Here is a 121896-nt window from a genome sequence, read left to right on the forward strand (position 1 = left end):
CAACTAGACAGATCTGGAAAGTATTGGTATATATCTGGTTGAACTACACCACTATAACAATATACGGCGTCGAGAAGTCGAATTATTTCGTGATTTGAGGAAATTAAAAAGTTTAGACAATCTACCCAACTCGTGGAAAATTTAGAATTCGGTATACTGGCATCCTTAATCGGGATATTTTGTGAGGCTGGTGGTAGCGGGGGGGAGAAGAAGAAGGGGAAGAGGAAGGTGGGAAAGTATTTGGCTATTCAGATCTGATCACCAAACGCGGCAAAAGCCATTTGAAGGAACGTTTAAATTCTGAATGGAAGCTATGAAATGTACATAATATGTTATTTAAAGGCATAGCAATATGCCATATCACTGTCTATATTTTGTTAAAAAGAAAACATCTTTATACACATATAAAAATTTAGCCTGAGTACTCGAAAATTAGTCGACCGATATCGCTGAAAATTTCAAAGTTTGTTCTGATTAGTGCCAGGAGTGTTTAGAGAGTGGTATAAATGGTAGAATAAAGTGGGGACGCCCCTTAACGCAATATCTCTGAACCGGATTGAGATACGGAGTCAATTTAAAGTCGATGTAAAGTAGTTTTTTAACCGTAGCATTGTTGTATATGAATGGAGGAAGAAATCCGAGTCACCAACCAAAAAACAAACCAAAACCATTACATTTATATAATTATCTTAATTTAAGGATATTTCACCCACGTGCGAGCTTTTCTCCAATAGCTTGTTCTATTAATTCTATCCCATACATGCAGATAATCCTTTCAGAAGCTTTCCTAACCAAAATAACTTATGTATGTATTTGAGAGGTATTTACATAACATTAAGAAACCTAATTACACCTACGTGATTGCTGATCTAAGTTAAAATTAATTATAAGACGGAACATGTATATTATGTTAAAGATTTACGATAGATATTGTAACGTTAAGAGGTCAGATGAAATAATAAATTAACAAGAATTGAAAGATGAACCCGAACGGAAGAAAATAATTATCAAGTTTAACGGGAATTAATTTGTAGGTTCCAGCGACAAAATAAGTATTTTGGACGAAAGGGACAAAGGGATGAAAAGATAAATGAACGTTCATGATTAGCAGGGCTTTGGAAAATGTGGTTATTTATTTAAGTGTGTGTTGTATTGGGTAAGAAAATTGGATTTCTTTAACCACTCGAGTGCTCGCGTCAATAACTGGAATATGAGTTGAATGATTGACGATTGATTTGGAAATATCTCGCCCTCATTTAAAAAAAATCATACCTCTGCATTTTAATAGGGAAACATATATACTGATTATATTGCTATATAGCAAATAAATTCAACTATGTTTTACCGTTTATTTTTTATTTTTAAAATTTATAAAAAAATTATTAAAAAATCGTAAGTGCGCGAATTCCGCGAGTCAAAAATGTCACATTATGGCGTGCGATTACTCGAGACGTTTTGCGAACTCGGCATAATATGCCGAAAATCATCCGAATGCTTTTGTGTTGTGCTGTGACTCTGTCTGTAACTCCGGTTCGATGAACTCTAAAGATTTTGCTTTGAATTTAAAGTTTTTTTTTAATAATTTAAGGCATTGTTTGGATAATTCAAACAAGCGATAACAATATATATTTAACATAAAATTATTTTAATTGCCATTTTCAAAAATTGGAACAGATTTGTTGAGATTTCAGACTAAGTATTATATATTTACATATTTCATTATTTTACCTTCAATTAATCCAATATGAGCTTTAATTCTCTAACGCCGAACGACCGTAAACTACCGATTCCAATCCCTGTGCAATGCTACTTACGTGATAATAGTGAAACACGTGTTGACAAGTATGTGATGGTATATGGTGGTGTGATTTTTTGCAAGTCTGTGCTAGTTATATAATATTTTTAATGAATTAATTATATTCAGAGGCGTTAGGCGGGTATGATGCATTAAAATTATTTTAATATACGTGAAGTACATTAAAATTTATGCGTTTGAAAATTTGATCGCTTAGAATTATCATATTCGTTTTAATTAAATACTTCGAGTAGAACACATTTGGCCTTTGTTAGAATTGTGCATTTTCAGTATTTTAATAATATTATGAAAATCATTCAACAATATCCAGAATGGTCAGACTCGTCGACTTAAGTCAGGGCCTTGATTTGTTGGTTATTATTTGTCTCAAGACTTACTTACTGATTTTTGTCAGAAGTTTTGAACTGCTAAAAAAAATTTGTTCCTATCTAGACTTGACATTATCTTTATATTTCCCCCTTTTATTAAATATTGTAATGTCTTATTATTTTATATTGTTTCATTTCTTATTGTATTAACTTCGTGTAATATGTGAAGTGTTGTAAGTGGACGTAGTCCGTTAGCAAAAAAAAAATAATATGCCTAAAAAAAAGTATCTCTTCTACAAAAAAATGCAAAATCTCTTACTTACAAACCCTTCGGATATGGTTCTATTGTATAATGTGGCCATTTAAGTCTTAAGATTATGATCGAATAACATTTTTTCCCAAACTTCACAAGATAAAATAAAACATTCACATTGACGATGTTTTTTGCATAAACCAAAACAGGCAGTTGGTGTTAAGGCTAAACTTAATGCTAAATAACTAATTTGATTAATCTTTATAACGAATTGGTGTACATTATGAAGACAATGTGCTTTAGATAAATTGAAGGTTTCCCTATCTTTTTGCTCGAATAGAAAACAAATAAAATACTCAATAAAAAATATAAATGTAATCTACCAAAAAAAAAATCAATAGAAATGTATGAACGCGTAAAGGAAAAAAACTTTTTAAAAATACTGTATTATAGCTAAAATTATCTGTGACAGTTTCATGTGATTAACTTTTTTGCTTTCTTATAAAATAATATACAAAATAAATTAAAAGCAGTTTTGTGCTTGAAGTCGAACGATTCTAGACTCCGTTTGTCAAGCTATTTTAATGCCTATTACCTACAATATAAGGTATACCAAGAATATACACATTTTTGGCTTGTAGCTTCCTCTTCTAGCGGGAATATCAACCTTAGCGCCATCTGCTACACGTCGAGGTGAATTAACTCCTAAATTTACGGTAAATTCTTATTTAATGATCAAATTGGGAATAGTAATTGGTCGTACTCTATTAATTCACAACGAAAATTAATGTAATCCGAATCTTACGTAATATTATGATTTCAAATAATTATAACTAAGTTAAGTTATTAGTATAATTATTCATTCTTACTACAAACATCTCATTCCACAATTACAAAAAATACATTATTGGCGTTTACTCTGCCGCTTTTAGGTGGCAACATTTGTTTATTTAAAATGATCATATTGATCACCCAAATCACCCAACTGAATTCAGTGATGGTGTCTGAGGAGAAGTCCCCAGATCTGGGAGATTTTAAATTTTAAAGGGAGAAACGAAGTTTTTTCGAGAAAAATGAGAAATCTTGGGGATTTTGAGGATGAGGATTTTGTGTAATCATGAACTTTGTTTAGTGGCCATCTGTGAGGACGTGTTGAAAACTGATGAGAAGAAACGTAGTTTGTCTGGAATAGTTTGTGTAAATTAAGTATTATATATTGGCAAGGAGATTTCCAACGTTTTCATAAACTAACGTAGCTAACTGGCTATGGCCCTGTATATCAGTATTTTTTAGTAATATATCACTGGGCTTATCTTGCCAGGGCTCCTACCACAGAGAAACTTGACGGACGTAAATCTCTCTCATGGCGAACATAAAATGGGCCGGTGTGTCAGTTGCATTTTAAGCTTGGCTTTTCGTCAAGTTGTTATGTGATGATGACTTGAACGCGGGATATATCGCTATCCGGGAGTCTGCAGTATTCGCTAAGCTATCGCACTAACCTTCATACCTACCGTGTTTACAACCTTTCTATAAATACTTACCTATTTGTTTTAATATTCGACATTTCGTGGTATTTTAAATGGCTTTAATAAGCTCGTAAATATTCACGTTTATATTATAGAATCAGTATGCCGGAAGGCGTTGTGAATGTTGGGAATTGTGCTAAGCAATTCCAAGCATTTTTCCCGCTCTATCGTGGTTTGTTTACTGTACCTATTAGATTAATATGTACCACGCTGTATACTATTATATAGTTTGGTTTGTAGTCTTTTGATAAACGGCTCAACACGAGAGAACGTAGGATCATTATTGTTCCTAGATGCAAAATTGAACTAACACTGAATAAACCTCTCGGAAAAATAATGTACGTTTTTTCGAAATGCCTTCACCCCGATATCTGCATACTCATTTTAATTGGTATTGGCAGATTGGTATTTAGGTTGTCAGAAAATGTGTTATAACTGCCACTAACTAAGACAGAGAGTGAAGTTTTTTACATGGTATCCCTGGGGTACCTATTTGATGTGGTGGAGGTAGTGAAATAATAATTAGTACATTCACAAAGAAAAGGGAAAAGTGCAGAATACGAAATTTTCAAATGCGTTCGATTTTTGCCTTCCGAAAATCAGTAATCCAACAATATTTTAACAGAAATTCTTTAATATTTTCTTAAATTAAAATCTTTTAGTATTGTTTAAAACGGAAACCTTTCAAACATATTCGCTTAACCGCTAGTAGCCGTGTTCGTCGGATTCCCAGCCAGACGTCGCAAGTTCAATCATTGCAGAAGCAACATTTTCCGCTTATATATAATTGACAAATATTTGTTTTTCTTTATTAAATAATGAATCAATTAACACAGTATAATCATTAATGTTAACTAAAATAATTAATAAAATCAGTTTTCACTGCTTTTGATTTTTTAATGTTCCTCTTCTACAGAAGCTGGAGCTTGTGTCTGGAAGAGTGGTGAACATCAAGAATATTTAGTGTTTTTAATTATGATTTAAGGTCATATGAATATTAAAATTTATAATTAATTAAAAAGACAGTTTCACATTTTGGTATTTTTACATTGAACTTCTCTTTAATTGCTTTTAGTAGGTGTTGATCGTTTTCTATTGTTCTGATATTTTCGGGTAGGCTGTTGAAGTATTTTTTCCCTAGATATATGTTATGATGTTGAGCTAAAGTGGTGTTACATTTTTGTGTTGGAAATATATGTTTTTGACGAGCACGACTTTTCCCTTAAAAAGTTGTGATTTTTTTTCTTTTATTGTTTAAATAATTATGTTTTTTTGGATAAGATCAGTAAATTTTAATACTTTAAATTCTTCAAAAATTGGTGTGTTGGATAATCTCCTGATTTTTTCAATATTATTTTTATAATTAGACGTGGTACAATTTCAAAAAGGAGTTGATTTGTTTTGTATGCAGCTCCCCAGCTGATTACAGCGTATTGGAGATTTGATTGTACTAAAGCGTGGTAGACTGATGTTAGAATTTCCAATGAGAGAAAAAATTTTCCAAGTCGGGTATCCCTAATATGTATAGCCGAGGTTGGAAAATTTTATTTACTATTTTCCGAGTCCTGTGTCCTCAAAGTGTATCTACCATTTTTACAGCATCCCAAAAGATGACATATTATGACTTAAGGAGCTTATTTACTATCGGGGCGTCTATTCGTACACGACAACAACATTTTTCTGATGACGTGTTATGTTTCAAGCAATCTTATTAATTTACTGTGGGTTTGTACCTTAATAATAAATGAATGATGCTTTATACCCCTGAACTCCCTCTCGGTGCCTAATTTGTGATGGTAACCAAAAAACTCATCAGAATGACAATTTAAAAAGACACATTTAAAAAGTTATACAGAGTCATGAAAATTGATGAAACAAAAACTGGGTTAAAAGGTTACGTTTATTTGTTAGTTTTTTCATAACTTCTAATTACTTTGTCACTTTTTAAAGGTGTGTTGAATTGTCATTGGGTTGAGTTATTCTGGCATTGTAATTATTTGTTTGTTAGGATAGGTATCCTATATCTTTACCCTCTGATGAATCTCTGATTTCTGCTTTAAACATAGTAATATTTATAAAGCAGGAAAAATTGTTTAAATATCCTTCAATACTAACGGTTATGAATTAGGAAGGTATTTAATTAGGTTTTTACAGAACTATACACTCCACCACTTTTATTCAAATCCCAAGTCGGTCGTTTACTTAAAGTTTTTCAAAGGACGACCGGGTTCTTATTTCAAATAAAATATTCTTATGAACTATCATAAAACTTCCAAAGTTCCTTGTAAATGTTTACGATTGGCAACAAACCCATAAAAAATCTTATTTAAGTTATAATTTTATTAGGGTTGGTTAATTTTGTTGGACAAACATATCTTGTTTTATGAAATATTGTTTTTTTATCTATCAAATAAAAAATAATTTAAATGAGTTATTTATTTCTTTGTCAGAAACAAAAAGTTTAGAGATAATATTAAGATATATTTATCGGTACATGTGAGGTTTAATGATGTCAAGCTAAAAATGATTATTTTGCTAAAGTTGCTTAGAGATGTCACTATCTCAAAACTAATAAATATATAATGGGGAGGCCAAGAGGAATATAGGATAAGGATAGGAGATGCTCCCGAAAAATTCAATACTCGCGTATTCATTTATGATGGTACTCGTTACTTCAGTTCGATATTTCCGAAGGCTATTGCTAAGAATATCTACATTATGAAATTTGGTGTTATACTGCGCACATTTACGAAGAACTTTTATCTAATTTGTTCATGAGTGTATCTATTTCATTTTTTTTTTATTTAGATAAAACTAGTTTTAAGAAAAAAAAATGTGAATTTTGTTTGTCCAAGATCACCCAATGGATGAAAGCCAAAATAAATATTATTACAAATAAATCTAAAAACTTCGTAAATTTAAAATGAAAATTTTTTGTCTTTTTCAGATTCAACAACACGGTGAACTGAAGAATCAAAAATACCTACAATAAAACAAAACATTCTGAAATCGTCAAATGATACGAACAATATACTTAGAGGCCTAAATTCAGTGTTAATCAGTAATTCAGAATTGTTAATTCGATGTGTTCAAATCATAAAACCATATTAACTTCTATTTGACAGTTAATTCTGTGGTCGAATTACAAAATATAGAACAAATTTAAAACTGACAGCTAGTGTTCTTTTCAAGATTCGCGCCTTTTGTTTTTTTTTAATCGCTAGGCTGTTCAAGCGATGCGTTCGGAGCCGTGTGAAGAGAGCAGGGGGCGAGTGACAATGGAGACGGACCTGCCCGGCAACAGAGACGAGGTTTGGCCCGAGGGGGGAAGCGAAGACGTCATGGGTAGACTCAGGTCGAGAACTCGGAGAACTTCGACACGTCTATCAGCAGTAAGATAACAACTATTATTTTTCATTGTTTATCATTCCCTTTCTATTCCTATCTTCGTCGGCTATTTCATAGCTAATTTTTAGCGACCGTAGAATATTCCGAAAAATTCATAATTATAAATAAGCACATATAAATAATCTTTCCTCTTGGCCCGAAATCAAAATCAATATCAAACCCCGAAACTTTCCATATTCCTTTCCAAAGTACCAACCCTTCTCCCAGCTTTCTTTCAACGTCTTGTGAGAAATGTGTCTATATAATTTAGTGGCAAGATTCCGAACATATTTCGCGATAGCCCCAGAAATTTACAAAATTTCGTGAATCTTTCGTTTTAACTTTACTTGCTCTTAATAATTTTTAAACAACCTAATTTTTAATTGCTAAAAATTTAATGCATAAACTTTTTATAGTACTCAAATTTTATTGTCTCTTGTTTTTGGTTTTTTTGTTGATGTTTTAACTTCACACAGGGCCAATACCATCTTTGGGGATAATGTGTGAAGGGTTTTTTTAAGGAAAATATAAGCGGAAGTTCTTTGAAGGAAAATGGTATGGGGGGTGGGTTTGACTATGAGGGTCTGTGTGTCCAGAAGTGACGGACGTGTGAATCCATCCTTCCAAATGCGATGCAAAGTGGTGGGTCGAGAGAGTCTAGCTGGAAAGGGTCTCCGGTCCGCCACACAGTAAGTGGACAGTCACATCCGCCACCATGATCCAGCCAAATCCCACCCTCATAAACCTAAGATGTCGGTTAGTTCCCGGGGAGGCGGTACCCATACCCGCCTCCCAAATTGAATTAATCAATAAACTCATTATGTTCACCTTCTTCCTCTAGTCTTTATGCGGGTTGGAGACCCATCACTTCCACAAGGCATCTCTTGGTGTCCCTGTCTCTGTCCCTGGCGTACCTCCATCTATTGCAAGTCCAGCCTCTGAATTAGCTATCCCCAACTTTGTATGTTGTGGCCAACTGGATGTCCATGTGTCCAGACACATAACCAAACAAATAATAATCTAATTTAATTTGATATTCCAGAGTCTGGCAGTGGAGGATCCGCAGACCGACTACTCTTCCCAGAGCGAGGATGGCGCGGGCAGTCAGAAGAAGTATCGTGGGCCGCAGTCGCAGTCGGCTGCCGACCGCAGCCGCAAGCGGAAGCCGGTACTGAGTGCGCGGGAACGGAACCTTCGCCGCCTCGAGAGCAACGAGCGGGAGCGCATGAGGATGCACAGTCTGAATGACGCCTTTCAGGTGGGACACTGTGACTACTGCCAACTTTATATTATTTGTATCACCCGCAGGCCGGTCGAATTTTATAACTGCACTCAGAACACGAAAATGGTTTCCGTCGAATGGCCTCGGCAGCATAGAGGAATCCGCAACTCAATTTTTTTAAAAGCATTTGAAACACAACTGGTTTTAACAAGAGCATGTTTGCATCTGCATCTGCATGTGAGTCCACCAGCTTTAATTTTATTATCATTACTGTAGAACACGAAAATGGATTACTTACTTCCGAATTTCGTAGAATGATTTCTCACATTCAATTACACAATGATAAGTTGTCATGGAACCCAACTATGATGACTGGATAACTCATCAAAATGACAATTCGACACACCTTTAAAAGTGATGAAAAAAAACAAAAATGAAACAAAAGTCATGAAAAGTTATAAAACAAAAACTCTCTTATGTAGGTTAGATTTATATATTGTTTTTTGCAGGGCTTTTGATGACTAATATCACTATTTAAAGGGGTGTTGAATTGTCATCATGTTGAGTTGTGATGGAACCGCCATTTTGATGAGTTATCCGGTCACCACCTAACTTATGACACACTCTAGTGTAGAGTGGTAACAGGCGATATAACAATTTCTTATAAATTTGGTTAAAAGCATAACATCATTTTTATTATACCTTAATGAAAAAGAATTTATCTGTTTTAAAAACAATGAATCCCACAAAATAAACAAATATAAACCATAAAATATTAACAATAGCTTTGTAAGCCAAACCAATAACTTCCGACTGACACTCAAAGCCAAATCAATAACTTCAGACTATGTTTATGTTTTCTTTGTTTGCATTGTTATAAAGAAATTCTGAAACTATTCTTCACAGGAGAGACATGTCATTGTGGTTTTTTTTGTTTTAGTCGCTACGGGAGGTCATTCCGCATGTAAAAAAGGAGCGGAGACTCTCCAAAATTGAGACACTGACCCTGGCCAAGAACTATATCACGGCCCTGACAGATGTGATACTGGAGATGAGAGTGGACTCCGCCAACTGCAAGGACAAGCAGATCATAGAAGTCGTGGAAGACAGAGACGGGGGGAAGGTCCCACCAGATCAGTCCACCCTCGCTTCTCCGGGCTTCGATATAGACGATGGAAGCTTCTATGAAGAACACGAGTTCAAGATTGCCTAAAATTATTATTTAGCGAAGTTTATATAGCAGTGTTTGGTAGTTTCAATTCGATAAATCAATATTAATTCAATTATTTTACCATTTGTGTTGTGTACACTGTACAGTCTCTGTCATGGATATTTTCATAACTGTTTTTAAAGGTTTATTGTTTTGTAGTCCATAGAATGCAGAAAATGAAAATAAAATTTATGAAAAAATACTAATAAATCAAAACGAAATTTAAAACAGAACAAGACACAGAAAAATAAAAAGATAACTGTCTCAACTGGGAATGGAACCCAGGATCTCTGTCTTGCCGAGACAAAATCTTTAACCACTCAACCCTCGGGACCTAATTTTTATGTCATTTTTTCAGAATTAACAATATCGTCTTGCAACCAATTTTTCCCATATTTTTGGCAGCTATCTTTTGAATGATTACAATATTCTAAAGAATTGATTTGAAACCGTGTATATAGATCCTGGGTTCTATTCCCAATTGAGACCGATTTCTTCTTATTTTTCTGTGTCTTGTTCTGTTTCATGCTTCACTTAGATTTATTATGATGGTTATAACATATAATAAAAATATCAAATAACAATTTTTTCATAAATTGTTAGAAGGTTTTATATTTTATTTTTTCTTAGGGAATGCACCGCTTTAAATATTCTATGGACTGCATACCTTTGCGATATAATACATAATTGTAATGGTTTTTAATTACTTTTTTATGATGACGTGGAACATTTTATTTCAAATCAAATTATTATCTCGAAATTAGAAGGCCTGAAGGTACTTTTGTAAAAATTAGGGAATTACGGTATAGCAACATTAGTAATGTTAGGGAAATAATGTGTAAATGAATAGATTTAAAACAGTCACTCCAATTATAGCCATTTAGTATATGTTAGAGGCCAATAGTTGTAAATACGAGCAAGCAGATGTGAGTCAATCATCAACATTATTAAATCAGTCAATCCAATGATTCCATTGGATGTACAGAGGAATTTCAATTATGCCAATCAATCAGGGACAGGTGTGTTCGGAAAATTGATTACTTCGGTGATATTCATTTCCGCGTGAGATATTTTACCAGAATAAATTAACTCTGGGAAAAGGTTTAAAGAAATTAAATGTAATAATATGTAATTAAAATACACATGAATATTCAGCAGTAGGCATAATATCTGAATAAACCACTAATCACCGTCTTGCAATTTGCCAGATTAAACGGATTTTGTTATTTTCAAATAAAATGAGGACTTCTTAATTCCTTGTGGAACTCCATAACGAAGATGTATAAAATTCAATTTTTTTTTATTACTATGCTCTTTTTTTCAGCGAAAATTTAAAATTTAAGTTACTTTTTTATTTTTAAAAAGTGGAGACAGTTTAGAATATTTCCCGTGAACACTCAGGCTGTGGGCCCATTGTGCTCCCATTTCACCTCTATAAGATAAATCCTTAAAGATAATCCATCCTCGATAAGATAAATCCTTTGATAAAGTTCACCAGGGTTGTCATAGAATATTTGTCTATGTCTCCTGGTTCCACAACATGTCTTTCCAGGAATCTCACCTTGTTTTCATCATGGCAGAACATTGGAACCATAGGTGAATTGGAGTCTTTTCATCCTCTTCACATTTCCCGCAGCTAATGGTGTTTCCACTTACAACAGCTCCGTGTGTTTCCCGAGATGTTCACCAGTTCCCTCAGTGAGTTTCTGTCCACATTGCGAAGTTGCCTGGTTCGTCAATTTATGAATACTTTGGATTATCAAGTTCCGGGTGCTCTTTCCCTTTCTTTTGAGATCGCTTAATTATTAATAAAGTATATACTTTGAAGACTGTTCTATACATTTATTTTGACACTGACAGAGCCATTCAATAAATATCAATAGAGATCAATTATAATTATTTATAATTATATGTACCTAGTTTTTGTGCTGTGTTTAATCATATAATGTAATGTAGGCATATTAAAATTTCAATAAATGAAATGACTAGTCTTAGAATAGGTTTAATGACTATTATGTTTTTATAGACCTGCTTTTAATTCAGCATATTTATTAAAAATTTATTTGCAAGAGCAAATTTATGGAAATAATTCCCGCTCTAAGTTGTTATTATTATTTCACATTGTAAATTAATGTCAATCGTAAGGGCTTTAATTATTGGCCTAGAATTTTTGTAGAATTTAGCGCGTAATATGAAGTTCAATTTATCATCATAGAAACTTAGAGGATATGTTAATTTATAAGGTAACACTAATGTCATTAACGAAATGAAAAGGTTTGACATCGAGTGGAATAGTATAAATAAATAAAACGTAGTTCAATCATAGTCATTTAGCAAACGCCAAAAAATAAGCAGTATTAATGTTTTATTTGTAATAATTTTAAGGCTAGCAAATTTACGACATAAATGAAAAAATAAATTACCAAAAAAAAAGTGATAAAGCCAGAGATTTTTTTCAGAATGTTAGTTGAAGGAATTATGGTAATGATTTACTGTGAATTGATTTTCAAAACTTATGTAAATTATATCGGCACTTATTGAAAAGCACTATTAGATATCAATTACCATTGAATTTTTCGTGCATTTTGTGTAAAGAAAAATTTTGGTCTCATGCTTTCTTTAAAATAATATAAATGTACTTTATGCTACAATAAAAAATAAAATAATAAAACTCACATAATTCTGACTGGGAAGATAAGTTTTCGATCTGCCGCATTTGTACTCTCTTCTAGAATGTATGCAAAATTGTTGTAAATAATATAAATACGCATAGTTTGTTGAATTTCTTAACTGTGATTCACATTCACACAGTATGCTTGTTTGTCTGTAATTTTTTTTCAACGTGAACTGAAATTTATTCCTATACTATTGTACAGCCGTCAAATTAGTATTCACGGATACCAATATCTTTAAAAAAAAGTCCTGTAAGTTAGAAACCAAATGTCTGATGATGTCAAATCGCTTACATTTATCTGTACTTCATAATATAGACCCTTAAACATTCTTCTTTGAGATGTTGATGTGTACAAAAAAAATGATTGTAAAATTTTTATTCTGAAAACAAGCAGGATGTTCAGGAGTAAAGTGCACAAACTTCGGGAGGTGATTTTACGTGATGGTAGAAGTAAAAAAGATTAATAACTTTTTCTGAAAGTCCATTGTTTTTTTTTCTCATAAAAAAAACCATGGAAGAATATTTATTTTTCCATTCAACAATTCAACTATTTTTACTTGATTAAAATGTTGATATTTCTAAAACGCTTCGTATCTTTTTTACTTGTATTATCATGTAAAATAACCTCCCAAAGTTAGTGCACTTTACCTCCGGACACCCTGTATATTTTACAATTTGAAAAGAGAGCTATTGAAAAGCTTAAGAAATAAAATCTTATTTTAAGATCTTCAGTAGACATTTTTTCTATCTCAATGAATAAATAAGGTTCCAAGTTAATCAGGAAGGAAAAATCTATTCATGCAAATTAGTGTAGAATCATCACCACATAACGTTACTTATCGCCAAAATATAATATCTAGTCAAAATGATTCAAACATCATAATTTATCAATTAATTATAAACATACATTGTTATTCAATGACTTATTTACCTAGTATACGTAAGATGAACTGTGAAAATGTATGTCCAATTAAATAATAATATTATGTATGTGAGAAATGTTTGAGTATGAAAATATTTGACGTTTATCATTTTGATTGTGTAAACTAATTAATATAAAATAATATGTTCAATGTTGGCAGCTTAAAATATATAAGTGAAATTATATGTATACATGAGTGTCTATTTAAATATATAAGTGAAATTATATGTATACATGATTGTCTATTTAAATAATATTATATCAGTGTGTAGCTAAATGTCTATTTTTTGGATAAATATATTTATAATGTCATGTTGAATTATTTACGAATGTGGAAAATGTAGAAATTTTGTAAATATTGAAACATGAACTGATTGTCTATTAATAATAAATTATTATAGTCAATAGGGTACAAATTTACTTTTAAAATCGAAAAGATGTGTTAAAATTTACAGTATTTTATCAAAGTTGCTTTCGTGCCAAATAAAAAGAAAGATATTTCTATAATAACGCTTCTCGGTGTTGTAATATTATAATGTAAGGTTTGATGGAAGCGTTATTTTAATTGATTTGTTATAGATATATTAGCTTCTATCCTATATATTTAAAAAGGTAATTCTAAACAACAAAGAATTTTCCTTACAATATGGGGGCTGTGTATTTGTGCTCAAATCTCCCACATTAAGCTTTTAAAAGGTTAACTTTGAAAAAATGTGCATGAAATTCCTAGTAATCAACAATCATACTACAACATTACAACCACTGGTGGCAGTTCTTCACAGAGGGACGATCCCCACCAAATATTCCCAAAACCTACTAAAAAGAAACAGTTTATGCTTTGTCTACACCAAAATGAATGAATTCTTTAAATATTAAAGTAATTCATATTTACAGAAATATAATATTAAAATTTATACCTGATAATTTTTCAAGCGATCGGCGTCCACTTCGCGCCATGTCGTCAAGCTAGCGACTAGCGATCAGCCGATAAGTGTGCGAATCGTCAGAATCCTTTGGTGCATTTCTCAGTGCGCAGAATCTATTCATCTAAACTCATTTAGGTGATTTGGGTACAGTCTTTGCATTCCTTTCCTCGATCGTGGGTAAGCATATGAATGATCCTACCGATACGCTGCCTAATACCACGAGAAAAATAAGATGCTAGGAAGTTACTACATGTAGGTATATATGTCCAGATGTTGAACTATCAGACGTCGTTCATGTCACCGAGTATTTAATAAAAATGAATACTTGGATAACTTTAATGGCACAATTTTTCTAAAATGCTAAAAAAGCGTTACCATTCAATTGAACCGTGGTACGGTTTACCGGGAGTCGTACTCATCGCTAGATGCATGACTTGTCCATGAGATTTTAGCACAGGTAAAAATGTAGGTCCCCACCATCGATGACGTGGTTGAGCCGCTACCAATTTCACAAAAACCAATCCCCAGCTTTTTCTAACTCATTCCCTCCTAATGTATTTTCCCCCAATAATTTTCTAATCCAAACACTCAATTTTGCTTTGGCTTAGTACAATTTAAAAAGATAACACACAAATATCAAAGAAAATAGTGCTAAAAACCATATTATGAATTGTAATAATTTTTTTTATATTTATTGAAATAATTATATTGATGGAAATCTCGAAAAAACGAAGCTGAATTTATTTAATATTATCTGACTATTAATCAATCATAATTATATTGACGGTAATCTCTCACAAAATCGACGCGGAATATATTTAATATTATCTGACTATTGATCAATCATAATTATATTGACGGTAATCTAACAAAAACGAAGCTGAATATATTTAATATTATCTGACTATTAATCAATCATAATTATATTGACGGTAATCTCACAAAAACGAAGCTGAATATATTAATATATTATCTGATCATTAATCAATCATAATTATATTGACGGTAATCTCTAATAAAAACAACTCTGAATATTTTTAAAATATTATATCTGGTCATTAAACGAGGCAAAAAATAAACAAATATCATCTCACAATACCTATTGATATTGTTTACATATTATATTCATTCTTTTGAAAGTCCTCTGAATAGCCCCCCCCCCCCATTATCGAATCAGGTACTATGTAAAAAGCCATAAAACATTTAAGGGCGATATTTTTTAATACTTTTAAGATATAATAATAGATTATTCGTATATCCAAAAGTAGTGAAAAATTATATATTTATGAAAATACATAATTAAAAACCAACATATTGAAAAATAATGGTCCAAATGTAATTATTGTATTCATCTCAATATCAAACAAATGTGAAAATCACAAATGTGACAAAACAAATGTGAGGAAGTTATCACATGATGCAGTTTCCTTATTTCTCTGATTATATACGGTATAATCTCCGCAATTCCAACCCACTTTAAACCGAACCTCCAGTAATCTGAACCATGGGGTGAGTGTATGTAAAAACCCAAGAAGTTAACCGTTGAAGAAACAAGGGTAAATTTAAAGAGACTTGAAAGTGGAGACTTGTAGTAAGTTAGAAAATCCCCAATTTGAATGGTAAAAAAAATAAAATTATCGACTATGTAGCATCTATGTTAAAATATCCCGGAAAATGTCTCAAATGTTCCAAATATGCAGCTAATTCTTAAAAGAGTTCAGGAATCTGAAAATTTATTAAAGCAAATTTTTTTTTTTTTTTTTATAGTGAATACCTCACAAGAGTCCCAACTGCTCCCGTCTGGAGCCAGTGAGACTATGGCATCCCCAATTGGGGGATGTTGTGAGGCTGAAGGTAAGTGGGGAAGGGAAAGAGGAAGGTGGGGAAGTACCTGGCTATTCAGATCTAGTCACTAAACACGGCTAAAGCCATTTGGAGCAACGTTTCAATTCTGAATGGTGGTCTTACACCAGGGCGATACTGGTAGTATCTTCCACTCTGGAACGTGCCGCAAATATACTATATATTATTTTAATTAATTAATTGTGAAATAACACAAATTAATCAAATAAAATTTATTTGCGCACGCCGGGTTCGAACCCGCGACCTTCGGAATGGCAGTCCAATGCGTTACCACTGGACTATGCCGGCCGTCTATATAGGCCGTCTATATCTAATAGGTTTGGTTTTTCATTGTTCGGATTATAGGGACTAAACTGTAAAATTTAATATTGGCTTGAGATTCAGATATGTACTACAAATCATTTCCTTCTTCTTCATAAGCCTCCTTGTCTCTTTCACTTTTGCTCATTCTTAATGGCTCTCAGTTCTCAGTCCACTATAGGTAACCTCTGTTTCTCTTTCCAAATCAAGGACACAATCAAATACAGTATGGTTGTCTTACCACTGAGAAAACAGATGAATGACAAGCAAAACAATTTCACATAACTATGGTCCAAAATCAGTCCATATTTAGATTTTTCATTATAGTTTCTAAAAAGGGTCCGTAAAAAGGTTTTTCTTTGCTCATATTATTGGAAAATGACATTAAAAAGTCTCGTTATTACGGTATCCGGAAACTCTTAGTAAAACTGGTGAATCTACATCACATTTGGAGTCGATTTCGTGGTATAAATTTTTTTTATTTGAGCTTTCATTTTTGAGTAAATCGAGTTTGAAGTTAGAATCGTTTGTCAAATTTGAAAAAATCTAAGCTCAGGTAGAAAAAATTCTAATTTTTGACTCATAAAAATTAGTGTTGAAAGAGCAAACGGGAAACACTCCTTGTAAATAAAGGCCCACGCCTTTATCTGTGGACAGATTTCTTCAAATTGCTACCTACATGTGCAACGTAAAGAATGTTAATATTCTAATCCATCTCTTTAAGCTACGAAGTAATATTATATTAAATAATAACTGTGTGCTTTTATTTCAAAACATTGTAAGAACTAAGAAGACAAAGAATAAAGTGCATTATGAATAATTATTTTGTTTTTTACTTATCACACTGCTGATTACGTGACAAGTTGTGTCCGTCCCCCTATCGTATACAGTATCTCTACAGACTTTATAACTGTCTCGTACATTACTAGTCGCACTATAGTTTACTGGTCACACTATAGTTTACTGATCGCATTATAGTTTACTTATCACACTATAATTTAATGACCATATTACTACATAGAGTACTGATCACATTATAGTTTACCGGTCACTCGATGGTTTACTTGTCACACTATAGTTTACTTCTGAAACTATAGTTTATTGATCACATCGGGCCTTCATGGCAGCCAGACGCGTCCTCCAACCGCTCTGTGTTTTTTTTTAGTATTTTCAAGGGAAATGTGGCAACATGCCTTTGAAATCATTTTTAAAATCAATTAATCAACATTTTAAATAAACTTAACAACCAGTTATTAGAACTTTATAGTAATGTGATTTGATTGCAGTGTGTTAAAAGTGAATAATCGAAAATTTTGTTAAAAAATTTTCGACATTCGATCGCGAACGAACGTTTGAACAAACGTGAGACGAGGGTCACACCAGATGTTTTTCTGAACAGAATTCTCGGAAACTCGGAAGCCCGGAGCAAGTGTTTCGCTTCGCTCAGGGTAATTTATTATCCCGACCGTCGCTTTTTATTGCTGGCACAATGCACTATTTCTACAATCACCAGAAACAGGATCATATGGAGATGAATGATGGATTCGCCGAACGTCACAGCGGTGCTGCCAAGGTCTGTTATCTATGTGAGGATATTGTGTCAGCGCTTTATTAGCAGCAGACACATACCTGGACGGATGACGAACCTCGTGCTGGCACTGTTGGTGGACACGGCGGACTCTCTCGCCGAAGCAGCTGGTTCAGTTTCTTCACCACCTAGAATTCTTGCTGCAGTCTCCAACTTCCATCTTCGTGTCACCTGTTCCTGTACTTCATTTTACATAACTTAACTTCACTTTCTTTTGGTAATATTTGTACTTTTTTTAATGCCTGCCTCAACTGTAAAGCGCCCCTGAGGTGATGTCTCACAAAAGCGGTGCTATACAAATTATCCAAGAAATTAATAAAATAAATAAATAAGGATCACACTATAGTTTACTTGTCATACTAGAGTTTACTAGTCACACTACAGTTTACTAGTCATACTATAGTTTACTTGTAACACTATAGCTTATTTATCACTATATAGTTTACTTGCCACACTATTGTTTACTGGTCACACTATAATTAACTGCACACATTATAGTTTACAAAATCATATTATAATTTAAGGGTCACACTATAGTATACTGGTCACACTATTTTACTGGTCACACTATAGTTTACTGGTCACACTGTAGTTTACTTGTCATACTATAGTTTACTGGTCGCACTATTGTTTACTGGTCACACTATAGTTTACTGGTCACATTATAGTATACTGGTCATACTATAGTTTACTGGTCACACTGTAGGTTGCTCATCTCACTGTCTATTACCATCGATTCTGATTCCTTAAAGGTAAGGACATACTGGGCCCATGTACGCAATGTATGCAACCCTTTAAGATATCTGGACAACTTACAATCCATACATTTTCTATGAAAATAAATGCTTCAGAAACACAACTTGTCACACGCAATGCAATCCTAAGCTTCCATACAACGCCGATATACGCTAAGTATTCGGTCAAAGCAAGACGGCGTTGGTGGAAGGCCTTTCAAGAAATTGATTTGATATAAGGTTATGTTTATTACGGCGTTTACTGACATTTGTTGCTTGTTTTGTTGTTAAAACGGGAAATAAACAATTAATAGATTTACAAGTGATTTATAACGAAAAATCAATTGAATATTGTAATACTACGATTCAAATTAGTATTGTGTACGTAGGACAAGTGCACACGTTGACCTGGGAATGTAGTAATGCACATGTTGTGTAGGTGCGCCCGGTGTGTTCTTACGTTTAGTGGTGCACGGACATTATAATATCTATAGACACTATGGATATTCTGCTAATCATCAGCTTCAGATTTTTAAATAAGAAAAAGAAACAACAATAATTTCATTCATTTTATATTATTTATTAGATAGTAAAATAATATTTGATGAAACAAAATTTACACAGTTGAAGCAATACATATTATCAAATTGTACAAAAGTTTACAAAACAAAAAAAAATAATTTTTTAAATGTTATAAAATTGTTAGTGACCTTTTTAAAATATCCTTCTAAAAAGTCCTCATTCAGTATTTCACTGATAACTTCCAATAAATGTTGTGGAATTTTATAGATCACTTCCAAAAAATGTCCCGGTATTTGCAGATCACCCAACGAATAGTGTATTTCATCAATCACTCGGCCTGATGAGCAAATGACCTGGTAATTTGCAGACCAACAACTTACAACAAATATGTAGCGGTATTGTATAGATCACTTGTAGTGATACACTCGTAGTTTATCAATCACTGATAACAAATTAACATGACAAGGTATTTTACAGAACTCTCACAATAAGCAGTGTTATTTCATTAATCACTAACAACAAATGACATGGGAAAGCAGTCTAAGTTCTTAAGGTTCACAACGGCAACTGTTTGAGTGGCGGCAAACGAAGGTACGCAGACTAAACGCACTTTCTGTCCCTCAGAACCTATAATCAAAAAACATTCGCATCATTTTCAATGTCATATAATTGTCAACAAATTTAATTCAGTAATATAATTTTATGAAACATTATCATATCAAAAATAGGCTTTCTGTGGTGGTAGTAGGAGATTTTCAAATATTTTTGGGTTTTTCGTAACCTGGGAATGTTTGTCTTTCTTTTAAAAAAAAAAATAAATAAAAAAAAAATAAAAAAATAAAAAAAAAAAAAAAAAAAAAAAAAAACTTCTTTAAAAAAAGTTCAAAAGTAGACATAAACATTGGGAGACATAGGGCTCATAATGTGCGCCTAAATCCAGGCGACCAAAGTGGTTCAGTAGCAGGTGTACTAAATTGAGTTGAATTGTGAACTGCCGGGCTCTTTTTAGAGTGTCGGTGACCAGAGCGGTTCAGTGGTATGAGTCTTCGTTGGAACCGGAAAGTCGCCGGTACGGTATCAAACAACCGTATAGACCTACACAACCCGAGTGGCTCAGTGAAAAATTGAGCAGTAAGCTAGCAGGCCCCTTTTTCGAGATAAGGCTCATACTGGGGACCTTGACACGGACGACTGAACTAACTCAATAGCAGATGTACTAAATTGAGCGGTTAACTTTCTGGGCCCTTTTTGTAGACACACACTCCTTGTTTCGTCCACATTAAAACATCAAATATAAATATAAAAGTAGGCACACACTCACTGTGTCATCCACATTCAAACATGCAAATATTTTAATACATTTTTAGGCACACTCTCCTTGGTTTATACTCATTCAAACATCAAATCATAAATAAATATGTAAATCTCCAAAAAATTTTCACCAATAGGGAATTCTCGTGCATTTTGTAAATAATTTATTCCAATAAAGATAATTATTTTATTATGTGCCTCTTTTTTTTCTTTTTTTTTAAATGCATTTTCAATTTTTTGTAGTTGTTTTAAAAATTGGGTTCTATTTCGGCTCTGAAAACGGTCATGCGCCATTTTGACGGCTACGTCACAAGTGCTACGTCACACCTTTGCCGCCGCCGACGCCATCGGTATGCAGGATCTATTCAGGCCGGTCAACAGTGACGTCATCGTTCGCCCTTGAACGCTTGATCAATCACCGGGCGTTTTTAGCTGCATTGAAATATTTCGTTCGCGCCTGTTTTTAAAGTCATTATAACTTTAATAAATGATTTTTGAAAATTATAAAAACTATGTATTCTTGTGTCTGAAGTGTTTCTACATGTGAATAATTAATAATAAGTGATTTTTTGGTATGAAGAGAATTCCCAATTGTTTTGAAATTTTGACACAACATTGCATTTGAATACACATGTATTTTTATACACTGTAGATGTCACATGTTACAGAGAAAAAAAAATCTACAGGGTTTTCCAATAAGAGGTGTTATTTTGAATAGCCCGCTATTTCGGTAGATGTTACTTTTGAAGCTGTCATTTTTTGACATTTGACAAGTAGAAACTACGCCATTAATAAAAATGGAACGATACACGCTTCAACAACGCATTGAAATTATTCAAATTCACTTGAGTGAATAAAATGCAAATCATCTTGAGTGATGAGGCCCATTTCCACCTCGGTGGCTTCGTCAACAAGCAAAATTGACGCATCTGGGGCTTGGAAAACCCAAGAGTTATTGTTGAAAAGCCTCTTTATCCTCAACGTGTGACTGTTTGGTGCGGTTTATGGTCCGGCGGAGTCATTGGACCTTACTTTTTCGAAAATGAGGCTGGAGCAACAGTTACGGTGAATGGATTGCGCTATCGAGAGATGATTAATGATTTTTTATGGCCAGAATTGGATGGTATTGATCTGGACCACGTTTACTTTCAACAAGACGGCGCTACGTGCCACACAAGCAACAAAACCATTGATCTTTTACGATTGAATATCAAAATAACACCTCTTATTGGAAAACCCTGTATCTGTTGGACAAACATGGTATTTTAGAAGAACAGCGCCATCTGTTGGACGTTAAAGCAATATGCGCTTTTCTTTCTCTATCTGCACAGACATTCTGAGTCACAGCAACGCGTGGCGGGGTACAGGTAGTAATTAAATATATATTGTAATACCTTCATGCAGCTTAGTGCTGAACGCCTCTGTATTACCGGCGAAGAACACATCTGGGCAGTTTTCCAGCACAAAGGGGTCAGCTCCGTCAGACGGGGTGCACGGTAGCGTGTCAGGGGCCGTGGGTGCTATGTGCCCCCAGGACAGCGTAGCCTGCAGCGCCTCCATGGATGAGGACAGCTCCGAGTAGCGGAGGATGTCGGCCACGGGCTGACCAGAGCTTCCGTAGATTATTCGACCTTGAAAAGGCAAAACAGATTGTATTATGGCAAAGAAGTCAACTCAACCTAAATAAAATCCTGTTTGAAAAATTGTAATGATCACAAACTTTTTCTGTATAAAATCACCTCAAGGACAGACTAATAAATACGTATTCCATTCATAATTAAATGAAAAACAAACAACAAAATTATCATAACTTACCACCGATATCACATTCATAGGGATTGGGGACTCCATTGAAAGATTTCATTTCAACTGCTTTTGGAAACATACCTGGAATTAAAAATTTTGTTGATGTTGTAGCTGAAAATATAATTTTTTTCTAACTTTCATTTTTCAGTTTGGGGATAGTGCGCTTCTTAGTAATAACAACTTTTTCTATTACTTGCGTCATTTAATAAAAAATAACAATGGAGCTATAATAATATCAAGTTAACTCTCTTAGGGGGTATTTCACTATCTCTGATTATGTTCTGACTAAGCACTAATCCGCGGATTAGTCATTTTTTCGTTTTCACTTTATCTGAATAACGCTAACGCTCGGGTTAAAGTTCGATTTGACTAATCAGTGCTCGAACCTCACGTTAGGCGCTATTCCTCGAATCAAAGATGGCGTCAAAACATTCCGAGTTTGACAGCGGAGAAGTGAGTCGAATTTTGTTGAATGAATTTGAATGCTTGTATGATCCATCCTGAATTATTTGATTGTGTTCAAAATAAGAAATAATGTATTAATTCGACACGAATCTATCTAAAATGACCTGATAATCAACATAACATAACCAAAAAAATGCACACTTTGCGGTGTGCGGACTGTGACGCATGACAGCCGTGGCAGTAGATGGAGTAACTGCAAACATTTTGCGATGTTGCCAGACTATTTCGAGTGTTATCTATCCGGAAGCTCCGAAACAATGGTGAAACGGTCGCCGTTGAATAACGAAGTTATTCTGATCTTTAAAGCCAGCCAACGGATAGCTAGTCAGATATTTAGCCCGACATAGTGAAATACCCCCTTAGTCTCAGAGTGCCGATCTGTCACAGCATACTTCTATAATCTATATATCATTATAAATGACAATGACACTGTGGAAAAATTCATCTTCATTAGAGAAACCTTTTATCAACCAGATAAATTAATTTGTGAAAAATTATTTGAGTTTTGTAAGCTGAAAAATGGCCGAAGCCAATAGGGTAAAACTCACAATAGTGCATTGGATTCTGCGGCAGCATTATGTTGGTGGGGTCATACTCCCCGGGCATGAGGTCCACGTCGATGCTCTGGCACAGCTCCCCGAGCACAGTGTCCAACTTCTGCAGCGCACACAGCGAGTCGAAGCCGGCGCCCGCAAAGCCTGTGCTCACCGTATTGATGATGGAGCCGCCGCTGGTGTCCGCTGGGACACCGCTTATGGAATTTCCTGAAGAAATAGTAAATCTATTATTTAACCAATGAAAGTACCCTCCACACAGCATCCCAAATATGATATAGACTGTGAGGGAAATTATTTTGCTCAGAGCCTCTTGTGTGGAGTTAATGTGAAAAACAAATTAATGTGTTTAATTGGATGCAAGTTTCCACCATTCTTTGACTAATGTCAAACTCTCATCTCTCTCTCATTGTGTTCCCTTTCCCTCTCCTTTACTCGGGGGTTACTTACCTGAGACTTCAAAGCAAATATTATTACATAAGAATATAGCGTTGTAGTACCAGCAATGATGAGCCGCACCACTTTAGAGACCCCCTGCCTCTGCTGGCAGCCGCCTACCATTCCCGTCAGCCAGTCCACAAACAGCTGGATGGGGAAACAGTTGTCCTTAATGGAAGATAGATTCAGACCAGAGACTATCACAATAAACCTGGAATCACAAATTAATGAATTAAAGTTGGCTATTTTACAACTAGTAGTTCTGTTAACGGTAGACCTCGTGTCCAAAAAAGCATGTTTCTAATATTTTCTTTCATTTCATAAATTAAATCCAAAATATCCTCTGAAATCATAATTTGTAAGTAGGTAATTAAATACCTACCTATATAATCATAAACGATATGTTTCATGTAACATTTTTGATTTCATTTTAAGGAATTATACAATTTCGTCACTATCTCAATGACGGTGACCGGGTATGTCATCAAAATGACAATTCAACACACCTAAATAGGTTACATAAGTAACTATTAAACCTAGTTTTTGTTTCATCACTTTTAATGACTCTATATCACTTTTTAAAGGCATGTTGAATTTTCATTTTGATGAAATATCATGGAACCCTCAATGACAATTCTTTTTTTCAAACTTTCTTCAGGCAGGTAGGTACCATAATATTGAAAAAATGCAAATAAGAAAGTCCAAATAAACATGACGATTTCACATTTGAAAAAAGAATCTTTAGTGAATTATTGAAACGACCACCATCTTGAAAAAGAACAATGAAATGCAAAACAGTCGAGTTAATACAGGACTTCGCTATGCTTGGTCAAATAATGTATCGGACACGAGAACTGTTTATAATTACTAGCAGATAATAATAACATATCAAAATTTATAATAACCCGCAGTCGCGGTTTGAAAACTTCACGGTTCTTTTTGAAAATAACAGAAGGCGGCACTTCCGTTTACAACAATCCTAAAGTGCACTGTCATTAAAATAATAATACTATCAGATGGAGAACATTATTATAACCCTTTCAGACATAGTAAATGCGAATGTGAAATAAGTCACTCAATGATAGGCCAGAGTTTTAAAAAGTATATATATAGAAATATTTGCATTGAACGAGAAATTACAAAGAGAATAGCTATGCAAATTTCATGATGCTCTTCATTTGAGAGTTTTGGTTTTGGTTGCTTCAGGAAACAGATTTCTGTTGTATATAATTAGGATCACAGCCAGAGTCGGTTGTTCCCTTAGGTCAATTGGTTTTTGAAGACCCCAAAATTATAAGGCAAGAATAATAATAAATTATGTGCATCAAAACACCTGGTCTTATTCTTAATTTATTTGAAATGTACCGTGAAATAGCACGGCAGCGAGCGGCGGTGATTGACGAGCAGTGACATCTATTGTCTCTAGTAGAAGCTTTCATTCACAAGTGAATACGATTTGCTGGGTCAATTTAAAGAATGTCCACGGCTTTGGTACTGTCCCTGGCGCTCCATAGAATAAACGAGATGGCACTATGTAATTCATCTAAGTAAAAATTAGTTACCGAAGAAAGCTTAGGGACGCTTAGGTCATGGCCGTGAGAGAGACAGCAAGATGAATATTATATGTTGTGAAGAGATGGTGACATAAAAATATGCCAGTTTTTCATTTTACACGTTTGTCGTGTGTGGAACAATGGTTGTTTTTCAATTGGACAGTTCGGGAAAGGTTTTAAATAATTCTTTATGTTAATAATTCTTTTTTTATAATTGTTATCAATGTAGAATGAAACTGAAGAATGAAATAAAACAAAAAACGTAAAAGATCATTGTCAAATGGAAGCCTAAATTTAAATGTAAATGATAAACGTCACGTTGCTTCACACCATGGAACCACCATACTCTTGGCTTCGCACCCAGTATCTTTGGATACTGCGGACGGGCATTTCAAACTCTTACTTTTTACTCTTTTATGGTGTGCACAACTACATTAAAACGTATCCTCTTTAAAATTATTTTTAAGTACACATGGATGATGCCTCTGATCACAGCTATGAAAATGTATGAAATAATATGATGCCTAGCATGCCTGCATCTCTCAAACGTTTTTTGGATCTTTCGTGTGTATTTCACACCTAAGATGGGCAATGCATTTGGTATAAAATAAAATAAATTACCTGTCTTCCTCATAGGAAACTGGACTTTTCTGCGGGTGACAGTCGGCCCAACAAACATCTTTGATTTTGAATGTTCCATCTCCGTCTTCATAACCTATTCAACCATAAAAACATTGAGAAAAAGGTTTACCACGTAAATGAAAATATTCAAATCATCGCACATCATTGTAATAATACACTCTCACACTACAGGCACTATATTCCCGAATATACCATTCCCTCAGCGCTATGCGTACATGTTCTTTTTTTTATTTAATGTAAATAAAATTTAATAATGTTATTAATAAGTTCTCTAGATATTTTAGTATTTATTATTGTTTTTTTTTTTTATATTAACTCCACACAGGAGGCCCTGAAGAAAATAATTTCTCTCAGGGCCTATGTCATCTTTGGGGATGCTGTGTGGAGGGTCTTTTTGTGGAGAGGAAGGAGTGAACATGGGTCTTGAAGAGTCCCATGTTGTAGGAGGGAGGAAACACAGAGGCCGGCAGTTCGTTCCACAGCCGAGCTGTTGAACTTAAGAACGAATCGTAGAAGCGACCCGTTCTCATGCGACAAATGTCAACCGTGTACAAATGTTGGGCACGCGTTTGGCGTGTATACCGACTACGCACCGGTGCCGAAGGGATCAATGACGCTAGTTCCTCAGAGCATCTTCCATTGTAATACCGATAGAACAAGGACAGCATAATACCTACCTGACGCCTGTGCTCTAAAGATTGCAGTCCGTTTGTTAAGATTGGGGAATCTATCAAACGGACCGCCCGTTTTTGCACAGAGTCAAAGGTTTTTTTCAGGTATTTAGGGGCTCCGGACCAGAGATGGCTGCCAAATTCGACAGTAGGGCGCACTTGCGATTTGTACAGGGTCAGCAGTTGTGTACTATTAAAGTATCTGCGGGCCCTGTACAGTACGCCCAGCTTCTGAGAGGCCAACTTTACTCTGGCTTCGATGGAGCCCCCGTACCTGAGCTGGTCACTTATAGTTACACCAAGCATATCAATGGAAGGCCTGTTCGGAAGATTGCTTCCGTTGAAGGAGACTAGATTATCATTTGGATCCCTTTTAGACGTAATCAGACAGGATTGGGTCTTTGAAACATTAAATTAGACGAGATTATTTTTACCCCAGGAGGAAATACTCTCGAGATAACCGTCTATTCTCTGCTTCAAAGCCCTCCGAGCCGTTGGAGTTTGTGTGCCCTTTGGGGGCTTGTCAAACAAAAAGCTATCATGAACTGTATTGTCATCCGCGTAACAATGAATCGGTGCACATGTCAAAAGGTCATTGATGTGCAACAAAAACAAAGTCGGAGACAGAACCGATCCCTGTGGGACGCCAGCATTTATGGAGTGCGAGGAAGAGGTGAAACTGTCGGCAACCGCCTGAATCGACCTATCCCTTAAAAAGTCAGCAATCCACGTACACAGGGATGCGAGAAGTCCGTAAGAAGGCAATTTGTTGACAAGTCCTCGGTGCCAGACCCGGTCAAAGGCCTCGGATATGTCTAGTGCGACCGTTTGGGTCTCACCGTGACGTTCCAGGCACCGCCCCCAAACATGCGTCACATACGCGAGAAGATCACCGCACGAGCGGTTCCGCCGGAATCCGTATTGACGGTCGTTGATAATTTTGTTCTTCTCGAGGTATGTGAGCAGTTTGTCGTTGATCACACGTTCCATCACTTTGGACAGAACTGATGTGATCGCTATGGGGCGGTAGTTGGCCGGGTTGGAGCGGTCACCTTTCTTGGGAATAGGGTGAATGACCGCTTTTTTCCAACCAGAGGGCACAGTGCCACACTTCAGGGACATTTTGAAGAATTTTTCAAAACTGGAACTATTTCCGCAGCACACCTCTGCAATACCAGGGCAGGTATTCCATCAGGTCCACTAGCTTTGTTAACATCAAGCCCCTGTATAACGTGGAGTACATCCCGATGCCGGATCCTCAGCTTTTTCATATAGAAGCCGCAGTGAGGAACCGACGGCGGAACAGCACCTCCGTCATCGAGGGTCGAGTTTTCCGCAAACATTTTCCCTAATAGGTTAGCCTTTTCGGTGTCGGTGTTTGCTAGTGAGCCGTCAGGTCTGGTAAGAGGTGGCAAACTGGGTTTGCAAAAATTTCGACCTATTGAGCCCGCAAGCGACCAGAATGCTCTGCTGCCATGCGGGCAGGCAGCCAGGTTTTTGCTGATCTGCAGGTCGTGTTCGAATTTTGACCTATTAATGATTCTCTTGCATTCCTTTGCCGATTTGTTGTATGCTGATCTGCTTTCGGGCGTTCAAGATGTGTTGTAGGCTCGGTAAGCCGCGTTTTTTCGTCGAACTGCTTCGGAGCATTGTCGACTGAACCACGGCTTTGAGCCCACACCAGTTTCTTTATTAGTCGATTGTATGAAGCCATCCATCGCCGATTTGATGACTTCACCAATCTCCTGGGCACATCTTGAAGGGTCCGAAGTCCGAAAACAAACAGCTGACCACGGAAAAGCGTTGAAATGGGCCCGCATACCGAACCAATCTGCTGACCTATAGTGCCACACTTTTCTCCTCAGCCTCTCATTGGTTGGTCTGAGGCTAACGGGGATTGATGTCATCACTAGGCAGTGGTCAGATGATCCCAGAGGCGCTGTGACGTCAATCTTATAACCTTGTGGTACAGTAGTTAAGAATAGATCTAACAGATTGGAGCGGTGAGACTGGACATCAGGAACCCTTGTAGGCTCCTGAATCAGTTGCTCTAATCCGTAGCAAATGGCAAAGGATTCCGCCTGTCGGCCAGCCGAGTCCGTTGGGCTTGAGAAATTCAACCATGGTTCGTTATGAACATTGAAGTCCCCCAGAACAATAAACTCGCCCGAAGGGTAGCGGGGCAAGAGATCATCAATAGTATCTCTCAAATGTTTGAAGAGTTCGGAAGTGTCTGATTCGCTATGGTTCGGTGAGCGGTATAGACATGCGTAGAATCTTGCCGTACTGGCAAGACTGACGCGCACCCACATTACGTCGAATCTGTAGTTTTCCAGATTCAATAGTCGTACACAGTTGACGTCAGCTCGACTATAGAGGCAGACTCCTCCTTTGAGTCGGAACTTGCTTGCAAGGGTAAAGCCCGGGCAGTCCAGATAGGAGGAGTCTGGCGGCTCGGCTATCTGAGTTTCGGATAGGAAAAGAAGGTTGGGACAAAAGATGATGATGAACGGAATTTAAATTTGTGTGCTGGCCGCAAATGTTGGCAAAATTTACCAACAGTTTTGGCCCGCACAGCTGTTTTAGCATTCATGGCCGTTAACAAACTGTAGCTAGGCCACGTTGAGACGACTTATTTATATGATTCTATTTACCCCCGCCTAATTTCAATATTGTAATGATGACTCAAATGATTTACTAAAATACTTGTGACAATAGATATCAATTTTCAGTAATAAATCATTTTTAGACATCATAAAAATTGGAATTAGGCAGGGGTAAATAGAATCATATAAATAAGTTGTTTTAACTTTTCTCACTCCTTAAAGCAGAATGTTGATATTTCCTGATGAAACTTTGCACACTTGACTTTCAAAATAAGAGTACAATTACTGTCTACATCTGATTTTGAAAAGGGCAATGCTGGGGACTTAGCTAGTAGAATATAAAGTTACCAAATATGAATAAAGTGTTTAATGTACAAGACTGAAACTAGAAAGAAAATGAACAGTAATAAAAATAATAGGTAATAGCACACAAATAAAAATGGGTACATATATGAAGAATTAAAGTGCAAATAGATACATTTATCATATTTTAGCATTACAAATACATCCCAATTAACAAATATAATAAAAAGAAGCTAGCTCCGTTGTTACCTTTTCTTCATTCTCTGAAATGACGCATGTAACAGAAAGAGAGGTTACAAGGAAGCTTTCCGTGTAGCTGTGTATCATGACTCATTTTATTAAGAGCATGAGCCACGGTACCAGCTTAATATTTTCAAGCAATGTTAATACTGTGCACGCCCGATATGACTCGCCCGTTATTGCTTCCCGATACGGCTCCCAGCATAAGCGTATGAATGATCGTACAACCCTAGGTACCGGAACGCTGACTCGTACCACGAGAAAAATAATATGTCCGGTAGTTAGTAAGTATAGGTCCATACGTCCAAGTCCAGACGTCAGACTGTCAGAAGCCGTTAACGTGTCTCTGAGTATGTAATAACAATTAATACTTAAATAATTTTAATGGCATTATTTGTCTAAGTGAGTAACTGTTCAATTAGGCAATGGTACAGTTTACCGGGAGTCGTACGAATACAGATTTTCAAAAAGAGCTAGCTCGTTCGTGATAGATTCATCTCTATTTCCGTGGCAGGACAATAACTTGGTAGTTTTTTGATTGATGAAAGTGACCGTTGATGCTGTAAATGAATTTAAACATAAAGCAGAATGGGTGGAATTAATGGACACAAAACAATATTGATTACATGTGGCAACATGAAACATAGTGTATGATTCCATAGCAAACAAATATTATTTGTAGAACTTACTGGTAGTTCCTGTCCAGTTGAAAAGTTCAATTCATGTTGGCATGAAAAGTATCAACACAGTTACATAATAATATTATTAAAATCATATTTTAGAGAGATATAAAAAAGATCTAGGTGCCTGCTTAAATATAAATATACCCTTACTAACGCGTTTTAAATTTTACACAACTGATTTTTTTTTTATATGTTTCTTTATTCATTGAAATTGTTTGTTACATGCATTGAGGATTTTTCGACCACCATGCTAGGCACATGCCCGTGTTATGGTGGTCGAAATACTATTAATGAATGGTAAATCTGGTGTGTAAAATTTAAAACGCATTTATTACTAAGGCCTAGCAGGGTGTAACAGCACGAACCTGGAGGATTTTAACCAGCGATTCCTAAGCATATTTGGAGTTAAAAACGTAGATGATGTTTATTTTCAATTAAAAAAAAATTCTATCACGCATCCCCACTGGGTAGTTGGGTACAGCCTGGCGGGGAACAATACGAAGCACGGTAACTGATGAGACAGAGTGCATATCACGGGATCCTTTGCGACGTGTAGCTGTGTTATCAGTGACGACTTCCTGGGAATGTGCTGTTACACCCTGTATTATGTAGGTACTATGGAAATTTTTCTTGAGATTAATAATAATAATTAATTGATCGGGTAGTAGCTGAGTGGGCAAAGGTGTAGGGTTCTCACTGCGGCGTCGGGGGTTCAATCCTCTATTAGCTAGCCCTCCATCATTGAACAAGCAACATTTTCCACTTGTAATGATAATAGTTGGAGGAAATCAAAATCCTATTACCAAAACCTCCTAAATCACAAGGCAGGGACACTCATTCAAAGCAGTCTCCTAACTTGTATAAGATTCTGCAAAAAATTTCGTTTTAAATTTTTTATTCAATTTATTCTTATTTATTAAAACATTTTTAAATGTTTTAGTTAATTTAAAAAAATACGTTCAAGTTAGGAGGTTGATTTGATTCAGTGTCCCGGCATTGTGATCTATGAGGTTTTCCTATTACCCAGAAACTTGGGAATGATTGTCTCCCTTTTGTAAGAGAAATAAAGAAATACTTCTAAAAATGGAATGGAGTATTACCTAAAACAGCACACACAACGCCAGTTACTAATTTATGGACGTTTATGACATCGCCAACCAATCGAATCCTTTGTAATTCATCCTCAAGAATTAGTTTATCAGTATCACTCACAAAGTTTTTCCTGAAATGTAAAAACAAAAGTGTTATATTTTTTACATATTTATTTTGTTGAAGTTGGAATTCAAAGACATTATAGTATATCGTCAAGATCATGGATGGCCAACCTTTTCAGCAGCCGGGCCAGATTTTAGAAATGAGATTTCCTAACAGGCCGTACAACAAAATTTCTTTTATTATTCAAAGCAAACAAGAAATATATTGTTTTTTTTAGAAGATATAACAAAAATAAGAATCAAACATATTATAAGATTAGAGTTAGGCAATACAAAAAAGAATAATAAAAAATAAACAAAATATAATAAATTTTAGTGAGACGTCTGATTTTGTTTGTGAGAACCGAGTGCATAAATTATGATTTAAGATTTTCACGGCCAAAAGTATTTTTGTTATTTGTTTTTAGGGTGTTATGCCGTGTTGCGCTTGTTCCTCTTTAACTCCTTCTTTAGCCAACGTTTTTCGGACAACGTTACAATTAACTGTAACGTTGTCCGAACAACAATGTTACAGTTTACAATGTGATTCACAAAAAAATTTCAAAGATAATGTAAAAACTTGGATCAAAAATAAGAATAGGGCCTTCACCGGTGCATTCACCCAAATTCGCAGTTATTAAAGCCACCACATTATTGAGCGAATACATCTTAATACAAGTATAGGTATGATCAAAGGTATTAGGAAATAACACGAAAAATTCTGCCTCAACACGGGCTAGCCTAGTGAGGCGGTATTTGAGAAACCTCAACTAACAGCATTTTTATTTTCTTTTTACCTTCATCATATTATGTTTCTGTTAATTTTATAACCTTAAAAATAAAAGTTACAAATCAATGTACACCATAATATGTATTTATAGTTGTAATGTGTAAACTTTCCTAAATAAAGATATTATTATTATTATTATTACAGACAAGCTGATTGTCACAGCTTTGTGGGACGACCCATATCTTATATTGTATTAAATGTAATTATATTCAATTTAATAAATAAATTTTTTTATTAAATATTCTGATAGTATTATTGTCCTAGCGTCTGGACGATGTAGGCCCTCTGATTGGTCAAATTAAAATTGTCTGTTTCGGGTAAATTCAGCTAACTTGAACATTAAGACACGATTTCATACTAAAATAGGATCGCCTCATAATAATACGAGATTTCTTCAAAAGCATCGTTTCTGCTCATATAATTTTTGGATAATATCGAAGAAAATATGTTTTAGAAAGTTCATAATCCATTAGATTAATTACATTACAGTGAAAATTATCCACAGTTACGTGATTATGTTTGACGTTTATAAAAAAATCACGCGTTCCTTCAATGGCCGATACGCACGGCTATAGATTAGATGGCCGACAGAGCACACCTCTGGCGGTAAAAAAACGAACCAAATGAATGGCGCGAATATTTAAATATGCAGCTCACAATATTTGACTACTTACGATTAACAAGCGTTTAATAAGAAGATTTCTTCTGGAAGCTTATCCCTTTGTAATGGCATTTTTCATTATTATTTTTTTTTTTTTGTTTATTAATTATATCTGATTTTGTATTGACATGTTTTCTGATTTCTAAAATTTCAAAATTATTTATTTGCGATGCTTTATATCCTGAATGAAGTATTTTAAGACCTGAATTTTTTTATCGAAAGTGTGATCATTATTCAAAAGATGATTTGCAAACTCAGATTCACTATTTCCATTTAGAGCCCTGCGATATTCTTTAGTTCTGACTTCAAAATTTCTATTGGTTCTACCTTTGTAAAAGAAATTACAATCATCCCAGTTGAGTTTTTAAACTCCTGATTTTTTTGTTTGAATTTTGCTATCTTTATTATTAAGAATATATTTCTTCATTGTTATTAGTGTAAAACCCCAGTTGAATAGTACCAGGATTGTTTTTATATATAATTTTAGAAGTATCGTTATCCACAAACAGAATTCTACGCCATTGTTTATTTCTATCTTTAGAAAGACTGTTTGAAGAGAATATGTTTAATTTTTTTTATTTAGTATTTCAACTATCAATTTATTAGAACAACTGTTATTAAATGCTATTTGTCTTATGGATATATTGTTTTATGGTTATATGCTATTTGTTTTTTTCAGGTCTTAAAATACTTCACTACAAATAATTTTGAAATTTTAGAAACGAGGAAACATGTTTATACACGGTGTCCGGAAACTCGTAGTACAAGCGGGAAACTGGAGAATCTACACCACATGGGGAACCCAAAAAAACATAAAGTTTTTTGATTTGAGCATTTTCAAAAAAAAAAAAAAAACAAAAAAAAATATTTTTCGGCTATTTTAGGGTTTAAGTTTTTTCTGGTGTTTAGGGTTGAATAACAGATGTTTTAACCCTGCAGAGCAGAAATATTTTATGATTACACCGGGTTAAATGAAGGGTGATTTCAAAATAATGCTTCAAATCCGAGTTTCTTCATTTGTTTTACTTTCAAATAGTTTTAATTAGTTGGGTACTTTGATCTTCAGTAATAATTTATAAGAATTTGATTAAAAAAATAAAAAAAATAAAAAAAAATCAACTTCAAACTCGATTTACTCGATAACGAAAGCTCAAATAAAAAAAATATATACTACAAAATCGACTCCAAATGTGATGTAGATTCACCAGTTTCCCGCTTGTACTACGAGTTTCCGGACATCCTGTATAAAAGCAGATATAATTAACAAGAATTTTTTTATAAACTCTCTTTTAAATATTTTCCCACTCAACTGGTCTTTCCCGTCTAACGATATTGTAATTCCTAATTATTATAAACCCAGCCTACTCTTACCCCTCCCCCCTCCTTCCACTTCTTCTTTCCCAATTGCAATCTATATTTAATTTTTGACTTCGGTGTATACACAATAAAATGTAAACATTATATTTATTTATTTATTGGACAATTTGCATAGAGCCGCTTTTGTGAGATATCACCTCAGGGGCGCTATATTGTAATAATCTACCTTTATATATAGATTTTTACTCTCCTGATGATGTTGTATATATAATCTAACTTTAAACTTTATTAGATACAGTAACAGTTGTAGGTAAAGAATTACCACCAGTTGGAGTAAAATTAACACCTTTTAATTAAACCGACTGCTAATCTCATCGCACAATTACCCTCCTTTTATTCATAAACCCGGGTACAATTAATCAATATGTAATAATCTATTATTTAAGTCAACTTTTTTATAACTATCTTTAATTGTGACAAACTAAACGATATTGATTCAACTTATAGACATTGACGGTTGTAACACATATTTAAGCACTGCAAGTCTCCTATGTGTTAATTATATTAGGTACGATAACAGTTAATATCAGTTGTAGACATGTAGTCAATAATAGTGTTTCATTTGAAATAATCCATCACAAATACGTAAAATTTCATTTATTCAAACAACTGTCATTCTTATTATGCGTAAATTTAGCATGTTATTATTAATTAACTCCTTCCTGTTCCGTGTTTTAACAATATATATACTCACCCTCTCTTTGTGAATGTCCTAATATCTATCTATTAAATGTAACTGTTGTTAATATCCCTTAAAATGGGCGAAGCCCAACTAAGAGCCGCCCGCAGGGTATATATTATTATTGTTGTCCGAAACGTTGGCTAAAGGAGTTAGCGCAACATGGCAGACACCCCAAAAACAAATAAAAAAATAAAGTGCATCAATGTTGATAACAATTGATGTTGTTGCTACATGCAAACACTTTTTCTAATATCATCAGTGATTCGTGTTCTCATTTAAGATTTAATATGCCGAGTACCGGGAAAAATAGATGATGAAAAGATATGCTATTCTGTGCATTATAAACATAAGCATTAAAGTTGTTTTTTGTATGTTCAATGCTCTTGCCAAATACGTATTTCGCATTGAAAGACCTAAACAGGCGGGAGTGAATACGGATACGCAAAATTCGAATATTTTGCACCTTTTTGGATACTGAGAACCAGATAACATCTACATAAACTGTTCCTGGTATATGCGTACGCAATTTATAGACATTTGAGCATTGAGGATGTATTTATGTAATGTCTTTCTCCGCAGCCGTTCATCGCATTGTGTGTTAAACGCAGTGAGTCTAAGAGGACGCTGTTTTTATATAGCTTTAAAAGAAAGACAAACATTTCCGGGCTACGAATAACCTGACAATATTTGAAAATCTCTTACAACCACCAGAGTAAGCAAAAAACGTTGCTTGTGTTGTGATGGATGACTTAGCCAGCCAAGGAATTGAACACACAACGCCTGGGTGGGACCCAAACGCGATGTCGACTCAGCTGCCAACCGGTCACACACACCGGTTACACAGGTCAATTCATAAATGCAGTATCAATTTTTGTGACTAGAAAAATAGGTTCAAAGCTTTTGATTCTAAAATCTAGAACATAAGAGGAGCATCAGAAACAAGTATGAAGGGACCGCACCTAGCACCGGGAGGTGCCGTGTCGAAGCTATAGGTCCCCCGACTCAAATAACACAAGAAAAAGAATATCAGATAATACCTTTGTGGTTCTGGTAACAGTTGCAGTTCTTCAGAAAGTTGTTTTAATATGCTGGGCTTCAGTTCTTGGTGTTTGAACAATGTACCAATAATAACGCATGTTTCTTCCTTCTCTTCTTTTAGCTCAAACAGCTTCCTAATAGGGTACTTATCACCCCATTTCAATTTTACTTTCTTCAGAAGAATTTGGCGCATTGTGCCCAGGCGGGCCGCGTAAATGTGTGCATATTGCTTAGAGAAATCTTTAGATACGTTTGAAAAACGAACGGAGAGATTCTTATAATCACAAACTTCTCTCTCAGGGTCGTTTTCTGTAGAAAATTCATCGAATGTTTCCATCTTGACAGCGCTATCTGGTATGATCATTTTTATCTGATAAACACGACTATTTAAAAAAGAACTGTATTATAACCAACGACTACAAATTAAGTCTATCAAATCAACGTTCAACGTTTTATGTATGGTGAAATAATATAAATATTATGTTGATTAACATTGCACCTATAAACGCGATAATCGGTTGTCAGCTGTCAAACAAAGGCGCCAAAACCGCCAAAGTGAAAATACAAAATACAACAAAAAAATGTGATTTGTGATGCGCTGCGCAAAAACTTAATTTCCCCCAGTGAGGCACAAAATTTCCCCATAAATTCCCTAGACTGTTGTACGACCGAAAACATTCAAATACCAGCTAGTTTATTATGTAAATATAAGATACAAATGATCATGTAAAGACATGTTTGCTTAAAATTATGTATTATCGAGATAATTTATTATCATTTTTTTTCAGACCCAATGACCCATATTCAGAAATAGTTTTGACAAAATTATTTGCACGGTATATCAGTGAATCAACCTCGTTGTAACAGTCAACAATTATATGAAGATTTGCCTAAACTAAAATATCTTTTTGTAATTGCTCACTATAGCCGTGAAATCGCGATTGCCGTGGTCGTTATAACCAAGCTACTGTATTTGTAAAGGGCCGTTTTTGTTAAAAATCTTTTCAAGGGTGCTGCACTGTATTAAATTCGGTGTGTATTGTTAATGTATGAATGTAGAAATAATTTAATAAAGTCAGTGCAAAATAAACATGTTTTTTTCCGAAAGGTTTTGCCATTCCAGTAGAATGTCAAAATTACTTAGGGATATGAAAAATTATGTTGTCCTTGGTTTTTTCTCCCCATATGTAGGGAAATTTCTACAAACATAACATCACTGATATTATACCTCCTACGAAACGGCCATATTTTGACAGACCTGGCAAAACAAAGTAACAAAAGGCCAAAACTACAGGCCAGTTTGAACTTATAAACCTCAGATTCATGCAATTTTGCAATCAATAGGTAATTGAACTCTGTAAGAAATCCGAAATCGCTTACGAACATACCTAGCGTATTTACAACATATTAAAATGGTCAACAAATGTTCTGTTCCGGGCTGTAAGGGAAACTATACAAACGAGCTAAAAGTTCACACATTCGGTTTTCCTAAGAATGAAGAATTAAGAAGTAAATGGATTCACGCAATACAACGCCGTGACTTCATACCATCCAAATATTCCACGGTGAGCGACAATATTTATGTTTATTTAATAAAAATGTTGTTCGTATAACATAACCTAAAAATATTTGATTCCATCATGGACCTAACAGCCCTGGGACAGAGCATTAGTGAAATTTTCTATGAATATCATTGAAGCCAAATCTTAATGGTAAGGTGAAATTGCCTGACAGCCATCTTGTATGGCTAACTTTTGAACGATTTGTATGCAAAGTGGTGCATAATGAACTATTATTATTTTGTTTTTGTGTTGTTAAAGCAGTTATAACGGCTTATTATTTCTGGGGTATTTGATGAGATAAGGACAAGAAAAGTCATTAAAAAAAATAAAGTAGGTTTTGGAATTTTCCATACATCTTCCCCTCACCCCGTGGTTTTAAATTTTTCTCGAATTGCTCCTTCCGTGCTCACCCTAGGTTTGGCTTCAATGCCATCCATGTAAAATCGCACTCATGCTCTGTCCAGGGCAGTCCAGGGTTTCTTAGGTCCATGAAAAAATAAACAGTTGGACAATAGTGCTTCTTAAAAATTGGTTTTATTTTTCCTTTTAGCTGCATTGGGTTGCCATTTAAACAATTATAAAATTATTAGTCTCCCTCTGAAAAATATATTTACTTGATCGCCCACAATGCACAAAAATTGGTGTTAACATTTTATTAGTAAACCTGAATTTGAGAGACACAGGGTTTCACAAGTAACAGTTATCTAATAATTTATATAATATTAACATATCCGGAAAAAAACTATTATCATATTATACTGATGCAACTGCAATCACAGTACATGGTAAATCTTGGAATGAAGTAACTGTAAATACCGTAAATATATATCCTAATAATTAATGAAGATTATATGTTTCTTAAAGAAAAGTATACAGTACGTAAATCATACACAAATCGGCTCACTTTATCTACGCAGATAGGGGCGACGCTACTGTAGATATTATGCATACAAAAATCTATCTATTTAAAAACTAATTTCTTCAATAATTACAAAATTTTATTTGCTTTAATGCTTTGTATAGTTATGTATTTGCACATATAAATTCTGTTATGTTAGTTTTTGCTATATTGTGATAATGTAATTTATCTGAATTTATAAAAATCATTTACATTTTTACTCCAAATAATGTCAGGAATCACTGGTTGAAATGATTCAAGTACGTCCCTTAACACCCTGTATAGTAGTATTTTTTTTTTATTTCACAAAGTGACTAGATAAAAGTCTTAGATTTAAGTCACTAGTTTTATGTCAGTAGTTATAAGCCTTAGTCGTTAAGTCACTATTTGTTATTATTATGACTCTGCCAGTAATATTTATTATGAAATGTTTTAAAAAAATATGCGCAAAAGTGCGCTGCAGAAATAACTCCGATTTTGACGAAGCTTTTTAAAATGTCCCTGAAGTCTGGCTCCGTACCCTCTGGATGGAAAAAAAGCGGGCATTCATCCTATTCCAAAGGGTGGCCACCCCAACCCGGCCAACTCCCCATCGCGGTCACATCCATTCTATCCTAGGTGAAGGAACGTGTGATCAACGACAAACTGCTTACATACCTCTAGAAGAACAAAATTACTAACGACCGTCAATAGGGATTCCGGTGGGACCGCTCCAAGTGGTTGCACTGGACATTTTCAAGGCCTTTGACTGGGTTTAGCCTCCGAAGACTTATCAACAGACTACCTTCTTGCGGACTTCCCGCATCCTTGTGTACGTAGATTGTCGACTTTTTGAGGGAAAAGTCGATTCATACGGTTGCCAATGGTTACACCTCGTCCTCACGATCGGTTCTGTCTCCGACTTTGTTTTTGTTGCACATCAATGACCTTTTATCGTGTGCATCAATTCACCGCTATGCGGATGACAGTACAGTCCATGATACCTTTTTGTTTGACAAGCCTTCAAAGGATACACAAACTCCAACAGCTCGGCCTTGACGGCCGGCGTGGTCTAGTGGTATACGCTTTTGACTACAGATCCGAAGGTCGCGGGTTCGAACCCGGCGTGCGCAAATAAATTTTATTTGATTAATTTGTGTTATTTCACAATTAATTAATTTAAAATAATATATTGTATATTTGCGGCACGTTCCAGAGTGGAAGATACTCTCAGTATCGCCCTGGTGTAAGACCACCATTCAGAATTGAAACGTTGCTTGAAATGGCTTTAGCCGTGTTTGGTGACCAGATCTGAATAGCCAGGTACTTCCTCACCTTCCTCTTCCCCATCTCCCTCCCCTCCCCAATACCCTCAGCCTCACAACATACCCCAATTGGGGATGCCATAGTCTCACTGGCTCCAGACGGGAGCAGTTGGGACTCTTGTGCGGTATTACTGTAAAAAAAAAAAAAAAAAAAAAAGCTCGGAGAGCTTTGAAGCAGAGAATGCATGGTTCCCTCGAGAGGTCTTCCTCTTGGGGTAAGAATAACCTAGTCGAATTTTATGTTTCAAAGACCCAATTACGTCTGATTGCGTCTAAAGGGGGTCGAAATGACATCGAAGTCTCCTTCACCGGAAGCAATCTTCTCAACATGCCTTCCATTGATATGCTTGATGTAACTCTAAGTTACCAGCTCAGGCACGGAGGTTCCATCGAAGCCAGAGTCAAGTCAGCTTCTCAGAAGCTGGGTGTACTGTACACGGCCCGCAGATACTTTAATATTACACAACTGCTGACCCCGTTCAAACTGAAAGTGCGCCTCCAATTTGGCAGCCACCTTTTGGTCTGGAGCCCCAAAATACCTTAAAAAAACCATTGACTATTCAGAAACGGGTGGTCCGTTTGATAGATTCTCCTATCCTTACAAACGGATTGCAATCTTTAGAGCACATGCGTCAGGTAGGTATGCTGTCCTTGTTCTACCGGTATTACATTGGAAGATGATAATCGGGAAACACGCCAAACGTGCTCCCAACATACGCACACGGTTGAAATTTGTCATTTTGGTTGTTTTTTTTTTCACATGGTATGGTAAACCTGTCACCCGTTGTGATGTTAATTTAACATTATGTAGATCTAATAAGGCAGCTGTCTTAAAGAACAATGAGAAATTTATTTATACTAACTGTACAAAATATACACTTAATAATATACATTATTCATTGGCTTCATTAAAAATTTCCAGGTATGTGAGCGGCACTTCGGAAAGGAGGATATTCAAAAAACCAGTTTACATACAAGTATTACTGGAGAACAATGCATATTGAAGTATAAAAGGTTCCAGCTTTCTCCGGGAGCGGTGCCATCAATTTTTCCCAAATGCCCGAAATCCCTGACATTAGCATCCCCCCTCTCCACTCCGGTACCAGCCGGAAAAACAGTGGAAACTGGGAAACGGAGGAAAGAGCAAATTTACTTGAAAACCGCACCAGAAAAAAACATTTCCAATGTAGAAATTAAATCCCAAAGCCATTTTTCCAATTTCGATGAATTTTTAGCTGGCGTAGGTAATAATAACCTGCCTAATAATTGTATTACCGTTAGAAAAACGAATTCCGTAGTTTTTATTTACTTAGCCACAACACCTTCTCCAAAAGTAATTGCATCTGCTATTGTAGACAACAATTTGCAACTTTCTTTATTTGTTGAAACAGAAGAAATAACACAGTTAGGTCAAAGAAAATTTCCTCAACAAATTAACAAATTTAGTGAACTCAACAACATATTATTATCGATTGATGCAGAGGCAGCATTTTGGATATAGGTTTTCTACTGGGTTTTCACAACTGCAGCTGATGCCACCAATTTATTTTTATTACATATTGTGTGCCTTACTTACAAATATTGCAAAAAATTAATAAATTGTTTTTAAATTAACTTTATTTTACCGCGTTGATACTCTTTTTCCAAATGAATACTAATGGTATTTAACTAACCGTCATCATCATTTCTACGCTGGGGAAGGCAGAAGCGATGGACCGCCACACAACTTTGTCTTGGCATGCAGTCCTTGCTTCATTTTCATTCATACGTTTTCTCTTGTTGTACCGACTCTAGTGTTTGATTACATATACTTTATGTAAGCAAATTACTATAGAAATATTATTGTGTTATGATGCCGCTAAAACTAATAACTGACTAATCAACCTCAAAAATGCCTTAAAAAATAACACACCCGTAACTATAATAATAATGTACTGGTGTACTGATCATTTTCTTAGTATGGAATACACCCAAGATCGGGAGTATACAATAAATGCTTTGGTTCGTCAAATATATTGAGTACTTTATTGTTGTAAGACAATTACAATTAATGTTTTGCAGGACGTACGTCCGTTCTATCAGATACTATCAGTTATTCTAACGAGGGAAGCAACTGGAAGTGAGCTGGCTACCTAAGGATTGGCTAGCATTGGCTGTACTATTCTGCTACAACCGAAATGCTGTCTCTACCATGTGGCCTAAGTATTACCATCTATGGAAAACCCTTAAAACTACAATAACGGATAGTAATAACTTAGATCTACACGCTTTAACGACATCTCATGAGCAGTATCGAAACTACAACCAAATAACAACCCTACAATTAATTTTATAAAATATTAATTATTATAGGCACCTGAATTATATTCCAATTACGTCAAGAATGTAAAGCTACAACGATGAAATCTTTTGAATATGTATAGAAGTTCAAAACACAAAACCAGAATGAAATATGATTTGTTACCCGTGTCATCAGCATCAACAGATTCAGTCGTACCAACTCAACAGAATGTTTTAATGTGATGGTGTTTCAATCACTTTTAAAAGACGGTTAAATTTTACGGATAGTACATATGAACATATTTTAAAGACACAATATTTTTTCTTGGAGTTCCTTGTTGGTTTGATTTTATGTTTTATCCATAGATTATATTAAAATGGTAAGCCCTTGGAAGACTAATATTTTTATCTAAGGTAGGCCTTTATCGGCGGCCATCTTGAATCGCTGTTTCGCCTTTGTATTGCCAGGTCGTGGTGTCGAGTTATGTTCTTCTAGTTGTATATTTATGGTTCTTTTGCTTGCCAAAGAGCATATTGAAAATACTGTCTAAATTGTCTATTACAATAACACCGATCGCCGATATTGTTTATGGCGTATTTCGCACGTGTTCCGGGCTGTCTGTCAAATTCATACGAAAACTAAGTTAAAATCCTTTTGGGATTAATATTACCTGAAAATGGTACAACTCCGATCTTACTATAGTTTGTGCCCCTTAATTGACAGGAAGTCATTCCTAGGTGTATCAGAAGACAGCGAAACGGGATGTGGCATAGTAACGTTGGGCAAAAATGTTGTTAACAGATACAAAGTAAGTGTTTATAAGTTTAACTGTGAAAGTAGAAAGCTTACCCTAAAGGGGTTTCCTTGTTTTACTGTAAAACGTCTTATTGCATTTAAAACTACTACCTTTTTAAAAACTTTAATTTTTCCTTCGAATAAAATAATTGGTATTTTTCTTTTAGCTTTCAGACCAGAAACAAATCGGTGGCTGGACGTCTAAAGACCACATTTCTGCTCCAGTAATATACGACACAGCAGAAAAAAAATATGTCGGTGTATTCAGTGAAAATGTCATCAAAGTATGGACAGAAGATGTCAATAACTTAGACAAACTGAAGAAAAACAAGGTAATGAAAACATTTTTTGAACATTCGGCATTTTTCATCCTTTGCATTTACAAGCTTCTCGTGATGCAATGGAATTTACATTATAATAAAAATGTTTTTTTTGCAGTTTTCTAAACCCATTTTGAAAGTAATCAGAGATACCGAAGGAAAAAGCACTATAATTTTCAAAGATGGTGATTGCGCCGCTCTGGCTTATGCACTGTATGCGAGGAAGAACCTGGAACCTGCCACCGTAATCGACCAGGCTCTAACTATCATCGATGTTGCCACATTCTCTTTGCAAGACAAAAATTACATTGCTTATATATGCAATCGAGGCGTAGATTATTGTATTATGACATGTGAATTGAATACTGATATCAATACACCATTCTTAGAGACCATGAAGAAAGTTGAAATAAAAAGGGCAGAACTGATTGGTGGCAAAGTAGTCGGTGTTACAATATCTGCCCGGGCGGAGCCTCCACAAGTTCATGTTTTGTGTGAGTATTTCTTTGACTTTTTATTTCTCTAAACAAGTGTTATGCAATCTTTTCAAAATTGATAAATTTTCATCCCTTTTTTTTTTTCAAAGGTGGGAACATATTGCTCTCACCGTGCATGTCTTTCAAAATTCAAAAAAATATTTATTGCACAGAAATACAGAGTAAAAAGGGTACAGCTTATAGGTTACATCCTATTTCTTCCAGCTAACCCAATATTAATTTAACCTATTGCCACTTCAGGTACATATATTTGCACAAATAAACCATTTCCTCAGCGCTACGTGCACATATATTTCATTTCATTTTCAAAGGTGCCGCTTGCAAAAAACTGTTATTTTGTAAACATCAGGAATGCAGTGAAAAGATTATCTTGCTTTCACTTTGTGAAATAGGAAAACTAATATATTTTGTATTTGTTTCCAGGGTCTGATGGTAGATTATTTTCTAACGATTTGACAGAAGATACATTCATCCTGGTTGGCCATGTTCCTTGGGTGTGTTCGGATGTGGAAGTCAGCATGTCCTGGATGGGAGGGAAGCACATTGCTTTGTTTGGAGCTGACTCCGCTCAGGAAGGAGCTGTGCTGGCCGTCTTCAACGTCCTGTTTGGTGTTGGATCATGTAGCCATCCCCTCAAACTATTTTGCAAGGGAGCCAGACTGTGGTGTCTTCCCGAATATGTCTTGTTAGAAGCCACTCAAAACATAGCTGTTGTTCCATTCATTCTCTCATCTCACCGAAACACCCTCTCTCTTATTGGTTCCTATAAGAACGATAAGGTGTGTGACCAGGTGCTGACGGCAGATTGGGGAAAGGGCAAAGCTCCCTGGAAGAGCAAAGACAAGTGGAATGACCTGGCCTCCAAAGGTTTATCTGAGAGGGAAATATGCGCCGAATACTTCCCACCTTTATTACAAGAAAATAACATAGAATTGATTAAAAAATCCCTAAACGAATTCAAAGATATTCCTGAAAATGTTATTGTTAGTTTAATTTCTTTTGTAGTCAAAAAACTTGTTGACAAATGCTCTGTAGATGCACCAACTGATGTTTTCAATTCGGAATTGTCGGCTGGCAAGATGGAATTACGAGGCCTGTTGAATTTACTATTAGATCTTCCCTACGTCAAAGAGAACATCATATCTTACCTGAGGAAGAATTTCCTATTTGAAGACATGTTGTTCTTGCTTCGGTATACCAATTTCCTGCTCTCTGACAAATCTGAAACTACCAACTTTGATTTTGACTATGAACAAAAAATAATTGGCTGGAGCACGGTATTGATAGATTCCCACTACCAGCAGCTGGTGCTTTCCAACTCTAAGGAAACCCAGGACGTCCTGGCGGAGTTGGTTTCCACCATTGATGATCTGGTGGGTCAGGTGGAGTGCACTGAAGGTGTGATTCCAATGCTGCACTCGATCACTGCCGGAAAGGATATCAACCAGAACAAATGCATTGATGATAGTACAACCTATTATATAGAGGAAATTAAAGTACGTGGCTTTTGATAACAATAAAAGATAATTTAAAAATTAATACTTTTGATTTATTACACCTCTTTAAAAACCTGTGGACTTGACAAGTTAATTTAAACAAGATATTATGTATAATTAAAAAATATTATGATGCATCCTGCATCTAAACAAATCATAGAGATAATAATATCAGAAGAGCAGTTTCATAGTAAAAATATGTGTTAAGGCTAAGGCATGTTATAATCTATGCGTTCATAGATGGCTTTAATATACACGGTGTCCGGAAACTCGTAGTACAAGCGGGTAACTGGAGAATCTACACCACATGGGGAACCCAAAAAAACATATAGTTTTTTGATTTGAGCATTTTCAAAAAAAAAAAAAAAAAAACCAAAAAAAAATATTTTTCGGCTATTTTAGGGTTAAAGTTTTTTATGGTGTTTAGGGTTGAATAACAGATGTTTTAACCCTGCAGAGCAGAAATATTTTATGATTACACCGGGTTAAATGAAGGGTGATTTCAAAATAATGCTTCAAATCCGAGTTTCTTCATTTGTTTTACTTTCAAATAGTTTTAATTAGTTGGGTACTTTGATCTTCAGTAATAATTTATAAGAATTTGATTAAAAAAATAAAAAAAAATCAACTTCAAACTCGATTTACTCGATAACGAAAGCTCAAATAAAAAAAAAATATACTACAAAATCGACTCCAAATGTGATGTAGATTCACCAGTTTCCCGCTTGTACTACGAGTTTCCGGACACCCTGTATATTTTTTCCTCTGCTGCTCATCTTCTTGAGGAATTCCTGTGTCGAAATGAGCAGGTTTATAATTATATTCAATCAAACGAGTAAAACACAGATGGATCAACACAAAACTCCTTTGTCCGAAGGATGTTCTGGTCACCGGCTGATACATTAAAGAACCCAATCTATGGCAGTATTAATGTTGTTTAAAATTTACAGAGGGCCTGTATTATGTACAACTGCCTTATTGACATAATTTTACTTTCACTAATATATGAGTCGTGTAATTTCTATACCCATCTATATCAACTTTCATTGATTTGGAGAAAACCGCAAAAAACTGTCACATCTCTAGCGTACATAAGTAAATGCATTACAATTTTTTATATAATGAATTGGAGTAATAAAATTTCGAAAAGCATTTATTTTTCTATATATGTCTAGCAATAATTAAGTAATTTCGATAAATAAAATGGATATAGCGGATTTTGATACTCACTTCGTGATTTTGAAAGTCAACTGAGCCGACATGGCGGGTTTAGAAACTCACGCGTAGATCATTTTGACACACGAGCGTGGCGTCAGAGCGGCGGCCATATTGTATTTTGGCAAAATAACTGCTTGTGATTCGTTGAATCCGATATAGCGGGTTTTGATAGTAACTTTCTGTATGATATAGCGGATTTGGTTTCTCACTCGCAGTTTAAACATGGTTTTTGGTCGCGATAAGGAGGGTTTTGAAACTCAATTTTAGGCTCCTCTTGTTGCTCGCAAAAATGTGAACAAGATGTCATACTCAGATTATTTTGTCAAAAAATCGGATATAGCGGGTATAGAAATTATAGGATTCATATTATAACTGATGAATACAAAAAACTCTTCTTATACATTATTTTTTAAATTAATTTTATTGCAACATTTAAAGGCTCTAGCGTGTCATGTTACAAGAACCCCAACATACAACATTATATGAAAGCATTGATTGAACAAGTGCATAGTATACAGTTTTTAATGTAACTATGTCCAATATATTTCTCAGAGTCTTGAAGATGTAGGCTAGCTTTCTTAGTTTGTTTATTAACACATTCTTTGCGGGAAACGAGAAAACTCGTCATACGCCTTTTTACAGTATGCGGAAAACTTGTAAACAAGGGATTCGAAATGGGTGCGGGGTCATGTGTTTTCTATTGTCGGTGGTACCCGATCTATCTACTTGTCAATACAACAATGAGTTTGAAACACAACAAAAAATAAAAATAATAAAATCGTTGTTGCGTATGTTCCGCTCACAAACTACGCAGTGAAACGCGGTACATGTGCAAGTTTTGCAGTGTGCGTCTGCATAAAGGAAAGTGTTTCGAACACTATCACCCGTTGAAGCACTATTAGGTTATAGTTTTTTTTATATGTATTGACAATTTCTAAATAATCTTGAAATTTTGTATGAATAAAGTTATTTCAATTGTGAAATACTGTACATTACATACATTGCTAAGTAAATAAATAGAGACATCTTTTTAAAGTAAAACACTGAAAGTTTCATCGAAAAATATCAAATAGATCATAAGATATGAATATTTTGCGGAAAGTCTAATTTCGGCGCTCAAATTTAAAAAACACCCGCGGCTACGCCGTGATTTGGCGGAAAAATGCCCGACCATATAGTGTTAATATAGTAATATGATTGTACCATTTTAGATTTCTATCAATTATTAAGCCAAGATATTTGATATTGTCTACTCTTTCCAAAGGTTGACAATTACACTCCTGCACACAATAATGTATTTTTAAGGAACAATCCAAAGATTGCTGATTTACAGAGGAAATGTTAAAAGTAATATATTTTGTTTTGGTCACGTTTAAGGTTAACAGGTTTTGATCAAGCCAAATTATGATTGCCCTTTTGCCTTGCACTTAGCATAAGTTCCATCCGATGTATCACCAGCAAATACCAAAACAGTGTCATCTGCAAATACAACTGAAGTACCATAAAATGGTTGTTAATTATATAACAAAAATAAAATTGGACCTAGAACACTACCTTTATGAAAATACACTTTTTGCAAGTTATTTATTGGTAACTCAATCAATATTGTATTTGTATGCCTTTCTTGAAAATTTTTATACGGACAAAAATATTTATTCATATATATTTTAAAGCATGACTTGCAAAAGGTGCATTTTCACAAAATAATTAAATTAACGCCATCTATGAATGCGTAGATTATAACATATGTTACATTTACCCTGAAAACTAGCAGTTAGGTCACATTAGATTCACAACACTATTGTTTTATTTTATTTAGCCGTTCTTGCAAATTGTACTACCATTGGTTTGTTTTTGAGTATAAATCCATTAGTTTCACTGACTGCTCTTTGGGAGAGTTCAACGGAGGGAAGGGAGACAAAAGCTTGACCTTTCATTCTACCCTCCTGCATTACCCGAATGCTAAACATTTCCAATTCATTCACATCACAATCTTTAACGTAACGTTTGTAAATTCTTTCTATATCCGGAGTATCAACCTCTTTGGATAGATTTTTGATATAAAGCCTCATGGACGGAGTACCGGGATGATAATTTTTGTAAATTGGAAGTGATTTCATATCTTTCACAGATATTTTATTCTCTGATAATTCTTTCAAAGTGATTACTTCACTTTCTTTATTTGATTTACTGTGCTCAGGAGATTCATCAAGATTTTTAACATTTGAATTAGGAACTGTTGGTGGAAGTGGATTTATTTTACCTATTGTACCGATAACTTCTGTTCTGTTTTGAGGTAAAGGCAGTTTACCCGCCAGCTGTATATTGGTAACCTTAACTTCAATCTTCTTTACTTCTTGTAATGGCATTTCGTCAAATACTTCTTTAGCTTTGAAGATAGTAGATTTCTTATCAGAAGTAGATACCGGCACTCGCATAAGTCTCGGTTTTTTATTAATTCTTTTTACATTAGAAGTCCTTTTCTTTGGCATCTGTGCTGGAAATTCAGCGTGGAGTGTGATATCTTCATTGCTAGACATTTCTGATTCTTCAGAAGAGAGATCTCCGTTTCCTTTGGAAATAATTATAGGAACTGAGGGTGGCTGGACTTCTGGTAGTTTAATATCGAGGACCTGTAAGCAATTTTCAATAAAGGATTTGACATCCTCTTCAACATCATGAAACGGTGGATCCAATCCTATTTTATTCATCAGATGGAGAGTTTGAATGTAAAACTTTTCATTCTTCTGCATTTCAAATATCATATTAAACAGTGTTTGTGGAGATGCAGCGGGATATTTGTAATTCAAGCTCGGAGGAGGTGGCTGTAGTAAGCTTATAGAAGGATTCCAGCTATTAAGGCGGTCAATGTACTGTTTAACTTGTTTGCAATCCTTTTCAGCACTTCCATTAGACTGTAAATTATTAGCTTCCTTCGCATATTCAACAGTCAAACGTTTACCCAGTATTTCTAGTTGATGAAGACGAGACAAAGCTTCTTCTGCTGCTGCTATTGACTTAAACGATGCAAAGGCGGTATGGGCATTTGTATTTATAAACCATACTTTTTGGGCCCCGAAGTGCCTGAGGAAATCTTCCCTCTCTGAAGGACTAAGATCGCTGCACAGATGTCTCACTAAGAGAGTTGTTGACATTTTAATTCAGTAAAAAAGAAACGATCAAACAAACATCGATTCGTTTATAATAACTCTGATTTGAACTGTGAAACCATAAATAAATGAAACTGACTGACACATTCTGACCATAGATAAAGTTGTTGGCCTGTCAAATACTTTGTTTTTCTTTGAACAATTTCTGACGTTTGACAGATTGTGTCAATATTTTTCTTGGCTCGATAGGCGTTTTGAACAAATTAACTTTATTGTTATAATGTCATCCATTATCTCCAGGTGATAACAACTATTAGACCCCAGGAATTGTTTTGTCTCCAAAATGGCGACGCCAAACCAGAGTATGGAAGAGTTTTACCTCCAGCTCTCAGAAAATCCAATCAGATTTGATGCTGTCAGCCAGCTAACAAATGTATTTTTTGACGATACAAATGGACAGGTAATAAATAATCTTTATTTTTTTCGGTGTGTTATATCAGTCATTATTTTATTATTATTAAAGCTATTTCCTTCCTAAATCAACTGATTTTGCTTCAGGTGTTTGCCGTCCGTTCCAGTGGGGTAACTGGCGTGATAGTAAAAGGCCCCGACCAAAGCAGTTGTACCACATTTCGCATGGAAGATAAGGGCCCAGTAATCTCCATAAAGTTCTCTCCAGATCTCTCCGTCCTCGCTATACAGAGGTCTCACACATCCGTGGACTTCATGAACTTTGAAAACTTGACCCCCACCACGGCAGAGTACTCTCAGAATTGCAAATGGAAAAACGGTTCATTGCTGGGATTTGTGTGGACAAAGACAAATGAACTGGCATTCATATCTGACCATGGGATTGAAATACTGCAGGTTTTACCAGAGAAAAAACAACTTAAAAGCTTGAAGTCCTCATCAATAAGGTTACTAAATTTTCATGGTTCTTGTTAGTTTTGTAGATCTTGCTTCTAAGCTAAACTTAGAATATGGTGCACATGAGTTTTTTCAACATAATGAGTGTTTTTTTTTAATGTGAATACCGCACAAGAAGGTGAGGAAGTACCTGGCTATTCACTGGGGGCCTACTCTGTATCTTTGGAAACTTTCCTGCCGCCGGTTTAGCCACGTCACAAACCCGTATTAACCCTTCCCTTACGGTGTTCAAAATTTCCTCGTCCTCCGGTGCTGTACACTCAGTAAATATTTATATATTGTAATTATTTAATGCAATACATAAATGTATTGCGGAGGAATACCGAAAATTTGAGCTTTGTGCTTAGTTTATTTAGAGAGATATTTTATTAATTAGAGTCACTCAGTTGACAGGACCGGCAAGGAAAGGTTAAACCACGAACTTACAAGTTTGTTAACCCTAAAGAAACAGAGTAGGCCCCTGGTCACCAAACACGGCTAAAGCCATTTCGATCAATGTTTCAATTCTGAGTGGTGACCTTACACCAGGGCGATACTGAGAGTATCTTCCACTCTGGAACGTGGTGCAAATATACTATGCATTATTTTAATTTATTTAATTGTGAAATACACAAATTAATAAAAATAAAATTTAATTGCGCAGGCAGGAATTTGAACCCACAACATGTGGATTGCTAGTTGAAAGTTTTATCCCTCGACCAAGGAGGCCATCACTGCTAAAATTACGCTGTTTTGTATGTACGCCTCGATATTTCAATACAAAATGAAAGATCTGTCTGTGGTCCTTCCACCAAAAACAAAGAAATCAGTTATCAAGTTAACCATTGGCATCGCTCCTGCCGGTGTGATCTTCCACAGATCTATAGGTTGTGCCGGTGGCTTAGTGGTTTACAGCATTCTCCTTGTTGTTCCTGAATTCAAAACCCTCGTAGCAATAACCTTCTTTCTCTTCTAATTTAATAATAAAATAAAATTTCAATACCGGTCAGTGGCTGAGTGAGCATCGCGTTTGGGTCCCACCCATGCGTCGTGTGTTCAATTCCTCGGTTGGCTAAGTCCCCATCACAACACAAGCAACATTTTCTGCTTACTGTGGTGGTAGTTGGAGATTTTAAAATATTGTCAATATACTAAGAATGTTGGTCTTCCTTTTAAAAAAAAAATAAAAGTAATACATTTTTTATATCCAGTGCATCCTGGTTCTCCTGGTGTGCCCGAAGCAAACTAGTACTCCTGGCCAGTGAGAATGGAGTCTACCTTCATCCATTTCTGCTGAACAACTCCTCCATCACCAAACTGCCGAGAGTAGAAAGTAAGTGAAATATATTTCATAACAAAATTAGCCTACTAATTCCACCACAACTGCAACTGTGCCTTCATCAGGGTAAGTAAAAAATCAATTTACCAAAAATTGGCCGAAAGATCGTAACCCACCGTTTTGCTCAAATAATATTATTTTATCATAAGCTTCCTAATCGACTAGACTGCACTGTCTCGATATTTGAGAATACCAAATTAACACGCCCAAAATAGATTCTGTGCCCCTATTTTTTTTTTACATTAACTTCACACGGGAGGCCCTGAGGAAAATAATTTCCCTTAGGGCCTATGTCATCTCTGGGGATGCTGTGTGGAGGGTCTTTTTGGGGAGAGGAAGGAGTGAACATGGGTCTTGAAGATAAATCATATTTCCTAAAATTTGGTTTTTGTCATTTACATTGTTTTTTCGATCATGGTGCGATATGTACATTAATTATTGGTATTTTCGAAGGAAGCAAACACTTTGGGGTATATTAAATGAAAAAACACACTTTGTAATTCACCACTTTTTATTTGAATTAATAACTGACAGCCAACCGGGTTTCGCTTATCTCAAGTTTCATCAGGGCTTATTGTATTAACTAAAATTTAGTTAATATAATTTATTGGTATTCATAATGTTAGTGTTGCCTCAGAAAGTTACTTATTATTCAATATTTATAATTAATTGTTGCTTATTTTCAGTGGAAGGTTCGAGAGCAGTAAGCGAACGCGATGTGAGTTGCGCGAGACTGTACGAATCCTCGTGGTGTTTGGTTTTGCGCCACGGCGGAGAGTGTCCTGCGGAAGTGCTGGCCCTCCCATTAGACTCCTCTCCCTCTGCGCACAACAAAGTTCACGCCTTCCGTACTGGGCTTGTCGGACGGTTTGCGATCAACGTTGTGGATGATTTGGTTGTTGTGCATCACCAGGTAATGAAAAACACTCTATTTATTGTTTGAATCTGATCAGTTGGTTTCTTACGAGATTGCTTTTAAGTTAATGAACCCATCCCAAAATGTCATCATGACCGGTTTTTCTTGCAAGATGTCAATAAAGTGACATTATGCTCATTTGGGGCTCTGCAGAGGTCAGTATAAAATAGTACCTCAGGCAGGGAGGATTGACGTATAACATAACCGTGGAATAAATCATTGTGAATATAATTTAATATTCATATTTCGAGTGCATCCAGAATCTGGCAGACTGGCCCCAACTGCGACGGGTGAGTTCCTTTTTTATCCTATAATCCAATCTGGGCTTTTCTTATGTTCCAGAAGCCCAGGTTTAAGCATTGAGGAATACACGCAATTACGGAGACACCACTGAAATTATTATTATCACTATTAGCTACTAGTATTACAACTATTTTTCTATCTCTTTTTCTTTGCAGCAAATGGCGTCTGGACTTCTTTTTGGCGGTTAATTGATCATAATGTGATGTAAACGCATTATCCATTGACAGATCTCTCAGTTCGAGAGTTTTTTCTGAGACTGTTGAAGTTATGATGCGATAAGATATCTTACGATAATAATGAATATTTTTTCAGGCAAGTCAAACATCTATGCTGTTTGATATAATGGAAAGTGGAACCATGGAAGGAAATAATGTAATTATTCACGGACCAATAGCACCACCCAAATCCTTGAAGCCTGTCGTATTGCCCGATCAAACATGCCAAATGTGTATCCTTTTTATTTATAGCACTTTTCTGAACTTTCACTCAGTTTTTATTAAAGAGAGTGGTCGTAAGAGACTTTTAGAAACTTTGAAACTAAATGTGAATATCTGACCGGTGAGTAGCTGAGTTGGCATCACGTTTGGGTCCCACCCAGGCGTCACACGTTCAATTCCTCGGCTGGTTAAGTCCTTCATCACAACACAAACAATATTTTCCGCTTACTCTAGTGGTAGTAGGAGACTTTCAAATATTCTCAGGTTATTCGTAAACCGGGAATGTTTGTCTTTTTTTTTTAGGAAATTTAAAAAAAAAAACAATCTGTTCCTTTTTATTTTACACTAGCTGTACCCCGTCACGCGTAGCTGTGGCTCAATATGTCTGTGCAGATAGAGAAACAATAGCTCTTGTTGCTTTTACGTCCAACAGATGGCCCTGTTTAAAAAAAAAAGCATGTTGTCCAACAGATGGCGCTGTTTTTCAAAAAAGCAGATTTCTCATCCAAAAATACACCCGACCACAAATTTCAACTTCCCTACATAGAAGGGGGTCTGTGGCAGGACAACGTCCTATATTATAAAATGCATTCCAAATGGTTGAGCTAAATTCTAACTGGTTTCTAATCTTTAAATATAAAAATTCTGCCTGCGTGTGTTTGTGCTCGCAAAACTATAAAGTTGTTGACCAATATCGCTAAAAATAAAATAAAAAAATTAATTTTAAAAGTTATTAGTGTCAGGAATGTTTAGAGATGTTTAGTGGTAGAAGTCGGAGACGCCCGAGGAATACTTAACGCAATATCTCTGCACCGTAATGAGATGCGGAGTCGACTTAAAGTCTATGTAATGTAGTTTTTTAACAGTAACATTGTGGTATACAGAAGTGAATCGTTGAAGAAGTAGGAGGCACTCGAGAAAGACATTAGCAATAGGGAAGCATTAAGGGGGAACGTAATTTCAAATGTAACGTTGTGTCAAAATAACAAAGCAATTGGTGAAGAACTTATGCAGATTAAAGATTTTGAACAAATGAATATTTACATTTTTATTTAAATGGAAGACAAAAAACTGTAGGACATTACATACAACATATATTTTGCGATATTTTGAACCATCTCTCTTTATTGACTAATTTTCTTTAACCCTTAAATGCATACTGTTGCAAAACGGCAACATACCGTTCAAACCACCTTTAACTCTTTGGTGTATACTTAATGCATGCCGTTTAAGAATTATCTAGTTCACGGTAATATATTTTTTATCGAGTGGCATCACTTTTTTTTTCTTTCGCGAATGTCAAATGTCACTTTTTCTTTAACAAAGTGAAGATTCTCGAAATTTGGTTGGAGGTTAGAATTACAGTTTGGTTTTGCTGTTATTATTTTGATTTTCTTAGGTAAGTAGATACATTAATACAATACTTATATGTAATAACTCGTATTTTTCCGGTACACTTATTAGTTTTGAGAATTTTTTTTAGGTTTTTTTTTTTTTTTTTCATACGTAAATTGTTCATATTAATTTTTATTAAATACATGGTGTTGTAAATCTGCAACAATTTTTTTTTTAATAAAATATCATTAAAAAATTACAAAAAAAAAATTCTTTATATTTCCTTGCAAATATCTACAAAATATATTTTTTTCCAGAAAAATTAATAAATCATGCATTTAAGGGTTAAATTACGAATTAGGAAATTATGTTGTACTTTTTTGGCTATAGTCTTTTTAAAGAAAGCAAATTATTTACATATACTGTTATGAAGTACAGTCACCCTATACATTAAAGTACAATCACCCCTTACATTAAAGTATGGTCACTCTAAATTCTCCCACCACGCACAAAGCAGATGGTCAAACGCGCCATCGCTTCCGTGGTCGCCCGTGCTGGCAGTCAATATCCGGCATCTGCCTGGGACACTGTGTCGTTGCGCTCCGCCGTTAATATTGCTCACTCGAGCATGACGCAATCTTACCGGAAACTCGCGTATTCACGCATCCTAAAAACAGACTCAATTGTTATTATTATTATTATTATGTAATGAGCAGGCAGCATTCTGCTGATGCGCTCATATCTAATTTCACAACAAGTTTGACAGTAATTGAGTTGTTTTAAGTTTGAACTAAGTCCTTTCTTCTCTCCAAATGTGAATCCAATAGAGCTTTGAATTGATTTATATTTGTTGCATCGATGACATGTTGTGGGAGTTTGTTCCAAGCATCCACTACTCTATTTGCAAGGAAGTGTTTTCTAGGATTAGATGCAAAAGGCGTTTTGGTAATTTTTTTTGAGTGTCCACGGAGATTTATATTTTTATTAGTAGTGAAGATTTCTTGGATGCTAGGGCAACTGTAATGTCCAGATAAAATTTTGAAAGTCTCGATCAAGTCACCCCTTTCTCTTCTTTCTTGTAAGGTTGGTAATCTTAGTTCCTTGAGTCTATCTTCGTATCGTAGATCTTTCAGAGCTCTTGGTATTTTAGTGAAACGTCTCTGTACTCTCTCTAACAGATTTATATCCTTTGCGAAGTAAGGACTCCATATTTGGAAAGCATATTCTAGGAGAGGTCGCACATATGTTTTATATATTTTTTAACATCATGTCCGGCGTTAGGTCAAGGAAGGATTTCCTGATTAGATATGTTAGTGAATTTGCTCTTTTCACAATTCCAGCGATGTGTGGTTCCCATTTCAAGTCCTGTGATATGGTAACTCCTAAGTCTTGTTGTAATGTATACGGCATACCTCAAGGTACAGTCCTGGGACCGTTACTGTTTATCATTTATGTAAATGACATATTCAATCAAAGATTAAATGGAAAAATAATATCTTATGCTGATGACACTGTCATAATAATTGAAGGTACTGATTGGAATAATGTTAATAACTTAGCAAATACTGATATTAATATACTGAAAAATTGGTTCGATAAAAACCTCCTCTCATTAAATACTGAAAAAACAAAATGTATCCCATTCTCTATCAACAAATTTAAATCAATACCAGAATTAAAAATTATAATACATCACCTTAAATGTAACAGAACTAATTGCAATCAAGAATGTTCTATACTTAGTCTAACTTCTGAAATTAAATATCTTGGTATATATATAGATCAACATTTTAAATGGAAAAAACAAATTTGTGAACTTGTAAAAAGAATTAGAAAATGTATTTATATATTTATAAGACTTAGAAATATTCTTAGACTAGAAAACCTAAAAAGAGTGTACTATGCAATTGTACAATCTATATTACAATATGGTATTATTGGCTGGGGAGGAACTTATAACAATATATTAAATCCACTTAAAATAGTTCAAAGATTGATAATTAAAGTAATATTGAAAAAACCATCCAAATTTTCTACTGAGATTCTCTTTTCAATATTCAATGTACCCACAGTAGAGAATATATATAAAAAATATTCAATTCTACAAATTTATAAAGAAATACAGTTAAATAACTTACAATTCAATTCATCAGCAAGATATCAAAAAACTATCAAAATCCCAAAACTTAATACAAAGCACACACAAAATACCTATCTCTATCTAGGTATAACATATTTTAACATCCTTCCATTATATCTAAAAAATATTGAAGATATTCAGGAATTTAAAATAAAATTAAAAAATTACCTAAAACTACTATAAAAGTCCATATCTTACTCTTATTATTATTTCCTTCAAATCTTGAAACTGTATTATTGATAAATCTTGCCTATTTCTTACTTATCCCTTTGGTTTTGCAAATATATTATTTACTTACTTACATGATTCCATATAATTGAGCTAGGATTCACTCACCAAACACAAGAGCCTCGTCTCTTTATGGTGAGGAAAAGCTATTATTATTTACCTTGATAACACTGTATAATATGTATAATTGTATATTTATTGTAAAAAACTTACAAATATTAAATAAAAAAAAAATAAAAAAAAATAAAAATGTCACTGCTTTTAGAGGTGTTCCATTAAGTTTGTAGGCAAGTGTAGGGTTAGTTTTTCCAACATGTAGGACAGTGCATTTTTCGACATTGAGTTTTAGAAGCCAATCATTTGTCCATTGATATATTTCGTTTAAATCGTTTTGCAGTTGGTTGTGATGTGTGTGTGGGTTGGCAAAGAATTTGGTATCATCTGCAAAGCAGCTGGAGTCTGATTTTATTATACTATGCAGGTCCGTGATGTACAAAATAAACAGAACTGGACCGAGAACTGATCCTTGAGGGACACCACTGGTCACATTTCGCTCAGATGACAGTTGGTTGCCAATTCGAACTTGTAATTTTCTCTCAGTGAGGAAGGATTTGATCCATTCGAGAAGTCGTCCTCTTATACCTAGGAATTTAAGTTTTGTTTGTCCAGTAATCTATGTGAAGAATGAGATTGGTAATCGTGGATCTTTTTGGCACGAATCCATGTTGTTTGTTTGAGATTATGTCAAGTTTGATCAGGAATGAGCGTATCTCGTCCACTATTATTCTTTCCATGGTTTTGCAGATAATACTAGTCAAGCTTATAGGTCTGTAATTTGCTGGTTTGAGTTTATCACCTTTTTTGTTGATGGGTGTAATTATAGCTCTCTTCCAATCTCTAGGGAGTTTCCCATCTAAGAAGGATTGTTGCATAACCAGAGCTATAGGATGACCGAGAGTTGCTGAACACTTTTTGAGAACAATAGCAGGAATATTATCAGGGCCAGTAGCGCTGTCTTCTCGCAACCCCTTCAAAATATTCTCAACTGCTGATGGAGTGAATTCTATTTCGCATAGTGAACTATCTACATACAAATCTTGACTAATAGTTGGTATACTGGTGTCTGGTTCATTGACATAGGTTTTTTGTCTGTAATTTGCTGGTTTGAGTTTATCACCTTTTTTGTTGATGGGTGTAATTATAGCTCTCTTCCAATCTCTAGGGAGTTTCCCATCTAAGAAGGATTGTTGCATAACCAGAGCTATAGGATGACCGAGAGTTGCTGAACACTTTTTGAGAACAATAGCAGGAATATTATCAGGGCCAGTAGCGCTGTCTTCTCGCAACCCCTTCAAAATATTCTCAACTGCTGATGGAGTGAATTCTATTTCGCATAGTGAACTATCTACATACAAATCTTGACTAATAGTTGGTATACTGGTGTCTGGTTCATTGACATAGGTTTTTTCAAATTGTGTTGCAAGGATGTTCGCTATGTCTATCTCGCTGGTAACTGTTTCGTTAGAGAAGTTATATAGTATGGTTGGAGTAGACACTTTCGAGGCAATCTGTTTCCTTATATAACTGTAAAATGGTTTCTGTCCGCTGTCAATCAATTTTTGCTCAAAGTTTTTTCTGGTAATTCTTAGTTGCGACAAAAGGTAGTTATTTTTCAGTTTATATTCTCTGTAATATTCATTTTCAATCTCATTTACATTCCCCATTTGTTTTCTGGATAATCTATAACCATCCCAGGCTTTCTTTTTCTCTTTAATCAATGCTAGTATGTGTTTGTCGATCCAAGGTTTGTTCTTGTTGTGGTTTTTATTGCCTTTGAATAGTGGTATTTTTGACACAATCTTCTCTTCAAACATGTTTGTAAAAAAGTTCCACTTTTCTTCAGTTGTAGTAGTTTCCACGAGAGACCACAATATATCATGAGTGCTTAAGGTTTCATTTATTTTATCATAATCTGCTATGTGATAGTTGGGTCTCGGCTTCTTGCCTCTCGGGCCGGAGGATCCGTTGTTATGGCTGGTACTTACTTGTAGAGTTGACAACAAACATATATGGTCACTTTTGCCTATAGGTGCTAGATATTTTATATCAGTAATGAGATGTTCATCATTGCACAGGACTAAGTCCAATAGAGATGGGGTGTTGTTGTCCCTGTATCTTGTAGGTTTATCTACCAGTTGCCAATAGTTATTGTTCAAGTACATATCCTCAAATAAGGCCTCGGGGCTGTTTGAATTACGCACTTCTGTAATGGGCCATACCAATTTGGAATAATTGAAGTCTCCAAGGATTATTACGTTTGACACGTCAGCTATTCTTTTTAATTGGTGTAATAGTTTTTGGTGGTTTTCGTACGATGCATTTGGTGGGCAGTAGACACCAGCTAGGATAATTTTGAGATGGTCTATTTGCATGTCAATGAATAATGCGTCAATTTGTGGGTAATTACTAGAACTGGTTTCCAGGGCTTTGTTCACCTGGGCTGAGATTGTCAGGCCTATGGTCCTTTTCTTTACATATATTGCTACACCACCTCCTCGTTTTTCAATTCGACGGTCTTTGCGGAAGAGTGTGTAATCCGGAAGATCCACTAATGTATCTGGTATTTCTGCCTTTAGCCACGTTTCTGTCACTATTAGTACTGTTGGTTTTATAAGGTTTATTTGTGCAAGAACAAGATCAAATTTCCGTGTGAGAGAGCATAGGTTCGTATACAGTATTGAGATATTGACTATGTAATTATTTACATGTTTTTTGGAATTTTTATAATTTTAGGGCATCCTTTGATGTATTTGATTGTCAATTCCTTCTCCCCCTTTTCTGTTCTTTGATGCAGCTCATTCCTTAAATCAATTAAATGCTGCCGTTGCATCGGAGTTTGATCCGATTTTATTGAGTTTGGTTTTTTTAGTTTATTTTTATTTTTGAGAATGGCTAAAGCTTCACCCCGTGTTTGGAAAATTATTTTTATCGGGCGAGGGAATTTTTTTTCTGCTGACGGTTTTCCAAGCCGGAGCACTTTTATGTTATTTTGACTTGTGCTGGTGATGCTTCCTATAACTTTCCAGCATTCTTCGGTGTCTCGTAATTTGCGTTGTTCGGTATCTGGCAAGTCACACTCAGGGATATCAAACATAATTATGTTTTTTGCTCGGGATTGCCGATCGCTAAGTTCACTAATCATGTCTTCTGTGCATCGCATTTGTTGCTGTTTTTTGCAGGCGTTGACTTCTTCTTGGAGGTCCCGAATTAGTTTGTGTAGTACAGGTATTTGTTGAAGGCCACTCTCACATTCAGGACACAAGAATTTCATTCTGCGGTTTTTGAGCTCTAGGCATCTGGTTTCCGTTGCGGATAAGCCCGAACATTTAATGCAAACATTTCGATTGCATCCATCACACGTGACTCCCACTCCTGGCTTGGCAACATCCCCATTACATTTGAAACAATTCATGTTTTATATATTGTTTACTGACACAGTTTCGAATAGGTAGTTTGTATGGGTGATTTTGTTTTTTTGCTTTGTTGACACTGTGTGATGTTTTGTATATCCACATAAATAAACTAAATGAATGTACTCCAAAAATTTTTTGTTTGGGCTAACAGATGGGATTTGTTGACAAGCAGGCTAGAAGTGCCATGTTCCCACGGGAAAGGAGCAGAGATCGATGAAACAGTCGAGTCTTGAACTTAGATACGTTGGCAGCTCCGAGAAATCAATACAAATCAGAAGTGTTGTGTGAAATTAGAGTTAATTAGTGAATTCAGATGGTGTTAGAAAGCTTTGTTGGTTTTTGAATTAAAGTGAAAGATTATTGAACCAGTGTTTGTGTGAAGTGAAAGTGGTTCGACTCAGTGAGAATACAATTAATAATAATGACAATAATAATAATTGGATAATTTGTAGAGCGCCGTTTTGTGAAAAATCACCCCAGGGGCGCTAAGGGTTGGGCGATCGCGATTATAATATAAAATGTGTTAAATTAAACGTGATTTCGTAAATGTGTAGTTCAAACTAAATTACTTGTCTTAAAAACATGAAAATAATAATAATAATGATTTCGTTTTAAAAACAGAGTGACCGTATATAAAGGCAGCAAGTTTTTAATCGGTCTAGGGAGGAATTGATTTGGCGAGATCTATCCACGGAGACCGAAAACCAGAGGATCGAACAAATTATAAACTCGGGTTCGAATCCCAACAGAGATTAGGGAGGTACAATTGTATTTACAGAATTATTTAATTACCCTTTTATAGGCGTAGGGAGGAGGTCGAAAATTAAAGTGATTTAGCTATATAGTGTAACCAGGTAAGCTTCACGCTGAGAATGAGAGATGACTAACTGGGTGAGTTTTTTATATTATTTATTAAATTCCAGAGGACCCCTTTAAAAGACGGATACAACTAAGTTTACTACACCTGCCGCCCAAATAATGTTATCATTAAAAGGAATACCCTAGACGGATTGTCAATCAGCTGTGAGTGAGAGACAGGCCAATGACCTTTTCATATATAGGCCGAGAGGCGCGGTGTACAGTCAGTCAAAGGGGGAAGTTTTGCTAGCGTATGACCTCCCGAATTGAAAGCGATCGGATGCAACCAGACGGAACAAAATGAAAACTTTTCTTCTGTTATTTGACTTTCTAATTTAATACTTTTCATCTATTGTTTGACTTTCTAAGTTACAAATTGGGATGCACAAAAACAAATCTAAAGTCAAAAGAGGGAGATGGTAATCTCCGAAATAAAACTACCAACCGAACAACTTTTCTCAACAGGTACCTTTCGAGAGGTAGGCAGCCTCTTTAAATTAAATGCAAAAATCAAACCAATTATCCGTTTATACCTACCTGAGAGGATAGGTATTCAGTAGAAGTTACCCATACCTAATACACGAGGGTGCTAGTAACCTCATAAAATAAATACTGGAACCAAATATTAAAATACAGACAGTCCTCATCCTAAATTTGGCATTTCGAGTAGACCTTACATATATCTCACATGATAATTGGCTGAATGGGTAGGCACACAACCTATCGCTAAAAAGCAGGCTAAATGTCGACAAGATTGTCGTGTGTTATCTATGTTTTTGACCTAGAAAGGGATGTAAATCCCCGACGACGAGGGAGTTACAACGTTTTCTAGAGGTGGCACGTAACTTAGGACCTTACGTGTCACATTTTCGCGACTAGATTCGTGACAAGGGATGTCATGGTTTTCCCCTTCTACACTCAGTAAAGTAGATTATCCTGGAGGTGTTTGAGGTTGGGGCAATTCTGAAATTGGTGAAGAGACCTGGTTTTCTTTATTCTGGCGTGACGGTTGCCGATTTGGAACAAGGGGAGACCCGGCCGGTTGTGATATCCAGACACGCAGATATCGATCGCCTTGCTCAAATTATCATCCATCAGTTTTGTTTGGTAAGAGGAGGAGTCAATCTTAGCTTGAAAAAAATTCATTTCCTTTCCTCTCCTTCCCCTCCTAAAATATATACATGGATGGCGCCGACAACTAACACCATAAATTTATCGTATGTATATCACATATATAAAATCTAACACTTTATTATACTCACATTACCCTATGACAGGTAGAATCACGTAGCTAGTTTGAAGAGCAGGCGACTTCAGAAAAATAAGGTTTATGAAATGGCTTTAAAACACAGCGATAATGGATTCAACTCACTCTATCTCAAAAGAACCAAGGGATACCACACATACATAGATAACTAGGTTTCTAAACCGAGAAACAAAAAACCAACACAACGTTCGGTGAAGCCTTTTTATACTGAACCGTCACGTGAAATGAGTACGTTCAAGGTCGTACGTCACGTGGACAAACTAGGATGTACACACTTGAAGGGGTGTGTAATAAAGAGAGGAGCAAAGGCTTGTAGAGACGGCAGGGGAGGAATTTTCCATCCCTGCGAACACATATGCAAAGCCTTATGGAAAAGTTACCTATGGGACTTTAAAGAAATTTATCGTAGAAAGAAGAGAAGGAAAAGTTTGAAGTAGAAAGGGCGGATCATTACAACTGGGACACTAAAAACTGAGATATTAACACTTTATTTTACTAAAGTTAGCACTTTTTGTTAATATTATGTGTAAACGATATTCTGCCGTACTGTTTTTAATCATGAATCGGATCCAATATATTCGGCTCTTTGGAGTAATTCTTCAGCTAAATTCGCGTGTGCCCCAATACCTCGCCTGTTTTGCCCAAACGGGCCATGAGCGTCCAGCATGATAATGACGAAGCACAGTAAGCAACTCCAGAATTATTCCCCTTTTTTATTTTTATTTGAACAGAGAGTCCCCCATCCCTGACGAAACATAGAATCTCACCTATCTACCTTGAGCTATCCTAATCCATCTTGGTTCAATTCCAATTTGGAGCCTAAACACCATTTAATATTACGCTTACTTACACGTGTAAACCCTATACTTAACACTACATACTTTAAATACAATAACAACTATGTATTTTATTATTTTGCTTCTTATCTAATTGCATTAATTTATTTTATTGTTTATGGAAAATAACAAAACCATAATAATGTTGTACCTACTTAAATAAAATTATGTATTGATTGCAAAATAAACTTAGTGCATTACACAAAAACATTAAAAGATACTAATATGATAGCTTATCTGTCTATTGGCCTTAGGAAGCGTGCATTTGTTTTACATTACTTTTAGATAAGAAATAAATCTGGATCTTTAATTCTGTATCATCTCTTTAATTTATATATTTTTTAGTCTATGCTAAAACCCATTTTTTTTAGTGAAACCGATTTTTATTTTGAAATCTAACTTTTTTCTGATTACACATACCTATATGTATCTTGTTATAGCAATGTTTCCTTAACCATATTATAAATAATAGACTCTGGGAACTGGGTTGTGTTCCAACCAGACATCGTCATAGATGCTCGTCTCGGATGCCTCTGGAGGGTGATTCTGAAGCCTGCTGGTTTGCTGTGCGCCGTTCCAGAGAAGATAGTCAATGTACTCCTGAGGAGGACAGATGGCCGTGCTCCTATCTTTGATATCCTGAAAGATTTAACGGCCGATGGGGGAAAGAATTTAGCTCCATTGATGGAGATATTTGATCAAATTAATGCAGTTTATAGGTAACTTTATTCTAACTGTATTCCTTGATTTTGTACAGATTTTATAAAAAATTAAACTTTTGCATAATAGGATATTTAGTACAGAGAAAGCACGTACAGTCCTTTATATTCAATTCATAATTCCACAGTGCGTAAGCGTGTGTTTTGTATTTTTGTTACCCACTAATCATGTAATGGATTAGTGTGTTATGACCAAAGATATTAGAAGAACGAGATATGCTATGTTGGCCGCCGGACCGTAGCCGGAGTACTACCTAATTAGGGTACTTTGAACGGTATCGGGACGTGTACGCACAGAAATCTGTTCTATGTATTAGTGCGGATACCTTAGCGCAAGCGAAGGTGTGCAGTAGTATTGGTGAACAAAACCGGCGACACTCGGCAAAACAATTCCACTCAGTACGAACTGCGCATAGCACATCTCGTTCTTCTAATATCTTTGGTTATGACATATAAATTTGGTACCCTTTGGTGAAAAATATTTGAATTCGTTCTGTTTTGCAATAGTGTATTACAACGAAAGAAAATAAATTTGATTTAGATTTCAGATTGATTATTGGCTGGAAATTTGTTTCGTTAGGGAAATAGTGAGTTTAGATTTTGGTCAGAAATTAGAATAGTAAATAATAAAGAGATAGAGATATTTGTGTATTATTCAATTAAATTCAACATACATACTTACTGCAAATATGCAAAAATATAATCTGGTTTATGTTTAACTTACAGAAAGTGGGCAGAACAAGAAATGGCTAAAGAAACGGGTCAGAGTTCCAGTCAGTTTAACGATTCCAGCAATAAAACCACCCCTTCTCAAGTGCAGCATAGAGTCGTCATTTCTCAACAAGATATTTACACCAATGTTCTTCAACACCACACTGACTCTCCGCACATTATACAAGTTAGTTCATATTCATAAATATTAAAATTAATATTTTTTTGCATACAATTGTAGTTACTATTATTATTGTATATTATTCATTTATTGTTGTGCCTTGTATTTACTATTCGTTTTCTATTTTAGTGCTTATATGTAGTAATTATTTAGTAATGGAGTTTGGTTTGTTGCAATTTTCCAAACTTTGTATTTTGGTAGTGGAAATGGTTTTCATTAAAGTAGTAATAACGAAGTGGTCTTTACTGTGTGTTCCACTGAGCGGAGGCCCCCATTCTACAATTTTAAAAGGTTACTTTCGGTATGTCAGATTATGTAGTGAAGTAACTTTTCTTGACTTGTCTTCAATATTCAGATTTATTGTGGAACCGTGTAGTATAATGGTAATAATATATATATATTTTTTTATCACCTTTGAGAAAAACTTTACATTGCTCTAAGGCCACATAGTATATGAATTTATAGTATTTATCTACTTCATTTTAGCTGTTCTGTGTAATTATATATTATAAATTGTATTTTTCCTTTAATTCAGGTGGTCCTGAACTACCTGTGCTCCATGGCGCGCCACCGCATCTCTCCGCAGCACGCCCTGACGGAGATGCTGGTGCGCGCGCTGGTGAGGAGTGGCCGCTTCTCCGACCTGCACCAGCTGCTGCAGTATGGGGCTATCGGAGACTCCAAGCCCCTGGCTTGCCTGCTGCTGTCGCTGGCCAACCTCCATCCCGCCGCGCACCAACTGGCGCTGGACATGCTTCATAGGCTGAATGCTCATGAAGTAAGTACACTGCTATCATAAGTAAAAATGAAGCCAGAAATTTTCAATGGTCACATTCTGATGTACTTTTTACTATCATAGGTTGATAAACATGAAAGGTCTCGTATATCAGAATGTGACTATTGAAAATTTTCAGCTGCCTTTTTTCTTACGACTATTCTGTTTTACATGATTTTGATATAACAGTCAAAAAGCATAATTGTACTATCTTTTCTTATTAGAATCCCTAACCCTTCTAATCCTGTTATTAGAACCCAAATTTAGTGTTGGAATAAACAATAATGTGTCAAGTATAATGTTTTACATTCTGTAGTGATTTTCATATGATAAAATCTGTCTCCCATTTACCCATGTCGGTGGTCTAGTGCAGTGGTCTCCAACCTTTTTGTCGCCGCGGACCAGTCAACGTCTGAAAATTTTACCGTGGCTCCCTAAGGGTGGTTAAAATGTTAATATTCTAGAACGTCATGTGTCAGCACAGGTTGTGCGGAGTTTTTTTTTACTTCAACGGTATTGTGTCGGCGGTTACATAGCGTAAAGATGTTTTCAACAGAATAAGTTTTTTTTCGCAGCCCGGTACCATCTGCTCCACAGACCGGTACCGGTCCGCGGACCGGAGGTCGGGAACCATTGGTCTAGTGCACACATATGTTATGTGCAATTTGAAAATTCAGTTTATAAGAATATTTCAGGTTAATTATAAGATTAAATAAGTAATGTGAGTTTCCCGCTAACCATTTATTTGCAAAGTAAATAATCTTGATAGATACATGCTTTTCACACATATTTATTTTTACTCAAAACACTTAACATAAGCCATCAATGTGTAGTGTTGTTTTTACACAGTGGAAAGTATCCACTCGTATGTATAAACAGCAATGTTAGCAACATTAGCATAACTTGATAAGCAATAACCTCTTTTTAAATTTACTACAAACCAACCACACAGGACTGTAAATACTGGAATAACAAAGTATGTTTATTGCAGGAGGCTGTCGAGGTTCTTCTGGGTGGCGGTGAAGTGATAGCCGCCGTAGGGGTGGCAAAGCAGTATAGCGCCTCGTGTCCCGTAGCCATCGGACAGCCGCAGACGGGCATAACCAGCGTGTGGAACTCGCTGCCCGCCAGGAAACTTTTGTCCGCTGCCCAGGGGGATATCAACACCTTCACCTCCGTTTTCCATGCCCTCGAGAATAGGAACAGGGTCACCAGGAACTCACACTGTTTCTTTAAAGGTGATCATTACATAAACATGATTTATTTCTTCTCTATTGTACTAAAATATTATATTATTGCTTTTCGCATCTGTCTGTGCGCTTATTTCTTCTAAACTAAGCAACAGATTTTGATAAGGTTTTCACTATCATTTAGAAAATTTCTTCTGAAAGGTTTATATATATATTTTAAATTCATATTATATTTAAGAAAGCAGAGAAAATTCGAACAATGCCGGGTACACGTCAGCTAGTTATTACTATTATCACAAGTTGAGATATTGATTTCTTATTATTAATTTACAAAGGGCAAACATTTCCTTTCTTGACAGCGCTCGAGTATATGTGGCGAAGATGACTGTTGTTAAATTAAGTGCAAGCTGTTTCGCAGAATGTGAGCAATTCATCAAATTCCAAAATTAATTTTCCAGTTCTGTTGTTATTTCATTGTGGGCAGGTTGTTTGACAGTACTTGGATAATAACAGAACTTTAATATTAACTTTGAAATTTGATGAATTGTTCAAATTCTGTGAAACAATCCGTCCTTGCTTAATTTGATCTGAAGATTATCGTGCTGTCCGTTGCTCACTGCGGTTTCTTTATAAAGGAGCTTATTATACACGGTGTCCGGAAACTCGTAGTACAAGCGGGAAACTGGAGAATCTACACCACATGGGGAACCCAAAAAAACATAAAGTTTTTTGATTTGAGCATTTTCAAAAAAAAAAAAAAAAAACCAAAAAAAAATATTTTTCGGCTATTTTAGGGTTAAAGTTTTTTCTGGTGTTTAGGGTTGAATAACAGATGTTTTAACCCTGCAGAGCAGAAATATTTTATGATTACACCGGGTTAAATGAAGGGTGATTTCAAAATAATGCTTCAAATCCGAGTTTCTTCATTTGTTTTACTTTCAAATAGTTTTAATTAGTTGGGTACTTTGATCTTCAGTAATAATTTATAAAAATTTGATTAAAAAAAAAAAAAAAAAATCAACTTCAAACTTGATTTACTCGATAACGAAAGCTCAAATAAAAAAAAAATATACTACAAAATCGACTCCAAATGTGATGTAGATTCACCAGTTTCCCGCTTGTACTACGAGTTTCCGGACACCCTGTATATTTATAAGAGTTTCTTTATAGAATTCAGCACCAGAATTAACTCCAAATCTTACGGAGGTTATAAGAAGTCCTCTTCAGAGACATCTATTTAGCTCTCTATGATAGGACTGTGTCGATACATATTATTTAATGATCAACTTGTTTATTTTTCAGGTGAACAGTGCGACTCATTTGTCCAGCTTTACCGCATCCTCTTCCCAGAATATGAAAGATAGCCGTATCAGAAATAAATTATTTATTCCTACATTATATTCTGTTACGTACCTAAATTTATACAATATTATTATACAAATCAATAAAACACTGTTAATATGTTAAAATATACAAAAGTATTTATTCAAGACCCTTTTTTACAATCTAAATACATGGTTCTCAATGTTTCCATGAGTAAAAGTGTAAATCCTAAAATTCTATGTTGGACAGGTATAAAAATAAGTAGGTAATATCATTAGTACGTTTTGGAATAAAGCTGTAGTTTGCACAAGTAACAATGTTTTAGGAATATACAATGAAGAAGATTACACATTTTTTTCTTATTCAAAATGTAACACCACTCGGAGAGCCTTTCCTTCATGCAGCAGTTTGAAGGCTTCATTAATTTTATCAAACTTCATGTTGTGTGTCACAAACTCATCAAGCAGTATCTTCTTTTCCAAGTAGTCTTCCACAAGCTGGGGAACACTGTCGCGGCTCTTCCAACCTCCAAAGGCAGTTCCTTTCCACGTTCTCCCAGTAACAAGCTGGAAGGGTCGGGTGCTGATTTCCTGTCCCGCCCCAGCCACTCCCACTATAACCGACACCCCCCAGCCCTTGTGAGCCGCTTCCAGGGCAGACCTCATGGTGTTCACGTTGCCGACACATTCAAATGTATAATCCAAGCCCCCGGTCATCTCCACCAGAACTTCTTGCATAGACTTGTTGGGATGATCCTTAGGATTCACAAATTCGGTGACACCGAATGCTGAGGCCACTTCAGCTTTGGCTTGGTTGAAGTCGATTCCGATGATCCTCGAAGCCCCGGCGGCCTTGCAGCCCATGGCCACGGCCAGCCCCACGGCTCCCAGGCCCCAGATGGCACAGCTGGATCCCTTTTCCACTTTGGCTGTGTTGAGGGCCGCTCCGTACCCGGTGGAGATACCACAGCCCAGTAAGCAAACCTTACTGAGAGGGGCCTTCTCGTTGACTTTGCAGATTGAAATCTCAGCCACGACCGTGTACTCGCTGAATGTTGAACACCCCATGTAGTGGAGAAGTGTTTTACCCTTGCAGGTGAACCTCGATGTTCCGTTTGGCATCATTCCTTGCCCCTGAGTCACCCTGATTTTTTGACACAAGTTAGTTTTGTTATTAAGGCAATACTCACATTCCCTGCATTGCGGGATGTACAGTGGAACCACATGATCCCCGGGTTTAACAGAAGTTACGCCTTCGCCAATACTCTCCACGATTCCTCCTCCTTCATGTCCCAGTACAACTGGGAACATTCCCTCGGGATCAGCTCCAGAAAGGGTATACGCATCGGTATGGCATAGCGCGGTCGCTGTTATCTTGACTCTGACTTCTCCCTTTTGCGGAGGCGCTACTTGAATCGTTTCCAGAGACAGCGGCTTCTTCTCCTCCCAGGCGACAGCAGCACGACATTCGATAACTTTTCCGGCAGTTGCAGCCATGTTTAAAATGTATACTTTATCCGCACGCTATTGAATTCCGAGTTCAGAGTACAACTATCAACCGGTGTGCCGGATATTTTTGAACTTATGAAGAATATTCGAATTTACAAAACCGGGGATAAGCAAAGATAACACGTCACAGGAAGCTGCGTAAAACTGAAGCTCTCAGTTCTGTGCAAATTAGCAAATTATTGGTACAATACACGAATGCGGAACACGTTGAAATAAAAGTTCGTAAAGTTATCAAATGACATTCCAGTGACATTCGAGGAGCTAGATCATAAATGTTTTGACATGAAACGAGAGGCTAGTTGCCTCCTAATTTCATCTCGCTAATAAAAATATCAAGAGCTCTTGGAACGTTTTGCAACTTGGAAATGGACTGGGACGCCATCAGGTCCGGCCTTATGAGGGTGCAATTGGAGCAGCCCGCCCGGGGTGCAGAATTGCCAACGCGCAAAAGCTATCATACCTAATAGTCCTAACACATCGCCTTTGAGATTATTTGACATGAAAATGCGCTACACAAAAATACAAACGATCCAAATATTATTGATAACAGTGATCTGATTACCAACCTAGGCGTCTAACAAAGGGCGCCAAAATTTTACTCGCGCCAGGAGTGCCGTAGGATGTACCATTCACTCATATGAAACTTTGGGCGGCCGTGGCATATGGTTTTGTCATGGCCGTGGTGGTGTGACGTCGATGATTTTCGACGAAGCAAATCATTTTGGTTTGTATAAAAAATTGTTTTTTTTTTATGATTTTCCCTCTTAAATGCTGTTTTATTACAAGTAGGTACCAGATACAAACACTGGCAACATTAAATACTGGCAACATTAAATCCTGTCACCATGGTTACAAATCGTATACAAATTTGAAATCGTTGCGATATTATAAATAAATAATATTTTCATTCAATTTACGTATTTTATTTAGTTATTGCATTCACCAGCTTAAGTATTATATAACGCGTCAGGTAAAATTAAATCCAATACATTAGAACATCTCCGGAAGCGAATAAACTTCAAAATGGAAATTATGAACACAAAAAAAAAAACTTTTAAGGATAAAATAAAAGATAGAGTATCTCTCCTAAAGCAGAAATCTTCAGACACTCTTTTAAATGCCAGATCCAGTTATGTCCATGAAAAACTTCACGATAATATTGAGTTTCAGCATTGTGTTGAATCATTTTTACCCCAGCTGCATCATGAGAATGAAATTGAAGAAGCATTATTAGAAAACATTGTGGAAATGAGAGTGAAGGAAAGTTCCCAAGCAAGACAAGAGCAACGCAAAAGAGAGGACGATTTCTTCATGGATGTTTGCAAGGATATTACAAATAGCAGTTCAAAATCCAAAAAGAAATCGAAATCTCCTACTGCTGAAATTGTAAGTTCACCATTAAACGATGACGACAGTGATGAACATAAGATTACACCCTCTATCAAGACAACATTGAAATATTTTGACACGGAGATTAATGAAAAGTCTCTGGTGACTTCCACCATTATTTCAAAAATGCATTGCGAAAACGATGTGAATTCTTTATTCTGGGATGGTAAAGAGAAATCCATTGAAAATTGCTTGTCACGTCGGAATATTAAAGAAGAAGGCTTCTTTGTAGGGTCAAAGCCAAGAGCGTTCTCCCAGCGATTGAAGGGAATTTTGAGTCATGCAGACGATCAGAGGTATTCAGCTCTTTATTTCAGTTAATAACTTCAACAAACAAGTTCTAGAAAACCTGCAGGTTAATTATATCATTTTAAGATTGTTTCAAAATACAACTTTTCAAAATCTTTCGTTTTGTTTTCCAGTGAATGGTTTGATGCAGAGGGTGAACTGATGCTAGAAGACAACCCAGTTTGTGAATTGACCAATCAAATAAGATATATCCCTATCAAAGAAGTAGAACTGTTGACTATTTTCATTAAACCTTTATTATTTTCAAATAAAAATGTAAAAAAATATGTACCACTTGAAACGCAAAAAGAATTTGGACAGCGTCTTATACAATTTAATTTTCGGACACTAAACTTCAACCATCATCCATTGTTTTCTGTAGAACACGTTATTGCTCAAAGGGTTGTAAAAGCATACGATTTGTACATCAAAACACAGACACAGGGCACACTCAAGCAACATGAAGATCTGTTATCTTCTTTGCGACGCACAAAAGCATTCAACGAGCAAAGAATACTTTTGGAAAATGACAATAGTCAAAAACGTCTCTATAAGAACGCAGATTTCAGGAAAAACATTAAAGAAATAGCCAAAGTTAGGAAATCTAGATTTAAGGAAGCTTTGATTCAGAGAAAATTAGAAAATGAATTGTTAAAATTATGGAGGAATATGAAACACATCAGAAAGCAATTGAAGTACACAAGTACAAGCCTTGTCTTAGAAGTAGCTAAAACTGAATCGGATATAATCGAAGACAGAGATGCTTGGGAAGAACAGTTCGAATTGGAAGTAAGTGATATCATTGCGAAAATAAAATGCGATTATTTTGAATTGAGATCAGATTTTTCTAAAAATAATAAACAACTGAAAAGAACTAGCCCAGACTCGGAAAACGAATTGTCTCAAAAACCTCATTTGGAATATGATGAAGTTAAGATAAGAAAAACTCTTTTCAATGAGATGTGTGAGACTTTCCGTCAACCGGGAGAACCGATCATTTCTTTTAAATTAAGTCACTCTCGAGCCATCATAACCAAGACCCCCGCCACTTTGAGTGAGGTCAACCGGAGATTGGATGTAGATAAAACTAAAATGTTCATCCAAGTATCAGTGAACAATAAAGACGTGTGTAAAACCAAAAATATTCCAATGAACCATGATTTCATAATGAAGATACAAGAAAGCGGTTCCATACGTTTACCTAAGGATGCTAAAAGTATAAAATTGTTGATATTTGAGCACAGCTCTTTCCTTCGTCCGACTTCGATTGGTGAAATCTTTATCAAAATACCAGAAAATAATGTCCTTGCATCAGAAGCTAAAACTGAATCATATCCATTTCTGCTGAAGAACAAGCGTAATTATAATCATATTGGCGTTGGCACGTGTAACTCACTTGCTGAAATCATTCATAAGAAACATCCACAGCTGGTCCTTCAGAATATGGATCTGCAAGAAGTAATAGTGTGTGAAGGATCTATAAACATGAAGATAGGTTGGACCACGGAAACCGGCACAGAAGACGTATCTAATCAACTTCAAACAAATCCTTCTGCCACCAACTTTGTATTATGTAACGAAATTCCAAATGTTGAAATTATGTCACAATTATTTGACACTGTTCTGGACCCTAATGATCCCAAGAACTCATTTTTATTCACATTTATGAACAATTTCAAAGACAAAGCTATAAAGAATGATAAATTTTACCTAAACTATTTTTTCAACTTTGATTTTCTGTTAACTAGAACTTCAGACCCGTACGTCGATATGAAGTCAGTAGTTGACACAGATAATCAAAGAGAATTAATTAGAGGGAATCGTTTGGAAGTGATATCCAATGACGGGGCAAGTACTTCTACGATGAGTCGACCAAGAGGAAGTGTACTAGATGATACCACTCTACTTAAAAAGATATTAGACCCAATAGACCTACAAAGAAGAACCAGTATAAGATATCTCCAGCTGGTAAACGAGCACCTTTCGTTGCAAAGTGACAACGGAAACAAAGAAAAGCAACTCAGTGATATTGTAACAATATTCAAATATCCTGGAATAAAAACAATCACGGTAAACTTTTTGAGACCAAAGAGGCCGTTGTTTTACCAAACAAGACAGCAACCTTCAACTCCTAAGCCGCAGATTGTCGACACCAAAAGAGATTATACCCTGAAAATATGCATTCTTAAAGCATTCCAGCTTCCATGCAGATCAGAAACAATTCAAACTGGTACCAGTTCTAATACTGATGAAAGTAGGCCAATTTAAAATCATCGGTAAATGTATCTACATATCAATATTAAGTTGAATGACTCCCAGATCTCTAAGCTTTAAGTCATTTTTTTGTTTTCCAGGTGGAGGCTTGAAAATGATAAGTTTAAAGCCTTTTGTCCGAGTCACTTGTCAAGGAAGAAGTTTACGCACATCGACAGCAATGGGAAACAATCCAACATGGAATGAACAATTGTGTTTTCCCGTCAGGTAATAATCTTAGATATATGTAGTCCCTATTCAGGCTAAAGTAAATCGATATTTGTTATTTTTCTTTTGATTTGTAATATCGTTACCTCAAAACAGTGTTTCGGGGTTGGTGACCTTTGCCTAAATGGGGTTGATAATATTATTTGCATGTTATAATATTTTATGCAGAAGAACAATAAATTGACCTTATAAAGTATTGCCTTTATTTACAGGTTCGATACATTTTCAACTATCTCATTTCACCTATTTGATGAGACGTTTGAAGACTTGCTGGCTGACAACAGATTGGAGAACTCTACAGTTCATTGTCAGTACAGTGCCAATTGGTTGGGCTCAATGAAGGTTTTGCTTCCGACTGTATTTTCTCAGACAAAGGTAAAAATATATTTTTTAAAGATTTTTTTGTATTCAAGTGATTTATTATTCTACATAAGTAAAAATTTACATAAAACTTATTTGATTACAGATTGAAGGCACATTTCTAATGAATTCTCCGCCAGATCTATTCGGGTATAAACAAAATCTGGAAGAGAAGTATACCCACTCGCGTGTTTCATACGATAGCTTAAGAAAAGAAATTCAGTTCAAGCAAAGAGAAGGCTTCTTCATGACCATGTTTCTAGAAATATTTCCATTATATCTGGATCCACCCTTACCTTTGGAAATATTAGAAACTAACGAGATGGACTACATGATCAAACACATTGAAAATTTCACCGAAATCTACAAAAGCGCATTTCCCGAGAGGAAACTTAACATACTCGTCCTCGACACGAGTGGAAAATACATTTGCATCACGCGATTATTCAAGCCGCTTCCCTTACCCGAATTCGGTGATAATTTATCAACAATGTTTGCAAATGCATCTGCATATGAAGAATCAGTGTCGTCTAAGAATTCAACACCAAATAAAAAGAAATCATCTAAGAATCAAAGTGGTGATGATGCGGCAACTCGGAGCACTAAATCTGTAATCTCCACCATTGTGGGAGAAGGTAGGCGCTCGTCCAAGACAGTGAAGGATATATTTGAGATGAAGAGTCTGGATGAAAACCTGACAGACAACGGAGAACGAGGTTTGGCCAGTAAAATACAAATATGCACAAGATTTGTAGCAATGATTCCACTATTCGAACTGAATAGCTTGAGTAACCATTCGGTCGCTCTTTCTGGATATGTAAGTTTAATAATGATTTTTATGTAATACTGAGCATTTCATTAAGGGCTTAAAAAACTTTTGGAGTTTGGTTTACACTTCGACTTAGTTTAAGACATTAAACAACTGATTAGCCTCAAGGACCGATTTTTTAAAATTTGATCGATAAAATTCCAACTTTGGACTCCATTTACTCGAAAACGAAACCTCAAATCAGAAAAAGTTATACCACAAAATCAGCTCCAAATATGATGAAGATTTATCAGTTTCCCAAATGAAGTACGATTTTCTCAATACTGTGTATATGCAAAGGGGGTAAAGTGCCCTAACTTCAGGGGGGGGGGGTGATTCTGCGTGATAGTACAAGTAAAAAAGAAAAATAATTTTTTTTGAAATTCCAACATTTTAAGGTATTTTTAGGTAAAAAAAGTTGAATTGTGTGTACGGCAAAATAAATATTCTTCGATGCAAAATTTATTTTTGTATAGGAAAATAAACATTGGAATTTCGAAAAAAGTCATTTATATTGTATACTTCTACAATAATGTAGAATCACCTCCCGAAGTTTATGCACTTTACCCCCAGACACCCTGTATTAATTAAAACACATTGATTACATCATTTGTTTATATTCCTTCAGCAAACTTTGCGATTGGTCTGTGGTTCAATGATGGATCACACAATACTATTGATGAATTACTTCTTATACCTTGGTATCGATTGCTGGTTCATATATGGTCTGGCCCTTCCCAGAGGTCTATCCACCTATGTCCTGGTGCAGGAGAACCAACAGACAAAGGAGTTGAGAGGAAAGGAGGGATTGAAGAGTTACGCACGATTGCCGGGAGTGAAGGCGAAGAACGTTTGGAAGTATTGTATCTACGACGCTACCACTGGAATCAAATATGACACCAAGGATCCATTCTGTCCATTGCAAAGGGTTTATTTTGTTTGTAATGGTGAAAATGTGAGTCTATTTAAATCATAATCAATATAAGGTGATCTCAGTAGAAAACTCCTTGGTTGTGGCCCAAGGGTTGCAGGTTGAAATCCTGGAGTGGGCAAATTTTTTAAAGTTCTTTTGTTAAAACAGAGAGTTAAAGGCCGCTTTAAAACGCTTTCTTTCCGACCCGTTATCGTGGGGTCGCCGGGCCCGATTTCGGAGTTGTGGAGGGCCAATTTGTCTATTCATGCGGTGATTAAGGGAGCGATCTAGGGTGCTCCCCACAACTGCCACTTGCCTCCGATTGCAGAGAGGTGTGTAAGGCCTTTTGTTTTAATGCTTACTTTGTTACTTCTTGGGAATAATGATATTTATTATTCTAATGGTTCAAATATTGGTACAATGCATTCTCAAAGTACCCAACTGGCTGCTCACATAACATGTTTGTTCTTTCTAAGTGTAATGTTTATGCACATAGTGATTACCTTCATGTTGCTTTACTCAAGTGTGTAAATTGTTAACCTCGATACAGGCTTAGAAATCACCAGTTTGATTGATGGGGTATTTACAAAATTAATTCCTGAACCAATGGAGAATTCCAGGCATTCGGTTGTGGATTCGGCTGCGCTCATTAAAAAAACCATACCTCCGAATATTAATATGGAATCATATAAACTGCTTACTGTGGTTTAAAGCCAATAAATCCTCCTATATGTCATCGTTTATCCCATGTTTGTAGGTTATATAAAAATTTCGAAATCAGAAATAAACTAAAAAATTAACAAAAAATTGTCCAAAGAAGTGAAGTTAGCAGTCCACAATGGAGTGCTGGTACCTACCCTGATGTGTGGAAGTGAGGCATGGAATTGGCTGAGAAAGTAGATTGAATGCTTTTGAAATGAGATCCCTGAGGCGTATGTGTGGTAAAACCATGTATGATTGTGTGAAAAATGTGGAGATCGGCAAAGAGTGCAAGTAAGCATAGTAAGTAAGATTAAGAAAGGGATGCTTAGAGGGTTTGGGCATGTAGAGCGAATGACCGAAGAAAGGAGTGTAAGGAGGATATATGATGCAAAAGCGAATGGTAGCAGAAGTCGGGGACGCCCGAGGAAGACATGGCACGATCAAGTGAATCAGATACTCGAGTCGGGCCATGTCAAGAGTCAGAATAATAGAAGAGTATGTATGAGACGATGTATGAATGTGAATGAGGCAAGGAGTGTGTGCCAAGACCGAGTTTTTTGGCGGTCAGTACTCTCTGCCTACCCCTGCGGAGAAAACGGGGTTATGGTTAGTTAGTTTAATTTTATTGCCTACCTAAATTTAGGCAGCCATCGCTCAAGGCTTAGAGCGATGAGACCCAAATAGCCATCATTCGACTATTTACCAATTCCTGATGTACACAGAACAATGCGTGTGCGTGGTACTCTGTGCGACATTCATACATTTTCTTACATGCATTGAGGGCATAGATTATCATGCATAAGCATAATGTGTAAGCGCGGTAGTTTCATTTTAGCATTTTTTTAGCTTTATTTTTGGGGTATGATACCGAGTGGCTCTTCCTCCTTCTTTAACCAACACTGTAGCGTTACAGTGTCCATAATCAGAGCAGATATGAAAAATTACACCACAATAATATCATAGTTTAATCTTTTCTAAATATTAACTAGATTTGGGTAAACATCCAAGCAGTGGAGCGTTGTAACCTGACCAAGTTTGAGCTAAGCGCCTCATCTGAGTGGCGCCCCGTGTTCCAGAGAGACAGTGTGCTGGCATGCCCGGGGCCCTTGCCTGGACTGCCCTCGGGGGACGCAGCCCTGTACAGCTACACCAGCCAGGACACGCACAGCCTGAGGGATGCTGTGGAGGACAAGATACGCAACAAGATACAGAGGTGGCGGGGGCATAGAAGAACTATATGGAATAGGTAAAACAATTCTAATATACCTACATAGATAAATGTACTCACAAAGGAAAAAATCCACCCAAAAGACACACCCACCCGGCCGGTTCTCGTCGGCCATTGCTAATTTGTATGGCAATAGACGGTGTTCGGAATTTCGAAGTACAAGTGGGAAACTGGTGAAGGTAAATCATATAGAGAACCCAAAAAGACTTTTTTTTCGATCTAAGCATTCTGATTTTATTTAAACTTTTTCCATTTTTTTCCGTGACTAAATGAATCAAATAACTTTTGGAGCCGAGTCTACTCTTCGACTCCTGCAAAGTTGACTCCAAATGTGATGTAGATTCACCAGTTTCCCATTTGTACTACTAGTTTTCAGACACATGTATATGTTACAGTCATAGTGATTAAATAGCCACTATACAAAATGACTGGTCATTATATGTGTATAATAACAAAATTGTTTAGACAATGTGATCAATTCATCCGGATATTATTCACAATATCGGGTCAAAGTTAGCCAAAGTAATAAATACGGTCCAACTGACTTGTTACCCCCCTATCCTAATCTAACCTATAATAACCCAACCTAACCTATAATAACCCAACCTAACCTATCATAACCCAACCTAACCTAACCTAAGCTATAATAACCCAACCTAGTTTAAATTTACTTTATAAATTAAAGGCAAATTGAAATATAATTTTATAATCTTTACCTATACCTACTTGTTTTATTACTTTATCCAAGTCTTCAAAGATATTATAGAAAATTCCTAGTTTAATGTGATTAATTCTGTGTCAATTATCACTTTGTCTAAATTGGGTAGACATTATAAATAATGGCTGGATAGTATATATAATATCCGGATTTATTACTTTGGCTGTAACGTATACACAAGTTGGCAAACTTAAACCAGCCATCGCAGAATACACTGGCAATGAAAACCGGTCTGTGTGTCTTTGAGTTAATGTGTTGCTGGTGTAGTTGTAATTCCGATCTAGGCATATTATATTGAAGTAAATTATCATGCATTTTCTGATATAGATACTTACGGAATATACCACACAATCTCTAATGTACTGAAAATAACCAACAATCTCTGAGATAACTGTTGAAACATCTTTCATTGTAGGTTGTAGTATTTAAAGCTGAATAAATTTGAGGAAGACTGTTATTCATATCGTGTTTTATTTGTGTTCCCCCAGGCATTGCAGCAGTATCTTAAAGAACATGCTGGCTCACTGGGAACAGTGGAGCCTGAATCAGTCATCTCCAAAGCCAAGAAACAGCCAAAGATTACAACAGTTACTGCTGTCATATCAGGTATATAATTTATCTATCCTAAAAAAATTATCTCGCTAACTCGCCTGACAATTTTATATACATACATCTATATCTGAAATGGAGATGGTTCTAAATTTGTAACGCTATTTCCAGATGTACGGTTTTCCATACAACACAACTTACACGTCGATGGGTGAAATAGTTTCGGCGATGAAAGCTACACAGTTACATTTGGATGAACATTCTTCCACTGAATTTGCATTGGGAGTTGAAGTTTTCCCTTACCCAAATAACATCTACAGTGTGTGGATATATCTGGCTTCAATCATCAGAAAATAGATATTGTTACATATATGTAGTAAATAAAAAATATTTTATATTAATAATCTGAATCGATGAAAATAATCACAGTTGACAACTAACTCTGACCATTTTGATTTTATCAGCCCCAAAATGAACTTCAAACTTTATAATAATCTTAACATTACACGACAATATATTTGACCTTGGTAGTCTCTTGAATATGCTGTAATGCTATTTTAGAATAGCTATCCCACAGGTTGGTAAGCAATCAACATAAAACGAGTGCTGTAGGACCCTGCGTAAAAATTAAGTTCGCTTTAGTAAGGTAACGGTCTGCAGTCTGAGTTAATTGCAGGTGAGATGGAAAAAATAATCATTGAACCAAAGACGATAAATTTGAGTTGCAACAAGCCCTAAAAAGGTTCTATCCCTTCAAATAGATTATTTATCAGAATCCAAATAGATAAATAATCTATTTGAAGTAGAAATGCGACCGGTACCGTTCTATACTTAAAACTGCCTTGAAGTATATTTCTTTCACAGTGTGACAGATTGCCGTGGTGACCGGGTATCAAAATGACAATTCAACAAACCTCCAAAAAGTGATCTAAAGTCATGAAAAGTGATTACATAAGTAACTATTAAACCTAGTTTTTGTTAAACCTAGGTGTGTTGAATTTTCATTTTGATGAAATATCAGGGAACCGATAATGGATAAAAATTAAATGTTATAAATGAGGTAAATAAAGATTGATTCTTAAGTCTAAACAATATTGTAGTTTTAAATTAAAGTAATAAATTTTAATTTGGTGAACAATATTTTTTGTCAATTTGTCCTTTGCCAATTGGAATAGATAAAGCTTACACAACTTTAAAATGAAATACAACCCTTTTTTCATCTAAAAATCCTTATGATTGCATTAAAAAATATTTAGGGGGTGGGGGGGGCGGGGGTGTAGCGAAGTTGAAATTTGTGGTTGTATTTATTTTTGGATATTAAGGTTCAAAAATCTATCTATATAAATAGAAATGTAAATGTTCGCGGTAGTTCACTGATTGCTTTGAAATTTTGACACAACGTTGCATTTGTATATGCATGTGTTTTTATATATTTATATTATGTAGATGTCCACCTGTGAGAGGTAAACACATGCTCTTTTTTTTAAAACAGCGCCTTCTGTTGGACGGATAAGCAATGTGCGCTATTGTTTCTGGGCGTTATTTTTTTACTACGCTGTACATTACTAAAGGAGGCAAATGTTGACCTAAGTACAACAGAACTATGCAGTTTGATCAGAAAGAGGTAATATTTGCTTTCAGATTAGAATCTCCACAAGATAGGTGGAACTATTTTTAAACATATGTTATTGATTAATCTACGCAAGATAATTTTGGTAAATTAATTCAATTAGCGACCTCGATATTGTTTCTACGGAAGTCAGGAACATTTTCAACATGAAAAGGTGCTTAATCTCATGTGTACAAAGTAAGATAAGTATAAAAAACAGAAAATTCTCATAAAAATTAAATATGCCCAGGGCATGGTAAACAAAGCTACAGGAGTTAAATATCACTTTTAATAGGTACTAAGGTCTAGTTTCTCAAATTAAATAAACACTCTCGGACAAGTTTTCAAAGTTAGTTGGAAGCAACGCTTATCTCTAATCTCTAAATAGTATAAAATAAAGTTGCTATCTGCGTCTGTCTGTTTGTGCACTTAGTTCTTCAAAACTATGCAAAAGATTTTGATACGGTTTTTACTATCATTTAGAAAATTTCTTTCGGACGGTTTATGTGTATAATACATTCATATTATATTTATAGAGAGTGAAGAAAAGTCGATGTTTTGTAATCAAGTCATAAATAAAATATTTTCGGGCGCTTATATGGCTAAACCTTGTGAGATACATCAAAATAATGTACTACGGAATTGTATATCTTAAAAAGGCCTGCAAAACAGTCTACAATGGTATATGTCTATCTCCTAAGAATAACCCCCAGCAACCCCAGGTACATCAGCTGGTTATGTTGTAAGTATTTTTTAGTAGAACATACATAAGAAATTTTAAAAATCTTTCCATTTTTGTTGATTTCATTGATAGATAAATCCATTTGTGAGCGAATGGGAATATGTATGTAAATGTAAACTATTTAAGAACACTAGACATTTAACATTTGACATGATCTATTTTATAGAATCTATAAAAAAGATGAGTGAGAATTTGACATGATCTATTTCATAGAAACTATAAAATAGATCAGTGAGAATTTGACATGATCTATTTCATAGAAACTATAAAATAGATCAGTGAGAATTTGACATGATCTATTTCTTAGAATCTATAAAATAGATCAGTGAGAATTTGAGATGATCTATTTCATAGAAACTATAAAATAGATCAGTGAGAATTTGACATGATCTATTTTATAGAATCTATAAAATAGATCAGTGAGAATTTGAGGTGATCTATTTCATAGAAACTATAAAAGAGATCAGTGAGAATTTGACATGATCTATTTCATAGAATCTATAAATAGATCAGTGAGAATTTGACATGATCTATTTCATAGAATCTATAAAATAGATCAGTGAGAATAAGCTTTATATGCGAAAGAAACCCATTAAAGAAATGCATTAAAAAAATTTCAACCATACGACACACAATGCCATTTAATATAATACATAACAAAATCTGTCTGTGCAGTTTGAAAACCAGTGAAGGCAGTTTTACCTAAAATTCCAGTATGTACTTAGCTATTTCATATACAACTTAAAAGCTTACAGTCTAATAACTTTTTTCACTGGAAACCTTATATATTTTCCTAACTACTCCTATAAAATTTATGGATAAATAATTTGCAGTGATTCTTGTTTTAGACTAAGGACGGGTTGTTCGACAGAAGTTGAACAATTCATCAGATTTCAATGTTAATTTACAAGTTCTGTGAAAGTCCTATTCAAATTCTGTTATATCATTATGGGCCAGTTTCTTTCCAGAACTTTCACAGAATTTGAACAATTTCAAAGTTAACAACCCGTCCTAAGACTACAAAGTGAGTATTTTTACACCAATTCAGTTGAAGATAAAATATAATAGGAGATTAAAACTACACTCGGCGTCACAAAAATCGCACCTATTGCAAAATCTTATGAGAAATTGAAGCAACGGTTTGTTTGAGATATGCAGCGTTGTCGCCCTGATCCACACCTCCGGATGACCATTGAAGGACAAAGTTGCCGAGCAACATACACTGTCGCATCTCTGATTGCAGTAGTGCCACCACTTGAACGGCTTGGTTAGCAATGGTGTCCATTTTAAGGGGTCGTTTTCGGATAGTGACCTACAATTGACTCAAACTGCTCCTTTTATGGCCCAGGAAGATGACACAAGTTGTGGCACCTGTATAGAGTATATGCACAACATTTTTTTAACATCCCGTACTCGGAAAATTTGTATCATTTATGAATGAATGATTTTTGTGATTTCGAGTGTATTGCATAAGCAAGCTTAGAAAACAAAGTATGTCAAATATGATTTAAGATTTTCACGGCCAAAAGTATTTTTGCTATTTGTTTTTGGGGTGTTATGCCGTGTTGCGCTAACTCCTTCTTTAGCCAACGTTTCGGACAGCATTGCAGTGTCCATCATCAGGGCAGATGTGTTATTTTGTTTTCTAAAATAACACATCTGCCCTGATGATGGACACTGCAATGCTGTCCGAAACGTTGGCTAAAGAAGGAGTTAGCGCAACACGGCATAACACCCCAAAAACAAATAGCAAAAAAAACAAAGTATGTAACTCAAAAGATTTTTTGCTTAAAAATGCCAACATTTTTTTTGAAGAAATAATAAATAGTTTGATGGGAAGGTTGGGTGGGTATAAATGAAAGATTTTTCTGTCAATATTAATATGTATTTCGATAGTTTAAGGAATTATGTGAAGTAGTTACATTCACAAACTGCCCTATCAGTATAAAAAAACTAAAAAAAAAATTATGTTAAGTAGGTAAGCTTTTTTAAACAAGCCAGGCTAATAAAATAATATTTTAGAGTGTAGAGTATCGCATGAGGTTTGTTTGGAGGGAAGGAACAAAGAACAGGCAAATGTAATGATGGTCGTTACTAGGCAATCTCTGCTTTCAAAAGTGACGCATCTGAATTTGTATTGAATTACAAGCATCTGATGTAATGATGGCCGCTAGACAATATTTGATTTCAAAGTGACACATCAGGATATATTTTGAATTACAAGGATCTGAACACTGCCTTTTCTTTTTGAATATCGATGACATAGATGGCGTAAGGGCAATATGTACAATTATTATTACAATTACATATAGCAAAAGTATAGAAATTTGTTATGCTACCACTGTATTTCCCCGCAGAATATGTAGCTGTATAATATTCACTGCTCCGACTTAAACCATGTAGTTCAATAATTATTCAAGTTGCCCAAAGTTAAAAAAAATGTCTTCTTTTGTTATTGATATATAAAATCCAACCATTTAATTGGAAATGCTATTTTTGTGTTCCAAATTGATTACTGGAGACTTCTGCACCATCTATTCCCTATTTGCATGTACTTTCTTCTGCATGGCAACAAGGTAAAAATGTTTTGTTTTATGATCCCACAGAATCAATATTAATGTGATATTAGATGCAACTGATGAAAAACTATTTTTCCAAACATTTGGCTAACTTGAGTCATAGAATAATTTCGACGAAGCAGTCAATACACAAATGCAAAGAGGTCTTTCTAAAATTAATTAATTACGTATAACTTAATTAGGGAAACGTTAGAGCATGAATCTGCTATGTCAGTTACTTAAATAAGAAACAAAGACAGACAAATAAAACCACAAAAGCCATTCTATTATCAATTGAGAATTTTAGTGGGCGTTCGGGTGAGATAAAATCCTACAGTCAATACAGTGAAAGCAAACACATTTACGTTGATCATTTACTTTGCGGATAAAAATATAAGCTTAAAACCACTGACCGAGATTAACTCGTGTACATATGCAATAGCAATCAGCGGCAACTTCTGATCGTAAAAACCAATGGTTGCTGTGTCAAACATTTCAGATAAATCTACATTACACTTCGGAAGGGGTCTTTCAACTAAATATCTCGTCTAACCTCTGCATTTAACACTTTGGACGCATAAATTGAATGTGGGAACCACCCCTGGGCTGGAGCCCCACAATATTTGATGAACCTACTTGATTCTGTGTAAATGAGAGCGGTCTGTCTGATCCTTTGTTAACAGACCGATTGCCTTCTCTAAGGTACAAATGCAATGTAGGAAAACTGAGTCTGTTCTACAGGAATTTTAATAGAGCCTGCTCTAAGGAAATAGCAGCATTGATCCCGGTGCACCGGTTGAGCGGAACACCCGTTCACAGTTGATGTTGGCTTCATGAGAACGGGCCGTTTCTTTGACTCGTTTTTGTCTAAGACGGCTCGTATGTAGAACGAATTACCGGCATCTGTTTTTCCTCCTTCATAAAATCCGGGCCTCTTCGAGACCCGCATTAATAAATCCCTTCCTGCAGCCCCATATTTTAACCCACCTCACAATGCTGCCCTACGTGGTGGCGATATAGTTCCCCTGCCTTTACAATGTGTACAGAAGCACTCTTGTGGGATGTCACAAATAAAAAAATAAAAAAGTTCGCCACTTTCGCCTTTGCCAATTAATGTTTCCGTAAATATTGGGTGACTTCAGTCACTTTAGGCATTCAACGTTAATATGTTTTACAGACCGTTGACTAAACTCCATTTTGGTATCTAAAGGGGAAATTTGATTTATGCGTCTAAAGTGATAAATGCATTTGACTAACACTTCCTCTAAGCAGATTTATTTTATATTTTAATTTAATTCGCAGTGGTATTTATTCTATTTAAATTTCAAATCATGACTTGGACTAGTTACATTTTATTGTAATTTGAAAAAAAAAACAATTTTTTTTGATTGCAGAATAATAATAATTATCGTAACTTAGAATTAATTTATTATTTAAAAATTGATTTTCTTACACTATTTTAGAGAAATGAAAGGGACAAACAGAATATGCACACCACATGACATAGAGACATCCAAACAGACAGACAAATGGAGTAATGCCGGGGAAACTGCCCAGTTTAGTGATTAATCAAAAATGGTGACAATCAATGTACCAGCGACAGCATCACACTACCGGGCAAATCTCTCAGTAAATACTACACAAGAAAACATAAATTATTGTTAAAAAGACTAACACAAATTTATTTTTAATATAATAATTATTATTATAAAACATGAGAAAATATAAAAATTAAGTAAAATTATTACAAAAAAAAATTACTGAAAAATGATATTGCAAAATTTACAAAGAAATTGGTAGGTGAAAACCAATGGAATTTAGCGAGTGTTTGGAGCCGAAGATAACACCGTATGCAGGTGAATTCGTTGAGAATAAATTAAGGATACTTGTTCATCACGAGTACTGCCTTCAACCAGAGAAAAAATCCACAAAAAATGAATATAATCTCTGTGTATGACTTTTCAGTTGTGCTCAATGTGTAAAAAATACAACAAAAATAAATTGAATTTCCCAATCACAATGTAAAAATCAAAAAGTATTAAACTACATTTCTCAACCACAGTGGCAGGAATAGAGATTACTCCTTTTCTGGCAGTTATTTTCACAGCATTTTTTTTAGACTTTGTTCTTTTGGATAGCAGTACTCACAAGAAACCAGAACCAAACAAGACGTGCCTAACAAGTTTGACCCATACTTGGGTACACGGCTGATAGAAAAGAAACTAACGGAAAGTCCAAATCCACTTTTAGGAATCAGTGTCTTAAACCTGCACAAGAACGGGCCTTATTTCTACGACACCAAAACAATTTATTTTTATATTGGCCAGTGTCATTAAAGTATTATTATGTGTGGCGGCTCCTGCGGATGAAAGTATAAAAGGGATTAGTTGGGGAGGTTTTATGGATGGGAGGGGAGGTTTTATGGTTGGGAAGAAAGGTCATGAAGTTGGGTAGGGAGATTATGTGGCCAAGTGGAGAGGTTGGATAGGAAGGTTATGTAGTTGGGGAGGTTATGTGGCCGGGAGACTTTGGCCTTTAGAGCGCCGCAGCTGCTGCAGGTAGTGGCGCTGGATGGGCTTGTGCAAGGCCAGCTGGACGAGCGCCTCGTCGATTGGAAACCACTGGCGCTTGCGGCCCATCTGCCGCGAGTCCTCCCACTCGGCTAGCTCCTCTGTCACCGTCATCACGTACACCTTGGTGCGGTGCTTGTGTTCACGGTTCTGGGGACAATCACAACTTATCCTTAGTCAAATGGGCAAAAACAAAATAATCATTGAAATTGAAAGTTTTCATTGATCTGGGAAAATTGTCACTGATGACTGGACTGGGGTCAATTATACTGCCTCTTAGTCCTTTGAAACCGCCTACTCCAGAGAGGGGTAATACTCTTCCCCCAAACGAGAGTTTTGTGCGATATCTAAATTGTTTTTTTACGTCACACAATGGAAAGAAAAAAACTACAATGTGTTTGAGTTACGCTCGTTTTTGCGTTACTTAATGGTTGACTGCTGGGGGAAGATGGGCATGGAAGTCTGGTTAAAACGATAGGTAGTAACTAATACCTAAGTATTACTTGAAAGGGCAAAGGAATATTTAGAGACATGCTCGCTCTGCGATATATGGGGAATCCACAAACATTTTGTGTAGAACATTATAAACTTTAGGCCTCTTGCGGGAGAACTAAATTTTTTTCAATACACTATAAAGGATGTGGTAGATAATGAAGGTCAGGTGGGTCACCTCGAACACCCCGAGGCAGCGACCCAACTGGCCCACAACGCCAGCCTCCTCGAACACCTCTCGGATGGCGGTGACGGAGGGCTCCTCTTCCGGCTCCACGCCGCCGCCCGGAACGATCCAGTTGTCCGGCCGACGCGACGATGTCACCAGCAACACCTAAACAACACAACAAACACATCATTCAACAAGAACTGTAAACCAATCCAACCAAAAACATAACGTGAATATTCAATTAGCAGGGAAAAGTCTGTTCAGTGAGAAGAAATCAATATTATCCCCTTGAATGCCAGCGTATCCGTAGCTAATATGCTAGTAGCACACCGCACTTGCCTCGATTTTATGGTATTTTGAACTTGCTCTTTACATAAACATATTTTATTCGCTTGGCAAGGAAATAATATATTTTAATATTATTCTAACTTGTTGTTTCATCTCTTGCAAACATCTTTATTTTATCTGTGGAAAAGAGCATTATAAAATTCAGTGTCAAAAGTCATAATTCCGATTTTCAAAGTAGTGTATCCTTACAGGAAATCCTTATATAACTTATTTTTATTGCGAAAAACGCTTATTTAGCTGGAAAATACATTCTAAATTGCAATATATACATATATTTTTATTAAAACTCTGAATATAAGTTGTTACACTGAGGAAACTATATAGGATATTAATTTTCATAAAAATATAAACACAACTGCAACTAACAAAACATAATTTTGCAAAAAACAATCAAGTTATTACCAAAATAATGTCAGCTGGCGCACGGCGAGCCACTTGGCATTTTAGCCTAGCATTCCAGGGGTTAAAAGCGCCAAATATATTTTGAGAATATTTAGAAGGGTACTTATAAATTTACTACTATCAAACCTGGTTTTTCACAAGTGAAAGTTCAACATTATACAACAGTCAATCACAAGTCAAAATATTAGGTTCTCGCACGCTTATGCTTCGAAACGAGCGTTTCGCATGTCGCTTCAGGCTGCCGCACGGAAAAGTTCCACAAAGGATTTTGAAACAAGTTTCATAGTTTATCGCTGTACCTCACCAAAAAAGAGACTGGTTCTTGAGCTTGGTGTGGGACTTAATTGCTTATATTATAATATTGGAACAGACCCATGAAAAATCACACAATATTGTGTTAGTAAATAACACTTTCTTGAAAATGGAAAAGTGCAGATACTTGGAAAATCACGAAATCTGACTTTACTCATCAAGATTAACCTTAAGAAATTCAAACAAAATAAATACACATTTCAAATATACAATTAAAATAATTTCCTGGAAATAAAATATTATATTATAGCTAGGTGCTTTATCGCTTGTCTGAATTCTTGACACAATCAGTTCCAATTTTGAAAATAAAACTTGAATTCAAAACAAATCTGAATTCATTGAACCAGAGTTACAATCACTTACAGACAGACCACACAACCGAAATTAGTATGTTTGATGATGATACAACTGTTATATTTTACATGGTGTTATTTAATGCTACGTATAAACAGGACAAAATTTCTGCAAGCCGAGCTGCGAATTATGGGAAAGGAACACCAAAAGGCACGAAACACCGCTTGCAGTTGCTTTGTTCCTTTACCGTAATTTGTGGCTCAGCTCGCAGAAAATTTGTCCCGTTTATATGCACCCTAAGAATATTAATCAGTGAATAATAGCACAATCTGGGGGGCTACTTTGTATCTTTCCAGTTAACAAACCAGTAAGTTCATGGTTTAACCTTTCCTTGCCAGTGCTGCCAACTGAGTGGAAATCGTCTCAAATTACTAAAATATCTCTGTAAATATACTAAACATAGAGTTCATATTTTAGTTATTCCTCCGCAATACGTATTGAATGAAATAATTACAATGCATAAATATTTACTGAGTGTAAGGCACCGGTGCATGAGGATATTTTGAACAACGCAAGGGAATGGTTAATACGGGTTTGTGAAGTGGCCAAACTGGCGGCACAAACGTTTTGAATGATTATATACAGGGTGTCCGGAAACTCGTAGTACAAGCGGGAAACTGGTGAATCTACATCACATTTGGAGTCGATTTTGCGGTATATTTTTTTTTTGATTTGAGCTTTCGTTATCGAGTAAATCGAGTTAGAAGTTGATTTTTTTTTTTTTTTAATCTAATTCTTATAAATTATTACTGAAGATCAAAGTACCCAACTAATTAAAACTATTTGAAAGTAAAACAAATGAAGAAACTCGGATTTGAAGCATTATTTTGAAATCACCCTTCATTTAATCCGGTGTAATCATAAAATATTTCTGCTCTGCAGGGTTAAAACATCTGTTGTTCAATCCTAAACACCAGAAAAAACTTTAACCCTAAAATAGCCGAAAAATATTTTGTTTTGTGAAAATGCTCAAATCAAAAAACTTTATAATTTAAAATTAAACAGTAACTTTGTAAACATCACTTATGGGTAAATACTTAATGCCGACCGGGTTTCGCTACAACCGTAGCCTCATCAGGGCAGTATAATACTAAAAATCTAAAAATTAAATTAACATGTGTAGATATCACGGTAGGTGGACAGTCTGAGCTACAGTGGAAGAGGTAGGGATAGTTGGGAGATTGGGAGGCGAGTGTTCTTTGTCAATAGGGAACAATCTGAGTATAGGGCTTTTATTTAGGTTTATTTGGTTGTTGATGACTTTGCTATTGACGTTTATGGCTTTCCTTAACTCTAACGCTTCTAAGTTATCCAACCTAAGACCTATTCCGTTTTTATGTAATAGGCTGACGCCAGTATTTTTGTCGAACGTATGGTTTGTTGCTATGAGGTGATTTGCAAATTCGGAGAATCCATTACTGTTTAAGCATCTTAGGTGTTCTTTGACTCGCGTTTTGATATTACGCGCTGTTTTGCCTATGTAAAACGCGGGACAGTCACTACATTGCAGTGAGTAAATACCTGAGTGATTTAACCGATGTTCTTTGTCTTTAACGTTCATCAAAAATTTACCTATACTATTGTTAGTGTAAAACGCTGGTTTGATATCTGGTGGGAGGTTTTTTATGCTTTTTTGAGAGAAATTATCGATGTACAAAATTCTACGCCATTGTTGAGGTTGATTATTATTAGTTGATATATTATTCTTATGAGGGGAGCTGTTAAATAGAAATTTGCTTGTCGATAATCTTTTTAATTTCTTGTTTAGGATGTTATTGACCATATTTGCATTATAGCCATTATTAATCGCGATTTGTTTAATCGTCGCTAATTCTAATAAGAAGTTGGAATTTGATAACGGGACGGTAACTAATCTATGGATCATGGAATGGAAAGCAGAATGTTTGTGGGAGATGGGATGGTTAGATGAATTATTAATAGTTGTATCAGTGTAAGTGGGTTTACGATAGATTTTAAATTCTATTTTATTGTTAATGATTGATAGGGTGAGATCTAAAAAGTTTAAGCTAGAATTAGTTCCTATTTCTATTGTGAATTTAATTTTTGTATGAAAAGAGTTTATTAGTTTTAGGAAGGAATCAAGTTGGCGCTCAGTACCTGTCCAGATACAGAAAACATCATCGACATATCTCTTCCACAATAACACATTCTTTAATAATGGCGATTTACAGTTAAAAATGTTATTCTCTAGATTGTCCATAAATATGTCGGCGATGAGGGGAGAAGTCGGAGCTCCCATTGCCAGGCCATCTGTTTGTTGATAAAAAAGTTCATTGTATTGGAAATAATTTTGACTTAGACAAACATTAAATAGGTGAGAAAGTTCCTTAGAGAAATTATTTGGTAGTTTTGAATTTTGTAATAATTTGAACAATATGCTTTTACTTTCATCTACGGGAATATTTGGAAATAAGTTAACAACATCAAATGAGACTAATTTTGAATTATTCGGAATATGTAGATTTTTCAGTTCATCAATCAAAGTGAATGAGTTCTTAATGGTGAATTTCGGAGCAAACACTTTAGAATTATTAAATACTTCAGTTATAAATGAAGCTGTTTTGAAATTCGGAGAATTACAACTTGACACGACCGGCCTAATAGGTTTGTCGTTTTTATGGATTTTTAAGAAACCATATAATTTAGGGGCCAATGGATTTTTTGTTAGAAATTTTACTTGTTGGTATGAATTGTCTTGAAAGATAGGGGATTTGCATGAATTCAAAGCACTTTTAATGTTATCTAGGTATTTGGTAGTGGGGTCTTTAGGTAGAATGTCAAATTTGTCCGTCTTAATAAAGTCTTGCACTTTGGAATTATAGTCACTTTTATTCATTATAATTATCGTGTTGCCTTTATCAGCCTTTGTTAAAATTAATTGTTCATCCTTTAATTTCTTCCTGATGTTCAGCATAATGGATGTTTCACGATTATAGTTGACTTTAAGTGTAGGAATGAGCTTTTTTATTGTTTCTGCACTTTTGTATAGAGGTGGTCCAGGTTTATTATATAACGCGGTCTCGATGTCCACTGCAACGTTTTCCACTGCACTAATGTAATTCTTTTTATTATAATCTAAGTTGTATTTTAAACCTTTAGATAACAGAGTCAGCTCGTTTGGTTGGAACTGAACTGATGAGAGATTCTGTAACCGGTCGAAGAACTGATGGGTATATTTTACTGGTTCATTGTTATTATTTTTATGTTGTGACAGATTAAGGTTAATTAGTTTTTTGTTTATGATTTCACGTTTTTTGTAGGCCTTTATAGAGGCGAAGTTTCTAACTTTGTCGTCAAACAGATCCCATTCAACCGGGTGTAATTCGTTCACCAATTCTATGTGTAAAACTTTTAACGTTAATTTAATATTATTTCTCATTTTATATGCACTTTTTAGGTCTTCTTTTAACCATGCAATTTTAGCTTTAAATACAGATGTTTTTGAAATGTCCGGTTTATTGTTCATATTTTTAAACTTAACGTTCAGATATTTAGGGAAAACTTTCATTTTAAGACACTGTTTGTAAAAGAATATATCCACACACGAAATTCTATATTTTACGGTAAATTTTTTATACATTTTTGCTTTAATAGCTGTACTTGCTAATATTATTTCTTCATATGAAGCGGTTACTTTGTGATGTGACATTATAATTTAAAATTAAACAGTAACTTTGTAAACATCACTTATGGGTAAATACTTAATGCCGACCGGGTTTCGCTACAACCGTAGCCTCATCAGGGCAGTATAATACTAAAAATCTAAAAATTAAATTAACATGTGTAGATATCACGGTAGGTGGACAGTCTGAGCTACAGTGGAAGAGGTAGGGATAGGTGGGAGATTGGGAGGCGAGTGTTCTTTGTCAATAGGGAACAATCTGAGTATAGGGCTTTTATTTAGGTTTATTTGGTTGTTGATGACTTTGCTATTGACGTTTATGGCTTTCCTTAACTCTAACGCTTCTAAGTTATCCAACCTAAGACCTATTCCGTTTTTATGTAATAGGCTGACGCCAGTATTTTTGTCGAACGTATGGTTTGTTGCTATGAGGTGATTTGCAAATTCGGAGAATCCATTACTGTTTAAGCATCTTAGGTGTTCTTTGACTCGCGTTTTGATATTACGCGCTGTTTTGCCTATGTAAAACGCGGGACAGTCACTACATTGCAGTGAGTAAATACCTGAGTGATTTAACCGATGTTCTTTGTCTTTAACGTTCATCAAAAATTTACCTATACTATTGTTAGTGTAAAACGCTGGTTTGATATCTGGTGGGAGGTTTTTTATGCTTTTTTGAGAGAAATTATCGATGTACAAAATTCTACGCCATTGTTGAGGTTGATTATTATTAGTTGATATATTATTCTTATGAGGGGAGCTGTTAAATAGAAATTTGCTTGTCGATAATCTTTTTAATTTCTTGTTTAGGATGTTATTGACCATATTTGCATTATAGCCATTATTAATCGCGATTTGTTTAATCGTCGCTAATTCTAATAAGAAGTTGGAATTTGATAACGGGACGGTAACTAATCTATGGATCATGGAATGGAAAGCAGAATGTTTGTGGGAGATGGGATGGTTAGATGAATTATTAATAGTTGTATCAGTGTAAGTGGGTTTACGATAGATTTTAAATTCTATTTTATTGTTAATGATTGATAGGGTGAGATCTAAAAAGTTTAAGCTAGAATTAGTTCCTATTTCTATTGTGAATTTAATTTTTGTATGAAAAGAGTTTATTAGTTTTAGGAAGGAATCAAGTTGGCGCTCAGTACCTGTCCAGATACAGAAAACATCATCGACATATCTCTTCCACAATAACACATTCTTTAATAATGGCGATTTACAGTTAAAAATGTTATTCTCTAGATTGTCCATAAATATGTCGGCGATGAGGGGAGAAGTCGGAGCTCCCATTGCCAGGCCATCTGTTTGTTGATAAAAAAGTTCATTGTATTGGAAATAATTTTGACTTAGACAAACATTAAATAGGTGAGAAAGTTCCTTAGATAAATTATTTGGTAGTTTTGAATTTTGTAATAATTTGAACAATATGCTTTTACTTTCATCTACGGGAATATTTGGAAATAAGTTAACAACATCAAATGAGACTAATTTTGAATTATTCGGAATATGTAGATTTTTCAGTTCATCAATCAAAGTGAATGAGTTCTTAATGGTGAATTTCGGAGCAAACACTTTAGAATTATTAAATACTTCAGTTATAAATGAAGCTGTTTTGAAATTCGGAGAATTACAACTTGACACGACCGGCCTAATAGGTTTGTCGTTTTTATGGATTTTTAAGAAACCATATAATTTAGGGGCCAATGGATTTTTTGTTAGAAATTTTACTTGTTGGTATGAATTGTCTTGAAAGATAGGGGATTTGCATGAATTCAAAGCACTTTTAATGTTATCTAGGTATTTGGTAGTGGGGTCTTTAGGTAGAATGTCAAATTTGTCCGTCTTAATAAAGTCTTGCACTTTGGAATTATAGTCACTTTTATTCATTATAATTATCGTGTTGCCTTTATCAGCCTTTGTTAAAATTAATTGTTCATCCTTTAATTTCTTCCTGATGTTCAGCATAATGGATGTTTCACGATTATAGTTGACTTTAAGTGTAGGAATGAGCTTTTTTATTGTTTCTGCACTTTTGTATAGAGGTGGTCCAGGTTTATTATATAACGCGGTCTCGATGTCCACTGCAACGTTTTCCACTGCACTAATGTAATTCTTTTTATTATAATCTAAGTTGTATTTTAAACCTTTAGATAACAGAGTCAGCTCGTTTGGTTGGAACTGAACTGATGAGAGATTCTGTAACCGGTCGAAGAACTGATGGGTATATTTTACTGGTTCATTGTTATTATTTTTATGTTGTGACAGATTAAGGTTAATTAGTTTTTTGTTTATGATTTCACGTTTTTTGTAGGCCTTTATAGAGGCGAAGTTTCTAACTTTGTCGTCAAACAGATCCCATTCAACCGGGTGTAATTCGTTCACCAATTCTATGTGTAAAACTTTTAACGTTAATTTAATATTATTTCTCATTTTATATGCACTTTTTAGGTCTTCTTTTAACCATGCAATTTTAGCTTTAAATACAGATGTTTTTGAAATGTCCGGTTTATTGTTCATATTTTTAAACTTAACGTTCAGATATTTAGGGAAAACTTTCATTTTAAGACACTGTTTGTAAAAGAATATATCCACACACGAAATTCTATATTTTACGGTAAATTTTTTATACATTTTTGCTTTAATAGCTGTACTTGCTAATATTATTTCTTCATATGAAGCGGTTACTTTGTGATGTGACATTATAATTTAAAATTAAACAGTAACTTTGTAAACATCACTTATGGGTAAATACTTAATGCCGACCGGGTTTCGCTACAACCGTAGCCTCATCAGGGCAGTATAATACTAAAAATCTAAAAATTAAATTAACATGTGTAGATATCACGGTAGGTGGACAGTCTGAGCTACAGTGGAAGAGGTAGGGATAGTTGGGAGATTGGGAGGCGAGTGTTCTTTGTCAATAGGGAACAATCTGAGTATAGGGCTTTTATTTAGGTTTATTTGGTTGTTGATGACTTTGCTATTGACGTTTATGGCTTTCCTTAACTCTAACGCTTCTAAGTTATCCAACCTAAGACCTATTCCGTTTTTATGTAATAGGCTGACGCCAGTATTTTTGTCGAACGTATGGTTTGTTGCTATGAGGTGATTTGCAAATTCGGAGAATCCATTACTGTTTAAGCATCTTAGGTGTTCTTTGACTCGCGTTTTGATATTACGCGCTGTTTTGCCTATGTAAAACGCGGGACAGTCACTACATTGCAGTGAGTAAATACCTGAGTGATTTAACCGATGTTCTTTGTCTTTAACGTTCATCAAAAATTTACCTATACTATTGTTAGTGTAAAACGCTGGTTTGATATCTGGTGGGAGGTTTTTTATGCTTTTTTGAGAGAAATTATCGATGTACAAAATTCTACGCCATTGTTGAGGTTGATTATTATTAGTTGATATATTATTCTTATGAGGGGAGCTGTTAAATAGAAATTTGCTTGTCGATAATCTTTTTAATTTCTTGTTTAGGATGTTATTGACCATATTTGCATTATAGCCATTATTAATCGCGATTTGTTTAATCGTCGCTAATTCTAATAAGAAGTTGGAATTTGATAACGGGACGGTAACTAATCTATGGATCATGGAATGGAAAGCAGAATGTTTGTGGGAGATGGGATGGTTAGATGAATTATTAATAGTTGTATCAGTGTAAGTGGGTTTACGATAGATTTTAAATTCTATTTTATTGTTAATGATTGATAGGGTGAGATCTAAAAAGTTTAAGCTAGAATTAGTTCCTATTTCTATTGTGAATTTAATTTTTGTATGAAAAGAGTTTATTAGTTTTAGGAAGGAATCAAGTTGGCGCTCAGTACCTGTCCAGATACAGAAAACATCATCGACATATCTCTTCCACAATAACACATTCTTTAATAATGGCGATTTACAGTTAAAAATGTTATTCTCTAGATTGTCCATAAATATGTCGGCGATGAGGGGAGAAGTCGGAGCTCCCATTGCCAGGCCATCTGTTTGTTGATAAAAAAGTTCATTGTATTGGAAATAATTTTGACTTAGACAAACATTAAATAGGTGAGAAAGTTCCTTAGATAAATTATTTGGTAGTTTTGAATTTTGTAATAATTTGAACAATATGCTTTTACTTTCATCTACGGGAATATTTGGAAATAAGTTAACAACATCAAATGAGACTAATTTTGAATTATTCGGAATATGTAGATTTTTCAGTTCATCAATCAAAGTGAATGAGTTCTTAATGGTGAATTTCGGAGCAAACACTTTAGAATTATTAAATACTTCAGTTATAAATGAAGCTGTTTTGAAATTCGGAGAATTACAACTTGACACGACCGGCCTAATAGGTTTGTCGTTTTTATGGATTTTTAAGAAACCATATAATTTAGGGGCCAATGGATTTTTTGTTAGAAATTTTACTTGTTGGTATGAATTGTCTTGAAAGATAGGGGATTTGCATGAATTCAAAGCACTTTTAATGTTATCTAGGTATTTGGTAGTGGGGTCTTTAGGTAGAATGTCAAATTTGTCCGTCTTAATAAAGTCTTGCACTTTGGAATTATAGTCACTTTTATTCATTATAATTATCGTGTTGCCTTTATCAGCCTTTGTTAAAATTAATTGTTCATCCTTTAATTTCTTCCTGATGTTCAGCATAATGGATGTTTCACGATTATAGTTGACTTTAAGTGTAGGAATGAGCTTTTTTATTGTTTCTGCACTTTTGTATAGAGGTGGTCCAGGTTTATTATATAACGCGGTCTCGATGTCCACTGCAACGTTTTCCACTGCACTAATGTAATTCTTTTTATTATAATCTAAGTTGTATTTTAAACCTTTAGATAACAGAGTCAGCTCGTTTGGTTGGAACTGAACTGATGAGAGATTCTGTAACCGGTCGAAGAACTGATGGGTATATTTTACTGGTTCATTGTTATTATTTTTATGTTGTGACAGATTAAGGTTAATTAGTTTTTTGTTTATGATTTCACGTTTTTTGTAGGCCTTTATAGAGGCGAAGTTTCTAACTTTGTCGTCAAACAGATCCCATTCAACCGGGTGTAATTCGTTCACCAATTCTATGTGTAAAACTTTTAACGTTAATTTAATATTATTTCTCATTTTATATGCACTTTTTAGGTCTTCTTTTAACCATGCAATTTTAGCTTTAAATACAGATGTTTTTGAAATGAACATCCTAAACAAGAAATTAAAAAGATTATCGACAAGCAAATTTCTATTTAACAGCTCCCCTCATAATAATAATATATCAACTAATAATAATCAACCTCAACAATGGCGTAGAATTTTGTACATCGATAATTTCTCTCAAAAAAGCATAAAAAACCTCCCACCAGATATCAAACCAGCGTTTTACACTAACAATAGTATAGGTAAATTTTTGATGAACGTTAAAGACAAAGAACATCGGTTAAATCACTCAGGTATTTACTCACTGCAATGTAGTGACTGTCCCGCGTTTTACATAGGCAAAACAGCGCGTAATATCAAAACGCGAGTCAAAGAACACCTAAGATGCTTAAACAGTAATGGATTCTCCGAATTTGCAAATCACCTCATAGCAACAAACCATACGTTCGACAAAAATACTGGCGTCAGCCTATTACATAAAAACGGAATAGGTCTTAGGTTGGATAACTTAGAAGCGTTAGAGTTAAGGAAAGCCATAAACGTCAATAGCAAAGTCATCAACAACCAAATAAACCTAAATAAAAGCCCTATACTCAGATTGTTCCCTATTGACAAAGAACACTCGCCTCCCAATCTCCCAACTATCCCTACCTCTTCCACTGTAGCTCAGACTGTCCACCTACCGTGATATCTACACATGTTAATTTAATTTTTAGATTTTTAGTATTATACTGCCCTGATGAGGCTACGGTTGTAGCGAAACCCGGTCGGCATTAAGTATTTACCCATAAGTGATGTTTACAAAGTTACTGTTTAATTTTAAATTATAATGTCACATCACAAAGTAACCGCTTCATATGAAGAAAAAAAAAAAAAAAAAAAAAAACTTTATGTTTATTTGGGTTCCCCATGTGGTGTAGATTCTCCAGTTTCCCGCTTGTACTACGAGTTTCCGGACACCGTGTATACTAGGACCCCCAAGAGAAGTTGTAAAAAATTGACCTCTATTAGAAAATCTATTAGCTAAATTTAACAACTGGTAAAGTTTTCTTTTAATTTTTAATATCTCTGGGAAGGAAAATTATTAAAATTATGTTATTAACCTGTTGAAGGCATAAAACAAAAAATATTTTTTTGTAACTTCATAACAATCAAGAGTGGAATTTAAAGTTTTATAAGCCCAAGCGATGCCGATATTGCTTTTCATACATTTTTCGAAGCATTTAGGTCAAAATCGCAACGCAAATTAATTTTAAAAATAAAATATTAGAATGCTCGCATGTTCTCCAGAGACCCATCGGCATTCCACTGGTTAGTTTCCTTTCTCTGCCTAATTTTATATATTTTTATTGCACATAATGCATTGTGTCCAAGCGATTCAAAATAACACTGGTGGCCATTATTTAACAACACTGTTACGACGATAGCCGTGGTAAATGGGAAGAATAATTGTTTTAGTCACATCCATCTTTTGTTTGGTCTGTGGTGCCAATACAGCTAGAATTATGAGTAGCAATGTAAAAAATAATAATAGCAACATCTGCGAATAATAAGTGAGCCATTTTTTGGCAAATATTTGACCCAGATATTGCGTCACATGCCAGAAGTTATTGGCGCAAAATGGAGGCGCAAACCCAATATGCCCATCGATAGTGAGCTGCAAATTTTACCAAAATAACTTAGTGTTGTTGCTAGGCTCAGTAAAGTGACACCCAATGAAGATAGGAGTATAATGTATCCACTTGAGCGATTGCTTGCTTATATATATACATTTACTGTCGTTCCTTAAAATATGAATATGAACTGCTTGCTGCGGTTTAAAGCCAATGAATCCACCTAGATTTTGCTGCCTATCCCATATATTTAGGTTCTCTAAATTTGGCACATTATGATAAGCAATCACGCAAAACATTTTTGCAAACTTGCAATAATATGCCAAAATCGCTTGAGTGGATAAATAACACAGCACAATTGTTCTACCACCCGGAGGCAGTGGGTCTATGACATGGCAAATTGGAGAGCTTTGTGAGGTTGAAAGAAATAGGGAGAAGGGTAAAGTTTTATTATAGAGACTAGCTCGTGATAGCATAATTACCAAAACAAGATGTACTTCATTTCAACGTAATTAGGTTAAGTTACGGGAAATGGAAAAAAATGCATTTAAATAGCAATTTCGTTTGAATTATTGTATGTATCATTTTCCATTATTAATTAACATGTTGAATCTATGACATTAGAAAACAGTGCCAACCTAGTATTATTATTTGTTTTACTAAACCAAATCTAAGAACTTATTTTGTATTAAACATAAAATAAGTTCTTAGGTTGGGTTCAATAAAAAAATAAAAATCTATGCATAAAAATTAATGTTTCTTTGTCCCCTATAGACTCAAAACTATTGGAGCGATTTTGCTGAAATTTTCAAAGTTTGTTTTTATTGGTGTTAGGAGTGTTTAGATAGTGGTTTAAATGGTAGAAGAAGTAGGGGACGCCCGAGGAAGACTCAACGCATTATCTCTTGCACTTAAATGAGATATAGAGTCGACATAATGTAGTTTTTTTAACATTAACAATGTGGATTTCACAATACTACGTGAAGTGAATGGTAGAAAAACTCGGGGACGCCCGAGAAAGACATGGATCAAATAATTATTTGTGGTAAAATGAGGTGTACGTGATGGACGAAGAAAGAGGTGTAAGGAGAATTTAGGACTTGGAAGGTAATGGTGGAAGAATTTGAGGACAAGTGAAAAAAATACTTATTACAATATTAATTTTGCCTTAAAAATGCACCCAGCTGACAGTACTCCAGAATTCACAACCTCAAAACTTTACGCCAAACATAGACATATGAATATTAGTAGACCTGCCCTAAGTGATTAAAAGCGTATTATCCCCACTCCCCATACCGGTTCCATTGGAGCCGGCTGTGCTCGCGTATGGCCTCAAGTGAAATTTGAAAACGTGACGTCATCATTCTTGTGCGAACTATGGTCGAGGCATCGTCGGTTCATTTTACGAAATAACACGGCAAAATGTTGACTTGTACTATGAAAACTTGTAAAAAATAGATGTGAAAAAGAGAATAAACCCAATTGTCGTATTACATTCCATATATAAGCATTATTTTACTTTATTTTAAGCATATTCACATCGTATAATATAGATCAGTTTTAGAAACATATACTATCACATCGAGAAACGTTTGGACGCGAAACACAAAGCTGGTTGGTTGCTGGGAAGTAAATTATGAACATTTATAAAAGTGTCTTAACTAAATACTTAAACGAAATATTAGACTCTGAAAATAGAACCGAATTTTTTTGCCGAATTTGGACTTCGCAAATTTGTTCATAACGTGGCGAGTAATTTGCGCTCCCATGTAAAAATGTCTATTCATTCAAAAGCAGATTTTACTTTTAAGAAGTAAACGGTGATATTATAATGCGAGATGCCTATTTACTGTCAGATTGATTTATTGACGAATCACAGTCAGTCTTACGCCCTTCGTTCTTCAACAGTTGATTTTACCCCTCGCCATTATCTTCTCGTCTATTAATTCCTATGTCTGTGACGCTAAACCATTTACAATCCTCGAGCAACGTCGAGTACACGTCAGCTAGTTCAGTATAAATATGCAGGGCGTAACAGACCATACTTGGAGTCAAAACCGTAGGTGTCATTTTGCTGTCTGATGATTATTTTTTTAAATTAAAAAATACTTTTTTTCCAACACATCTCACCACTGGGTAGTTGGTACAGCCATAGAATAAAGAAGAAAACTAGAAGTGATCTCCATCCCATTCCAAATTAGTAAGCAATATTTCGTATTGGAAATTTAAGCCTCGATTAGTCGAATGTTTTGATCACAAAATAAGCCCACAAGACATTTCTTGTGTTCTTCTTTATTCTATGGATACAGCTTAGCGGGTCACGTGATACGCACTCCACTCACGTGGCAGCGCGGTAACACACGAGACAGAGCGTGTATCACGTGATCCATTGCGATGTGTAGCAGTGTGATCAATAGCGACATGTGCTAGAAATTTTATTTGTTTTTATTGAAAGCAAAATATATCATCGGATGCAAAATAACATCTACATTTTTACAACCTCAGAAATCGCTGGTTAAAATCATTTGGGCGTTGCTGTTACACTCTGAATGATAGGTTAGTTTTAAAAAATGGTACTAACCTGCACATATTTTTGTTTTAAGACGTGTTATTTAATGGTGGCACTACCATCAAATAAAGTGACACTGAGAGTACTTTACTTTAACTACTTTCGATTTAGCCACAAACACAAAATGGAAAATTAGGCCGCCTTACATTAATTTTAAGAAAATATGAAAACACTTGCATTATCTTCCTTTTCTGGTTACTTAAACAGCTATTTCGTACAGTAATTAAGTGGACAGGAAGTGTTATTTCAATAATCTAAAACTTAGTACTTATTTCACAAACCCTCGTACTTTTAGGCACAGATGATGGAAATTATATTTTGTTTTAACAATTACTACAAGAAACAACTATTTACACGCATAAAATAGATTCTTAGGTTGGGTTAATTAAGTAATTTATGAAATTTAGATTGAAACGAAACTTACGCTAGGAAAAGAGTCCAAAATGGCGGCAAAGGGATTGTTTTTTAAGATAAATTTTGAACTTTGAATGAATTATAATGCGTCTTTTACCACCAATCTCGACGTAAATCATTGTTTCTTGTAGTAATTAAGTTGAAACAAAGTGTAATCTCCATAATCTGAGACTATTAAAAATGCGACGGATAGTGAAATATTAATCTAAAACTATTACAGGAAGAAGTACCTGGCTATTCAGATCTGGTTATAAAAAAAGAATTAAAGCCATTTCAAACAAAGTTCTGATTCTGAATTCTGATTGATTGACGAATTGGAGTCTCTTATCATGACGATACTGAGAGTAGTTAGTCAAAGCTCTCACCACTCTGAGCTTGTCAAATATCTTATGATTATAACTATAAAGCAGAAAATCTGTTTGTACGGAACACTCGTAAAATTTGCACAGCTATTCAGGTAAACACTTTAAAAACCTTGTCTATACAGGTGGTGAAAATGCAGGCACAAAATAATTTTTCATGAAAAAAACACAAAAGTAATATTTTTTATATTTCCATATTACAAACAGGCCGCGGGTTTCAGATTTCATAATTAATTATTGTATGAATAAAACAAGTATGTAAGTAGGTACCGTAATTTATATTCAATCTGTGCAAAAAAAAACAAAGTTAATTAACTGGTACAAATTTCACCAGGAAAGCATAATGAATGCAGAATGGACTAAGTAAAATTAATTACAGCAAAGATTTAATTATTGCATTGCCGAAAATCATTTAAAAAAACAACGCATGCCGAAGTGACAGATGAAGCAAAAAGCGTAACAGATGGCGGGACTTGGATGAAATCCCAGCAAATACATTCAGCGCCGGGCAAATGGCGACCTGGATCAGTAGTGATCATCCCGGGACTTACAATTAGCTAAGTAAATAAAAGTAACCTCAGATTCAGCATCGGAGCGGACACAAATACAGGCGGCTCGGCGGCGGAACCCGTCCTCGTCATATACTCTAATTGAATTAGGCTTCTCTTTCACCATCTTCACTGGCGAAACCCGAAACGATAAACACACAAACTTAACCAAAAATGGACTCAAAACACCAACAAAAGCCACAAATAAGTGAAAATTTTAATAATCAACAATCGCCATAACTGCGGAACTCCATAATATTTTGAGGCATTTTCAGCACTTCACCGATTGTACTAACACTGTAACTTATCGGGATTCTTGAAGATAGCGAACCGTTTAAAAAGTAATAAAGCTAAAGCTAGCTGTTAGCAGAATATTTAAGGCCCATATTGCATGGCGCGAGACAGACATTTTCTCATGACAAAAATCGAAATGGAAACCGACAGTGTAATGTCGACCGAACCATCAGCTGACAGAAGGAAATGACGAAGATGCCATAAGAGAAGACGCCGCCGACGCAAACAAATTAAATTCCATAAGTTCTTACCGGACTTCTACTACATTCTCATAAGCCTGCAGCTCTGACTCGATTTCATAAATATGTCGTAATTTATTTGAAATCCACCGCGTTTTAGCAAAAAAAATCTAAGTTAAAAAAAATAAATCATTAAATATACCTACAAAAAAGTGCCTAAGAAAAGTATTTTTCTTACAATCGGTTATCCGGACAAATCATGAAAAATCAGAAAATAACAGATACTATCGAAAAAATCTAGCTTTGTTAGTATTTGAGTTGATTGCCACTTATTGGTATGACAAAGTTTAAAATTAATTAATACATATTTGCGCATAAATGGCACAGTAAAGAGATAGTTAAAAGAAAAACACGTAGTTATAATCAGAGATGTGCTTTATTTCAAATAAATCCATTTCAAATGGAAATGCAAAATGCAAAATGGGTATTTTCCATTTTGCATTTTAAATGCTTTTCTCAGTGCATTTTCCATTTTAAATGCTTTTTTGCAACATTCTTCCTACTATCTCCACACATCTTTTTTTCATAAGCCCCAAATATCAGTCGGTCCTCAACCTCGCTATGGAGAGATAATTTCCATTTGTCAAGTTGCTCCCTGGTAGGAGCCCTGGAAATTGAGTGATACCATTACAAAAAATACTGATTCAAATACTGAACATGGGGCCATGACGCTGTTATATTAAATGTTAGATATAGTTTCTATGTTTTTACTTTGGCAACATTAGTCCCGCGCAAATTTTTTGTGGTTTCATAATGTGTAGTGGTGTTTTTGGATTTACCATCATGTGTAATGTTTGTTCTACATTGATGTCCATTATTAGATGACAAAATTGTTCAAAAATTCTATAATTATTTTAATTGTTTGACCTGAGAAACCATTTTGCATTTTCAATGCATTTTGAAAATAGGTATTTTGCATTTTGCATTTGAAATGCTTTTCTAAAAACCATTTTGCATTTTGCATTTTCAAATGGAAAAGTTTTGACCCATTTCCATTTTGCATTTCAAATGGTTTTGGGTACCCATTTTGCACATTTCTGGTTATAATGTACATATATAAAGTAAAAAAAATAAAATTTCAGTTTAAAAACATTTTGATAACCAAGAAATTATTTCAAACTTTGCAAATTAATTACTTACTTTAGATAATGTATTGAAACCAATTTTTCTATCTGTAGGAAAATGAATTTATACCTAAACCCAACACTCCTAAAGGCCCGTTTATAATAGGAATAAGCGGTAAGAATAAGGCCCTAGGCCGTAGAAGTTGGAAGATAGGAAACCTGTGTATCCGTTTATAATAGATGGCAATAATCTCTTATTTTTTTCCATAACCGAAAAGATGGTCCAACTTTATCTTTTGCGGTTACGGATTACAGAAAGCTGAGATATATACTGAGATTTATGTATTTTCGAACGATACTCTATGGTATCTACTATTTGACAAGAATGGTTTATTTATGTATTTGACAATCGAACAGTAATATTTGTGTTGTAGAAGTCCTAACAATTTATAGAAATTGGTCTGCGACATTCTTGTATATTTCTTAAATTGATCGTTGCCTACTGTCGCCATGTCTTTTAACAAATTATGGAATTGTCCTGTTTTCTTCCTTTTATGATTAATGGGACGCACACTCCAACGTCGTTTTTTCCTTATTTTTTTCGTCAATTGTGTGTCTCCTATTGCAGCGTATGCTAGCCCCAGAATCGACAAAAACATTCCACATGCAACAATATCTGATGAATCCATCGTTTCATTATTTATTTATATAAAACAATATTACTTTTATAAGATGGAGGAAGAATATACTCTCGGTTGACAGTTGACATTGACAGGTGACAGCGGCATAGTCACTTCTATGGACGTATTCTATTCTATTCCTATTTCAATTATAAACGATGATCTAAAATATTACGGATTACGGATTACGGCACCGGCCTATTCTTACCGCTTATTCCTATTATAAACGGGCCTTAACCCAAACTCCAAAAAGAAAAAGCTAATAATATTCATAATTTTCTTGTCACCGATTGTTAGTGTCTATGATCTATGATAAATGTTTATGTTACAGTTTTGACGTTTGTTTGACAGCTCTGCTGCATGATTATTTTTTGAAAATGTTGTCATAATTTTGTATAATTACTTAAATAAAGCCTGTGTGTTTTGTAAATACGTATTATGTAAAAAAAATATATATAGCCAAGAACAATACATTTTTGAGAAAACTATGGAGGTCACAAACGTATCTCAATTTAGCGAGATTTGTAGAGTTTGTGTGAAGAAAGGTGAACTTCATCCTATATTCCATTATAGAGACCAAGTCAGACCCGAACAAGTGCACGACCTTTCAGTTAAAATGCGATTATGTGCCAATATAGTCCTCGCCATTGGCGATGGTCTTCCCAGCAATATTTGTAAAGATTGTATTAACCTCCTTATAATGGCCCATCACTTTAAAGCTTCTAGTGAAGATAGTGACAGAATATTGAGAAACATTTTAAATAAAGAGATCCAGTGTTGCGATATCATCCCGTCTTCGCCTTCTTGTAAATCAGAAGTTATAAAAGAGGAGAGAATGGAATCAAGTTCACCCGATATTCTTCTGAGAGACATTAAAAAAAATTCTATTAAGCCTAAAAAACTCCGCAAAACGCAAGTAAAAGAAAAAAAAACAAAATCTTCCAAGTTAAAGGAATGTAGAAAAACAAAAAGCAACAACCTAAACAACCATCCAATAATTGACCAAATTGTGGAAATTGATAACTCTGCTGAAGAAATAAAATTAGAAAAAAAAGATGAATCGATAAATTTGCAATCTTGCGATGATTTATTTCACAGTGATAATATTTCATATTCAGACACCGAAGAAGAAAATATTACAAAATTGCAGAAGAACATTTTGAAAAGTGATGATGATTTTGATGTGAGGGCTAATTTCATGGATGATTTCTACGGCTGCCTGGAGTGCAAGAGGCATTTCCCCACCAAAGTGATACTGCACAAGCACATGGCAGAGGAGCATGGGAGCTTCAAGAAGGAGTACAAGTGCTACGGCTGCGGAACCATGTTTGTCACTAAGTACAAGAGATCAGAGCACGAGAGGACTACCTGCCCCAGGATGCCACCCGGCACTAAATACCAGTGCAGGTAATGACACTTCATTTTTATATACCACCCGTCTAGACTCCCACCATTGGGACTAAAGCATTCCCAATTGGGGCATGTTGTAAGGCGGAAGGTGGTGAGGAAGTATCTGACTATTTAGATCTGGTCACAAACATGGCTAAAATCATTTCAAGCAACGATTCGATTCTGAATAGTGGTCTTTCACCAGGATGGTACTGTGAGTATATCTGCCACTCTGGAATGTGCCGCAGGTTGAATTAATAACTAGCAGTCAAATTGCCACGCCGCAGGTTTTTTTTTGTTTATGCTTCAAATCAGATATTCTACTGTATTGTACAATTCTATTGGATAACTAAAACTAGAACTAGCTTTACAATCCATTTAATAATTTATTAAAAATAAAAATCCTCTGTTTTGATGTTGTGTCGTTAACAAATTAACTGCGTTTTATTTTCTAAGCAGCATTTCAGCATTTTACTTCCGTATAAAATGTGTTTTGTATTTATCTTGTCCTTAGAGAGTGCAACACAACGCTGGACACGCGTAAGGACTTTGACCTGCACATCCGGCGTCACCGCACCGCCCCACCTGCACCCCGCGCCAACACGCTGGAGCTGGGCCCCCTCTTTCCCTGCCCCCATTGCCCCAAGACCCTCGCCACCCACGGCTCCCTCTACACGCACATACAGAACCACAGCAAGCAGGATCTGGTTTGTGAGGTTTGTTGTAATTTTTATTTACGATTAGTGATTACCAAAATTTTTACCGAAAATAATACAATATTAAGTACATAATATTAAATAGCTACTGTCAAAATGGTTTATCTCCAATGTGAATATGAAAGTTTATTTAATTTTTTATTAAATCTTGATAAAAAATATTAACCGTTCGATATGGACATATCAATATCCATATATATTCATATGAATATGGCTGCACAAAATAATATATTTTTATTTCTTTGAGCTATTCTGAAGAAATTACTTATGGTACTGGCAAGACGGTACAATTTACAAAAACATCATTTAAAAAAAAAAAAGCTGTTGAAAATAGAATCGACCGGCAGACGGTGAACATTTTTGCATTGGCACACCGAGAGTTAAAATGATTTTTAGCATGCCTGTCTCACTGGAAGGTTCCAGATGTTGCAAAGTTTTCGAGAAATTCTTCCAGAATTCTGGGAAGAGCTTCGGTGTGCCGTGGGTGATTAGGGGTTGCAGAGCACTGCTATAAAGCATAAGAACCATAGACAAATCAACTTGCGTGACGGGGGCGTGACCGTCCCACTTTCGGTGATTTTTCAATAAATGAATCTGACAGTATACAGACAACTCGTATTTTACTATCACCATTCGGTGTCCGAAAATAAAATCTGCTTATGAATTATTAGTCCTTTTTATAACGGCACGCAAATTGCTAGCTACATTAAAAACTTAACTACGTAACTTAAATCGGGTAAACAAAAGTACGGGCTTTTCAAAATTTAATATTTTGTTACACTATTTATAATGCTTTATAATTAACAACCTCACGGATCCTTGCTGCAAACCTTTGCCTTTCTTTACAGAACTTTACTTTTCTTTTATGATCTGGTTATTTCAATGTGCGCTCTTCGGTGGTCAATGTTTAAGCAAACTATTCTCGAACCCTCCTGGTGCCAAAAATATGGTCCTGTGAGCCTCCAGCTCGTCGAACTGATACCCATATTTCGTGTTAGGCAAGTCTATTGATTTGAAAATCTATGGTAAGAGCCTATCTTAGTAACTTATTGGTAAAAATAAAATATTTCCACAGATCTGTGGCAAGTGCTTCAAGACCCGCATCCGGCTGATGTGCCACATCAAGCTGCACGCCAACTTCAAGGCCTTCTCGTGCAAGGAGTGCGACTTCCGCACCTCCACGCGCAATTCCCTGTTCCTGCACACGCGCAAGCACTCCGGGGAGCGTCCCTACTCCTGCGAGGTGTGCGGCAAGCTCACTGCCACCAAGAGCAACCTCAACTCACACCGGAAGAGGCACACGGGCGTTAAAGATTATAAGGTCAGTTCATATTATCAAAAATACTAACTGCGTCTGCATATCTCCTTTTGTTTGCAGCCTAGTAATAATTTAACCTCAATTTTGCAGTGCGATATCTGCGGCAAGAGCTACGTGGACAAGCCCCCATTGGAGGAGCACATTATGGCAGTGCATGCAGGCCTGCGCCCCCATGGGTGCCCTCACTGTGGTGCCACCTACACTCGCAAAACGGGCCTGCGCAGACACATTAAGAAACGCCACCCCAAAGGCAGCTGAGACCGGCTAATACCAACCACTGGTACATGTATTTCCTAATACAAATCCTACTGATTTTAAACCATCTTTCTGTGATCATTACCATTTTTTCCTCTTTTATTTGATGTAAGCTCTTATAATTCTGTTTTATACACAAAGGTTCATCAAACCAACTAGTCTGGACTAGAGAGACATATTATTTTTCAGTTTAAAACTTATTAACATTTTTATGTGTCTTAACCTAAACATTTATTAACGGTTAAAATCTGTAGTGTACGGAAGTATGTATCACTAATCTCATAAATACTGTGCAATATATTTTTAACAAGTTGTGAATTTCATTTGGAATATTTATTATTGTGTATTGTTAGCGATAAATAAAACGCTGAATGTTTATAATCGAGTGTATTCAGTGATCAACATTAATAAATAACAATAATCCGTAAGATTACATTTGTCCTTCTATTTGAATTCAGCTGTTCGAATGCCCACTCCTTGCGGGTGACGAGCAGGTCGAGTCAAGTACTCCCTTTCTTGCTGACAGAGATGAGAGCAGCTGCTGGAGTCCAGTAGTTCTCTGCTTGGTCAACAGAGCAGAGAGCAGCGCCTTTTGGTGGCAGATAGCGAATAGAATATTTGTGGCGGGAATATCCAGTTTTGCAGCTTGTACATACTGATTTTGAGAGAAGCTAAGAAAATAATAATCAGGCTTTAGTTTGGATTCTCGCAAATATGTATTCTTTTATTTTGATCCTGTCTTATATCTATATTATATATATGCATTAATTTTCGCATTTATATTAACTATATTAATTAAATGTGCATTTTCCAATTTGCATGGTGATTTTTTTCAGTTCACAACAGCCGTTAACCACTTAATGCTAGGGTTTTTTTTATAAAAAATAAGGTTTTTTAAACGTTTTTTCATTTTTCAATTACGAAAATGTGAAAAAAATATAGTAAAAACGAAATAAGCAGCAATATATATTTTTTCAAAAACACGACCGATCTTAACTGCAGGCAAATTCAAACTGAATAAAATACATCGCTAACTTTCACGAGCGTTACTCGTGTTAGCTAAAAATAGAACACATTTGGCGCGCGAACGTGACTCATTTAAACGCGTTAAGCGGTTAAAAAGATTGATATTTTTGTCACAAAGTAAAAGTCAACAATAATAAGTTAATTTTAATCAGACATTAATTCACCCCATTTTTGTGTTTTTTTTTAAATAAATATATTTTTTAATGTGAAACTGTACAAGATTCCTAACCATCTCAGGCCAGTGAGACTATTGGGGTATGTTATGAGGCTGAAGGTAGTAGGTATGGGAAGGAGATAGTGAAGAGGAAGGTGGGGAAATACCTGGTTATTCCGATCTGGTCACCAAAACACATCCAAAGCCATTTCAAGAATCGTTTCAATTCTGAATGATGGCCTAAAACACCAGGGTGATACTGAGAGTATCTTCCACTCTGGAACGTGCCGCAAATACACTATTACTAATTTATTGTATTTATGAGTAATAAAGAGTCTTGTTAAATTTTGTAGTAAAATTTTAATAAATTAATGGTCAGTAAAAATGTATAAATCATGCAATAATATTTATATCAACAATAAAAATTATTGTCATGTTGTGCTTAATTTGTGGCAATAAACCTCGAAGTCCTTTTTATGATTTTCTTTTAAGAACCTTCCCATATCTCGCAGCAGGTAGTGGACTTTGGGATTGAGGAAAAATATGCGATCCAAAGTTTTTACAAATTCATCGTAATTGTTGCTCGACTTGTAAGATGAAATAGACATTTGAAATTCTTTATAAAGGTCTTTGCTCAACGAGGTTTTAACACATTTTACAAATTCAATTAAATCTTTAGGGGCCAGTTTTTGCACTGGTAAATCTTCCAAGGAATTTTTGACTTGACTGGGCGGAGAATCAAAACCAAACGGAAGCATCTTGAGTTTTTTCTTTTTGTTTTTTATTTCCTCTGAACTTCTTTCTCTCTTGTGTATTGTAACTTCCGAATAGCTTGAAGAAGGAATATTTTGAATGGATGCCACCTCACTGCACGAATCTAGGGCACTGAACAAGTCAGACGCCTTGCTCAAGTTTTGTCTATTCTCCGAAACACACTTCATGTTTTTGTAATATTGAATATCTCCTAAAACTTCATTAGACTTTGGTAAGGAAGGCAAATTTGCCCCATCTTTAACCTGTTTGGGAATAGTACGAATATTTGATTTAGAAACTTGCAAGTAATCCGTAACTGTGTTCTTAGTAATGTCGTTGAATTCAGCATCAATCAATGGCTTTAATTTTGGCGACGGAAGGGTTTTTTCTGCATTCTTGAAGAATCTGCACAGCTCTCCAACAGTTTCACCAAATTTATTTCCAATGGTAAGATGTCCCTTCAACCAAGAAGACAACTGGTTTTTTAAGCGAGCATTATTAAACCTAGTATCACAAAGTAATATTGCACCATAGTCATTCTTATGACGGATAACTCGACCTATGGCCTGATTGACGGCTCTGGAAGCCTCCAGGGAATACCATTCATCGCCGGATAAAAATTCATTGTCTTTGCTTCTCTGCTCTTCTAGATATTTCTTTTTTAGGACAATTCGAGGGTCTTTGAGCGGTGGGAATGGAAGTCCAGTTACGATAACGGCTCGTCCATTCATATCTGCAAAATCTAATCCCTCCGATACTTTTCCTCGGCACACGGCCATGAAACAAGCTCCGCGTGAATTGGGATCATTGATCCTGCTATAGAAATCGGCCATGGTTGCATTGAAGGTATCTTTGCGCTGGGGTTCCACGTATATGGGCTTAATGTCGGAGATGTTTCCCCATATTCCTTCCACTTGCCAATCTTGCTGGCATTTGGCCATGATGGGATAAGATGGGAAGAACACCAACAAGCCGTCAGGAACCACTCGACAGAAACTAAGAATAGTTCGACCAAGGGAAGTGATGTATTTAGGGTTATTTCTGTTTTCATAGTTAGAGTTGAGAATCTGGGCGTCAGGTCCCTGACTGATAATCTTAACAAATATTTGTTTTCCAGTGACGATGTGGGGGTTCTCCAGCCTGGCATGAATGGGGATTCCTAATTCTAGGATGAGGGGTTTGAGGGGAGCCAGGGTTCCGCTGGTGAGGATGACGCAGCGGACATTGTGATCCATGAGCTGCTTCATGCCGAAGCCGGGACTGAAGCACCAGTAGCTTATGATTCTCTCCGCCGTACTGGTTGTAGGACCTTTCATTACCGACCAAGAATCTGACTTTTTATTTTTCTTTTCCTCTAGGTGGACGTGTAGCTTATAACATTTGGAAACTCTTTCTCTATGCACATTTTGAGTATTACAAAAACAAATATTTAACAAATCAGCAAACTTTTGTAAGCCATTTCCCTTCCTCTGAAATGGTGAGGTACCGCCGGTCGTGGTAAGGTACTGAACTAGATTTTCTACAAGTGTTGTCACAACCATACAATTAGTTTCGTTAATTTCGGCTTGTGCCAACAATTCAAAAATATGGCCCCCGTCGAAAGTGATTCCATCCCCCAGTTTAACGGGAATGGCATCAACAGCTCTTTCCAGGGCCAAAAGTATTGTTTTGAGGGTGCACAAGTCATCTGGAGTAAAGTCTTTGGGTTGGGAATTCTCTCCTGTTGTAAAATCTGAACCTTCATCTTGTTTATCAGTGAGGGCTTTCATGATGTGAGTAACCTCTTCAATGCACAGCGCTATTTCAGTAGAACTAATCTGCATGGATGCAGACTCCTCGCACATCCTTTCTATGTTGTGCGCTTCATCCAGGATGATAACATTGTTGGCGAGTTCTACTCCGTTCACTTTGCGTGACTTTGGATCTAATAAATAATTGTACGGCAAAAAAATCACGTCGGCGTTCTGTTTCATTTCCTTAGCCAAGTAATAAGGGCAACATTTCAACTTCTTGCCGACTTTAACAAGATCTTCGATGTCTAATATTCCTTCCTTCACGCTGATGTCTTCTTTTTTAGATTCTACGTTAGAGTAAAAGTAGCATGTTTTGGATTTGACTCTGGCTTGGCAAAGAGTGACCTTGTTAGCGTTATTTGTTTCTTTAGACACTTCAGGGTGGATGCACATCTGGTCCCGAGAGCCGAGGACTGCAGCCTTGACACTTCGATAGTTGGATCTCTTCAGCTCCTGCATGGCTTGAGAAAGTTGGGAATGGGTCCGAGATGCGTAAATAATCTTTGGCATTCCCCAACCGGCTGTTCCTTCCGCTTGCTTTTGCTTACCGGCCACATTCTTCAATTTATTTTCTAAAGAATTCATAAAAGATCCAGGATTATCCGATATTCCCATCTGAGCATTAATTTGTATCTGTGCCTTCTTTACTAATAGCCAGGCCAAGGAAGAACACAGTAAGCAGAGGGTTTTGCCCGTTCCGGTAGGTGATTCTAAAACACCATTATATCCATTCTGCAAACATTCGATTACCTTTTCCATGTACGCTTCTTGGACATCGTAAGGTTTAAAGGGAAATGAGACTGGAATCCCTTTTATCATGATTTCTGACATTTTGTAAGAGTAAAATACAAATTAAACTATTTTTTTAAAATTATTGAGTTAACACCGCACGTTAAAAGTCAATTTGACATTTACGATTTGCGCCAAAAAATATCGAATGTTGCCAATGGTTGCCAACTTTGGTTAAGATATTGTATAAGATACTCTACAGATGGCGAAATGTTGTTTGTTGAATGCAGTAAAGCGTTATAAATACAGCACAGCTTGCCATATCGTTTGGCATGAGTGAAAACCTATTAGTGGTTTAGTTTTTATATAAATCTATCATATTTCATAAATATTCCAAACTTAGTTTTCTTAAATAAAATAAAAATAATATTCTAGAAATTTATTTTATAAATTGGTACTAATTTTTTTCTTCACATTCTAATTTCTTAACATTTGAGTTTAACAATACTTCGTTCCGACAAACAACAACGTACAATAATTGGAAATTTACAAATTATATGCTAGTTTCACTGAAAATAGTGTTTTGGGGTTGATTATTACATTGTTGCGGTAAACCAACGATAAGATAAAATAAGGTAACATAGGCCTATCGATATTCTCTCATTTAAAAATGTGTATTTAAAACGGCATATACTTTAAAAAAACATTTGTACAAACTCACCCAGTGAGTGTGTGGTTTATTTATGCCATGAACCTAAATAGGTCCATGATTTATACATTAACCATAAACAACGATTGGTGGGTGGTTTATTTATGGATTGCTCACATTTTAGTGTCTATGAGTATAACCTAAAAATTTCACCGCAAGAGAGTTTTCTCGAAAACATCAATATTTTAATCTTATCATAAGTTTTATTATAAAATGGCAAAGATGTCTTCGAGCGGTAAAGACACTTTCATGCCGGTAATACATTATATAGTTATATATTAACTTACCTACGACATGTTTTACAATCATCTGTCGTTCACTTTTTCCTTTACTCATATTGACAATGGTTTATTTATGTAGGATTACGACGATGTTTCCATCACATTTGAAGACCAGCAAAAGATTAACAAATTCGCCCGATTTAATGCCAAACTGGAAGACATCAAGGAAGAACTGAAGGTTAAACAAAACGACATGACGAGCTTGGAAGAAGCTTGCGATGAGCTCGCCCTGATGGACGAGAGCGATGGAAAAGTTCCGTACCTCATTGGGGAAGTCTTCATTTGTCAAAATGTGGATTTCACCCTGGTACGTATAATGTTCTCTAGATACCTGCTATTATACCTGTGGTCTCGGGTCAATATTATGTTATAAATATTTAAAAATAATACTTTATGATGAGTTTATTATTTTATAAAGTTCTACATCCTCACTTCACTATTTACATAACGCTTATTCACAAATTATCTACCAAACCAATTAAACCAGTGAAACTAACATTTTCAATATCCAGAGATTCATGAAACTTTCGAACTGTTCTAAGAAATTAACCTTTACACTTTTTTAACCCAAGATCACATTCATTTGTAGTCAGTTCTTCACAATAAAGTTGTAAAAGTAGTGATAAGTTATAAATATTATGTAAGTCAACTTATCATCTTGAAACATTAGATGAACGATTGTTTGGAAAGCATTAGCATATTTGTTTTAGTCGCATAGTAGTTTATACAATTTTCTTCCACAAATTCAATTAATATTTGTGTTTTTCTTTTAGCAACGACTGGAAGAAGCCAAATTAGCCAAAACCGCAGAAAAGGAAAAGTTAGAGGCCCAGGCCGAAGCCATTAAAAACCAAATGAATGAACTCAAAGCCCATTTGTATGGGAAATTTTCTACCCACATAAACCTTGAGAATGAAGACGATTGAACAAATTACTCGTAATAGCTTATTTATTTATGATTTTGCCTGTTACATATAAAGTTAACACTGTCTCATTTGTATTTGCTATAAATACTAATAAATATATGCCGTTTAAATAAATAATATGCATCTACCTGACTGTATTTTGGATCTGCTCACCGCATTTCAAATTGAAGGTTATTTAACACTTCCCAAATATTGAATACCTATATCTCTATTAGTTTTCAGCTCATAAGTTTCTATGAAAATTGGCTATGCATTTGTTTAATAGATTTTCATTATGAATAAATTTTATTTTAAACAATTTTTTAAATATTGCCAATGGTAATAGTTTTTTTTTATACATAGTGCTTTAAAATTTATAGTTTTTATATAAAATCAAATTAACCACAGCATTGTTTTATTATTCCAATTTTTGGGTAGCCCATTTCAGTTGCAGCTGTTTCTCTCCAGGCCAATGAAAAGTTGAGTATGCTGTAATATTTTGAAAATTTTAACACCCGGTTACTGAAATATCTCCCGTCAGTATATTTAATAGTAACTAGATAAATCGGAACAGTGACCGATTTGAATGTGTTTAAATAATAGGTTGTGTTCTTCAATAATTGCAAATTATGTTTGCAGTGTCATTTTAATTTAAATAAAATAACTAACTCTGTGTACACCACCATTACATCCATAAATATAATTACATCACTACTTATTCAGAAGAATTCCCATGTTTCAAAACCAATGATTTCTTCGGCAGGATAATGGAACGTTTTGAAATTTTAAAATTAATATGGAATAGACAATCAAGTACCTATAGACAAAAATATCACAATGATCGGTTAATTAGTTATAATAAAATAAAATTATTGCATTTATGTACATATACATCAAAAACTTTTATAAATGAACACTTTTATTATTTTAGTTTTTGGAATAACTGAGTAAAACCTCAAATTGTAATATTTAATTACTGAATACAATATTACCGATTCCTAAACGAAAATCAGAAAAAGATACTGAATATTAGATTTTTTTTTCTGATTTTTCTGTTTCAGATTTTCGTTTAGGAATCGCTAATATTGTCTTCAATAATTAAACATTTACTATTAACTAGCTGTACCCCGCCACGCATTGTTGTGACTGAGTCTGTCTGTGCAGGTAGAGAAACAATAGTGCGGTTGCTATTACGTCCAACAGATGGCGCTGTTCTTCACCGATTGCTTTTAAATTTTGACACGACGTTCTATTCGAATAGGTGTATGTTTTTGTATAGTTATATTATATAAATGTTACCGTTGACAGGTAAACACGTGATTTTTTTGAAAAACGGCACCATTTGTTGGACGTAAAAGCAAACCGAGCTATTATTTCTCTATCTTCACAGACAGACTGGATACAGCTAATAGGTACATAAACACACATGCGTATTCGAAAAAACAAACAATTAAAAAAAAATTATAACATAAACAAAGGGATGACTTAGCAATGGGTTGTAGAATCATTCCATTAGTGGCAGATATATTAATAAAATGTAGCATATTCGAAAGTGATATGTATAAGTCCCGAGGGAAATTATTTTCCTCAGGGCCTCCTGTGTCAGCTAATACTATTTTACTTAGAATAAAATAATCCTCTCGTTGAGTTCAGCCTCTACAATAATGATTAGGTAGGTAGGTACGTACAAAAAAATGCACAGTCCTCCACGATTATCCCGAGTAACTAACTTTATGGGATGTAAAAAAATTGACTAAAAATTTTATCGTACCCAATCTTTCAGATGTTTTGTTCAGACACTTCCTGATATCTAAAATTGAGCCGCGTAACCTTAGTAAGTAAAAAATCAAAGTTTTTTAAATCTATAATTAGATCTATTTTAATATGTCTACTACAAACTTTAAAAGAATAAATATTTTTTGGTTTGAGTTAGTATAGAATCTTCCTACTCAGGAACTGGAGTCGACAACTCTACCAAACGAACCAAATCCCGATTTTTTTTTTTTTTTTTTTTTTTTTACAGTATTACCGCACAAGAGTCCCAACTGCTCCCGTCTGGAGCCAGTGAGACTATGGCATCCCCAATTGGGGTATGTTGTGAGGCTGAGGGTATTGGGGAGGGGAGGGAGATGGGGAAGAGGAAGGTGGGGAAGTACCTGGCTATTCAGATCTGGTCACCAAACACGGCTAAAGCCATTTCAAGCAACGTTTCAATTCTGAATGGTGGTCTTACACCAGGGCGATACTGAGAGTATCTTCCACTCTGGAACGTGCCGCAAATATACTATATATTATTTTAAATGAATTAATTGTGAAATAACACAAATTAATCAAATAAAATTTATTTGCGCACGCCGGGTTCGAACCCGCGACCTTCGGATCTGTAGTCGAAAGCGTATACCACTAGACCACGCCGGCCGTCAAATAAGACCGTTGGATAAGACTGACAATAAGGAAGTTGAGTGAAAAATATTTTGACTTATAAAAAATATGTTCATGTAGATCAAAAAATATCGATTCTAAATATATAAATATATTTCTATATTATTATTCTTAGAATTAGTTAAACGTTCTTGAAAAAGCATTCAATAGCAATAGACTGTATACGCTCCACGATTGGTCGAAAGAATTCTGACGTCACATGTGTCGTGACTTGTACGTACAACAGATCACCTATGGTGCATCTCTTTCTATTACATGAGAGATGGTCGGTTTAGATGAGAGAGGTGTATAGGCCAAAGGTTTATTTGGGTTTGTCAAATATATGTACGTATTTGTTGTTATTATTATATGAAATGGATTTCTAAAGATACATATTCGTATAGTGCTTTATAATAATATGTTGTTTATTGCATAACTTAGAAGTTTTTATTATTATACATGTCACATAGCATGTGATACACTTCAGGCCGCCGGCCGCCCAGAAAAGTCTCACAGTGAACTGGGCTGTAAACCGTTATTTTACTTTTGGTCTTTACTTTTCTGCGCGGTGGTCCTGAATTCGCGCGGGGAACGTCAACAAGTAGCGACGGCAATACCGTACAAGTACCGTACCGGGCGGGAAAAGCAAATATTCTAACTTAAAATATTAATTTAACTATGAAATCTTAATCAATTTTCTTTTTTTTAATAACATCAATTCTAATAGACGGTTAACATTGGTAAAAAAATTACTTGAATTCCTTGTTGAAGAATTACAAATTTTTCCATACAAAATGCTTAAGCGACGTGGTTTTCACAGTTCGAATGACGTCACACCACACCCCGCCTCTTACCGCTCGGATTCCGCTCGTTTTGGCGGGCTTAATAAAATTTAAACTTTGAGAATTAATTTAATTATGAAAACAAACTTTAAAAAAAATACCAGTATTTAAGTTTGAATGCGAACATTGATAAAAAAAAATTTAAAAAATGGACTCAACTTCCTTATTGCGTATATTAACTGCTGTATACCGATAATTATCTAACCAGTATCTACTGAAGGATACTAATATTATTGTACAATAAATAAATTATAAAACATATTGAGCCATGAGCAGTAAGTACCTCCCCACAAGTTTGACGAACAGAGAATGGAACGGCTATTATAAAGGATGAGCTTCATCTGCTAGTGTCAATATCCTCGACTCGAGGCTGACCTTTAGAGAGAAAGCTGCCAGATAAATAACAGAGGAGCAATAACAACCCAGACAGACCTAGATATGTGATGGCCGCGTATTATACTCATCTACTGCTGGGAGTCGGTATCTACCTACTCAATCTACAAGTAAATCTTAAAACAAAATTTTTATGTATGTCAATGAAAATGTGTAGAAACTAGGCTAAGGCATTAAACGATTAGATTTTGAGTTCGCTTGCATTTATATTAGCTTTTAATCGGTGTATAAAATACGTAGGTACTTACATTATAATGTTAATAATAATTAGGAAAAGATTTCGATAATAGAAGTCTCTAAATAAAATCTAAAATTTTGTTGATGAATCTATGATTAACGTTACAAAATCAAATGTATAAAGGCACAAAGTCTGTTCGTCGCCACGAAAATTTTAAATAAAAACCAACATACCTACCTACCTAAATATAAATCAGTTCTGTAGGTGGCCAAAAGCGGACTTTGCAATATCGCAATATCTACAGACAGACTGACGACCTCAGCTGCACATATCTGTTATAATGAGTAGATGCATACACACTCTCAAACCTTTTTCTTCATGCGCTAATTTTTTTGCACTACTTCAAATATCTATAGGAACAAACAGTAGCGGTGTCCAGGACTGTAAACATGTGTTTGTATAATTATTATTCATTTATTTATTTATTTACTAGCTGTACTTTGTCACACTTTGGTGTAGCTAGTCAGAAACAATAGCGCTTTTTGGCGATGGCGATTTAAAAAAATCATGTTTTTACCCGTCCCAGGTGACATCTATATAATGTAGGTACATAAAAACACACGCGTATGCGAATGCAACGTTGGCTCAAAATTTTAAAGCAATCTGTGAAGAACTATCGGAGATTTAAGATTTTGAACAAACGAACATTTATATTTTTATTTATTTATATATTCTACGCTGGTATGGGATTTCACAAAAATTTGATATACATAATAGTTTAGTGCAACACTAATCAAGAAATAAAAGTTAGTTATATAGAAATTCAATGCAGAAGAATAGTAAAGGGTTTTCCAATAAGAGGTATTATTTTGATATTCAATCGTAAAAGATCAATGGTTTCGTTGCTTGTGTGGCATGTAGCGCCGTCTTGTTGAAAGTAAACGTTGTCCAGATCAATACCATCAAAGTCCGGCCATAAAAAAACATTAATCATCTCTTGATAGCGCAATCCATTCACCGTAACTGTTGCTCCAGCTTCATTTTCGAAAAAGTAAAGTCCAATGACTCCGCCGGACCATAAACCGCACCAAACAGTCACAAGTTGAGGATAGAGAGGCTTTTCAACAATAACTCTTTGGTTTTCCGAGCCCCAGATGCGACAATTTTGCTTGTTGACGAAGCCACCGAGGTGGAAATGGGCCTCATCACTCACGATGATTTGCATTTGATTCACTCAAGTGAATTTTAATAATTTCAATGCGTTGTTGAAGCGTGTATCGTTCCATTTTTATTAATGGCGTAGTTTCTACTTGTCAAATGTCAAAAAATGACAGCTTCAAAAGTAACATCTACCGAAATAGCGGGTTATTCAAAATAACACCTCTTATTGGAAAACCCTATATTATGCTTAGCGTAGTTATTATTATTATTGAGGTATGTTACTTTAGCCATCTTGTAACTATATTCCGTGCAGTTGAACACATCTACAATTTTGGCGAAATTATTGCCAACTGGTGAGTGGTTTATTTATGGCCAACTGCATGTAATCTAGGTACAAGTGAGTATTTAAATGACTTGAAATATTGTTGTTGTAATTAAAAATAATTTTCGATCGAGTAGTTTTAGTTGATATGTTGAAGGTGATTAGGCACAATAAATCAGGGCTCTCTATAATTCCATTATAGACATTCTATTTTAAAAATAAAAGTCGGAAACGAGTCTTTGAGTGTTTTAATAATTTTAATTCTTTCATCAAGCGGTTGTAGTTTATAGTTTCTATTGGCAGACCAAGATTTATTATCAAATGATAAATAATATCATCAATATAAATGAAGACATTGTTTATGATTACGTTTGCGCATAACCCACGCCTACGAAATGTACATATAAATTTGGAAAATTCCTTGAAACCGAGAAAATAAAAAATAAAAATATTCCCAACATACAAACACTGAAAAAAACTTACCTTGTCTTATTTTGACATTTTTTGTCAACAATAAAAAGGTGTCCTTGTTATAAGTGGGCCCAGTTAACCTTCAAAGCAAACGTTGAAGGAAGGTGTGAACATAATATTATTAAGTTATAGTTAGTTAACAAGGTAAAGCTGCGTCAGATCTCTGAAGTTACTCAGTTGTCATGACCTTTTGGGATCGGAAACCTGCGGGAAAACATTTTCGTGCTTCGAATAACCCATTAAATCATTATTATTAAATCGATTATTTTCATAAGAAATAATTATTTGCCTGAAACACAAATAAACATTGAA

General features: G+C 35.3%; 10 protein-coding genes across 10 annotated transcripts; 5 read left to right on the plus strand and 5 right to left on the minus strand.

Annotated features, from left to right (window-relative positions):
* Positions 1–19357: 19357 nt before the first annotated feature.
* On the minus strand, positions 19358–36809 carry LOC149422709 (DNA polymerase delta subunit 2-like). The gene is made up of 8 exons (XM_089633918.1): positions 36267–36809; positions 31627–31748; positions 26003–26096; positions 23891–24039; positions 23385–23600; positions 22381–22452; positions 21960–22196; positions 19358–19881 (listed from the first exon to the last, which is right to left on the minus strand). Exons 1-8 carry the CDS (start codon positions 36629–36631, stop codon positions 19760–19762), a joined length of 1377 nt encoding a protein of 458 aa, XP_089490044.1. The 5' UTR covers positions 36632–36809; the 3' UTR covers positions 19358–19759.
* Positions 36810–42914: 6105 nt separating this feature from the next.
* On the plus strand, positions 42915–45436 carry LOC149422710 (nucleolar protein 11-like). Its single transcript, XM_089633919.1, has 4 exons — positions 42915–43120; positions 43275–43439; positions 43546–43921; positions 44348–45436. Exons 1-4 carry the CDS (start codon positions 42989–42991, stop codon positions 45433–45435), a joined length of 1761 nt encoding a protein of 586 aa, XP_089490045.1. The 5' UTR covers positions 42915–42988; the 3' UTR covers position 45436.
* Positions 45437–46557: 1121 nt separating this feature from the next.
* On the minus strand, positions 46558–49853 carry LOC149422711 (RNA-binding region-containing protein 3-like). Its single transcript, XM_089633920.1, has one exon. It carries the CDS (start codon positions 49791–49793, stop codon positions 48450–48452), a length of 1344 nt encoding a protein of 447 aa, XP_089490046.1. The 5' UTR covers positions 49794–49853; the 3' UTR covers positions 46558–48449.
* Positions 49854–49953: 100 nt separating this feature from the next.
* Positions 49954–68831, plus strand: LOC149422712 (regulator of MON1-CCZ1 complex-like). The gene is made up of 10 exons (XM_089633469.1): positions 49954–50208; positions 50307–50665; positions 51866–51987; positions 52680–52906; positions 53525–53660; positions 64259–64505; positions 65232–65403; positions 65933–66175; positions 67164–67410; positions 68665–68831. Exons 1-10 carry the CDS (start codon positions 50092–50094, stop codon positions 68724–68726), a joined length of 1932 nt encoding a protein of 643 aa, XP_089489595.1. The 5' UTR covers positions 49954–50091; the 3' UTR covers positions 68727–68831.
* Positions 68832–68956: 125 nt separating this feature from the next.
* Positions 68957–70436, minus strand: LOC149422713 (alcohol dehydrogenase class-3-like). The gene has a single exon (XM_089633470.1). The coding sequence runs from the start codon at positions 70179–70181 to the stop codon at positions 69045–69047; it is 1137 nt and encodes a 378-aa protein (XP_089489596.1). The 5' UTR covers positions 70182–70436; the 3' UTR covers positions 68957–69044.
* A 4765-nt stretch (positions 70437–75201) lies between these two features.
* On the plus strand, positions 75202–79986 carry Cc2d2a (Coiled-coil and C2 domain containing 2A). The gene is made up of 5 exons (XM_089633993.1): positions 75202–75432; positions 76148–76474; positions 78124–78380; positions 79569–79686; positions 79801–79986. The coding sequence occupies exons 1-5, from the start codon at positions 75202–75204 to the stop codon at positions 79984–79986; spliced, it is 1119 nt and encodes a 372-aa protein (XP_089490119.1).
* A 3865-nt stretch (positions 79987–83851) lies between these two features.
* LOC149422715 (diphosphoinositol polyphosphate phosphohydrolase 1-like) lies at positions 83852–103962 on the minus strand. Its single transcript, XM_089633921.1, has 3 exons — positions 103520–103962; positions 87779–87934; positions 83852–87258 (listed from the first exon to the last, which is right to left on the minus strand). Exons 1-3 carry the CDS (start codon positions 103616–103618, stop codon positions 87049–87051), a joined length of 465 nt encoding a protein of 154 aa, XP_089490047.1. The 5' UTR covers positions 103619–103962; the 3' UTR covers positions 83852–87048.
* Positions 103963–106111: 2149 nt separating this feature from the next.
* On the plus strand, positions 106112–109460 carry LOC149422716 (uncharacterized). Its single transcript, XM_089633923.1, has 4 exons — positions 106112–107175; positions 107672–107873; positions 108949–109194; positions 109282–109460. The coding sequence occupies exons 1-4, from the start codon at positions 106256–106258 to the stop codon at positions 109447–109449; spliced, it is 1536 nt and encodes a 511-aa protein (XP_089490049.1). The 5' UTR covers positions 106112–106255; the 3' UTR covers positions 109450–109460.
* Positions 109461–111057: 1597 nt separating this feature from the next.
* LOC149422717 (regulator of telomere elongation helicase 1 homolog) lies at positions 111058–114083 on the minus strand. Its single transcript, XM_089633922.1, has one exon. It carries the CDS (start codon positions 114001–114003, stop codon positions 111058–111060), a length of 2946 nt encoding a protein of 981 aa, XP_089490048.1. The 5' UTR covers positions 114004–114083.
* Positions 114084–114693: 610 nt separating this feature from the next.
* On the plus strand, positions 114694–115944 carry LOC149422718 (putative prefoldin subunit 4). The gene is made up of 3 exons (XM_089633925.1): positions 114694–114865; positions 114971–115198; positions 115665–115944. The coding sequence occupies exons 1-3, from the start codon at positions 114824–114826 to the stop codon at positions 115815–115817; spliced, it is 423 nt and encodes a 140-aa protein (XP_089490051.1). The 5' UTR covers positions 114694–114823; the 3' UTR covers positions 115818–115944.
* Positions 115945–121896: the final 5952 nt, after the last annotated feature.

Source organism: Hesperophylax consimilis, chromosome 7 (assembly GCF_061612785.1).
Source record: "Hesperophylax consimilis isolate HC1 chromosome 7, BYU_Hcon_1.0, whole genome shotgun sequence".
NCBI classification, from domain to species: Eukaryota; Metazoa; Arthropoda; class Insecta; order Trichoptera; family Limnephilidae; genus Hesperophylax; species Hesperophylax consimilis.

Bases quoted from the DNA above. Each gene is read 5' to 3' on its own strand.
- LOC149422709 (XM_089633918.1), bottom strand. From the start codon at position 36,631: ATGATCATACCAGATAGCGCTGTCAAGATGGAAACATTCGATGAATTT. The intron at 26,097-31,626 runs GTAATACTCCAT...ATGGTTGAATAG, and splicing joins CGTTGTGTGTGCTGTTTTAG to GTTATGAAGACGGAGATGGA. The intron at 22,197-22,380 runs GTAAGTTATGAT...TGCCTTTTCAAG, and splicing joins CTATGAATGTGATATCGGTG to GTCGAATAATCTACGGAAGC.
- LOC149422710 (XM_089633919.1), top strand. From the start codon at position 42,989: ATGGTACAACTCCGATCTTACTATAGTTTGTGCCCCTTAATTGACAGG. The intron at 43,121-43,274 runs GTAAGTGTTTAT...TTTTTCTTTTAG, and splicing joins ATGTTGTTAACAGATACAAA to CTTTCAGACCAGAAACAAAT. The intron at 43,440-43,545 runs GTAATGAAAACA...TTTTTTTTGCAG, and splicing joins ACAAACTGAAGAAAAACAAG to TTTTCTAAACCCATTTTGAA.
- LOC149422711 (XM_089633920.1), bottom strand. From the start codon at position 49,793: ATGTCAACAACTCTCTTAGTGAGACATCTGTGCAGCGATCTTAGTCCT.
- LOC149422712 (XM_089633469.1), top strand. From the start codon at position 50,092: ATGGCGACGCCAAACCAGAGTATGGAAGAGTTTTACCTCCAGCTCTCA. The intron at 64,506-65,231 runs GTAACTTTATTC...TTTAACTTACAG, and splicing joins CAAATTAATGCAGTTTATAG to AAAGTGGGCAGAACAAGAAA. The intron at 67,411-68,664 runs GTGATCATTACA...TTTATTTTTCAG, and splicing joins CTCACACTGTTTCTTTAAAG to GTGAACAGTGCGACTCATTT.
- LOC149422713 (XM_089633470.1), bottom strand. From the start codon at position 70,181: ATGGCTGCAACTGCCGGAAAAGTTATCGAATGTCGTGCTGCTGTCGCC.
- Cc2d2a (XM_089633993.1), top strand. From the start codon at position 75,202: ATGTTTGCAAATGCATCTGCATATGAAGAATCAGTGTCGTCTAAGAAT. The intron at 75,433-76,147 runs GCCAGTAAAATA...ATATTCCTTCAG, and splicing joins ACAACGGAGAACGAGGTTTG to CAAACTTTGCGATTGGTCTG. The intron at 76,475-78,123 runs GTGAGTCTATTT...AATATTAACTAG, and splicing joins TTGTTTGTAATGGTGAAAAT to ATTTGGGTAAACATCCAAGC.
- LOC149422715 (XM_089633921.1), bottom strand. From the start codon at position 103,618: ATGGTGAAAGAGAAGCCTAATTCAATTAGAGTATATGACGAGGACGGG. The intron at 87,935-103,519 runs GTTACTTTTATT...TGTGTTGTTTAG, and splicing joins GCTCCGATGCTGAATCTGAG to GTGTTGCTGGTGACATCGTC. The intron at 87,259-87,778 runs GTGACCCACCTG...GATTGTCCCCAG, and splicing joins GCTGCCTCGGGGTGTTCGAG to AACCGTGAACACAAGCACCG.
- LOC149422716 (XM_089633923.1), top strand. From the start codon at position 106,256: ATGGAGGTCACAAACGTATCTCAATTTAGCGAGATTTGTAGAGTTTGT. The intron at 107,176-107,671 runs GTAATGACACTT...TCTTGTCCTTAG, and splicing joins GGCACTAAATACCAGTGCAG to AGAGTGCAACACAACGCTGG. The intron at 109,195-109,281 runs GTCAGTTCATAT...TCAATTTTGCAG, and splicing joins CGGGCGTTAAAGATTATAAG to TGCGATATCTGCGGCAAGAG.
- LOC149422717 (XM_089633922.1), bottom strand. From the start codon at position 114,003: ATGTCAGAAATCATGATAAAAGGGATTCCAGTCTCATTTCCCTTTAAA.
- LOC149422718 (XM_089633925.1), top strand. From the start codon at position 114,824: ATGGCAAAGATGTCTTCGAGCGGTAAAGACACTTTCATGCCG. The intron at 114,866-114,970 runs GTAATACATTAT...TTATTTATGTAG, and splicing joins GTAAAGACACTTTCATGCCG to GATTACGACGATGTTTCCAT. The intron at 115,199-115,664 runs GTACGTATAATG...TTTTTCTTTTAG, and splicing joins AAAATGTGGATTTCACCCTG to CAACGACTGGAAGAAGCCAA.